Here is a 108999-nt window from a genome sequence, read left to right as displayed (position 1 = left end):
AGTGGCACTATCTCGACTCACTGCAACCTCCACCTCCCTTGTTCATGCAATTCTCCTGCCTCAGCCTCCCGAGTAGCGAGGATTACTGGCATGCGCCACCATGCCCGGCTAATTTTGTATTTTTAGTAGAGATGGGGTTTCTCCATGTTGGTCAGGCTGGTCTCGAACTCCTGACCTCAGGTGATCCACCCACCTCGGCCTCCCAAAGTGCTGGGATTTTGGCCACTGCACCTGGGCAAAAAGATACTTTTTTAAAAAAATAATTTTAGACATGGGCAGTTAGAAAAACAGTGGGGTTTTCATGTACGCTTCACCCAGCCTTCCGTAATATTAGTGTTTTAAATAAATAATAGAACAAAATTCTCAACCAGTAGGGACTTTGTTTCCCAAGGGACATTTGGCAACATCTTGATACATTTTTGGTTATTACAATATCTTCAGACATTTTGGAGCAGGAGATGCTACTGGCTACTGGCATTTAGTATTATATGCCAAGGATGCTGCTAACATCCTGCAAGGCACAGCCCCAACCAAAAGAATTATCCAACCCAAGGGCTGGGCGTGGTGACTCACACCTGTAATCCAGGGCTTTGGAAGGCCAAGGCAGGAGGATTGCTTGAACCGGGAGTCTGGGACAAGCCTGGGCAATATGGCAAGACCCCATCTCTACAAAAATTCACTGGGTGTGGTGGCACGTGCCTGTAATCCCAGCTACTTGGAAGGCTGAGGTGGGAAGATCTTGAGTCTAGGAGTTAAGAGGCTGCAATTAGCCATAAGCTTCCCACTGCACTCCAGCCTGGGTGACAGAATGAGACTGTCTCAAAAAAAAAAAAAAAAAGAAAAAAAAAAAAAGGCCGGGCACAGTGGCTCACGCCTGTAATCCCAGCACTTTGGAAGGCCAAGGTGGGTGGATCATGAGGTCAGGAGTTCAAGTCCAGCCTGGTCAAGATGGTCAAAACCCATCTCTACTAAAAATACAAAAATTAGCTAGGCGTGGTGGCAGGCGCCTGTAATCCCAGCTACTCGGGAGGCTGAGGCGGAGAATTGCTTGAACCCAGGGAGTGGAGTTTTCAGTGAGCCAAGATCGTGCCACTGCACTCCAGCCTGGGCGACACAGCGAGACTCTGTCTCAAAAAAAAAAAAAAAAAAAAAATCCAACCCAAAAAGGTCAACAATGCCAAAGCTCAGAAACCCTGCCATAATATAATTATCAACACTAAGAGACCAATATCAATATAATACTATTAACTAAACCACAAATTCCACCCCCGGTCCTGTTATCCCACTAGTGTTCTCTTTATGTTTCAGGGTGGGTGCTCACTGCTACTGGAGTGTCACTGTTTCTGGTCCCTCGAAGTGGACAGAGCAAGGAAATATATATATATATGTATACACACATCTATAGGTACTAATATATCTATTAAACAAAAACCTTGAATTCAGACTGATGCCTCCAAATCCAATCCTACAAGGTTCATTTTAAGCACTCCCATCTCCTGTTTTATTTGTAACTTCCTTCTCCACAGTGAGACACCCAGCTCTCTTATTTGTTCAACCCTGTTTGTGTGTATTACATGGGCCCATATGCCCAGACCTACAAAAGTAGTTTCAAAATTGCTAAATCATGGCTGGCCTAAGGGCTCACACCTGTAATCCCAGCACCTTGGGAGGCTAAGGCGGGCGGATCACTTGAGCTCAGGCGTTTGAGACTAGCCTGGTCAACATGGTGAAACCCCATCTCTGCTGGAAATACAAAAAATTAGCCAGGTGTGGTGGCTCCTGCCTGTAGTCCTAGGTACTTGGGAGGCTGAGGCAGGAGAATCGCTTGAACCTGGCAGGCAGAGGTTGTAGTGAGCCGAGATTGCATCATTGCACCCTAGCCTGGGCAAAAAGAGCAAAACTCCATCTCACAAAATAATAATAATCAAAAATAATAATTAAAAAAAATAAAGCATAGAAAAGCAAACTGTGGAATGGCATATAAATATTACAGAACATATAATTATCCCCGTATGATGAAAACTCTAGGTCATTTCAGAAAGTTTCTAGAGTCACTTAAATGTATTAATGCTCACCACTGGTGGGAGGAGTGGTATAAAGAAATAAGAAATTCAGGGCCGGGCGCAGTGGCTCACGCCTGTAATCCCAGCACTGTGGGAGGCTGAGGCGAACAGATCACGAGGTCAGGAGATCGAGACCATCATGGCTAACATGGTGAAACCCCAGCTCTACTAAAAAAATTAGCTGGGCGTGGTGGCGTGCACCTATAACTTCCAGCTACTCAGGAGGCTGAGGCAAAAGGATTACATGCTAAGGATCAATCAAAATTCAAATGTAGCTGGGCGCGGTGGCTCAAGCCTGTAATCCCAGCACTTTGGGAGGCCGAGACGGGTGGATCACGAGGTCAGGAGATCGAGACCATCCTGGCTAACATGGTGAAACCCTGTCTCTACTAAAAATACAAAAAACTAGCCGGGCGAGGTGGCGGGCGCCTATAGTCCCAGCTACTCGGGAGGCTGAGGCAGGAGAATGGCGTGAACCCAGGAGGCGGAGCTTGCAGTGAGCTGAGATCCGGCCACTGCACTCCAGCCTGGGCGATAGAGCGAGACTCCGTCTCAAAAAAAAAAAGAAAATTCAAATCTAAGCTGGGCGCAGTGGCTCACGCCTGTAATCCCAGCACTTTGGGAGGCCGAGGCAGGCGGATCACGAGGTCGGGAGATCGAGACCATCCTGGCTAACTCGGTGAAACCCCATCTCTATGAAAAAAATACAAAAAATTAGCCGGGCGTGGTGGTGGGCACCTGTAGTCTCAGCTACCCGGGAGGCTGAGGCAGGAGAATGGCGTGAACCCGGGAGGCGGAGCTTGCAGTGAGCGGAGATCGCACCACTGCACTGCAGCCTGGGCTGACTCCATCTCAAAAAAAAAAAAAAAAAAATTCAAATCTAGTTGGTCTGACTCTTGAGGCTGAGCTCACGTAGACACACTTAGAGTGCCACACTGTCTGCTATCACCTTATTTTTGTCTTGAAAAGAAGTGCCAGGGCCAAGCATGATGGCTCACACCTATAATCTCAGTACTTTGGGAGGCCAAGGCTGGACGATCGTCTGAGGTCAGGAGTTCAAGACCATCCTGGGCAACACAGGAATACCCTGTCTCTACAAAAAATTTTACATGGTATGTAATCCCAGCACTCAAGTGAGGCAGGAGAATTGCTTGAATCCAGGAGGCAGAGCTTGCACTGCACTCCAGCCTGGGTGATAGAGCGAGACTCTGTCTCAAAAAAAAATAAAAATAAAAAAGTTTTAGCAGGCATGGTGGTACACACCGCCCAGCTACTTGGGAGGCTGATGCAGGAGGACTGTCTGAGTCCACTTCAGGGCTGCAGTGGGCTATGATCGCACCACTGCATTCCAGCCTGGGTGAAAGAGCAAGACCCTGTCTTAAAAAAAAAATGGTGCCAGGAACTGTGGATGTTTAAACATGCTTTAAACTCATCTATACCTCCTCAGGTCTGTGTGATTTCAGAATCTTAATTCCTAACAATTCCATCTACTGTCATGACCTGGAGGCTCTTTGGTCTATTAGGGTGACAATAATCCCAGCGTCTCTTGACCTTCAGACACCCACAGCAAACCCCAGAGCTCTCTCTGGGCTCCTACACAGACTCCCAGCCTGCTGGTCTACTCTGCCCTCATGGATCCAGTTGATCTGGAGCTCTTATTTCAGCAGGTACATACTGATGGTGCAGTGATGACCTAACAGCGACCAATCCATCCATCACTAGACAGCTCTCATGCAAAGAGACAGCAACAAAGCAACATCTAAGTCTTTATTAAGGTGAGTTTTTACAAACAAGCATCTATCCCAGTGTGGGGGATGAGGATGGGAAAGGAGAGCAGGGCAGCAGGAAGATGAGGATTCTCATCTATTGGTAATAAAGCTCCAGGTTCATCCCATCGTGGATTTCATCTGAAGGAAAGGTGTTAAGGAATCCTGACTCTGGCTTCCATCCCCACCCCTCTCATCCATTCACAGCTGGGTCAGGGTGGCCTGAGGTCTCAGTTCAGGGCTAAGGAAGCCCATTTTGGACCAGGCCATTTTTATTTGGAGAGAACTGAAACTTTACCAAAAAATTTCTGGCTGGGTGCAGTGGCTCACGCCTGTAATCCCAGCACTTTGGGAAGCTGAAGCAGGTGGATCACTTGATGTCAGGAGTTTGAGACCAGCCTGGCCAACACTGTGATGTTTAAACACAGTGAAAACCCATCTCTACTAAAAATACAAAAAAGTTAGCTGGGTGTGGTGGTGGGCACCTGTAATCCCAGCTACTTGGAGGGCTGAGACAGGAGAATCGCTTACACCCAGGAGGTAGAGGCTGCAGTGAGCCAAGATTGTGCCACTGTACTCCAGCCTGGGCAACAACAGCAAAACTCCATCTCAAAAAAAAAAAAGTTTCTGTTCCTTCTAGGCCAAGTGTAGTGGCTCATGGCTATAATCCTAGCACTTTGGGAGGCCGAGGCGGGAGGATCACTTGAGGCCAGGAGTTCGAGACTAGCCTGGAAAATGTGGCAGAACCCCATCTCTACTAAAAATACAAAAACTAGCAAGGAGTGGTGGCACAGGCCTGTAATCCCAACTACTTGGGAGGCTGAGGCAGAATTGCTTGAACTCGGGAGGTGAAGGTTGCAGTGGACCAAGACCGCGCCACTGCACTCCAGCCTGGGCGACAGAGCGAGACTGTCTCAAAAAAATAAATAAAATAAAAATTCAAAAAGTTTCTGTTCCTTCTGCACAATAGATATACCTAAGTCTCACCCCACCCTGACCTACTGTCCAGCACTCAGGTGGAGGTCAGTAATAAATATTTTGAACTTGAAGTCAAACTTTCACCAACTACCCTCTCCCCAACCAAATAATTACATAGCTCTCATGTTCTTCTTCTTTTTTTTTTTTGAGACAGTCTTCGCTCTGTTGCCTAGGATGGAGTGCAGTGGCACGATGTCGGTTCACTGCAAGCTCCGCCTCCCCGGTTCAAGCCATTCTCCTGCCTCAGCCTCCCGAGCAGCTGGGACTACAGGCGCCCGCCACTATGCCCGGCTAATTTTTTTGTATTTTTTAGTAGAGACGGGGTTTCACCGTGTTAGCCAGGATGGTCTCGATCTCCTCACCTTATGATCCGCCTACCTCGGCCTCCCAAAGTGCCGGGATTACAGGCGTGAGCCACCGCGCCCAGCCTAGCTCCCACTTTCTAAGTGCTCACCATGTGCCACGTACTAAGTTAAACACTTAATAAACATTATCTCATGCAGACTTTAGTTTGGAACGAAGATAACCGAGGCTGGGTATGTAGATGCTTCCTCAAGAAGTCACACAAAGGATACAGTCCCCCAGAGACACGTGGTCCTTAAAAATCGTGTACCTAAGGAAAAGAGACATTTCAGAGATAAGGCTAAGTAGGCTCTTCAGCCTGGAGGCCGAATGAGGTAGCCCAGCCTAAGCAAAGGGCTGCTTGCAGCGCTCCCCCAAACCAAAACCTTCCGGCCTAGTCCAGTCCACCCAGTGGCTCTACTACTGCACTCACCACTTCTTCAGGACAATCTTGTTCCAACGGGTGCCAGTTTGGGCTGCAATCAGCTTCTTAAGGTCCCCGATAGTATCATCCGTGCTGGGCGCAGAGGAGTTAAGGCAAATGGGAGCGGTAGAACGAGGAAGAGGACATTCCAGGGCTGAATACCATCTGCCAGGACCCCATCCGCCCCCTCTCCCGGGTTTAACTAAAACCATCCGACAACAGATTGAGTTGCCTGCCTCACGCCAAGCACCCCTGCGAGTACCACTGCCTCTCGGCTGCCAATGGATACTTGCATTTAACGCGGACCTTCTTCCCCAGACGGTCGTTGCAAACAACCTCGATCATCCTAGCTGGAGCTACACAGAGCAGTGGGGTGGGAAGTAGCAAAATCAGAGCTTCGGGCGTCTCCCAGACCCAGAAGCCCCAGCCTACAAGTCTCCCAGTCCCAGGCCCTAAAATTCTCGGTTACTGAGCCTTCCGTTCTGCTCCCAACCCCCCGCACTCGAATACTCCCAGGCCAAGTCCCCTGTCCCAGGGCCGCGAACCCCAGGCAGCCGCGCATCCGCCCCTTCTCGACGCCTGAATGCCCTGACACAAAACTCCCTGGCCTCACCTCCCACCGACCCCAGACCCTGGGTGGCTGGGTCGCGACAGCTTTCCCCAACTCCGAGCCTCTCCGCTTGACCCCCTCACCTCGAATCGCCTCGAACCTGCCGACGCCACTAGCTCCTCACCCGAGCGCAGAACCCCGGCTGCAGTTGACGCTGGGAACCGGAAGCGGAAGTAAAAATGCGGGGCCGGAAGTCCCGCCCCTAGCCAGGCGGTGTGGTCAACACGGGCTCAGGTTCTTCCGGGTCTGCAGTCTGTTGTGTGTTTGCGGTTCACAAGTACGGTTTCCGTGACCCAAGGCTTGGCAGGGGGACGCCTGCGGTAGGCGCGTGGGGTAGAGAGGGGGGTCTTGGCGGGTGTGGGGCCGGGGAAAGGGCGTGGAGCGAGAGCCAGAGGTCCGGCGCTGGCCCCAGCTCTTTTTAAGTCATTGTTGCAGGGAGACTCGGTCACATGGTGGGACACCAGAGGGTCCCGGGGGTGGGGGCCCGAAGCCTCTTTATGCGGGTACTAGGAGCGAGGGCGGAGGGAGTAGGGGGAGCGAATTCTGCAGTCATCCCTTCTGACCCCCTGGGTTCATTCAGGGCTGGGCGTCGTGAGCATTTTGCTCACCTCTGCCCTCTGGCCATCGCATTCCCCCGGGATGCGGACTCCAGTCAATAGGCGAAGCTGGATCCTGGACTAGACTCTACGCTGCCCAATAGCTGCTGTTACCGCACAGTTGCAGGCTCTTGGTGCCCCGAACAAAAATTTGAACGAGTCACACAGAGATAGCAAAGCAGCAAGTTTATTAAGCACAGTATTCCACTCTCGGAGGGGAGAGCGGAGTGACCTCTGCGAGATAAGATCAGCCCCAGCTTGGTGTAGTTTGGGTCTTTTTTTTTTTTTTCCCGACGTAGTCTCGCTGTGTTGCCCAGGCTGGAGTGCAATGGTGCGGTCTCGGCTCACTGCAGCCTTCGCCTTCCGAGTAGCTGGGATTACAGGCGCCCGCCACCACGCCCGGCTAATTTTTGTAGTTTTTGTAGAGATGATGTTTCACCATGTTAGCCAGGCTTTTCTTCTTTTCCCAAGGCTGCCTAATCTGTAGCCAGTGTCTACCTTTTTGAATGATAGGTGTGTTGCTTAGTTACTTTGGCCCCTGTGCGCTTGAGGGCCGTCTTCATTCCATAATTTTAAGTACCTGCATGATATGCCGTCCATATGCATGAGCGCTAATGAGCTGGTTATCCTTACGTTAAGGATACTTTTTGTGTTTAATGCGCATGCTTATGCCTAAAGAGCTGTTCCTTACTGGTTTGGTCCTGATTTCCCTGGCCATGGGATTTTTACTCAGTTTTTAATCCTCCTTTTGTTTTGTCTCCTCAGCTTCTGCCATTTATCTTGCTTCTTGCTCACCCGCCCCTTCACCTTGCTTCTGCTCTCTGGTTTTACTTATTTTGCCCTTTATCCAACGTTTAATTCCCTTTGCTCTTCTTCTGCTTCATTTTCTTTGTTCTCCTGCCTCACTGTCAGTCACCAACCTTAAATGCCTGCAAGGTAACTGGAAACTTTGGACAATTGCACAGTCTCCTGCATCTATATCTTTGGGGAGCACTCCGTACCAGATTCCAGGTTTGCGAGGGCTGGTGAGACAAGGGCCTTCCTTCCTCAATTCAGTCAATTTGTAAGCCAAAAAGTATCTGAGACAGGTCTCAATCAATTGACAGGTTTATGTAGACAAGGTTAAGGACATGCCTGTAATCCCAGCACTTTGGGAGGCCAAGGTGGGCAGATCACGAGGTCAGGAGTTCGAGACTAGCCTGGCCAACATGGTGAAACCCCGTCTCTACTTTAAAAAAAAAAAAAAATTTAGCCAGGTGTGGTGGCGGGCACCTGTAATCCCAGCTACTTGGGAGACTGAGGCAGGAGAATCACTTGAACACTGGAGGCGGAGGTTGCAGTGAGCTGAGATCGCGCCACTGCACTCCATCCTGGGCAACAGAGCGAGGCTGTGTCTCAATTCTTTTTTTTGAGACAGAGTCTTGCTCTGTTGCCCAGGCTGGAGTGCAGTGGAACAAACTCAGCTCACTGCAACCTCTGCCTCCCTTGTGCAAGCGATTCTCTTGCCTCAGCCTCCTGAGTAGCTGGAATTACAGGCACGCACCACCACACCTAGCTATTTTTTGTATTTTTAGTAAAGACAGGGTTTCACCATGTTGTCCAGGCTGGTCTCGAACTGCTGACCTCAAGTGATCCGCCCACCTCAACCTCCCAAAATGCTGGGATTACAGGCGTGAGCCACCATGCCCGGCCTATCATTTGCTTTTGAATGGCAGGATCCAGAGACTAAAACCACCTTTTACTATTGTTGAACTATACTGCTACAATGGTTTAAGAATTCTCCAATTTGGGAGGCCGAGACGGGCGGATCACGAGGTCAGGAGATCGAGACCATCCTGGCTAACACGGTGAAACCCCGTCTCTACTAAAAAATACAAAAAACTAGCCGGGCGCGGTGGCGGGCGCCTGTAGTCCCAGCTACTCCGGAGGCTGAGGCAGGAGAATGGCGTGAACCCGGGAGGTGGAGCTTGCAGTGAGCTGAGATCCGGCCACTGCACTCCAGCCTGGGCGGCAGAGCGAGACTCCGTCTCAAAAAAAAAAAAAAAAAAGAATTCTCCAATGCCGGAGACCAAGACGGCTGCGAGGCTCAGCGCCTTCCTCAAGAATGCCTGGGACAAGGAGCCAGTGCTGGTCGCGTCCTTTGTCATCGGGGGCCTCGCTATAATTATGCCCTCATTCAGCCCCTACTTCAAGTACTCCATCATGATCAATGAGGCCACGCCCTACAACTACCCAGTGCCCGTCCGTGATGATGAGAACGTGCCGGATGTGCCCAGCCACCCCCAGGACCCTCAGGGCCCCAGCCTGGAGTGGCTGAAGAAACTGTGAGCACCTTCACTGACAGAGGCGGCCCCTCCCACGGCTCCCAATAAAAATGTGAAAACCAAAAAAAAAAAAGAATTCTCCAATGCCAGCGCGGTGGCTCAAGCCTGTTTCTGGCACTTTGGTAGGCTGAGGTGGGCAGATCACCTGAGGCCAGGAGTTCAAGACCTGCCTGACCAACATGGAGAAACCCCATCTCAGCTAAAAATACAAAATTAGCCTGGCGTGGTGGTGCATGCCTGTGATCCCACCTACTCGGGAGGCTGAGGCAGAAGAATTGCATGAACCAGAGAGGTGGAGGTTGCGGTGAGTCGAGATAGTGCCATTGCACTCCAGCCTGGGCAACAAGAGAAACTCTCCAAACGAAACCAAACCAAAAAAAGAAAATCTAAATATAAAACCAAAGTTGTGGAACGCCCCATCCCAGGGAAAGAATCTACAATCCTGTTTTGGTCAAGCTGACACCTGCCAGACCAGCAGGTGGCCCATTACTCAAATGGAAAGCAGACATGCTGCCTTGTGCATCTGAACTCCATTTCCTGACCCCTAGCTGCAGCTGTACCTCGGTAGAACACCCTTTTCTTTCCTGTCTTGATGATTGTTGGAGTACTCTGTAAGTTTCCCTAATAAATGCTTTGGACTGATTGCTCTGGTAATTGGTGTTTTCTTGAAATCCCCACTGGTCCCGTCTTGGGATGATTTAGGGCGTTCCTTTGTGGGAACTCCCCTGCCTCTGCTTTTGTGGAGACTCCAGCCAGGACAAAACAGATTGGAAGGTCAAAAGTGAGCTGAGGGGGCTGAGGTGCCTGAGGAAGTTTAGAAGCAGCACATACTTGCATTCTCTTAGAAATCCTGGGTCACGGCCAGGCACAGTGACTCACACCTATAATCCCAACACTTTGGGAGGTCAAGGCGGGTGGATCACTTCAGGTCAGGAGTTTGAGACCAGCCTGGCCAATTGGCAAAACCCCGTCTCTACTAAAACTACAAAAATGTGGTGGGCGTCTGTAATCCCAGCTAGTCAGGAGGCTGAGGCAGGAGAATCACTTGAACCTGCGAGGCAGAGGTTGCAGTGAGCGGAGATCGTGCCACTGCACTCCAGCCTGGGCAACAAAGTGAAACTCTGTTTGAAAACAAAGAAATACTGGGCCGGGCGCGGTGGCTCATGCCTGTAATCCCAGCACTTTGGGAGGCCGAGGTGGGTGGATGATGAGGTCAGGAGATCAAGACCATCCTGGCTAATACAGTGAAACCCCGTCTGTACTAAAAGTACAAAAAAATCAGCCATGTGTGGTGGCAGGCGCCTGTAGTCCCAGGAGGGGAGGCTGAGGCAGGAGAATGGCATGAACCTGGGAGGTGGAGTTTGCAGGGAGTCAAGATCCAGCCTGGGTAATAGTGCAAGACTCCATCTCAAAAACAAACAAAAAGAAAACAAATACTGGGTCACGCAAGCATTGACTATAGTTACCACTGCATGGTAGCATGGTAGGATTACTGAGAGTCTCATTCTCCCTTCTTTTTTTTTTAATTTTTTTTTTTGAGACAGTGTCTTGCTCTGTCACCCAGGCTGGAGTGCATGGCACAATTATAGCTCACTGCAGCCTCCAATTCCTGGACTCCAGAGGACTCACCTCCTGGGACTTCAGGTGTGCACCACCATGCCTGGCTGATTTTTTTACTTTTTGGAGGGACACTGTCTCACTATGTTGCCCTGGCTGGTCTCAAACTCCTGGCCTCAAGTGACCCTCCCAAAGTGCTGGAATTACAGGCATGAGCGACCACACCCGGCCTAATTTTCCCACTTCGTGGTGTTTTTCCAGATTTCTGACACTGAACATATGTTACTTTTGTAATCACTGGGGGTGGAAAAGGAAATGTTTGCTTTTTCAAAATGTTCTAATTTCTCAGTGCTGGATTCAAAGATCCGCCAAGCACAGGGTCTTGGTGCTGAGCTGTGGGGCGAGGAGTTGGGAAAGGGATGAGGAGTACTGCTGAGGGAAGAGGAAAATGGGGCCAGGTGCCATTACATCACACCTGCAATCCCAGCACTGGGAGACCAAGGTGGTAGATCACCTGAGGTCAGGAGTTCGAGACCAGCTTGGGCAACATTGCAAAACCCCGTCTCTACTAAAAATTAAAAAATTAGCCAGGTGTGGTGGCACACGTCTGTAGTTTCAGCTACCTGGGAGGTTGAGGCACAAGAATCACATGAACTTGGGAGATGGAGGTTGCAGTGAGCGAGATCACACTACACTCCAGCCTGGGGGACAGCCTGGGACTCTCTCTCAAAAAAAGAAAAAAAAGGTCGGGCACAGTGGCTCACACCTGTAATCCCACTACTTTGGGAGGCCGAGGCGGGCAGATCACCTATCACCTGAGGTCAGGAGTTCAAAACCAGCCTGACCAACATGGTGAAACCCCATTTCTTCTCAAAATACAAAATTAGCTGGGCTTGGTGGCACATGCCTTAAATCCCAGCTACTTGGAAGGCTGAGGCAGGAGAATCGATTGAACCCGGGAGGCGGAGGTTGCAGGGAGCCAAGATTGCGCCATTGCACTCCAGCCTGGGCAACGAGAGCAAAACTCTGTGTCAAAATAATAAAGAAAAGAAAATAAATTAAAAAAAAATAAAGTGGATCCTGGTACAAGGTTTGCAAGGTATGTAAGAATGTCTCCATTATTTTAAATGAACTCTTAAGTTCTGAGGAAACCCAGGCGGGGTCTTAAGGACTTTGTTTTACCTTCTAGCTTTTGCTTGAAGGCCCCACTTTCTCCAGGTCTTTAATTTTTTTCTTTTTTTTTTTTTTTTTGAGACGGAGTCTTGCTTTGTCGCCCAGGCTGGAATGCAGTGGTGCGATCTCGGCTCACTGCAAGCTCCGCCTCCTGGGTTCACGCTATTCTCCTGCCTCAGCCTCCCGAGTAGCTACACATTCATCAGAGCTACTGCAAGGTATTGGTGAAGACTCACTGCTGTGGTTGCACATGGAGACCTGGCCTGCTGTAGGAAGATCTGTTCTCAGAGCTGCTTTCCTTGGCAGGGGGCGGGAGGGATACTTTCCAGAAGGTGAAGTTTTGGGTCAAGACCCAAGGAGCAAGCTGGGCAGGCCCCTTCTACACTCTTGTTTCCTGGGTTCCTGGTCCAGAGGAAGGCTTGTATGTGGGTTTCTTTTTCTCTCACCTGACTACTTCCCTCCCTCTAGCCCTGTATGCTGGTGGTGCAGGAACCCCCTGTAACTGAGTGGGGATGGCGGGGAAGGGACATCTGGGTTCTGCCAAACTTAAAGGAACTCCCCTTCCCCTGCCAGAGTTCACAAGAAGGGAAGTAATCTTAGGGGTGGAGGCAGGTGCATAGGAGTTTCCTCCCCCCACTATCTGAGCACCTCAGCAGAGCTGGGGTGCACAAGTCCCATCTGCCACCCCAGAATTCAGTCTGATAATAGGAAGGCAACAAGCCAAGAAGACACACATAATGCAGCCATAAAAAAGAATGCAAGCAGCTGGGCATGGTGGCTCATGCCTGTAATCCTAGCACTTTGGGAGGCTGAAGCAGGAAGAACCTCTTGAGCCCAGGAGTTGAAGACCAGCCTGAGCAACGTGGCAAAACCCCGGCTCTACAAAAAAATACAAAAATTAGCCAGGCGTGGTGGCTCACACATGTAATCCCAGCATTCTGGGAAGCTGAGGCAGGTGGATCACTTGAGGTCAGAAGTTCGAGACCAGCCTGGCCAATATAGTGAAACCTCATCTCTAAAAATACAAAAATTAGCCGGACATAATGGCTGGCGCCTGTAGTCCCAGCTACCCCGGAGGCTGAGGCAGGAGAATCACTTGAACCTGGGAGGCGGAGGTTGCAGTGAGCCGAGATTGTGCCACTGCACTCCAGCCTGGGTGACAGAGCAAGACTTCATCTCAAAAAACGAAACAAAAATTGGCCGGGCGTGTTGGCATGCCCCTACAGTCCCAGCTACTCGGGAGATTGAGGTGGAAGGATCACTTGAGCCCCAGAGGTTAAGGCTGCAGTGAGCTGTAATTTCGCCACTGCACTCCAGACTGGGTGACAGAGCGAGACCTTGTCTCAAAATTAAAAAAAAAAAGAAAGAAAAGATAATGAAATCATGTCCTTTGCAGTCCCGACTACGTCTTCTCGGCTAGGTCCTTGTCGCCATCCCCGCCCCCAGGGTCTCGTCCCGCCCCAGCCTCGCCTTCCAGCGGTTGTCCGGTCCTCTCCCGGCCCCGCAAGCCTCGTCCCGCCCTAGCCACACCTTCCAAGCGTGGTTCTCGTCTGCAGCCCCACCTAGGCCTCGCCCCGGCTTCCGGGCTTGGTCCTCGTCTCTAGCCCCGCCCCCTAACCTCGCCCCAGCCCCGCCTTCCGGACTTGGGTCCGGTCTCTGGCTCCGTCCCTGAGCCTTGCCCAACTCCAGCCACGCCTTCCAGGCTCGGTCCTCGTCTCTAGCACCACCTCCGATACTCGCCCCACCCCAGCCACGCCTTTCGGACTTGGTCCTCGTCTCTAGCTCCGCCCCCGAGCTTCGCCTCACTCCAGCCCCGCCTTGCGGACTTGGTCTTAGTTCCCAGTCGCGGCCAAATCACGCCTCAGCCACGTCCCGCAAGACTCTCACTGCCTCAGTCACGCTTTCCAGTCTGGTTTCTGGTCCCCATCCGCGGCTGGTCCGGCCCTGGGACCCAATCACTGCCCAGCGAAAGGAAAGTCAAAGTCCTCTACCGGCTACGGGAAGGTCGCGGCCGCCGCCCTGTCAGCCGCCTCGGGGCCCCCGCGGGGACCCCCTCGGGTCTCCTTAACCGGAAGCGGAAGTGCGTGTCGGCGGGATCATGGCGACTTTGGTCGAACTGCCGGACTCAGTCCTGCTTGAGATCTTCTCTTACCTCCCGGTACGGGACCGGATCCGCATCTCCAGGTGCGGCCCCGCCTCCGGGGGGGAAGGGCCGGGCGGAGGGCGCACCTGGGACCTGGAGATGCGATGTGGCCTGGGGCTGGGGTCGTTCTAACCGCGCGTCCCCTCCCCCAGGGTCTGTCACCGCTGGAAGAGGCTGGTGGACGACCGGTGGCTGTGGCGACATGTCGACCTGACGCTCTACACGGTAGGCATGGCTGGCCAGGCGGGCCTGGGCCGCGGTCGCGGTGCCCGGACCCGAAAGACCACCTCTCCCACCCTGGGACAGGTTGTCGGTACCCGGGCTGGGGATTTAGAGCCAGGTAGTCCTGGGCCTATCTCGGCATCATCGCTTACCTGCTCCTATTCTACCTCAGGGCCTCAATTTCCCCATCCCTGCAATGGGGATAAAGGACAGTACCTGCCTCACGGGACTATTGTGGGACTTCACTGAGATCATGCAGGGAAAGGGCTTAGAACAGTCTGGCACATATTTATCATTCGATAAATGCTAATTTATGACTATGTTATCAAGTTTTTGTTTTGTTTTTGAGACGGGGGTCTCGCTCTGCTGCTCAGGCTGGAGTGCAGTGGTGCGATTGTAGCCTCGACCTCCCAAACTCAAGCGATCCTCTCATGTCAGCCTCTTGAGTAGCTGGGACCACAGGCGCTCACCACTATACCCGCTAATCTTTTATTTTTTGTGGAGACAGAGTCTCACTATGTTGCCCAGGCTGGTCTCGAACTCCTGGGCTCAAGTGATCCTCCCGACTTAGCCTCCCAAAGTGCTCAGATTACAGGCATGAGCCACCGCAACTGGCCCACCCAAAACATTTAGAGATATATTTGTTACCCTTTTTGAAACTATTTTCATAGATAACTGCTATTATAAAGTGGATTTGCACCCTTCCTTTTACCTTACTTCATATGTGTGTGTCCATAAACAATTATAGTATTAGTAATGTATTTCTAAACTTCAGGTAATGCTGTTCTACTATTTAGATAGTGTTCTACTTTTAGACTATTTTACTGTATATATCCATCTGTAACTCCCTTTAATACAGTATTGCTTTTGAGGTTATTTTTTTAAGGACAGTCTTGCTATGTTGCTCAGGATGGTCTCGAACTCTTGGACTCAAGTTGTCTCCCACCTCAAGTCTCCTGGAGTGTTGGGGTTACAGGTGTGAGCCACAGCGCCTGGCCTGATATTATGAAACTTAGAGTATTCTCAGTCATTGGTTTTGCAAGGAAAAGTTGATTCATCCATTGGTTTTGTGTGCATTTATGCTCTGCAGTTTATCTTTCTGTAATTTATTTTTTTGAGATGGATCTCACTCTGTAACCCAGGCTGGGGTGCAGTGGCGAAATGATAGCACACTGCAGCCTCAACCTCCGGGGCTCAAGCGATCTTCCTGCCTCAGCTTCCTGAGAAGATTCATTAGAACATGTTTCTTTCTCTCTTGGTTCATGATATAGTTTGGCTGTGTCCCCAACCAAATCTCAACTTCTCAATTTCTAAGCAGCAAAGCATTCAAGAGGTGACTTGGGTACTGTTAAAAGTATTCAGTTTTCTAAGGGAAGCAGAGCTGAAAAGTTTGGAAATTTGTAGCCTGACTATGTGATAGAAAAGAAAAACCCATTTTCTAGGGAGAAATTCAAGCCAGCTGTAGAAATTTACATAAGTAGCAAGGAGTCTAATGGGCTATAGGGAAAATGTCTCCAGGCCATGTCAGAGACCTTCATGGCATTCCCCTCTCATCTCAGGCCTGGAAGCCCAGGAGGGAAAAGTGGTTTCCTGGGCCGGGCCCAGGGCCCCCATGCTGCATGCACCCTGGGACTTGGTGCCCTGTGTCCTAGCCGCTCCAGCTGTGGCTGAAAGGGGCCAATGTATAACTCAGGCTGTGGCCTCAGAGGGTGGAAGCCCCAAGTCTTGGCAACTTCCACGTGATCTTGAGCCTGCTGGTGCACAGAAGCCAAGAACTGAGGTACGGGGCCGTGCACGGTGGCTCACGCCTATAATCCCAGCACTTTGGGATGCCAAGGCAGGCAGATCACTTGAGGTCAGGAGTTTGAGACCAGCCTGGCCAACATGGTGAAACTCCATCTCTACTAAACATACCACAAATGCGTGGTGGCACATGCTTGTAATCCTAGCTACTTGCGAGGCTGAGGCAGGAGAATCGCTTGAACCCGGGAGGCAGAGGTTGCAGTGAGTCGAGATCATGCCATTACACTCCAGCCTGGGTGACAAGAGCGAAACTCCATCTCAAAAAAAAAAAAAAAAGAAAAAAAAAAGAATTGAAGTTTGGGAACTTCTGCCTAGATTTCAGAAGATGTATGAAAACGCCTGGATGTCCAGGCAAAAGTTTGCTACAGGGGTGGGGCCCTCATGGAGAGCCTCTGCTAGGGCAGTGTGGAAGGGAAATGTGGGGTCAGAGCCCCCACACAGAGTCCCTACTGGGGCACTGCCTAGTGGAGCTGTGAGAAGAGGGCCACTGTCCTCCAGATTCCAGAATGGTAGATCCACCCACAGCTTGCACCATGCACCTGGAAAAGCTTCAGACACTGAACGCCAGCCTGTGAAAGCAGCCGGGAGGGAGGCTATACCTTGTAAAGCCACGAGGGGCCGAGCTGCCCAAGACCATGGGAACTCACCTCTTGCATCAGTGTGACCTGGATGTGAGACCTGGAATCAAAGGAGATCATTTTGGAGCTTTAAAATTTGACTGCCCCACTGGATTTCAGACTTGCATGGGGGAACCCCTTTGTTTTGTCCAGTTTCTCCCATTTGGAATGGCTGCATTTACCCGATACCTGTACCCCCATTGTATCTAGGAAGTAACTAGCTAGCTTTTGATTTTACAGGCTCATAGGTGGAAGGGACTTGCCTTGTCTCAGATGAGACTTTGGATTGTGGACTTTTGGATTAATGCTGAATGAGTTAAGACTTTGGAAGACTGTTGGGAAAGCATGATTGGTTGTGAAATGTGAGGACATGAGACTTGGAGGGACCAGGGGTGATATGATATGGATTGGCTGTGTCCCCACCCAAATCTCAACTTGAATTTTATTTCCCAGAATTCCCATATGTTGTGAGAGGGACCCAGGGGGAGATAATTGAATCATAGGGGCTGGTCTTTTGCATGCTATTCTTGTGATAGTGAATAAGTCTCACGAGATCTGATGGGTTTATCAGGGGTTTCCACTTTTGCTTCGTTCTCATTTTCTCAATTTTTTTTTTTTTTTTTGAGATGGAGTCTTGCTCTGTTGCCAGACTGGAGTGCAGTGGCACGATCTTGGCTCACTGCAACCTCTGCCTCCTGGGTTCAAGCGATTCCCCTGCCTCAGCTTCCTGAGTACCTGGCACTGCAGGTGCGTGCCACCACACCAAGCTAATTTTTTGTATTTTTTAAATTATTTATTTATTTTTCTTTGAGACAGAGTCTTGCTCTGTCACCAGGCTGGAGTGCAGTGGTGCAATCTCGGCTCACTGGAACCTCTGCCTCCCGTGTTCAAGCAATTATCCTGCCTCAGCCTCTCAAGTAGCTGGGACTACAGGCGTGTGCCACCACACTTGGCTAATTTTTTTTTTGTATTTTAGTAGAGATGGGGTTTCGTCATGTTGGCCAGGATGGTCCCAATCTCCTGACCTCGTGATCTGCCCGCATCGGCCTTCCAAAGTGCTGGGATTACAGGCATGAGCCACCGCACCTGGCCTTCTTTCTCATTTTCTCTTGCCACCGCTACGTAAGAAGTGCCTTTCGCCTCCCGCCGTGATTTTGAGGCCTGCCCAGCCGTGTGGAACTGTAAGTCCCATTAAACCTCTTTTTCTTACCAGTTTCAGGTATGTTTTTATCAGCAGCATGAAAATAGACTAATACAGTTTGTATTACATGGGTTTACATATGCATGTATAAAAGGCAAATGCAATCATGCTTCCTTAAGGATTGATAATAAGCTATTTTCTTTCAGTGAATGGAAGAGCTTGATGTAGAAACACCTTTTTGGCCAGGCGCGGTGGCTCACTCCTGTAATCCCAGCGCTTTGGGAGGCTGAGGCGAGCAGATCACTTGAGATCGGGTGTTTGAGACCAGCCTGACCTGCATAGAGAAATCCCATCTCTACTAAAAATACAAAATTAAGGCCAGGCATGGTGGCTCATGCCCGTAATCCCAGCACTTTGGGAGGCCATGGTGGTCAAATCACGAGGTCAGGAGATCAAGACCATCCTGGCTAACATAGTGAAACCCCATCTCTACTAAAAATACAAAAGAAAGCACAGCCGGGTGTGGTGGCACATGCCTGTAGTACCAGCTACTCGGGAAGCTGAGGCAGGAGAATTGCTTGAATCTGGGAGGCGGAGGTTGCAGTGAGCTGAGATCACACCACTGCACTCCAGCCTGGGCAACAGAGAGAGACTCCGTCTCAAAAAAAAAACCAAAAATACAAAATTAGCCAGGCATGGTGGCACATGCCTGTAATCCCAGCTACTCGGGAGGCTGAGGCCAGAGAATCACTTGAACCCAGGAGGCGGAGGTTGTGGTGACCGAGATCGTGCCACTGCACTCCAGCCTGGGCAACAAGAGCAAAACTCCATCTCAGAGGCCGGGCGCGGTGGCTCAAGCCTGTAATCCCAGCACTTTGGGAGGCCGAGACGGGCGGATCACGAGGTCAGGAGATCGAGACCATCCTGGCTGACACGGTGAAACCCCGTCTCTATTAAAAAAAATACAAAAAACTAGCCGGGCGAGGTGGCGGGCGCCTGTAATCCCAGCTACTCGGGAGGCTGAGGCAGGAGAATGGCGTGAACCCGGGAGGCGGAGCTTGCAGTGAGCTGAGATCCGGCCACTGCACTCCAGCCTGGGCGGCAGAGCGAGACTCCGTCTCAAAAAAAAAAAAAAAAAACTCCATCTCAAAAAAAAAGAAAAGAAAAGAAACACCTTTGTAAGCACACATGAAGAATATGTTATTAGACAATTTTCCTTTTTCCATTAGGCCCTATGATGTCAAGTAGAGAAATCCAGCAATAAAAGGCAGATGTAAGCATGCTATTTTTTTCTTTTTAAGATAACATGTACTTATAATGAAATGCCCAGTGCTATCAATTATGTATGCTTTTTATTTTCTACTAAGTCTAACTTCCCAGGGTTGATTTTTGCAGCTTCCACTGTACCAGGCTGTGATTTTTTTGAGACGGAGTTTCGCTTTTGTTGCCCAGGCTGATACAATGGCACAATCTCGGCTCATCGCAACCTCTGCCTCCCAGGTTCAAGAGATTCTCCTGCCTCAGCCTCCCAAGTAGCTGGGATTACAGGCATGCACTATCACACCTGGCTAATTTTGTATTTTTAGTAGAGACGGGATTTCTCCATGTTGGTGAGGCTGGTCTTGAACTCCTGACCTCGGGTGATCCGCCTGCCTCAGCCTCACAAAGTGCTAGGCTTGAGCCACCACTCCTGGCTGTTATTTTTTTTTTTTTTTTTTTTTTTTTTTTGAGACAGAGTCTCACCCTGTCGCCCAGGCAGGAGTGCAGTGGTGTGATCTCAGTTCACTGCAGCCTCCACCTCCCAGAGCTGGTTCTCATGCCTTCGCCTCCTAAGTAACTGGGACTACAGGTCCCTGCCACTTTGCCCAACTATTATTTTTAGTTTTAGTTTTAGTTTTTTGTTTATGTTTTGAGGCAGAGTTTCACTCTTGTCACCTAGGCTGGAGCGCACTGGTGCAATCTTGGCTCACTACAACCTCTGCCTCCTGGGTTCAATCAATTCTCCTGCCTCAGCCTCCCAAGTAGCTAGGAATACAGGCGCCCACCACCACGCCCAGCTAATTTTTGTATTTTTAGTAGAAACGGGATTTCACCATTTTGGCCAGGCTGGTCTCAAACTCCTGACCTCGAGCGATCCACCCGCCTCAGCCTTCCAAAGTGCTGAGATTACAGGTGTGAGCCACCATGCCTGGCTTTCTAAAATTTTTAGTAGAGACAGGATTTCACCACGTTGCCCAGGCTGGTCTTGAACTCCTGAGCTCAGGCAATCCACCCACCTTGACCTCCCAAAGTGCTGGGATCACAGGTGTGAGCCACCGTGCCCAGCCTTTTCATTTGTTGTTTTGTTTTTTTAACATAGACCTAATTTACTCCGGGTAGTTTTCACCTTTTAAAATTTTATTCTGTGTTGCTTATTTCTACTGGAGGTGATCATTAAACAACAGGTAAAATGTCAATGAGTTGTTTTGCTCTCTTTCTTAGTCCAGAAAAATGGTAAGAATCTATTGCTAAAGGTAGATTCTGTTAGTATCTTTTTCCCCCCAGCAGATTTATCCTTTTTTTTTTTTTCTTTTTTTTGAGACGGAGTCTCATTCTATCACACAGGCTGGATTGCAGTGGCGCGATCTCAGCTCACTGCAACCTCTGTCTCCTGGGTTCAAGCGATTCTCTTGCCTCAGCCTCCTGAGTAGCTGGGATTACAGGCACTCGCCACCACGTCCAGCTAATTTTTGTATTTTTGGTAGAGACATGGTTTCACCATGTTGGCCAGGCTGGTCTTAAACTCCTGACCTCAAATGATCTACCCACCTCGGCCTCCCAAAGTGCTTGGATTACAGGCATGAGCCAGTGCGCCTGGCCCCCACCAGATTTATTCTAAGTGGCCGAGTGCAGTGGCTCATGACTGTAGACCCAGCACTTTGAGGGGCTGAGATGGGAGGATCGCTTGAATCCAGGAGTTGGAGACCGGCCTGGGCAACGTAGCAAGACCTCGTCTCTACTAAAAATCACAAAAATTAGCTGGGCATGTGTCAGAAGTCCCAGCCACTTGGGAAGCTGAAGTGGGAGAATCACTTGAGCCTAGGAAGTCCAGGCTGCAGTGAGCCATTATCTCACCACTGCACTCTAGCCTGGGTGACAGAGCAAGACCCTGTCTCAAAAAAAAAAAAAAAAAAAAAATGATTTGTTCAAAGCCCTAGCAGGCAAGATGGTGCACTCAAACCGTCTTGTTGAACCTGGGGAGGTTGAACCTGGGGAGGAGACTGGCTAGGGAAGGGCAGAAGCAGGGCACCAGAATCCCCCACCCTGGGGATGTGTGTCTCCAGCCCAGCAGGGGCCTTGGAAACTCCATACCTCTCACTGTGTCACCCCAATCCCTGGCTCTTACAGATGCGACCTAAAGTCATGTGGCACCTCCTTCGAAGGTACATGGCATCCCGGCTCCATTCCCTGCGGATGGGTGGCTACTTGTTCTCTGGCTCCCAGGCCCCCCAGTTGTCCCCTGCTCTGTTGAGAGCCCTGGGCCAGAAATGCCCCAACCTGAAGCGCCTCTGCCTACACGTGGCCGACCTGAGCATGGTGCCCATCACCAGCCTGCCCAGCACCCTGAGGACCCTGGAGCTGCACAGCTGCGAGATCTCTATGGCTTGGCTCCACAAGCAGCAGGACCCCACCGTGCTGCCCCTGCTCGAATGCATCGTGCTGGACCGCGTCCCCGCCTTCCGCGACGAGCACCTGCAGGGCCTGACGCGCTTCCGGGCCTTGCGCTCGCTGGTGCTGGGTGGCACCTACCGTGTGACTGAGACAGGGCTGGATGCTGGCCTGCAGGAGCTCAGCTATCTGCAGAGGCTCGAGGTGCTGGGCTGCACCCTGTCTGCTGACAGCACCCTGCTGGCTATCAGCCGCCACCTCCGAGATGTGCGCAAGATCCGGCTGACCGTGAGGGGCCTCTCTGCCCCTGGCCTGGCTGTCCTGGAGGGAATGCCGGCCTTGGAGAGTCTGTGCCTGCAGGGTCCCCTCATCACCCCGGAAATGCCCTCCCCCACTGAAATCCTCTCCTCCTGCCTCACTATGCCCAAGCTCAGAGTCCTTGAGCTGCAGGGGCTGGGCTGGGAGGGTCAGGAGGCGGAGAAGATCCTGTGTAAGGGGCTGCCCCACTGTATGGTCATTGTCAGGGCCTGCCCCAAAGAGTCTATGGACTGGTGGATGTAACTACTCCACCTGTCCCTGGGAGCCATCCTAGCTTTCATCGTTGAGCCCCAGACCCTCTGAGCAGCACTTTGAAGAGGGTAGATAATCAGACTTGAGGAAATTGAAAGCCCCAGGTTGACAGAACAGAGGCCTAGGGACCTCCAGACCATTGGAATCACTGTTTGCCAGCTGTGTGGCCTTGGTCATATCATCAACCTCTGGGAAGCCTAGTTCCCACATCTGGAAATAAGGATGATCATAGCTACCTCATGGTTACATTGCAAAGCCTTACTCAAAAAGCTCCCAGCCTCCAGAGGCTCTCGATGAAGAGTCACCTTCACGGTCGTCCTCAGGAACAGGACGGATGAAGAAGGGGTGAGGTTAAGACTTAGGGGCACCCGAGGGGCTGAGCCCCCTTATGAGTACCCAAGAAGGACTGTCTATGCATGCACACCCACAAGCCTATATCCCATTTGTATACCTACACGCACGCAAGAGACGCGGAGAGATAGGCAACGCAGACTCGCTATTCAATGATTGATATGCTCATAAAAGCTCTCAATTCTATTTTCTGTATTTTGTATGCTGTATTTTCCAAGACATATTATTTTGCTATTAAAGAAAAAAATCATTTTTTTTTCCCAAGAAGTATTCACTTTATTCATTCAACCAATGTGTCTTGAGCTTCTACTATTTTGCAGGCACTATTTTAGGTTCTGGGAAACTGGGCCACAACAATGAACAAAACTGACAAGACCCTGCCCTCATAGATCTCATAGAGGAGAAGACAGGACAACAAACAGGTAAACCAATCCATGTTTTAATTTTTTTGGGCAGGGACAGAGTCTCACTCTGTCACTCAGGCCGGAGTGCAATGGTGCGATCTCGGCTCACTGCACCCTCCACCTCCTGGGTTCAAGTGATTCTCCTGCCTCAGCCTCCCGAGTAGCTGGGATTACAGGTGCCTGCCACTATGCCTAGATAATTTTTTGTATTTTTAGTAGAGATGGGGTTTCACCATGTTGGTCAGGCTGATCTCAAACTCCTGACCTCATGATCTGCCTGCCTTGGCCTCTCAAAGTGCTAGCATTACAGGTGTGAGCCACTGCGCCTGGCCACCATGTTGTAATTTTGGAGACTCTGAGCCAATACACCAGGGTCATGTAATGGAACCATACTTGCATGGTTAAGTGAGCAGGGCAGGCCTCTGTGCTGAGATCTGAGAGGTGAAGAGAAAGCAAAAGTCAGAAGAGCTAGGGGAAAAGAGGGAAGGCCAGCACAGCTGAGAATGAACTTGGCATTTTCCAGAAACGGAAAGCAGGTTGTGTGGCAGAATGAGCAGGGGGAAGAGCTGTCTAAAGTGAGGTCAGGGCCAGGCATGGTGGCTCACATGTGTAATCCCAGCACTTTGGGAGGCTGAGCTGGGTGGATGACTTGAGCCCAGGAGTTCAAGGCCAACCTGGGACATCTGAGGCAGGCGAATCACTTTCAGTTCAGGAATTCGAGACCAGCTTGGTGAAACCCTATTTCTACAGAAAAAATTAGCCAGGTGTGGTGGTGTGTATCTACCCAGCTACTCCCTGGTTTCCCAACTATTCAGGAGGCTGAGGTGGGAGGATTGCTTAAGCCTGGGACTTGGAGGTTGCAGTGAGCTGTGATCACCACTGCACTCCAGCCTGGGTGACAGCGTGAGACCCTGGTCTCAAAAAAATAAAATAAACAAAAGGAGATAATGGGAACAGGAGTGGGCAGGGCCTCGCAGGTGGCTCAGGCTTTAGGGGTTCAGTAAGTAACAACTCCTTTTCCTGCCTTTCGAGTCTGAACCACTTGAAAGATGCAGGTGTCAGATTGTAATCGTGGGCGCCCACCCCTGAGATGAGCGTTGCTGTGTGTGGCTAAGCCCCGGCTCTGTGGGTTCACTGCCGGCCTAGCAGGCCAGGATGCCTCCTCTGGTACTTAGACCCAGGTTGGAGAAGAGGGCTGAGCTGGGTACACTTGGTTTCTTATTCCAAACTCACCCATCAGAGAAGAGCCGGAGGTGTTCCTCCCATGCTCTTCCCACTCAGAGTTGCAGTAGAAATTCCTTCTCTCTCTCTCTTTTTTTTTTTTTTGAAATTGAGTCTCGCTCTGTCATCCAGGCTGGAGTACAGTGGCACAATCTCATCTCACTGCAACCTCCGCTTCCCAAGATCAAGCGATTCTCCTGCCTCAGCCTCCTAAATAGGTGGGATTACAGGCATGCACCACCATGCCCGACTAATTTTTGTATTTTTAGTAGAGCCGGAGTTTCACCATATTGGTCAGGCTGGTCTCAAACTCCTGACCTTGTGATCTGCCTGCCTCAGCATCCCAAAGCGCTGGGATTACAGGTGTGAGCCACCGCACCTGACTTTTTTTGTTTTTTTTTTTTAATAGAGATGGTGCCAGGCACGGTGTGTCCCATGCCTGTAATTCCAGCATTTTGGGACACCAAGGCGGGAGGATCGTCTGAGGTCAGGAGTTGGAGACCAGCCTGGCCAACATGGTGAAACCCTGTCTCTACCAAAACTACAAAGATTAACTGGACCTGGTGGCACATTCCTATAATCCCAGCTACTCAGGAGGCTGAGGCAGGAGAATCGCTTGAACCCTGGAGAGGGAGGTTGCAGAGAGCCGAGATCGTGCTGCTGCACTCCAGCCTGGGCAACAGGGCGAGACTGTTTCTTTTTTTTTTTTTTTTTTGAGACGGAGTCTCGCTCTGTCACCCAGGCTGGAGTGCAGTGGCCGGATCTCAGCTCACTGCAAGCTCCGCCTCCCGGGTTCATGCCATTCTCCTGCCTCAGCCTCCCGAGTAGCTGGGACTACAGGCGCCTGCCACCTCGCCCGGCTAAGTTTTTGTATTTTTAGTAGAGACGGGGTTTCACTGTGTTAGACAGGATGGTCTCGATCTCCTGACCTCGTGATCCGCCCGTCTCGGCCTCCCAAAGTGCTGGGATTACAGGCTTGAGCCACCTCGCCCGGCCGAGACTGTTTCAAAAATAAATAAATATAGATAGATAGATAGATAGATAGATAGATAGATAGATAGATAGATAGATAGATAGCGAGAAAGAGAGAGACAGGGGTCTCCTTATGTTGCCGAGACTGGTCTCGAACTCCTGGGCTGAAGCCATCCTACTTCAGCCTCCCAAGTAGCTGGGACTACAGGAATGTGCCATCACGCCTGGCTAATTTTTATTTTTTGTAGAGATGGGGTCTCACTATGTTGCCCAGGCTGGTCTCTAACTCCTAAGTGCAAATAATCCTCCTGCCTTGGCCTGCCAAAGTACTGGGATTACAGGCATGAGCAGCCTCACCTGAAATTCCTTCTCCATCTGGTCACACGAGGACTAGGGTATGAGTGTGCCCCTGATGTGGCCGTAGTCAGGGTCTGATTGTCCAGTGCTGTGACCAACCCCAGCAGCTCCAGCCCAGGACATCTGGGGGCTGGGTTGAACCAGGTGGAAACAGAGAGATTGGTGAAGTCTCAGAGCCTGTGGGGGCAAGGAGGGAAATGAGGTCTGTTAGACTTGCAGAGAGTGTCTGGAGAGCTGGGGTCAGTTTGGGAGAATATGAGGGTGACTCAACACCAGCCCTGTGCTGGACTCTGCAGGTGGTTCTGGAAGTGTATTGCCGATGCCCCAACCTGGAACAACTCCACGGGAAAAAAGCTTCCTTTCTTTCTCCTCCCTGCCTTTCCAGTAGGAAGGGAGCAGCAGGCATTAATTTTAGTTTTTTGTTTGTGTTTTGGAGAAGCAAGTCTCACTCTGTCACCCAAGCTGGAGTACAATGGTGCCATCTCAGCCCACTGCATCCTCTGCCTCCTAGGTTTAAGTTTCAGCCTGCCTTAGCCTCCCGAGTAGCTGGGATTACAGGCACATGCCACTACACCCAGCTAATTTTTATGTTTTTAGGAGATGGGGATTCACCATGTTGGCCAGGCTGGTCTCAAACTCCCGGCCTCAAGTGATCTGCCTGCCTTAGCCTTCCAAAGTGCTGGGATTACGGGTGTGAGCCGCCACGACTGGCCAGCAGGCATTAATTTTGAAGCAGGTAAATGTTTACACGCAGTGCTAGCAGATGGGGGTTCAGGAAAGTCCTGATCTGTAGCGTTTGCTGATTACTATGTTGTAAACACTGTCTGATCACAGCTGGTTTCAAGCTACCAACAGTTTAACAACTGGCTCACAAAATAATTGAAGATTCAGCATTTGGCTCTCTTGAGCCACAGCATACCACTGGTTACAGGTGTCTCTTCCTGGGCTTACCCTATGGAGAATTCATTCTGCCTTAGTGACCTCTAACATGGGCCTTGACCCGAGGGGTGATGGGGTGATGGGATATCAGACAGAGCTTCTCCCCTTTTGGGACCTCTCTGCCCCTGATCATTGCTTTCTCCCAGATAAGGGGCTGGGGGCTTCAGGGCTGCCCTCCACTGAAGGCAAAGCATAATCACAATAGCTGACATTTATTATTATTTTATTTTTATTTATTTATTTTGAGCCACGGTCTTACTCCATCACCCAAGCTGGAGTTCAATGGTGTGACTGTAGCTCACTGCAGCCTCAAATTCTGGGTTCAAGCAGTCCTCCCACGTCATCCTCCCCAGTAGCTGGGAATACAGGCATGGACCACCACACCTGGCTAATTTTTAAAAATAATAGGCCGGGCACGGTGGCTCATGCCTGTAATCCCAGCACTTTGGGAGGCCGAGGCAGGCAAATCATGAGGTCAGGAGATCGAGACCATCTTGGCTAACATGGTGAAACCCCATCTCTACTAAAAATACAAAAAATTAGCTGGGCATGGTGGTGGGCGCCTGTAGTCCCAGCTACTCTGGAGGCTGCGGCAGGAGAATGGTGTGAACCCGGTAGGTGGAGCTTGCAGTGAGCAGAGATCGCGCCACTGCACTCCAGCCTGGGTGACAGAGCGAGACTCCATCTCAAAAAAATAATAGTAATAATAATTTTTTTTTTTTTTGTAGAGACATGGTCTCACCATGTTGCCCAGATTGGTCTCAAACTCCTTGGCTCAAGCGATCCTCCTGCCTCAGCCTCCCAAAGTGGTGAGATTACAGGCGTGAGCCACCACACCCAGCCTATTGAGTGCTTCTTATGTGGCAGGCCGTGTGCTCAGTCCTTCATGCATGAACTTCTATCAGCAGCCCACTGAGCGAGGTAGAGATGAAGATACTGAGGCACAGAGAAGTTAAGTTGCCCAAAGCAACATAGCTGGTAAAGTAGAACCTGAGTAATCTTACTCCACAATCTTGCCCAGGATATAAAGCTGCCATACTGCCATGCAACAGTATCTGAAAGGGAGGCCCAGTAACTGGGCCTCATCAGGGGCTGTGAAGGCAGTCATGACTCCATCTTGGATGCCGACTGCCATCTTGACTTCCAGTTAACACAACTCCTGAGAACAACTCCAACATTTCTACGTTGTTGTTTTTTTTGTTTTTTTTTTTCGACTCACTGCAACCTCTGCCCCTAAGGTTCAAGAGATTCCTGCCACAGCCTCCTGAGTAGCTGGGATTACAGGTACCCGCCACCACACCCAGCTAATGTTTTGTATTTAATAGAAATGGGGTTTCACCACGTTGGTCAGGCTGGTCTTGAACTCCTGATCTCAGGTGATCCACCCACCTTGGCCTTCCAAAGTGCTGGGATTACAAGCATGAGCCACCACGCCTCGCCTACATTTTTTTTTTTTTTTTTGAGACAGAGTCTTGTTCTGTCCCTCAGGCTGGAGTGCACTGGCCCAATTGCGACTCACTGCAACCTCCCTCATCCGTGCTCGAGCAGTCCTCCCACCTCAGCCTCCCAAGTAACTGAGACTATAGCTGCACACTACCATGCCTGGCCTTTTTTTTTTTTTTTTGTAGACATAGGGTTTTGCCATGTTGCCCAGGCTTGTCTTGAACTCTTGGGCTCAAGCCATCTGCCCATCTTGGCCTCCCAAAGTGCTGGGATTACAGGCATGAGCCACTGCATCCAGCCAGGATTTCTACTTTATTTACTGTTCCTTGTGTAAGAATATGTACTCACCATAGATCCTGCCCTTGGACCAAAGCGACCTTGATGTTATCGTACAAATTATAGGCTATGACACATAACACATTTTTGCCTGTCTGGAGGGTTAACTTGGCCTACACATTCTTTAAAAAAAAAAAAAAATTTTTTTTTTTTTTCGAGACAGGGTCTTGCTTTGTTGCCCAGGCCAGAGTGCATCATGGCTTATTTCAGCCTAGACCTCCAGGGCTCAAGTGTTCCTTACCCCCTCAGCCTCACAAGCACCTGGGACTTTAGGCACATGCCACCATGCTAATTTTTCTTTTTTTGTAGAGATGGGGTCTCACCATGTTGCCCAGGCTGGTCTCAAACTTTTGGGCTCAAGCGATCTGCCTGCCTCAGCCTCCCAAAGTGCTGGGATTACGGGCATGAGCTACCCACCATGCCAACCCCCTACAGCTTCACTGAGGTATAATTAACGTGTAATAAATTGCACATATGGCCGAGCGCAGTGGCTCATGCCTATAATCCCAGCACTTTGGGAGGCAGAGGCGGGAAGATCACCTGAGGTTGGGAGTTCAAGACCAGCCTGACCAACATGGAGAAACCCCATGAATAAATACAAAATTTACTAAAAATACAAAATTAGCCAGGCGTGGTGGCGCATGCCTCTAATCCCAGTTACTCGGGAGGCTGAGGCAGGAGAATTGTTTGAACCCAGGAGGCGGAGGTTGCTGTGAGCCGAGATCGTGCCATTGCACTCCAGCCTGAGCAACAAGAGTAAACTCTGTTTTGAAAAATAAATACATAAATAAAAATTGCAGGCCGGGCGCGGTGGCTCAAGCCTGTAATCCCAGCACTTTGGGAGGCCGAGGCGGGTGGATCACGAGGTCAGGAGATCGAGACTATCCTGGCTAACATGGTGAAACCCCGTCTCTACTAAAAATACAAAAAACTAGCCGGGCGTGGTGGCGGGCGCCTGTAGTCTCAGCTACTTGGGAGGCTGAGGCGGGAGAATGGCGTGAACCCGGGAGGCGGAGCTTGCAGTGAGCCGAGATCACGCCACTGCACTCCAGCCTGGGAGACACAGCGAGACTCCGTCTCAAAAAAAAACAAACAAACAAAAAATAAATAAAAATAAATAAAAAATTGCACATATTTGAAGTACATAATTTGATGAGCTTTGACATGTGTGGACACTCATGAAACCATCACCCCTAAGAGTTTCCTGTGCTCTGTGGCATCTCTCTCTCCCTAAGCAACTGGAGATCTGCTTTCTGTCGCTACAGATTATTTTTGCTTTTCCTTGGATTTTTTTTTTTTTTTTTTGAAACAGAGTCTCGCTCTATCACCCAGGCTGGAGTACAGTGGTGCAATCTCGGCTCAATGCAAGCTCCGCCTCCCGGGTTCATGCCATTCTCCTGCCTCAGCCGCCCGAGTAGCTGGGACTACAGGTGCCCGCCACCATGCCTGGCTAATTTTTTTGTATGTTTTTAGTAGAGGCTGGGTTTCACTGTGTTAGCCAGGATGGTCTCGATATCCTGATCTTGTGAGCCACCCGCCTCGGCCTCCCAAAGTGCTGGGATCACAGGTATGAGCCACCATTCCCGGCCTTCACTGGATTTTATGTAAATGAAATCACATAGTGTATACTTTCTGTGGTGAGGAAGAGGTCTTGTCTTTTTTGTTTGTTTTTGTTTTGTTTTGTTTGTTTGTTTGTTTGTCTTTGTGTTTTTGAGATGGAGTTTCGCTCTTGTTGCCCAGGCTGGAGTGTAGTAACATGATCGCGGCTCACCTCAACCCCTGCCTCCCGGGTTGAAGCAATTCTCCTGCCTCAGCCTCCTGAGTAGCTGGGATTACAGGCATGCGCCACCACACCTGACTAATTTTGTATTTTTAGTAGAGACAAGGTTTTTCCATGTTGGTCAGGCTGGTCTCTAACTCCTGACCTCAGGTGGTCCACCTGCCTCGGCCTCCCGAAGTGGTGGGATTACAGGTGTGAGCCACCACTCCCAGCAACGAGGGCTTGTCTTTTACTCAGCGTCGTGATTTCACGGTTCATCCAGGTTGTTTTAGGAACCAACTGTTGTTCCTTTTATCTCTGAGTAGTAGTATTTTGTTGTATGAATCTAGCACAATTTGTTCATCCACCCATTGATGGATATTTGTGTTTAGACATGAAATTTTCATTAAAAATTAACTTCTGATGTCAAAAAGAATGCATATTGGTCAGCCATAGTGGCTCACATATGTAATAACCTGCCTCCCAGATTCAAGGGATTCTCTTGTCTCAGCCTCCTGAGTAGTTGGGATTACAGCCCGCCATCACACCCGGTTCAGATTTTTGTGTTTTTAGTAGAGATGGGGTTTCGCCATGTTTGCCAGGCTAGTCTCAAACTCCTGACCTCAAGTGATCCGCTGGCCTCGGCTTCTCAAAGTGCTGGGATTACAGATGTGAGCCACTGTGCCCAGCCTCAGACATAAAATTCTAAGGCCCCCCTAAGCCATCTGAATGAACTTCCTCCTCAGCTAGGGCTCTTAAAATTTAACCTGGCCGGGCGCGGTGGCTCAAGCCTGTAATCCCAGCACTTTGGGAGGCCGAGACGGGCGGATCACGAGGTCAGGAGATCGAGACCATCCTGGCTAACACAGTGAAACCCCGTCTCTACTAAAAATACAAAAAAAACTTAGCCGGGCGAGGTGGCGGGCGCCTGTAGTCCCAGCTACTCGGGAGGCTGAGGCAGGAGAATGGCGTAAACCCGGGAGGTGGAGCTTGCAGTGAGCTGAGATCCGGCCACTGCACTCCAGCCTGGGTGACAGAGCGAGACTCCGTCTCAAAAAAAAAAAAAAAAAAAAATTAACCTGAGAGGCCGGGCACGGCCTCTTTTTTGTAAAAAAAAATGCAAAAATACAAAAAATTAGCCGGACATGGTGGCAGGCGCCTGTAGTGCCAGCTACTTGGGAGGCTGAGGCAGGAGAATGGCATGAACCGGGGAAGTGGAGCTTGAAGTTAGCCAAGGTAGCGCCACTGCACTCCAGCCTGGGCGACAGAGCGAGACTCTGTCTCTAATTAAAAATTTAAAAAGACCCAAAGGCCGGGCGCAGTGACTCATGCCTGTAATCCCAGCACTTTGGGAGGCTGAGGCGGGCAGATCACCTGAGGTCGGGAGTTCAAGACCAGCCTGACCAACATAGAGAGACCCCTTCTCTACTAAAAATACAAAATTAGCCGGGCGTGGTGGCACATGCCTGTAATCCCAGCTACTCGGGAGGCTGAGGCAGAAGAATCACTTGAACCTGGGAGGTAGAAGTTGCGGTGAGCCGAGATCTCCAGCCTGGGCAACAAGAACGAAACCCTGTCCAAAAAAAAAAAAAAAAAAAAAAATTAACCTGGGAGACTGTTTCAGGCCATAGTGGGAAGTGGGGGTCGAACATGTCTCATCATACCTCTCCGGGATTAACATCAACACAGACTTTAAGTCTGATAAGAAACATTTTACAACGTATTTCTCGGAAGCGTGCTAGCTAAAAGCTTCATCTGCATAGTAAAATTTTGGTCTCCCCTACCTCTTATCATCACAACTGAGACATTCCTTTCTTTTTTCTTTTTTTTGAAAAGAAATCTCGCTGTGTCGCCCAGGCGGGAGTGCAGTGGTGCCATCTCGGCTCACTGCAAGCTCTGCCTCCTGGGTTCATGCCATTCTCCTGCCTCAGCCTCCCATGTAGCTGGGACTACAGGCGCCCGCCACCACACCCGGCTAATTTTTTGTATTTTTAGTAGAGACAGGGTTTCACTGTGTTAGCCAGGATGGTCTTGATCTCCTGACCTCGTGATGTGCCCACCTCAGCCTCCCAAAGTGCTGGGATTACAGACGTGAGCCACCGTGCCCGCCCAGCCTTTTTTTTTTTTTTGAGATAGGATCTCACTCTGTTGCTCAGGCTAGAGTGCAGTGGCACGATCTTGGCTCACTGGAGCCTCCACCTCCCAGATTCAAACGATTCTCCTGTTTCTGCCTCCTGAGTAGCTGGGACTATAGGCAGCCACCACCGTGTCCAGCTAATTTTTGTATTTTTAGTAGAGGCGAGGTTTCACCATGTTGGCCAGATGGTCTCGATCTCTTGACCTCGTGATCTGCCCACCTCGGCCTTCCAAAGTGTTGGGATTACAGACGTGAGCCACCACTCCTGGCCCTTTTTTTTTTCTTTTTTAGATGCAGTATTGCTCTGTCACCCAGGCTGGAGTGCAGTGTCATGATCTCGGCTCACTGCAACCTCTGCCTCCCAGGTTCAAGCGATTCTTCTGCCTTAGCCTCCCAAGTAGCTGGGACTACAGGCAGGTGCCACCACGTCTGCCTAATTTTTGTATTTTTATTAGAAACAGGGTTTCACCATGTCGGCCAGGCTGGTCTCGAACTCCTGACTTCAGGTTATCCGCCCGCCTCGGCCTCCCAAAATGCTGGGATTACAGGCATGAGCCACCATGCCTGGCCACAGACATTCCTTTCCATTGATCCCAGGTATTTAGACAAACTCAACCAATTGTCAACTAGAAAATGTTTAAATTGGCTGGGCGCGGTGACTCACGCCTGTAATTCCAGCACTTTGGGAGGCTGAAGCAGGCGGATCACCTGAGGTCGGCAGTTTGAGACCGGCCTGACCAACATGGAGAAACCCCATCTCTACTAAAAATACAAAATTAGCCGGGTGTGGTGGCACATGTCTGTAATCCCAGCTACTCCAGAGGCTGAGGCAGGAGAATGGCTTGAACCTGGGAGGGCGGAGGTTGCTGTGAACCGAGATCAGGCCATTGCACTCCAGCCTGCACAACAAGAGCGAAACTCCATCTCAAAAAAAAAAAAAAAAAAAGAAAGAAAGAAAAGTTTAAATTTACCTATAGCGTGGAAGCTTCTCGCTTTGAGTTGTCCTGCTTTTCTGGACCAAGCCAATGTATTTATTAAATGTATTTGGTTGATGTCTCCTGTCTCCCTAAAATGTATAAAACCAAGCTGCACCCTAACCACCCTTGTCACATGTTCTCAGGACATCCTGAGGGCTGTGTCGTGGGCCATGGTCATGGTCACTCATATTTGGCTCAAAATCAATATCTTCAAATGTTTTACAGAGTTCGACTCTTCGTCGACCATTGCCTTTGCAAAAATATCAGGACAATCGAGGTGGCTCACGCCTGTAATTCCAACATTTTGTGAGGCTGAATGAACTCTAGAATAGGCGGGTCACTTGAGTCTGGGGAGGTTGAAGCTGCAGTGAACTGATTGCACCTCTGCAATCTAGCCTGGGTAACAGAGTGAGACCCTGTCTCAAAAATATATATATCAGGAAATTATGACAGTGAAAGAGATCTGAGCCAACCCACCCCCCCATCTTCCTTTTCCCTTAATATTTCCTGGGCTATTGGGCTGAGGTAACTTTAAGAAATATTTAGGCTATAGTTTAAATGATAATAAGCTTTGCCCAAAACTCAACCACTTTGGTAAAACTAATGGGGGACCATCAGGCTGTGGGAAGGAGAGGAGCCTGACTTCTGCTGAGATGCAGACATAAATGTCAGCCGCTATTCCAGAGGTTATGAAATATGCAACTTCCCCAATTACTCCTGCAAATAACATCACTATTGCTGAACCCCAGATTGGCCTTTTGAGATACCCGTTCGGGTTTTATTGCATGCCTGACACCTAACACTCCACACGGACCCGCCAACCCTGCTTCTATGGCCCCACCCAAAATCGATTCAGTCTGTAGGATGGCTTTGACCCCCTATGATTTCATCTCTGCCCCAACCAATCAGCAGCAAGCACCTGTTACCCGGCCATCCCCACCCCTTCCCCCAAACTGTCTTTGGAAAACCCCTAACCTAGGAGTTTTGAGATGATTTGAGTAGGAACTCCGACTCCCACGTGGCATGGCCGGCCTCATGTCCACTAAACTCTTCCTTTACTACCACACCATATTCTTTATGCAGTGGGCAGGAAGAAGGCCTCCAGCAATTTCAGCTTGAGCTCAGGAATTCGATGTCAGCCTAAGCAATGTCGATGAAAAGCAACAAACTCTGTAAAATATTTGAAGAGATTCATTCTGAGCCAAATATGAGTGACCATGGCCCGTGATAGAGCCCTCAGGAGATCCGGAGAACATGTGCCCAAGGTGATTGGGGTGCAGTTGGTTTTATACATTTTAGGGAGACATCAGACTTCAATCAAATACATTTAAGAAATACATTGGCCGGGCGCAGTGGCTCACACCTGTAATCCCAGCACTTTGGGAGGCCAAGCTGGGCGGATCACATGAGGCCAGGAGTTCGAGACCAGCCTGACCAAGATGGTGAAACACCGTCTCTACTAAAAATAAAAAATTAGCTGGGTGTGGTGGCAGAAGCCTGTAATCCCAGCTACTCAGGAGGCTGAGGCAGGAGAATCGCTTGAACCAGGGAGGTGGAGGTTGCAGTGAGTGGAGATGGCACCCAGGCTGGGTGACAGAGTGAGACTCCATCTCAAAGAAAAAAGAAGGAAAATAAATACATTGGTTTGGTCTAGAATGGCAGGATAGCTCAAACCGGGGGCTGGGGTGGAGTAGGTAGGGGTGGGGCTTCCAGTTTTTAGGGAGATTAAAACTTTTTTTTTTCTTTTTTTTTGAGAGGAGGCTTTAAGGTTATGGAGATCCACGTTCTTTTTTTTTTCTTTTTTTCTTTTTTGAGATGAAGTCTCGCTCTTGTTGCCCAGCCTGGAGTGCAATGGCACCGTCTTGGCCACTGCAACCTCCGCCTCCCGGGTTCAAGCGATTCTCCTGCCTCAGCCTACCGAATAGCTGGGATTACAGGCGCCAGCCACTACGCCCAGCTAATTTTTTTTTTTTTCTTTTGAGACGGAGTTTCGTTCTTATTGCCCAGGCTGAAGTGCAATGCTGGGATCTCGGCTCACCACAACCTCCATCTCCTGGTTCAAGCAATTCTCCTGCCTCAACCTCCTGAGTAGCTAGGATTACAGGTGTGCGCCACCACACCAACTAATTTTGTATTTTTAGTAGAGATGAGGTTTCTCCACGTTGGTCAGGCTGGTCTGGAACTCCCGACCTCAGATGATCCACCCGCCTCGGCCTCACAAAGTGCTGGGATTACAGGCGTGAGCCGCCATGCCTGGCTAATTTTTGTATTTTTTTTTCTTTTCCGGAGATGCAGTCTCGCTCTGTCGCCCAGGCTGGAGTGCGGTGGTACAACCTCAGCTCACTGCAACCTCAGCCTCTGGGGTTCAAGCAATTCTCCTACCTCAGCCTCCTGAGTAGCTAGGATTACAGGCGTGTGCCACCACACCCGGCTAATTTTTGTATTTTTAGTAGAGACGGGGTTTCACCATGTTGTTCAGGCGGGAGACCCAAGTTCTTATTTCCAGAGGAAGCCTTCAGGTACTACACTTCAGAGAGAATAGGTTGTAAAATGTTAATCAGACAGACCTAGGGGCGTGGCCTCGCATGAAGACCAGCCCTAGAAGGCGGGGCTGGGAGACTGCGATCACCCGGTGGGTCCTGTTGAGGGGACTTCAGGCAGAGTGGGCGGAGCAAAGGAAAGGGCTCAGGCTTGGGGGCGGGACTTGGGTGGGTCCTTCATTCTGGTTGGCCAAGCCTCTCTATGTCCCAAATAAAAGTCTCTGCCTTCCCGAGAACCTATTATAATAAAACATCAGATTTCCAGAGGTATCTGCCAGTCCACAGAGTGAATCACGCTTCCATTCATCCCGTTTCTTCTATAGGCCCTTGAAGAGAGTTTAAAATTTTCTTCTTAAATCGGCTGTATCTTTCGGTGAGGTTAACTCCTAGAGATTATATATAAATACATTTAGTTTTTTTTGCTTTTTTTCCCAACCGATGGTTATTGAGGAGTTCTGAGAGATGAGGAACGTGCTCTGATTTAAATCACAAATGTAGGCTAGGCGCAGTCACTCACACCTGTAATTCTGGGAGTTATAATTGGGAGGTTGAGGCAGGATTCTTTGAGCCCAGGGGTTCTAGACCAGCCTCAGCAACATAGACCCTGTCTCTATGAAGAATTAAAATTAAAAAAAGAAATAGCTCGGGTGCGGTGGCTCACGCCCATAATCCCAGCATTTTGGGATGTCAAAGCGGGTGGATCACCTGAGGTCAGGAGTTCGAGACCAGCCTGACCAACATGGTGAAACCCGCTTCTACTAAAAATACAAAAAATTGGCCGGGCGCAGTGGCTCATACGGGGCCATGAGAACAACTAAACATTTTGGCTTTTACTATGAGTGCAACACAAAGTCATGGAAGGGTCTGAGCTACTGCAGCAATAATTATCTGATGTATATTTTAAGAATATCTGAGGCCGGGCGCGGTGGCTCACGCCTGTAATCCCAACACTTTGGGAGGCCGAGGCGGGCGGATCACAAGGTCAGGAGATCGAGACCACGGTGAAACCCCGTCTCTACTAAAAATACAAAAAATTAGCCGGGCGCGGTTGTGGGCGCCTGTAGTCCCAGCTACTCGGGAGGCTGAGGCAGGAGAATGGCGTGAACCCAGGAGGCGGAGCTTGCAGTGAGCCGAGATCGCGCCACTGCACTCCAGCCTGGGCTGGGCGACAGAGCGAGACTCCGTCTTAAAAAAAAAAAAAAAAAAAAAAGAATATCTGTCTGTCATTTGTACGACTCTTGGGAATCAAAGGGAGAATCAGGGAGCATAACTGGAAAGTTGAGGCAATAATCCCAAGGAGAAGAAAGTGGTTTGGAAAGTTGGTAGCAGGGGAGAACAGAGGAATTGTGGTGTGGTCTGAGGCTAAAGTGAAGGTAGATCCAAGAGCTATCTGCTGATGGATTTTCTTTCTTTTTTTCTTTTTCTTTTTTTTTTAGAGACAGTCTCACTCTGTCACCTAGACTGGTGTGCAATGGGCACAGTGATAGCTCACTGCAGCCTGGAACTCCCGGACTCAAGTGATTCTTCCACCTCAGCCTCCTGAGTAGCTGGGACTACAGGCGCCCACCACCACATGCAGCTTTTTTTCTTCTTCTTCTTCTTCTTCTTTTTGTAGAGATGGGATGTCACTATGTTGCTCAAGCTTGTCTCTAACTCCGGCCTCAACCAATCCTCCTGCCATGGGCTCCCAAAGTGCTGGGATTATAGGCATGAGTTACCAAGCTTGTAACCACCTAACTGCCTAGAGCTGATTTGTCAATACGGGAAATTGCAACAGAGAAAGTTTCACTGATGCAGAACCAGCTAGCCGTACAGGAGACCAAAGTTTTACTATTATTCAGATCAGTCTCCCTGAAAACTCTGGGATCAGGGGGTTTGTTTGTTTGTTTGTTTTGAGACAGAGTTTCGCTCCTGTCACCCAAGCTGGAGTGCAATGGTGCGATCTTGGCTCACAGCAACCTCTGCCTCCTGGGTTCAAGCGATTATCCTGCCTCAGCCTCCCAATTAGCTGGGATTACAGGTGGCCACCACCACACCCGGCTAATTTTTGTATTTTTTTAGTAGAGATGGGGTTTCACCATGTTGGACAGGCTGGTCTTGAACACCTGACCTCAGGTGATCTACCTTCCTTGGCCTCCCAATGTGCTGGAATTACAGGCGTGATCCACCACACCTGGCCTGGGATGGTGGTTTTTGAGAATAATTTGGTGGGTAGGGAGTCTGAAAGTGGGAAGTGCTGATTGGCAGAGTCTAAGATGAAATCATAGGGAGTGGAAGCTGTCCTGTTGCTCTGAGTCAGTTCCTGGGTGGGAACCACAAGACTAGATGAGCTGGTTTATCCATCTAGGCGGCCTCAACTTGTGCATCGAAACACAGGGTCTGCAAAATATCTCAAGCACTGATTTTGAATTTTGCAATAGTGATTTTATCCCCAGGAGCAATTCGGGGAGGTCCAGAATACTGCACCCTCCAGCTGCATGACTCCTAAACCATAATTTCTTACCTGTGACTAATGTGTTAGTCCTGCAAAGGCAGTCCAGTCTCCAGGGAAAAGGAGGTTTTGTGAAAGCATTGTTATTGTTTTTGTTTCAGAGTTAAACTATAAACTAAGTTCATCCCAAAGTTAGTTTGGTCTACATCCAGGAATGAACAAGGACAGTGTGGAGGTTAGAAGCAAGTTGGAGGCCGGGCGCGGTGGCTCAAACCTGTAATCCCAGCACTTTGGGAGGCCGAGACGGGCGGATCACAAGGTCAGGAGATCGAGACCATCCTGGCTAATACGGTGAAACCCCGTCTCTACTAAAAAATACAAAAAAAACCTAGCCGGGCGAGGTGGCGGGCGCCTGTAGTCCCAGCTACTCGGGAGGCTGAGGCAGGAGAATGGCATAAACCCGGGAGGCGGAGCTTGCAGTGAGCCGAGATCCGGTCACTGTACTCCAGCCTGGGCGACAGAGCTAGACTCCGTCTCAAAAAAAAAAAAAAAAAAAAAAAAAAAAAAAAAAAAAGAAGCAAGTTGGAGTTGGTTTGGTCAGATCTCTTTCCCTGTAATCATTTTCTCAGCTATAATTTTTGCAAAGGTGTTTTCAAGCCTAGCACCCAGGGCTCTTAAGAAAGACATTCGGCCGGGCGCAGTGGCTCACCCCTGTAATCCCAGCACTTTGGAAGGCTGAGGTGGGCAGATCACGAGGTCAGCAGATCGAGACCATCCTGGCTAACACAGTGAAACCCCATCTCTACTAAAAAAAATACAAAAGACGCCAGGCACGGTGGCTCACGCCTCTAATCCCCGCACTTTGGGAGGCCGAGGCGGGTGGATCATGAATTCAGGAGATCAAGACCATCCTGGCTAACACGGTGAAACCCCGTCTCTACTAAAAAATACAAAAAATTAGCCGGGTATGGTGGCAGGTGCCTGTAGTCCCAGCTACTTGGGAGGCTGAGGCACGAGAACGGCGTGAACCCAGGAGGCGGAGCTTGCAGTGAGCTGAGATCGCGCCACTTGCACTTCAGCCTGGGCAGAGCGAGATTCTGTCTCAAAAAAAAAAAAAAAAAAAGAATAGACATGGTGGCCGGCGCATGTAGTCCCAACTACTTGGGAGGCTGATGCAGGAGAATCACTTGAACCTGGGAGGCCGGGGTTGCAGTGAGCGGATATCGCACCACCACACTCCAGCCTGGGTGATAGAGCCAGACTCTATCTCAAAAAAAAAAAAAAGGTATTCAGGCCGTGCCTGGTGGCTCATGCCTGTAATCCCAGCACTTTGGGAGGCCGAGGTGGGCAGATCACATGAGGTCAGGAGTTTGAGACCAGCCTGGCCAACATGGTGAAACTCCATCTCTATTAAAAATAAAAAATTAGCCAGGTGTGGTGGCACGCTTCTGTAATCCCAGCTACTTGGGAGGCTGAAGCAGGAGAATCACTTGAACCCGGAGGTGGAGGTTGCAGTGAGCCGAGATCGCGCCACCGCACTCCAGCCTGGGCAACAGAGCCAGATTCCGTCTCAAAAAAAAAAAAAAAGAAAAGAAAAGAAAAGAAAAAGAAAGAAAAGAAAAGAAAAAAGAAAGACATTCAATTAAGCTTCTTCCTTTTCCCACAGACTCTAGACTTTAACGTCTTCAGTTGGAATCAACGTGGACATTCAGAACAGTCCCTCCTTAAACACAAAGACATTTCCTACCTCATACCTCATAATCAGGTGATAGGTTGAGAATGTCTCCACAGCCAATCCCATACAGGGGTGTTCAAGAATACAGTTATGGGTTATTAGTTTTTGTTTCTGGTTGGGCCAGTAAAGCCCCTTCCTCATCCCTCTTTTCCACTTATCACTAGAGACAGAAACTAAAAACCATGGCTTCGGCTGCTACAAGACTAAAACAAAACAAAACAAGACAACAATAACAAGGCGACTTGGACAAGCTGGCTAGTAAATCCATTAACGAAGGTCCCGCCCTCATGATCTAATCACCTCCCTAAGGCCTCACATCCTAATATCATCACCTCCAGGGTTAAGATTTACGCATTTGGCTTTGCGGGGTGGTGGCCTGCGGGGAGGACACACACAACATACAACATTCTGACCACAGTGAGGTAGGAGACTGGGCAGGACTTGCTTCATTTCCTGGTCCCTACAGGATAAAGTGAAGAAACCACCTGGAACCAGCAGATGGCACCAAACGCCATCTCTAGTTGCTCTCCTTACTCATTAGGGTAAGACACTCCTACCAGAGCCTTGACAGTTTATAAGTACCATGGCAACAACATGAAAGTTACCATTCACTTCCATAACAACGACCTGGAAGTTACAGCCTCCTTTCTAGAAAGTTCTGCATGGGGGCCGGGCGCGGTGGCTCATGCCTGTAATCCCAGCACTTTGGGAGGCCGAGATGGGCGGATCACGAGGTCAGGAGATGGAGACCATCCTGGCTAACACGGTGAAACCCCGTCTCTACTAAAAAAATACAAAAAACTAGCCGGGCGCGGTGGCGGGCGCCTGTAGTCCCAGCTACTCGGGAGGCTGAGGCAGGAGAATGGCGTGAACCCGGGAGGTGGAGTTTGCAGTGAGCTGAGATCCGGCCACTGCACTCCAGCCTGGGCGACAGAGCGAGACTCCGTCTCAAAAAAAAAAAAAAAACAGAGCAAGACTCCGTCTCAAAAAAAAAAAAAAGAAAGTTCTGCATGGCATACCCCTTAATTTGCATGTAATTAAAAATGAGTATAAATATAGCTAGCCAACAGTACAAAATGCTGATTCTAGGCACACTGCCTAGGTTTTGGCTGTACTCTGGAAAAAGCAACTCTGAGTCAATGGAAGATCCTTGTGTAACATCACCAGTTGAATTCTTTCCTGGGTGAATCCCCAATCATGGCACTTACCTGCATCAATAGCACACTTCTATCTCCTTAGGCACCTGCTTCTAAGCTAAAACTGTCTGCTTGCCAAAAAGATAGAAGAATTTTTATTTTTCATTTGGATAAAGGCGATTAGCTAACACAAATGGCCACCCCAATTACCAGAAAAACTTAGGGTGAACTTCAGAAATATTGTTAACACAGTCATTGTGTTATGAATTTTTTTTTTTTTTGAGACAGAGTCTTGCTGTGTCCCCCAGGCTGGAGTGCAATAGCCCGATCTCGGCCCACTGCAAGCTCCGCCTCCCAGGTTCAGGCCATTCTCCTGCCTCGGCCTCCTGAGTAGCTGGGACTACAGGCTCCCGCTACCACGCCTGGCTAATTTTTTGTATTTTTAGTAGAGAGGGGGTTTTCACCGTGTCAGCAAGGATGGTCTCGATCTCCTGACCTCGTGATCCGCCCACCTCGGGCTCCCAAAGTGCTGGAATTACAGGCGTGAGTCACCGCGCCCGGCCCTGTCTATTTCTTAATGTCTGTAGGGTAAGTGCCAACAGTTCTTCAGGAGTGTTTTGGGTTTTACTGGCCTTTTGCACTTCCATATACATACATTTTATTATAAATAGATCAGGTTCTTCATCAAAACATGTTATTTTGACAGAAAACTTAACTTTCTATATTAAGTAAGGATAATTCAAGTCTTTATATTGAAACTTCTAATCCATCAACAAGGAAGATCTATCCATTGATCTAGGTTATCTTTGACCTCTTTCAATAGTATTTTACACATTTCTCCGAAGAGATATTGCATACTTTGTTGTTGTATTTATTTCTAGTTATTTTACTGCTGTTGTCGGCAGGTAACAAGTTATCTACGGCCGTATAACAAACCACCCAGAAACAGCGCATCCTCGTACAAGCCCCATAAATGCAGAGGAAAGCGAGCAGAGGCATTTCGAGGTCCCTCCATCGTGGTCCCGCCCCCGCCCCGTGCCCGCGCCGGGTTGCGCCCCGCGGTCCCCAGTGAAGCCAGAAGGACGGGGTCCAATCGCTGTCGGCTGTGCGGAAACTGGGACCTCTCCCCAGGATCGTGGAGGACGCGAACTCCGCCCCTCCCACTGCCTCAGGCCTCGGAGACCCGGTCCAGAGCCCTCAGCCGCTTCCGAGCCCGGAGAGGGGAATCAGAAGTGCGCGTGGGCAGAGCGGCGCCTCCTTCACAGTAACCGTCGCTGACCCGCTGGTTTTCCCTGCACCTTCGTCTGCGACCAGGTGGGGCTTCAGGGGCCGCGTCACCACCTGGAGGGAGGGAGACCGGGGCGGGGACTCGGTGAGGGGAGAGATGGGGGGCGGGGACTCAGTGAGGGGAGAGAAGAGGGCGGGACTCGGTGAGGGGGTGACGAGGACTGGGACTCGATGACGGACAGGGTCTCGGTGAGGGGAAGCGGGGGCTGGGGACTCGGTGATGGGGAGACTGGGACGGCGACTCGGGGAGGGAGAGACGAGGGCGGGGACTCGGTGAGGGGATGTCAGGGGCGGGGTCTCAGGAAGGGCAGAGAAGTGGGCGGGGTCTCGGTGAGGGCGAGACAGGGGCGGGGACTCGGTGAGGGAGAGGCGGGGGCGGGTCTCGGTGAGAGAGAGACAGGGATGGGGACTTGGGGAAGGGAAGACGGGGGCGAGGTCTCCGTGAGGGGGAAGAGGGGGCAGGGACTCGGTGAGGGAGAGACGGGGGCGGGGACTCGATGAGGGGAGACAGGGGCGGGGTCTTGGTGAGCGGAGAGACGGGGATGGGAACTCGGTGAGGGGAGAGACGGGGGCGGGGACTCGGTGAAGGGAAGACGGGGGCAGGGACTCGGTGAGGGGAGAGACGCGGGCGGGGACTCGGTGAGGGAGAGACGCGGGCGGGGACTCGGTGAGGGAGAGACGCGGGCGGGGACTCGGTGAGGGAGAGACGGGGCGGGGACTCGATGAGGGGAGACGGGGGGCGGGGTATCGGTGAGCGGAGAGATGGGGATGGGGACTCGGTGAGGGGAGAGACGGGGGCGGGGACTCGGTGAGGGAGAGAAGGGGCGGGGACTCGGTGAGGGGAGAGACGGGGGCGGGGACTCGGTGAGGGGAGAGACGGGGGCGGGGACGAGGGGGAGACGGGGGCGGGGTCTCGGTGAGGGGGGAGACAGGGATGGGGACTCGGTGAAGGGAAGACGGGGGCGGGGAATTGGTGAGGGAGAGGCGGGGGCGGAGACTCGGTGAGGACGAGATGGGGGCGGGGTCTCGGTGACAGGGAGCTGGGGTAAGTGGGGCGGGGTCTCTGTGAGCCTAGATGGGGCTGGTGTCTTAATACGGTGGGGGATTTAATGAAGGCGGAGACCAAGGTGGAGTCTCGGTGAGGGTGGAGATGGAGGTAGGGACTCCCTGTAGGAGGATAGGAGGACCGGGACTCGGTGACGCGGGAGACTGTGGACGGAAGATTACCCAGGTGCTGAGGCAAGAGACTGAAGGCACAAACTGTTTCAGCATAATAAAGAAAATAGTTAGAATAAGAATAGTTATAAATTAGATATAGAGATGATCATGGACATTATCAATCATTAGTATAAACATTAATCATTAGCTTTTAATATTACTCTTTGTTGTATTACTAATATAACCAAGAAATAACTGGCGGGTATAGGGTCAGGTGCTGAAGGGACATTGTGAGAAGTGACTGAGAAAGCAAGAGGTGAGCCCTCTGTCATGCCCGCATAAGGGCTGCTTGAGGGCTCCTTGGTCAAGCGGTAATGCCAGTGTCTGGGAAGGCACCCATTACTTAGCAGACCTTGAAAGGGAGTCTCCTTTCTTTGGAGGAGTCAGGGAACACTGCTCCACCAGCTTCTTGTGGAAGGCTGGATAATATCCAGGCCTGCCCGCAGTCATCCAGAGGCCTAAACCCCTCCCTGTGGTTCTGTGCTTCAATGGTCAGGCTTCTTGTCCACTTTCATGTTCCTGTCCTACTCCTGGTTCCTCTTTGAAGTTCTTGGAAGATAGCGGTAGAAGAAATAGTGGAAGTCTTGAAGTCTTTGATCCTTCTGATAAGTACATAAAAGAAAACGCTGACGTAGGCTACCTTCCCTCTCTGCTTTAGCTACCTATAAGGGAAGGGGGGCCCGCTGTGCTATAATCACGTGACTTGCTTGACCTTATCAATTGCTCGGACGACTCACCCTCCTTACCCTGTCCCCTTGTCTTGTATACAATAAATATCAGCGCGCCCAGCCATTCAGGACTACTACTGGTTTCCGCCTCTTGGTAGTCGTGGTCCCCCGGGGTCCAGCTGTTTTCTCTTTATCTCTTTGTCTTGTGTCTTTATTTCTTACTATCTCTCGGCTCTGCACAGGGGGAGAACACCTACAAAGGCGCTCCAACGTGGGTTTCTCTCTCTGTGAAGTTGCGCTTTGAGCGCGGTACTCAGCGGAGGACTTTCGCGACAGATTTCTGAGGATTGCGGTCATTAAGCTTGGTGATAAGCTTGGGCACTCAGAGTGTCTCGGGGACACCATGGGACAAGCCACTACAAAGTACTTGGCCTATTTAAACTTCATAAGAATCCTTCTTAAAGAAGGAGGAATTTCAATTTCCTTTGACAAGCTAATTGAACTCTTTGAGGTCGTTGATCTCATTTGCCCTTGGGTTCCAACTGAAGGAACTCTAGAACTTAAAGATTGGGATGAGGTGGGCCGACAGTTCAAAATCTGTTGGGCGGGACATGTTATCCCACCAGCCATTTGGACAGTTTGGTCCTCAGTTCGCTATATCTTAGAATCCTTGCAGCCACGGGAGGAGGGAATTGAGGGTTGTCAGGCCTCTGAGCCCAAGCTAAGCCATCGTATCCCCTGTGACTTGCATGTATACATCTAGATGGCCTGAAGTAACTGAAGAATCACAAAAAAAGTGAAAATGGCCTGTTCCTGCCTTAACTGATGACATTCCACCACAAAAGAAGTGAAAATGGCTGGTCCCTGCCTTAACTGATGACTTTACCTTGTGAAATTCCTTCTCCTGGCTCATCCTGGCTCAAAAGCTCCCCCACTGAGCGCCTTGTGACCCCCACCCCTGCCTGCCAGAGAACAACCCCCTTTGACTTTAATTTTCCACTACCCACCCAAATCCTATCAAACAGCCCCACCCCTATCTCCCTTCACTGACTCTCTTGTCATACTCAGCCCGCCTGCACCATGATTAAAAAGCTTTACTGCTCACACAAAGCGCGTTTGGTGGTCTCTTCACACGAACGCGCGTGAAAAGGGTACTCTACCTTTCCTCTCCTCCGAACAGGTTGAGGAAGTCCTCAGTACTCTCTCTCCAGAGGACACCGCGAAACTTGAGGCCGTCATTTTAGAAACGGACCTCTGCTCTGATATTCTTTTGGCACCAACAACTACACCACAGCCTACCACGCCTACCGCGCCCACAATATTGCTTTATGAGGACCTTATGAAGGATCTTCTTCCCCCCACCCAAAAAATCAGCTGACAAACAGCTGTCGTGGCAGGAACCTCCTGCACTGTCTCAGCCCTGCTGTAGGACTCTCTGTCAGGCCTCTGAGCCCAAGCCAAGCCATCGCATCCCCTGTGACTTGCACGTATATGCCCAGATGGCCTGAAGTAACTGAAGAATCACAAAAGAAGTGAAAATGCCCTGTCCCTGCCTTAATTGATGACATTCCATCACAAAAGAAGTGAAAATGGCCTGTTCCTGCCTTAATTGATGACATTACCTTGTGAAATTCCTTTTCCTGGCTCATCCTGGCTCAAAAGCTCCCCACTGAGCACCTTGTGACCCCCACCCCTGCCCGCCAGAGAACAGCCCCCTTTCACTGAAATTCTCTTTTACCTACCCAAATCCTATAAAACAGCCCCACCTTCGCTGACTCTGTTTTTGGACTCAGCCCGCCTGCACCCAGGTGATTAAAAAGCTTTATTGTGCACACAAAGCCTGTTTGGTGGCCTCTTCACACGGACGCACATGACACTTTCAACTATCAATCTGTTCGGCCCGGTAATGAGGCCCTCAGCACTATCTGCTCACTCAATTCTGCCGTTCCTCCTATGCATGAGGCTCCACAGAAGCCTGACCTGCAGCCCATGCAACAGCCTGGAGTTCAGGCCCCTGAGAGACCTGCGCAGCAGGCAACTGCGCCTCAGCCTGGCTTGAAGGCTCTCAACTTCTCCTCTATTCAAAACTCCAATTTCTTTTCTATTTCTGGTGCAGTCACAACTGCTGTTGCTACACATAAGCAGCAGGTTACATATATTCCTGAGAATGACACCCCTCTTATAAGGCCATTTCTCAGGCAAAGGAATATGGGGATCCCGACGTATGACAGTTTCCTGTTATTCTACAATCTCCTGTACCTGCCGCCCCCGTTCGGGCCGCCCCCGCTCCGGCTGCGCGGGATCAGCCACAGCCCCGCTGACCAAGCTCAGCAGGCGGCTGATCTCGCTGCTCCTCCAGACCCTCAGCTCGTTGATCAGGCTCCTCAGCTGGCTGCCTCAGCCTCCTGAGTAGCTGGGACTACAGGCGCCCGTCACCACGCCTGGCTAATTTTCTTGTATTTTTAGTAGAGACGGAGTTTCACCGCGTTAGCCAGGATGGTCTCGATCTCCTGACCTCATGATCTGCCCGCCTCGGCCTCCTATAGTGCTGGGATTACAGGCGTGAGCCACCGCGCCCGGCCAATTTTTGCATTTTTAGTAGAGATTCGGTTTTACCATGTAGGCCAGGCTGGTCTCCAACTCCTGACCACAACTGATCCGCCCACTTTGGCCTCCAAATGTGCTGGAATTATAGGCATGAGCCACCATACCCAACCTAAATGGCAGCAGCTTCTAATGTAGCAATGCACTTGCTTTCCTGTCAAGACAGACTTTCCATGGGGGAGAATCCCTATGAGTGCAATAAGAGTGATAAAGTCTTCAGTTGATTAGTTATCCCTTAATTGACAGGCACCAACCCAACGTGGTGAGAAGTATAATCCATGTGGAAAAACCAGGCCTGGAGCGGTGGCTCACGTCTGTAATCCCAACACTTTGAAGATTGATTACAAACTGGGAGGTTGAGGTGGGAGAATCTCTTTAGCCCAGGAGTTCAAGACCAACCTGGGCAATATAGTGCAACTGCTATCTCCACAAAAAATTAGCCTGCTATGGTGTCACGAGCCTGTGGTGTCACGAGCCTGTAGTCCCAGCTACTGGAGGAATTGAGGCCGGAAGGTCGCTTTAGTCCAGGGGTTGGAGGCTGCAGTGGTGAGGGTCTCGGTGAGGGGGAGATGGGTGCGGGCACCCGGTGAAGGACAGACGGGGGCGGGAGCCGTGATTGCGCCACTCAGTCCAGCCTGGGCAACAGAGGGAGATCCTGACCTAAAAAAACCCCTCTTCGCTATTATTTTTGGTATAAAATAAAAAATTATTTAAAAATTTTTTTAAGAAAAATAATAGTGAAGAGGGATGCATCAGTTGAATACTGCTGTATAACAAACCACCCGGAAACAGCGCATACTCGTACATGGCTGCATAAACGCAGAGCAAAGCGAACAGAGGCATTTCGAGGTCCCGCCCAACCGACTCTCTCTATCATGGTCCAGCCCCCGATTCGTCGTTCCGTCGGGTTCCGCCCCCACGGTTCCCAGTGAAACCGGAGGGCAGAGTCCAATCGCGTTTGGCAGCGCGGAAACTAGGACTTCTCTCCAGAGTCGTGGAGGACGCGGCCGCCGCCCCTCTCAACTCCTCAGGCCTCTGAGGCCGGGTCCAGAGCCCTCAGCTCCTTCTGAACTCTGAGAGGGGAATCAGAAGTGCGCGTGGCCAGAGCGGCGCCTCCTGTCCTTTAACTGCCGCCGGCCCAACGGTTTCCCAGCCGTAGCCTCTGCGACCAGGTGGGGCTTCAGGTGCGGCTTAGTCACTGGAGGGCGGGAGACGGGGGCGGGGTCTCGGTGAGGGAGGGGGCCACGGAGGCAGGGTCTAGGTGAGGGGGCGATGGGAGCGGGGACTCGCTGAGGGGGAGATGGGGGCGGGGTCTCGGGGAGGGTGAGACAGGGGCGGAGTCTCGGTGAGGGGAGATGGGGGCGGGGTCTCGGGGAGGGTGAGATGAGGGCGGAGTCTCGGTGAGGGTGAGATGGGGGCGGGGTCTCGGGGAGGGTGAGACGGGGGCGGAGTCTCGGTGAGGGGGAGATGGGGGCGAGGTCTCTGTGAGGGAGAGAGGGGGGCGGGAACTCCGTGACAGTTGAGACAGGGGCGGCAACTCAGTGAGCGAGAGATGGGGGCGGAGAGTCCGTGAAGGGAGAGATGGTGATGGGGTCTCCGTGAAAGAGAGTAGTTAGGCCCGGACTTCTACTCGGTGAGAGGATACACAGGAGCAAGATCTTGCCGGACGCGGTGGCTCACGCCTGTAATCCTAGCACTTTGGGAGGCTGAGGCGGACGGATCACGAGGTAAATCGATTAAGACCATACTGGCCAACGTGGTGAAACCTCGTCTCTACTAAAAATACAAAAATTAGCTGGGCGTGGTGGCGCGCACCTGTAGTCCCAGCTACTCGGGAGGCTGAGGCAGGAGAATCGCTTGAACCCGGGAGGCGGAAGTTGCAGTGAGCCGAGATCGGGCCACTCCAGCCTGGCGACACAGCGAGACTCCGTCTCAAAAAAAAAAAAAAGATCTCGGTGAAGGGGGACACGGGGTGGGGTCTCAGTAGTGAGGGAGCAGATGGGGGCGGGGTATCCTGAGGCTGCATCAAATGATGCATATTTCCCAGTCTCACTGACTTCTTAGGGTTAGGTCAATATACGGGTGGGGGAAAGAGAGAGATCAGACTGTTACTTGCGGGGAAAAGAACGAGACATTAGACTGTTACTGTGTCTATGTAGAAAAAGGAAGACATAGGAAACTCCATTTTGATCTGTAGGAAGAAAAATTCTTCTGCTTTGAGATGCTGTTAATCTGTAACCTTAGCCCCAACCCTGTGCTTGCAGAAACATGTGCTGTATTGACTCAAGATTTAATGGATTTAGGGGCGTGCAGGATGTGCTTTGTTTAAAATGTGTTTGCAGGTAGTATGCTTGGTAAAAGTCATCGCCATTCTCCATCCTTGGTTACCCAGGGACACAATGCACTGTGGAAAGCCGCAGGGACCTCTGCCCAAGAAAGCCTGGGTATTGTCCAAGGTTTCCCCCCACTGAGACAGCCTGAGATATGGCCTTGTGGGAAGGGAACGACCTTACCACGACCTTACCATCCTCCAGCCCGACACCCTTAAAGGGTCTGTGCTGAGGAGAATTAGTGAAAGAGGGAGGCCTCTTTGCAGTTGAGATAAGAGGAAAGCATCTGTCTCCTGCTTGTCCCTGGGAATGGAATGTCTTGGTGTGAAACCGGATAGTACGTTCTGTTTACTGAGATAGGAGAAAACTGCCTTATGGCGGGAGGTGAGACATGCTGGCGGCAATACTGCACTGAGACGTTTGTGTAAAGTCAAACATAAAGCTGGCCTACGTGCACATCCAGGCACAGCGTCTTTCCTTAAGCTTATTTATGACATAGAGTCCTTTGCTCACATGTTTTCCTGCTGACCCTCTCCCTACCATTACCCTGTAGTCTTGCCACATCTCCCTAGCCCAGATAGTAGAGACAGTGATCAATAAATACTGAGGGAACGCAGAGACCAGTGCCAGGGCAGGTCCTCACTTGCTGAGCACCAGTCCCCTGGGCCCACTTTTCTTCCTCTATACTTTGTCTCTGTGTCTTATTTCCTTTTATCAGTGTCTCGTCTCCACCTTGCGAGAAATACCCACAGGTGTGGGGGGCAGGCCCCCTTCAGTACAAAAAAAAATGTACATGGGCCTGGACTTTTTTTCTTTAGAAAAAAAAAATCACCTTATCTGGCCAGGTGTGATGGCTAGTGCCTGCAGTCCCAACTCTTTGGGAGGCCGAAGTGGGCAGATCGCTTGACCTCAGGAGTTCGAGACCAGCCTGGGCAATATGGCAAACCCAGTATCTACAAAAATAAAAATACATAAAAATAAAAATTAGCCAAGCCTAGTGGCACCATGCTTGTAGTTCCAGCTACTTGGGGGTCTGAGGCGGGAGGATCACCTGAGCCTGGGAGGTTGAGGTGGTGGTGAGCAGTGATTGTGCCACTGTACTCCATCCAGGTGACAGAGTGAGACCCTGTCTGAAATTAAAAAACAAAACCAAAAAAACCATGGTGACTCACACCTGTAATCCCAGCACTTGAGCTCAGGAGTTGGAGACCAACCTGGTGAAATGTCTCATTATTATTTATACAAAATAAACCTATTATTTATACAAAATAAACTTTTAAAGAAGAAAATATATATATATGTATTTTAAAGTGATGAGAGTCTCACTATGTTGCCCAGGCTGGAGGGCAGTGGCTATTCATAATGGCAATCATAGCACACTGCAGCCTTGAACTCCTGGCCAACATGGTGAAACCCTGTCTCTACTAAAAATACAAAATTAGCTGGGCATGGTGGTGCAGGTCTGTAATCCCTGCTACTAGCGAGGCTGAGGCAGGAGAATCGCTTGAACTTCGGAGGTGACCCATGCCTGCAATCCCAGTGCTTTGGGAGGCTGAGTGGGGAGGATTGCCTGAGGCCAGGAGTTGGAGACAAGCCTGGGCAACCTAGCAAGACCCCATCTCTGGAACAGAATATTAAAAATTAGCCAGGTGTGGTAGTGCACACCTGAAGTTCCAGCTACTTGGGAGGCTGGAGGATTGCTTGAGCCCAGAAGTTTGAGGCTGCAGTGAGCTGTACAGCACCACTGCACTCTAGCCTGGATGACAGATAGAGACCCTGTGTCATAAAAAAGAGAAAGCACATTGCTCTTTGGCTAACATGACACATTTTTTTCCTTTAATATTTTGTGGTGAAAACTAGTCACAAGTGCTAGTGCCATTCCTGGTGGGGAAGCTATTTTTCAGCAATCACTCTGTATTCTGGAAGGGAAGAAAAATATTGAGGGAAAGTTCTCCTATCTCTGGATTCTGCTAACTTAAAAAATTTATTAGGCCAGGTGCGGTGGCTCACACATGTAATCCCAGCACTTTGGGAGGCTGAGGCAGGTGGATCATCTGGGGTCAGGAGTTTGAGACCAGCCTGGCCAACATGGTGAAACCCCATCTCTACTAAAAATACAAAATTAGTGGGGCGTGGTGACGTGCACCTGTAATCCCAGTTACTCCGGAGGCTGAGACAGGAGAATCACTTGAACCCAGAGGTGGAGGTTGTAGTGAGCCAAGATTGCACCATTGCACTCCATCCTGGGCAATGAGAGCAAAACTCCGTCTCAAAAAAAAAAAAAAAAAAAAATTGTTTGCCTTTGGGAAATTTCTCTTTATTTTCTTTTTCGTTGGTAGAGCAATGAAAAAATAAAGGTTTTTTTGGTTTGTTTGTTTTTGTTTTTATTTTTTCCACTTGCTTGGCTGTAAAGAAAAACGTTTTTTTGTGGGATCTGGGATTTTAAATCAGGACAGTCTTTCAGAAGACTGTTTGTCAAATTTCCACAAGCAGGTGTCTAGACTAAAATTAGTTTCTACTTTCCTGGAGTTCATCAGACAGCATGAAAAATAAACAGGGTAAGTGATAAAGCATTATGACAAGACTTATAATAAAGGAATTTCAAAGGGGCTATAGGGTGCTGGGAGTGGGGAGGGATAAGAGTACACCTAACAGGAGGCGGGACATGGTGGCCTATGCCTGTAAATCCAGCATTTTGGGAGGCCAATGTGGGCAGATCACTTGAGGTCAGGAGTTCAAGACCAGCCTGGTCAACATAGTGAAACCCCATGTCTACTAAAAATACAAAAATTAATGGGGCATGGTGGTGCATGCCTGTAATTCCAGCTACTCAGGAGGCTGGGGCAGGAGAATCGCTTGGACCTGGGAGGCAGAGGTTGCAGTGAGCCAAAATCTGCCACTGGGCTACAAAGGGAGAGTCCATCTCAAAACAAACAAACAAAAAACGAAAAAACCAAAAACACCTAATAGGATATTTTCCCCAAAGGAGGCAAGATTGACTTAAGTTCTGAAATATGTGTAGCACTATATCAAGTGGACAAGAAGAGCATATGAATGCAGAAGCCAAGTCAGTAATTCTCAACCTAATCCTTATGGAATTTCCTGGAAACTTGAGAAATGTACTAAGGGCTGAGTTCTACCTCAGACCAATTAAAACAGCATTTATGGGGATGTGTCATTGGTATCAGTGTTTTTAAAAGTCCTCCAGTGAATCTAATATATAGCCGCTGTTGAAAACCACTGCATAAGGGCCATGGTGAATTCATGAAAGTTAAATGATTTTGGTATGTCTGGAGTCTCTAACTGTGGAACATTAGAACTGGGAGTAAAATATCACTAGGTCAGGCTGAGTGCAGTGGCTCACACCTGTAATTCCAGAATTTTGGGAGGCTGAGGCAGGTGGATCACGTAAGATCAGGAGTTCAAGACCAGCCTAGCCAACATGATGAAACCCTATCTGTACTAAAATACAAAAATGAGCTGGGCATGGTGGTGCACACCTGTAGTCCCAGCTACTCAGGAGACTAAGACAGGAGAATCGCTTGAACCTGGGAGGCAGAGGTTGCAGTGAGCTGAGATCACACCACTGCACTCCATCCTGGGTGATACAGCAAGGCTCTGTCTTAAAAAAAAAAAAATCACTAGGTAATATCATGATGAAAATTTAAGACTGTTTAAAAAGATTTGGGGCCGGGTGTGGTGGCTCACGCATATAATCCCAGCACTTAGGGAGGCCGAGGTGGGCGGATTACGTGAGGTCGGGAGTTTGAGAATCGCTTGAACCTGGGAGGTGGAGGTTGCAGTGAGTCGAGATCGTGCCATTCATTGCACTCCAGCCTGGGCAACAAGAGTGAAACTCTGTCTCAGAAAAAAAAAAAAAAAAGATTTGAGTAGAGTCTTAAAACATTTCAGAGAACTAAGGGAAGGGAAACTTGCTGGGTGTGGTAGCACATGGCTGTAGTCCTAGCTATTGGGGAGGCTGGGGCAGGAAGATCGCTTGAGCCTGGGAGTTCTAAGCTGTAGTGCATATGATCATGCCTGTGAATGACCACTGTACTCCAGCCTGGGCTATATAGCAAGACCCTGTCTTTAAACAGAAAGAAAAAAGAGTGGCCAGGTGCAGTGGCTCATGCCTATAATTCCAGCACTTAGGAGGCTGAGGTGGGGGGATCTCTTGAGCCCAGGAGTTTGAGACCAGCCTGGGCAATATCGTGAGACCCCACCTCTACAAGAAAAACCCCACAAAATTAGCTAGGCATGGTGGCGTACACTTGTAGTCCTAGCTACTTTCGAGGCTGAGGTGGGAGGATCTCTTGAGACCAGGTCAAGGCTGCAGTGAGGGAAGATCACTCCACTATACCCCAGCCTGAATGACAGGAGTGACATCATCTGTGGAGAGGTCTGGGATGCAACAGCTGAAAGGTCTTTGAATCCCTGTAGTGAATTTTTCATTTTAATTATTGTATTTCTTTTTTTTCTTTTTTTTTTTTTTTTTGAGACAGAGTCTTCCTCTATCACCCAGGCTGGAGTGTAGTGTCGCGATCTCAGCTCACTCAAGCTCCCCCTCCCAGGTTCATACCACTCTCCTGCCTCAGCCTCCCAAGTAGCTGGGACTACAGGTGCCTGCCACCACGCCTGGCTAATTTTTTGTAATTTTTTTTTAGTAGAGACAGGGTTTCACCGTGTTAGCCAGGATGGTCTCGATCTCCTGACCTCATGATCTGCCCGCCTTGGTCTCCCAAAGTGCTGGGATTATAAGCATGAGCCACCGTGCCTGGCCTAATTGTTGTATTTTTTAGCTCTAGAATTTCTTCTTGGTTTCTTTTTAGGTTTTCTATCTCTGTATTGTTATTTATATTCTGTTCATACATCATTTTCTTGAGTTTTTCCATGTCTTCCTTTAGTTCTTTGAACATCTCTAAGGCAGTTGTTTTAAAGTCCTTCTCTAGTAGATCTACCATCAGGAAAAATTTCTATTTATTTATTTATTTTTTCTTTGAATGGGCCATATTTTCCTGTTTGTGTGCCTTGAGATTTTTGTTAAAAACTGGACATTTGAATCTGATAATATGGTAACTCTGGAAAGAAGATTGTCTTCTTTGTCCAGTGTTTGCTGGGCTTTTTCAGTTATTGTTTTGGTTGGTTGGTTGATATAGGCTGTCTTTGTGCTGAGGATCACCCTGAAATGTAAAGATATTCTCAGATCTTCTTTAATATTTGTACACCAATGTTCATAGCACCATTACTCACAATAGTTGCCAGTGTTAAACTCAAGTTTTAGTCTGGCTTTAAAAAATTTTTTTTTTTGGGCCGGGCGCGGTGGCTCAAGCCTCTAATCCCAGCACTTTGGGAGGCCGAGACGGGCGGATCACGAGGTCAGGAGATCGAGACCATCCTGGGTAACACAGTGAAACCCTGTCTCTACTAAAAATACAAAAACTTAGCCGGGCGAGGTGGCAGGCGCCTGTAGTCCCAGCTACTCGGGAGGCTGAGGCAGGAGAATGGCGTGAACCCGGGAGGCGGAGCTTGCAGTGAGCTGAGATCCGGCCACTGCACTCCAGCCTGGGTGACAGAGCGAGACTCCGTCTCAAAAAAAAAAAAAAAAAAAAAAAAAAATTTTTTTTTTTGGCCGGGCGCGGTGGCTCAAGCCTGTAATCCCAGCACTTTGGGAGGCCGAGACGGGCGGATCACGAGGTCAGGAGATCGAGACCATCCTGGCTAACACGGTGAAACCCCGTCTCTACTAAAAAAAATACAAAAAACTAGCCGGGCGAGGTGGCGGGCGCCTGTAGTCCCAGCTACTCGGGAGGCTGAGGCAGGAGAATGGCATGAACCCAGGAGGCGGAGCTTGCAGTGAGCTGAGATCCGGCCACTGCACTCCAGCCTGGGCGACAGAGCGAGACTCCGTCTCAAAAAAAAAAACAAAAAAACAAAAACAAAAAAATTTTTTTTTTAAATTTTTTAGTAGAGATGGGGTTTTACCATGTTAGCCAGGCTGGTCTCGAACTCCTGACCTCAGGTGATCCACCCACCTTGGCCTCCCAAAGTGCTGAAATTACAGGTATGAGTCACTGCACCTGGCCCCAAACTCAAGTTTTTCCACATCCAATTGTTTAATTTTTTTTTTAGACAGAGTCTTGTTCTGTTGCCATGCTGGAATGCAGTGGCACAATCTGGGCTCACTGCAGCCTCCGACTGCCTGGTTCAAGGGATTCTCTTGCCTCAGCCTCCCAAGTAGCTGGTATTACAGGCACGTGCCATCATGCCCAGCTAGTTTTTGTATTTTTAGTAGAGACGGGGTTTCACCATGTTGGCCAGGATGGTCTCGATCTCCTGACCGAGATCTGCCCACCTCAGCCTCCCAAAGTGCTGGGATTATAGGCCGGGTCACCGCGCCCAGCCCCAAACTCAAGTTTTTCCACATCTAATTGTTTTAGTTTTTGTTTGTTTGTTCATTTGTTTAGAGATACAGTCTTGATTTGTTGCCCAGGCTGGAGTGCAGTGGCAGGATCACAGCTTATTGCAGCCTCAAACTCCTGGGTTCAAGCAATCCTCCTGCCTTGACTTCCCAAGTAGCTGGGATTACAGGTGCAAGCCTCCATGCTTGGCCATCCAATTGTGTGCGTGTGTGTGTGTTTCCTTCCTTCCTTCCTTCCTTCCTTCCTTCCTTCCTTCCTTCCTTCCTTCCTTCCTTCCTCCCTCCCTCCCTCCCTCCCTCCCTTTCTCCCTCCCTCCCTTCCCTTCCTTCCCTTCCTTCCTTTCTTCTTCTTCTTTTTTTTTTTTTAATGATCCTGAATCAATTGTTTTAAACATAGCTCAAACAAGCAGATTTTTAGTTCTTTAGGGCCTGTCTCCTCTGCATACCCCGGTGACATTGTGCCAACCATTTGATGGCCACGGAGAAGATAAACCCTCCAGCTATAAAAAGGACCCTAATCCCTTGCTGCTCTTCAGAGCTTTCTGATTTAGAAACTTCCCACTAGGCTGCTAAGCAACTTCATCTAGCACATAAGCTCCCTCTCAACTCCCATTCTCTCCCTGGAGTTCTCTTGCTCTCCTCCCGTTCTGAGTAGTGACCTCCAACTCTGTAGCCTCTGGATATTCTCATGCTACGAGGGACCCCACACACAAACCCCTCAAGGCACTGTCCAAGTGTGCCACTGCCACCTTGTGGTCACATCTTTTTCGTTAATCGCCCAAAAATCATTCACATACCCTACATATGCATGTATTTTTGTTTTTCACATTTAGTTCCCTGATCCATTTGGAGTTTATTTTGTGAATGGTGGGAGTTATCCATGTAATTTTGTCTTTTTCCAGATGGCTAACCAGTTAGTCTTAGCACCTTTCATTGCAAACTGCATTTTTGCCCCAATTGATCTGAAATACCACCTTTCTGAACTGAATTCCCATATGTTCCTGGATCTATTTCTAGATATTCCATTTTATCCCATTTGTCTGTTTCCTGTTCCTATCCACAGTTTTAATTATGGAGGCTTTATAGTATGTCTTAATATCTGTAGGGCATTGCCACTTTTGTTTTTCAGAGTTTTCTGGGGTATTATCAGATGTTTGTGCTTCCATATGAACTTTAAAAATAATTTACATAACTCCATTAATAAGTTTGGTAGCTTTTTATTGGGATTGTTATATTTTTGAGTTAACCTGTTAAGAATTGCTATCTATATGATGTTAAGTCATCTTATAGAAGAACAAGGAATTTTCTATTTGTTCAAGTCTATTTTGTGTCTTTCAAGAGTGTTTGTTTTAAAGCTTCTTCATGTAGGTGTTACACATTTTTTGATAAGTTTAAATCTAAGTATCTTTATGTTTCTATTCTACATAAGTTTTATCTTATTACATCACCTTACTGGCTTTTGACTGGTAGATGAATGCCATTGGTTTTTAGATAGCAATTTCACATTCTGTTAACTTATTATTTTTTTCTCTAGGGCTTTCCATATATAATATCACATCATCTGCAAAAACAGATAGTTTCCTTCTTTTGCAATTCTGTGTTTCTTTTCTTTTTCTTCTTCTTCTTTTTTTTTTGAGACAGAGTTTTGCTCTGTCGCCCAGGCTGAAGTGCAGTGGTGCAATCTCAGCTCACTGCAACCTCCACCTACCGGGTTCAAGTTATTCTCCTGCCTTAGCCTCCTGAGTAGTTGGGATTACAGGAGCGTGCCACCATGTCCGACTAATTTTTTTTTTTTTTTTTGAGGCAGAGTCTCTATGGCCCAGGCTGGAGTGCAGTGGCATCATCTTGGCTCACTGCAAACTCCGCCTCCCGGGTTCACACCATTCTCCTGTCTCAGCCTCCGGAGTAGCTGGGACTACAGGCACTCGCCACCGCACCTGGCTAACTTTTTGTATTTTTAGTAGAGATGGGGTTTCACCGTGTTAGCCAGGATGGTCTCGATCTCCTGACCTTGTGATCTGCCCGCCTCGGCCTCCCAAAGTGCTGGGATTACAGGCATGAGCCACCACGCCCAGCCAATTTTTTTTTTTTTTTTTTTTTTTTTTTTTTTTGAGACGGAGTCTCGCTCTGTCACCCAGGCTGGAGTGCAGTGGCCGGATCTCAGCTCACTGCAAGCTCCACCTCCCGGGTTCACGCCATTCTCCTGCCTCAGCCTCCCTAGTAGCTGGGACTACAGGCGCCCGCCACCTCGCCCGGCTAGTGTTTTGTATTTTTAGTAGAGACGGGGTTTCACCGTGTTAGCCAGGATGGTCTCGATCTCCTGACCTCGTGATCCGCCCGTCTTGGTCTCCCAAAGTGCTGGGATTACAGGCTTGAGCCACCACGCCCGGCCCAATTTTTGTATTTTTAATAGGGATGGGTTTTTACCTTGTTGGCCAGGCTGGTCTCAAGTTCCTGACCTCAGGTGATCCTCCCGCCTCAGCTTCCCAAAGTGCTGTGATTACAGGTGTGAACCACCTTGCCTAGCTGCAATTCTAGGTTTCAAATTACTTTTTCTTACTGAACTGCATTAGCTAATGCTTCCAGTACACACACACACACAGACACACACACACATACACACTTGGCTATAGGTATAGGTAATCATCGTAAGAAAGTATTCACTAATTTCTATTTTTCTGGAGTGCTGATGTCAATAATGGACATTGTACTGGGTGTGGTGTTGCATACCTATAGCCCCAGCTACTAAGGAGGCTGAGGGAGGAGGATCCCTTGAGCCCAGGAGTTTGATCCAGCCTGCACAACATAGGAAGACCCTATCTCTGACAACAATAACCATAATAATAAATGAGTGTTGAATTTTTTTCCAAAGGCTTCATCAGCATCCATGGAGAAAGTCACATGACTTGTTCTCATAGATGTATTTATATGGTGTATTATTCAACAGATTTTTTTTTTCTTTTCTTGAGATAAGGTCTGGCTCTATCACCCAGGCTAGAGTGCAGGGGCGTGGTCGGTCTCAGTTCACTGCAGCCTCTGACTCCTGGGTTCAAGCGATCCTCCCACTTCATCCTCCTGAGTAGCTGAGACTACAGGCACACACCATCACACATGACTAATTTGTCTTTTTTGTAGAGATGGGGTTTCACCATGTTGCCCAGGCTGGTCTGGAACTCATGAGCTTGGGCAATGCAACCCCCACCTCAGCCTCCCAAAGTACTGATATTACAGGCATGAGCCACTGCACCTGGACTATTTAATGGATTTTCTAATAACTGCACTAATATTGCTGCTTTAGGCTAAATTTCACTTGGGGATATTTTCTTAATGTGGTCTTGTCTTTTATTTGCTAAAAGCTAATATAGCATGTTTGAATCCATATTCATAATTGATATTGGTTTGCAATTTTTCATTTTTTGTAGTCTACTTTTTTTTTTTTTTGAGATGGAGTCTCGCTCTGTCACCATTGGAGTGCAATGGTATGATCTCAGCTCACTGCCACCTCCGCCTCCTGCATTCAAGCGATTCTCCTGCCTCAGCCTCCTGAGTAGGTGTGATTACAGGTACGTGCCACCACACCCGGCTGATTTTTGTATTTTTAGTAGAGACAGGGTTTTTTTTTTTTTTTTTTTTTTTTTGAGACGGAGTCTCGCTCTGTTGCCCAGGCTGGAGTGCAGAGGCCGGATCTCAGCTCACTGCAAGCTCCGCCTCCCAGGTTTACGCCATTCTCCTGCCTCAGCCTCCCGAGTAGCTGGGACTACAGGCGCCCGCCACCTCGCCCGGCTAGATTTTTGTATTTTTTTTGTAGAGACGGGGTTTCACCGTGTTAGCCAGAATGGTCTCGATCTCCTGACCTTGTGATCCGCCCGTCTCGGCCTCCCAAAGAGACAGGGTTTCATCATGTTGGCCAGGCTGGTATTGAACTCCTGACCTCAGGTGACCCACTAGCCTTGGGCTCCCAAAGTGCTGGGATTACAGGCGTGAGCCACCACACCCAGCCTCTGCCACAGTTTATATCAATGATTTACTTTCTTCATAAAAGGAATTAGGAAGTGTTTCTTCATTTTCATTGTTCTTAAATTATGGAGCACTGGGAATATCTGAACTTGGAAGGTTTGGTATAATTCTCCATTTAAAACCTCTAAGCCCACATTTACAGTTCAATGACGGTTGACAAGGGTGTCAAAATAATTCAATGGGGAAAAAATAGTATTTTAAATGAATGTGACATAGTCTTAAAAATGTCTGAAACAGTCCGGGCGTGGTGGCTCACACCTGTATTCCCAGCACTTTGGGAGGCTGAGGCGGGTGGATCATGAGGTCAAGAGATCGAGACCATCCTGGCCAAACATGGTGAAATCTCGTCTCTACTAAAAATACAAAAACTAGCTGGGCGCGGTGGTGTGCACCTGTAGTCCCAGCTCTTCGGGAGGCTGAGGCAGGAGAATCATTTGAACCCGGAAGGCGGACGTTGCAGTGAGTCAAGATAGAGGACTGCACTCCAGCCTGGCAACAGAGTGAGGCTCCATCTCAAAAAAAAAAAAAAAAAAAAAAGACACTTGCACACACATTTATAGCACACAATTTGTAATTGCAAAAATATGGAACAAGCCTCAATGCCCATCAACTAATAAGGAGATAACGAAAATGTGGTGTATATACACCACATAATACTACTCAGCCATAAAAAGCAAGAAAGTCATAGCATTCTGAGCAACCTGGATGGAGACCATTATTCTAAGTGAAGTAACTCAGGAATGGAAAACCATATATATGTTCTCACAAGTGGGAACTAAGCTATGAGGATGCAAAGGCATAAGAATGATATAATGAACTTTGGGTGGGTGCAGTGGCTCATGCCCATAATCCCAGCACTTTGGGAGGCTGAGATGGGCGGATCGCTTGAGGCCAGTAGTTCAAGACTGGCCTGGCCAACATGATAAAACCCCATCTCTACTAAAAATACAAAAATTAGCCGAGCATGGTGGTGCATGTCTGTAATCTCAGTTACTCAGGAGGCTGAGGCAAGAGAACGGCTTGAACCTGGGAGGTGGAGGTTGCCAAGATCATGCCACTACACTCCAGCCTGGGCAACAGAGTGAGACTCCGTCTCAAAAGAAACAAAAAAACAAAAAACCAAAAAAAAAAAGGAAAGAAAGAAAGAATGGACTTTGGGGACTCGGTGGAAGGGTAGGAGGAGGGTGAGGGATAAAAGTGGATAAAAAAACTACACATTGGGGCCGGGTGCAGTGGCTCAAGCCTGTAATCCCAGCACTTTGGGAGGCCGAGACGGGTGGATCACGAGGTCAGGAGATCGAGACCATCCTGGCTAACACGGTGAAACCCCGTCTCTACTAAAAAATACAAAAAAAAAAAAAAAACTAGCCGGGCGAGGTGGCGGGCGCCTGTAGTCCCAGCTACTCGGGAGGCTGAGGCAGGAGAATGGCGTGAACCCGGGAGGCGGAGCTTGCAGTGAGCTGAGATCTGGCCACCACACTCCAGCCTGGGTGACAGAGCGAGACTCCGTCTCAAAAAAAAAAAAAAAAAAAAAAAAACAAAAAAAAAAACTACACATTGGGTACAGTGTACACTGCTCAGATGATGGGTGCACCAAAATCTCAGAAATCACCACTAAATAACTTATCCATGTAACCCAAAACCACCTGTTTCCCAAAGGCTATTGAAATAAAAAATAAACCTTTTTCCATTTTTATTTACATTGATATTTGTTTTCCAGGTTTTATTTTTTGAGCTGGGAATTTATATTTTATTCTTTTTTTTTTTTTTGAGACAGTCTCGCTCTGTTGCCCAGGCTGAAGTGCCGTGGTGCCATCTCGGCTCACTACAACCTCCACCTCCCAGGTTCAAGTGTTTCTCCTGCCTCAGCCTCCCGAGAAGCTGGGATTACAGGTGCACGCCACCACACCCAGCTGATTTTTGTTATCTTTTAGTAGAGATCAGATTTCACCATGTTGGCCAGGCTGGTCTTAAACCCTTGGCCTCAGGTGATCCACTTGCCTCGGCCTCCCAAAGTGCTGGGATTACAGGTGTGAGCCACTGCACCCAGCTATTCTCATTTTTATTGACAAAAGTGTTTAGGAATATGAAGTTTCCTTTGACCACTGCTTAAAAGATGTCCTGTATTATCCATAAAAGCCAAAAAAAAAAAAAAAAAGAGAGAGAGAAAACCCAATATCCAACAACTGTTGTTACGATACAGCCATACAATGGAATCTTATTTAGTAAAAATAATTAAGTACTGATACATGCTACTTGGATGAACCTTGAAAATATAAACGAAACAAGCCAAAACCCACGTTTTATACTCTAATTCTACAGGCAATATCTACAGGAGCAATCTATACAGACAGAAAGATTAGTTGTTGCTTTGGACTCTGGGGGTGGTAGTGGGACTGGATGAGTGGATCGGGTGATCATGGCTAGGGTTTATTTTTGTGGTCATGAAAATGTTCTAAAATTGATTGTGATAATTGATGCACAAATATATGAATATACAAAAAAAAGAATATACTTTAAACAGGTTAGTTGTATGCTGTGATAATTGTATCGCAACAAAACTAAAGGCCTAAGGAAGGAACTGAATGTATCAGAGGCATAGATCATTTTATGGATTAACAGGTTAATCTTTTTAATTTATTTACTTATGAGACAGAGTCTCGCTCTGTCGCCCAGGCTGGAGTACAGTAGAACTGTATTGGCTTACTGCAACCTCCGTCTCCTAGGTTCAAGCAATTCTCCTGCCTCAGCCTCCCGAGTAGCTGGGATTACAGGGGCCCACCATCACGCCCGGCTATTTTAAAAATATTTTTAGGAGAGATGGGGTTTCAGCATGTTGGCCAGGCTGGTCTCAAACTCCTGACCTAAGGTGTTCCGCCCGCCTCGCCCTCCCGAAGTGTTGGGATTACAGGGGTGAGCCACCGCCACCAGCCCCATCAGGTTAATCTTTTAAACAGGGTGTCGCCAGTCTCGAACTCCTGGGCTCAAGCGATTCTTCCGCAGTACCTAGGACTACAGGGGGCTTATCTTTGTAAATACGTTTATATCCCCGCCGAAGGTTGAAGAAACACGGAGAAAATCCTGCAGAAAAGAATTCCCTAGGGTGGTGGCTCAGGCCTATAATCCCAGCACTTTGGGAGGCCAAGGTGGAAGGATCATTCGAGCCCAGGAGTTCCAGACCAGCCTGAGTAACACAGAGAGACCCTGTCTCTACAAAAAAATTAAAATAAAAATAAATTAGCCTGGCGTGGTGGCACACACCTGTGGTCCAAGCTACTCGGGAGGCCGAGTGGGGGAGGATCCTTTAGGCTCAGGAGTTCGAGATCAGCCTGGGGAACATGGTGAGACCCGAGTGTCTAGAAAAAGATAAATTAGCTGGGCGTCATGGGCGCGGATGTGGTCCAAGCTACTCCGAAGGCCGAGGCGGAAGGATCGCTTCAGCGCAGAAGTTCCGGCCTGCAATGATCTATGACCGCGCCACTGTACTCCAGACTAGGCGGCAGACCGGTGCCTTATCTCAAAAAACTAAAAAGAAAAAGAAAAAAGAAAAGTACTCGATGAGCACCCCGCTTCAAAAAACTAAAAAAGAAAAAAAAGAAAAGAAAAGCACTCGATGAGCATCCCGCTGCCTGCAGTCCAAGCCTTGGGTGACGCCTCCAGGCAAGCCCCGCTCCCTGCGCCGGTCCCCGCCTCCGACCCGCCTTTGGCTCTGGGTTTCCTGGCCAGCGTCGTTCCCAATATCGACAGATTGATCTGGATCCTGGTCCACCCCGGATGCGAGAAAACGGGACTTTTCTGTCCGCGTGTCGAAGAGGCTGCCCCAGCTCTTCTCTGCACTTCACATCATCCTCATTCCAAAGCCGTTGGGGTTCGGCCCCCTTACGCTTAACGCGGTGCGCAACCGGAAGCGGAAGTGCGAGACGGTGCGCCGCCATACGTATTCCGCGCTCTCCAGCTGCTTCCTCGCTGGATTTTCACTTCAGCCGGCTCTCAGGCTCAACCTAGGCAGTGCCGGGCAGGAGGGCCTAGCGGGAGGCGGAGTAAAGGTCGGAGGGCGCCGTCCCGGGCGTCGGCTAGGTCTGAGACGCGCCGTTCTAACGCGGCTGCTCCGGGGAAGCGGCGCCTCCTCCCAACCAGGACCAGGAGACTGGGGTTCTCCCCGCCTGCTCCTCGGAGCGCGTCTTCCCGCTGCGCCCGCACCAGTCTGTGCCTGGCCCAGGGTCCACGGTGGAGGCGTGTTTTTTTCTCCAACCACCGCGCCCCCTGTGTTTAAAATCAGCCAGTCAACCTTTTTGTCCTTTCTCCAGAGGGAAAAGCATCTCCGCTGTCCTGGAAAAGGGCCCCAGCGTCCTCTTGTCACCGACCAGGCGATTGCCGTGCGTTCCGGTGAGCCCTGGACCGAGGAGATGCTCTGGCTGTTGGCTGGGGGGGCGGGCGGGCATCGCTTATTGAAATTTGAGAAATTGCTCAGCAGTTAAATGCTTTTTCAAGTGTGCAGGAGTTGTAGGTTTATAGAAATAAAAGCAAATATTGCCACAGTTATAAAGCAAAATAGCAATACTCCGCTGGTTTTGAGATGAAAAGCAGCTGCACTTCCTAGGTCCGTACCTCCCAAAGAGCTTCAAAACGGAGGGGCTTCCAGGAAGTAGCATGCAGCCTTCATTATGCCAGTATCAGAAGTTACAGTTGTATTAACTGTGAGAGAGACATGTTTTGTTTCGGTGTTTTTCCCCTCGTGTGTGTGCGTGTGTGTGTGTGTGTGTGTGTGTGTGTGTGTATATATATATATATATTTTTTTTTTTTTTTTTCGAGACGGAGTTTCGCTCTTGTTGCCCAGGCAACAGTGGCTCACCCCTGTAATCCCAGCACTTTGGGTAGCAGAAGCAGGAGGAGCCCCTGAAGCTATGAGTTTGAGACCAGCTGGGGGCAACATAGTGAGACCCCATCTCTACAAAAAATATAAAATAAAGCATAACTAAAGTCAGTGACAATATCAAGTCTTCTTTAAGATGTGCATGCATTGCTGATGAGAACACCTTTTTTTTTTTTGAGACGGAGTCTTGCTCTGTTGCCAGGCTGGAGTGCAGTGGCATGATCTTGGCTCACTGCAACCTCCATACCCAGGGTTCAAGCGATTTTCCTGCCTTGGCCTCCCAACTAGCTGGGACTACAGGCGTGCGCCACTACGCCCAGCTAATTTTTGTAGTTTTAGTAGAGACGGGGTTTCACTGTGTTGGCCAGGATGGTCTCAGTCTCTTGACTTTGTGATCCGCCTGCCTTGGCCTCCCAAAGTGCTGGGATTACAGGCCTGAGCCACCGTGCCCAGCCATATTTTTAAACAGTATCAACTAAATATGGACTTGGTGATGCAACATGCATACGTGTGCCAGGGTAAATGTAAAAGTTATTCATATTATTTGAAATAGCCTAAATTAGAAACAACTCAAATGTGGATCCACAGAATGGATGAATTGTGGCATATTTCTTTCTGTGGATTTTTTTTTTTTTTTTTTTTTTTTTTTTTGACAGAGTCTTGCTCTGTCACCCAGGCTGGAGTGCAGTGGCACGATCTTGGCTCACTGTAATTTCCGCCTTCCTGGTTCAAGTGATTCTCTTGCCTTAGCCTCCCGAGTAGCTGGGATTACAGGCGCGAGCCACCAGGCCCAGCTAATTTTTCTTTGTATTGTTAGTAGAGATGGGGTTTCACCATGTTGACCAGGCTGATCTTGAACTCCTGACCTCAAGTGAGCTACCCACCTCGGCCTCCCAAAAAAGTGCTGGGATTACAGGCATGAGCCACCGTGCCCGGCCTCTGTGGCATATTCTTTAGCAAAGATATGAACCAAATCACAGGTGGATGAAAACAACAACTTGGGTGCACCTCACAAGCATAATGCTGACTGAAAAAAGCCAGATACAAAAGAATCCTTACTGTCTGATAGTTGCTAGGCAAAGTCAACTAGAGTATTTTTTCTTGTATTGTTTTCGTATATACGTGTGTGTGTGTGTGTATATATATATATATATATATATATATATATTTTTTTTTTTTTTTTAAATGAGGAGACTTGGTCTCACTATATTGCCCAGGCTGGTCTGTAACTCCTGGCCTCAAGCCATCCTCCTACTTCGACCTCCCAAAGTGTTGGGATTACAGGCACGAGCCACCGCCTGGCCCAACTAGAGTATTAAGTGTCAGAATGGTATTGCAGTTGGGAGGCATGTCAGGGAAAATACTATGTCTGAGATGCAGGGTATGGAAATGCTCTATTTTTTTTTTTTTTTTTTTTTAAGATGGAGTCACACTCTGTCACCCAGGCTGGAGTGCAGTGGCATGGTGTCGGCTCACTGCAGTCTCCACCTCCCAGGTTCAAGTGATCCCCCGACCTCAGCCTCCCAAGTAGCTAGGATTACAGGCATGCGCCACCACACCCTGCTAATTTTTTTGTATTTTTAGTGGAGACGGGGTTTCACCGTGTTGGCCAGGCTGATCTCAAACTTCTGACCTCGAGGAATTCGCCTGCTTTGGCCTCCCAAAGTGCTGGGATTACAGGCGTGAGCCACCGTGCCCAGCCTAAAATATTTTTTGTTTGATATATCCAACTGACATGCTATTATTCTTTTCCCAAAGGTCATTTTTTTCCAGGACACTTTCTGTCTTCATCAGAGGAACATCGAGGAGGCAAGGCTGGTGGCTAGATTACTGATGGATTCTTCTCAGGCAAGTTAGGAAAGACCTAACTTCAAAATGTTATGCTTGTAGCTATCATCAGGTAGCCTTACCTCCTTATCATGTATTCAAGCATCTTAAAGAAATGATGGTCCTGCTCAGGAAATAACTCCCCAAGTGAATTTCTCTAGAAACCATGCCATCTCAGGTTATACAGAGATTGCAATGGAAATTATTGTTTTATCTCAATATTTACTAATTGTTTCTGATCCTCAATCATGCTTGTTGGCTCATTGTTTTGCTGAGTGTTATGACAGATTGTAAGAAGGGGATGGAGCTGTCTAATCTGAAGGAATTTCTGCATCACTGTGGAGATACTTCAATTTTTATTAGATTTTACATAGTGCTGCAACATATTCAGTGCAGACTGCAGCTATAAATAGAGGAGGACTGAGGCCAGAAGAACCCATTGTAAAGCTGTAGTAAGATCAGTTTAGTCATGTTTCAGTGATGCTGATGAGTCCATGTGACTGGATGCAGTTGCAAGACAATATCTATATAGAGGAGAAGAGGCCTGAGGCCTGGGAGTACTGCAGGCTTCTAGTCTTCCTTAGTCCTTCATGCATTTTTCTCAGAACATCAAAGAAGATGGTACTTAGCTGAAGGCAGCATGTATTTAATGGTTTAGCACTTAGTGACCTTTGAGGATGTGGCTGTGGACTTTACCCAGGAGGAATGGACTTTGTTGGATCAAACCCAGAGAGATCTCTACAGAGATGTGATGTTGGAGAACTACAAGAATCTCATTATACTAGGTAAAACTGGCATCATTTCTTCACTGACCCTTTTAGGAAATCAATGTTTCTTGAATGTTTGCTGTCAAACGGGTACTGTAATAAGCAAGTAAGCAAGACAGGCATAGACGTTAGCCAGTGGGCATTCCTGGTTTGTTTTTTTTGTTTGTTTGTTTGTTTTGTTTTGTTTTGTTTTTTGAGACACAGTCTGGCTCTAGCGCTCAGGCTGGAGTGCAGTGGCACAGTCTCTGCTCACTGCAACCTCCCCCTCCTGGGTTCAAGTGATTCTCCTGCCTCAGCCTCCCAGGTAGCTGGGATTACAGGCATCCACCACCATAGCCAGCTAATTTTTGTAGTTTTAGTGAAGACGGGGTTGCACCATGTTGGCCAGGCTGGTCTCAAACTCTGACCTCAGGTGATCCACCTGCCTCACCTCCCAAAGTGCTAGGATTACAGGCGTGAGCCACGTGCATGGCCTGGGCATTAGTTTATAGAACAAACTTGTAAACTTTCTTAAAGCATTATGATATTTATGCACAGACCTGTTTTTTCATTTGTTGTAGCTCATCAGCTATTGTTAGTGTTAGTGTATTTTATATGTGGCCAAGACCATTCTTCTTTCAGTGTGGCCCAGGCAAGCCAAAAGATTTGACACCCCTGGCATAGAGGATTCCCCATGAAAATAAAGATTTAAGTAAATGAGTTTATTTCATGTATGGATTAAAAACTTTAAGACTTTAAATGTGTATGTGAAGTTGGACTTGGTTTTCCAGGCTCGAGCAATTCACTTGCCTCAACTTCCCGAGTGGCTGGGACCACACACCCATGCCACCATGCCCTGCTAATTTTTGCATTTTTAGTAGAGATGAGGTTTCACCATGTTGGCCAGGCTGGTCTTGAACTCCTAGCCTCAAGTGATCTGCCTGCCTTGGCTTCCCAAAGTGTTGGGGTAACAGGCATGAGCCATTATGCCCGGCCAACATTTTTGCTATTTTAAAAATCGTTTTAGTGCACGTATTGGAAATGTTGTATGATTAGTTTGCTGTTTGTAAAGTTACACTTGACCATCTTCAGAATCCCTGAAGGCAAAAGTATTTGTTCCCCATTCGAGGACATGGTGTTATGTCTTGCATGGGGCTCTTCTTTTATGCATTTTTCCCTCCAGCAGGGTCTGAATTCTGCAAACCCAGTCTCATGTCTGGATTGGAACAAATGGAAGAGCTGAGGACAGGAGTGACAGGAGTCCTGCAGGGTGAGTTCATTAGCAGATATGGTATTATGAAGAGCAGTGCCGGCCTGCGAGAAATGCAGTACATTGGAAATGTTACTTTGCAAACTTCTCAGGGTATGCTTTTCTTCCTGAGAAGGCTGAGGCCATTTGGTTTCCTTAGATAACTTCAACTCCCCTCATCTTTACATTTCTATTGATCTTCTCAACCTTTTTTCTGTTCTCAGAAAGGTTAGTGTGCCTTATTTGAAAATTCCATCTTATGCATGTAGGTCCTTTGCCAACACCTTCTCATATTGCTTTCTTGTCTCTCCCATCTTTTTGCTTACTGTCAGCCTCAGTTTTCTGCATATTATTACTTGGATAATAAGTAATACAGTTTTTTTGTTTTTGACATGGAGTCTTGCACCGTTGCGCCGGCTGGTGTGCAGTGACCCGATCTTGGCTCGCTGCAACCTCCACCTCCTGGGTTCAAGCAGTTCTCCTGCCTCAGCCTCCCAAGTAGCTAGGATTACAGGCGCCTGCCACCACGCCCAACTAATTTTTTGTATTTTTGGTAGAGATGGGATTTCACTATGTTGGCCAGGCTGTTCTCGAACTCCTGACCTTGTGATCCACCCGCCTCAGCCTCGCAAAGTGCTGGGATTACAGGTGTAGTAATACAGTTTTGACACCATATCTTTATCATTGCAAAACTTCTGACATAGCCAAACTCTTTATAGTCCATCTTTCCATTTGCTTCACTCTTTTTTTTAATCATGTTTTATGCGTGTTTGGAAAGATTTACAAATGCGCCATATACTTTTTTTAGGTAAAATATACACAATTTTACCATTTTAGTGTTGTGCAGCTATCAGCTCTTTTTACTTTCAAAGCATTTCTTTCTTTCTTTTCTTTTCTTTTTTTTTTTTTTTTGTTTTGAGACAGAATCTCTCTCTGTTGCCCAGGATAGAGTCTAGTGGCACCATCTCAGCTCACTGCAGCCTCCATCAGCTTCCTGGGTTTGAGTGGTTCTCTCGCCTCAGCCTTCTGAGTAGTTGGGACTACAGGCATGTGCCACCACACCTGGCTAATTTTTGTGTTTTTTGGTAGAGATGGAGTTTTACCATGTTGGCCAGGCTGGTCTCAAACTCCTGACCTCAAGTGATCCGCCTGTCTCTGCCTCCCAAAGTGTTGGGATTACAGGCATGAGCCAGTGTGCTTGGCCTAGTTTTAAAACATTACCATCACACCAAAGGGAAATCATGTACCCATCAAGCAGTCACTCCCCAGTCACCCTGCAAAGACTGATTTGCTTTGTCTCTCTATGGATTTACCCTTTTTGTATATCTTATATAAATGGAATCATACAATGTAACCTTTTCTGTCTAGCTTCTTTCACTTAGCTATATATATGTGTGTGTGTGTGTGTATGTATGTGTATATATGTATATGTGTATGTGTGTGTATATATATGGATGTGTGTGTGTGTATATATGTGTGTGTGTGTATATACATATATATATATATATATATATATATATATATTTTTTTTTTTTTTTTTTGACACAGAGTCTCACTCTGTCACCCCGGCTGGAGTTCAGTGACGTGATCTTGGCTCACTGCAACCTCTGCCTCCTGGGTTCAAGTGATTCTCGTGATTCAGTCACCTGAGTAGCTGGGATTACAGGTGCACATCACCACACCTGTCCAATTTTTGTTTTTTGTTTTTTGGTTTTTTTTTGAGATGGAGTCTCGCTCTGTCGCCCAAACTGGAGTGCAGTAGCCGGATCTCAGCTCACTGCAAGCTCCGCCTTTCAGGTTCACGCCATTCTCCTGCCTCAGCCTCCCGAGTAGCTGGGACTACAGGCACCCGCCACCTCGCCCGGCTAGTTTTTTGTATTTTTTAGTAGAGACGGGGTTTCACCGGGTTGCCAGGATGGTCTCAATCTCCTGACCTTGTGATCCACCCGTCTCAGCCTCCCAAAGTGCTGGGATTACAGGCTTGAGCCACCGCGCCCAGCCCCAATTTTTGTATTTTTAGTAGAGACAGCTCTTCACCATGTTGGCCAGGCTGGTCTTGAATTCCTGGCCTCAAGTGATCCGCCTGTCTTGACCTCCCAAAGTGCTGGGATTATAGGCATGAGCCACTGCACCCAGCCCAGCACAGTTGATTCTGATAGCTTTTCTGAACTCATTAGTTATATTGTGGTAGGAAAGAGCTCTGGAGTTCTTCACTCTGCCACATTGGATTATGCTATTTCTGTTCTTTAGGCTTTTTTTTTTTTCTTTTTTTTTTTTTTTGAGACAAAGTCTTGCTCTATAGCTTGGGCTAAAGTGCAGTGGCGGATCTCAGCTCACTGCAACCTCTTCCTCCTGGGTTCAAGTGATTCTCCTGCCTCAGCCTCCCAAGTAGTTGGGATTACAGGCACACGCCACTGCACCTGGCTAATTTTTTGTATTTTTAGTAGAGACAGTGTTTCACCATGTTGGCCAGGCTGGTCTTGAACTCCTAACCTCAGGTAATCTGCCTGTCTAGGCCTCCCAAGGTGCTAGGATTACAGGCATGAGCCACCACGCCCAGCCCCATAGGCTTTTAAACGACTTTATTCCACAATTTTTCTCCCAAGCTGCATCTTTCACTTTATTTCAGAATTGGATTTGCAACTCAAAACCAAAGGCTCCCCACTGCTGCAAGATATTTCTGCAGAAAGATCATCAAATGGAATACAATTGGTAAGATTTCCAAGGGATGAAATCTTCCACACTAGGACAAGAAGCACAATATTCATTAAAATTATATGAGGAAAATGGCATTTACCCAAAGAAAACAGAGTCTGAAGAGATTCTCTGAATATCATGAATATGGGAAGTACTCTAAACTTATTATAAACATGTTTCTTCTCAGAGATCTCACAAATGAACATCCACAAACATACAACTCAGCTATTCAGTTTTTGGTGCATAATTTATTTTACTTTATTATTATTATTATTATTTTTTTTTTTGAGACGGAGTCTTGCTCTGTCGCCCAGGCTGGAGTGCAGTGGCGCGATCTCGGCTCACTGCAAGCTCCGCCTCCCAGGTTCACGCCATTCTCCTGCCTCAGCCTCCTGAGTAGGTGGGACTACAGGCGCCCGCCACCGCGCCCGGCTAATTTTTTGTATTTTTAGTAGAGACGGGGTTTCACTGTGGTCTCGATCTCCTGACCTTGTGATCCGCCCGCCTCGGCCTCCCAAAGTGCTGGGATTACAGGCGTGAGCCACCGTGCCCGGCTCTATTATTATTTTTGAGACAAGGTCTTACTCTGTTGCTCAGGCTGGTGTGCAGTGGTGCAGTCTTGGCTCACTGCAACCTCTGTTTTCTGGGCTCAAATGATCCTCCAGCCTCAGCCTCCTGAATAGCTGAGACTACAGACGTGAGCCACCATGCCTGGCTGATGGCTGATTTTATTTATTTATTTGTTTATTTATTTATTTATTTATTTATTTATTTATTTTGTAGAGATGGGGTTTCACCATTTTGTCCAGGCTGGTCTCAAATTCCTGAGCTCAAAGCAATCCACTTGCTTTGGCCTCCAAAGTGCTGGGATTATAGGCATGAGCCACTGTGCCCAGCCCATAATTTAGTCTAAATATTTCTCAGATGTATTGTGGCTCATGCCTGTAATCCCAGCACTTTGGGAGGCCAAAGCAGGCAGATCACTTGAGGCCAGGATTTGGAGACCAGCCTGGCCAACATGGCAAAAATCTGTTTTTACTAAAAATACAAACATTAGCTGGGCATAGTGGCACATGCCTGTAATCCCAGCTACTTGGGAGTTTGAGACATGAGAATCCCTTGAACCGGGAGGCAGAGGTTGCTGTGAGTTGCGATCATGCCACTGAACTTCAGTCTGGGCAACAGAGTGAGAATCTTTTTCAAAAAAAAGAAAAACTAATAAAAAATAAAAAATATATATATCAGGCCGGGCGCGGTGGCTCAAGCCTGTAATCCCAGCACTTTGGGAGGCTGAGACGGGTGGATCACAAGGTCAGGAGATTGAGACCATCCTGGCAACCCGGTGAAACCCCGTCTCTACTAAAAAATACAAAAAACTAGCCGGGCGAGGTGGCGGGTGCCTGTAGTCCCAGCTACTCGGGAGGCTGAGGCAGGAGAATGGCGTGAACCCGGGAGGCGGAGCTTGCAGTGAGCTGAGATCCGGCCACTGCACTCTAGCCTGGGTGGCAGAGCGAGACTCCGTCTCAAAAAAAAAAAAAAAAATATATATATATATATATATATATATATATATATATATCAGACAGATTGTCTAAGAAGCTCTGTGAACACAGAGAATATAGGCAGGCTGGTGGCCTCATTGTCCTATTATTCAACTTAACTCAAAAATGGGGCTGGAACTCTGTACATATAACGGATATGTTAAAATGTTTAAATATATTTCCAATGCATAAATGTTGTGACTGAGGAGAAATTCTGTTACCATACTGAATGTGAGAAATTCTTTGTTCATCTTTTATATCTGAACAGGAGAGAAGCAATACTGCGGAGAAACTCTATGACTCTAACCATTGTGGAAAAGTCTTCAGTGAACACCCATTTCTTATGACTCACATGAGAACTCACATTGGCGAGAAAACTTCTGAGGATAATCAGAGTGGAAAAACCTTAAGAAACAACTTTCCTTATAGTTTTTACAAGAAAAGTCATGCTAAGGGGAAAACGCCTAAGTATTTTAAACATGAAAAAGCCTTCAACAAGTTTTCAAATCTTACTAGGCAGAATAAAACTCACACACAAGAGAAGTTGTGTGAATGCACAGATTGTTGGAGAACTTTTCTTTATCAGTCATCCCTTAAGGTACATGGAAGATCTCACAATGGAGACAAACATTATATATGTAAGGAATGTGGGAAAGCCTTCAGTAATTCCTCACACCTTATAGGACATGGAATAATTCACAGTGGAGAGAAGCCCTATGTCTGTAAAGAATGTGGTAAAGCTTTCATTCAATCCACAGGACTTAAATTACACATCAGAACTCACACTGGAGAAAAACCATATAAATGTAAAGAGTGTGGGAAAGCCTTCACCCATTCTTCATACCTTACTGATCATACAAGAATTCACAGTGGAAAGAAGCCCTATGTATGTATGGAATGTGGAAAAGCCTTCACTAGATCCACAGGACTTATTTTACACATACGAATTCACACTGGAGAAAAGCCATATGAATGTAAAGAGTGTGGAAAAGTTTTTATTCATTCCTCATACCTTACAAAACATGTAAGGATTCACAGTGGAGAGAAGCCATATTTATGTAAGGAATGTGGGAAAGCTTTTACTCGTTCCTCAGGACTTGTTTTACATATGAGAACACACACTGGAGAAAAGCCCTATGAATGTAAAGAATGTGGGAAAGCCTTTAATAATTCCTCAATGCTTAGTCAACATGTAAGGATTCACACTGGAGAGAAGCCATATGAATGCAAACAGTGTGGGAAAGCTTTCGTTCAATCTTCAGGCCTTAGTACCCATTTTAGAACTCACACTGGAGAAAAGGGCTATGAATGTAAGGAATGCGGTAAAGCATTTGCTCGTTCCACAAATCTTAATATGCACATGCGAACGCACACAGGAGAAAAGCCTTATGCATGTAAAGAATGTGGGAAAGCCTTTAGGTATTCCACATGCCTTAACGTTCATATGCGAACTCACACTGGAGCAAAACCATATGATTGTAAGAAATGTGGGAAAAACTTCACTCAATCTTCAGCACTTGCTAAACATCTAAGAACTAAGGCATGTGAAAAAACCTGAAGTGTTCCTCAGATCTTAGTATTTACATCTAAATTCATCTGGAAACAAAACATATGAAGGTAAAGAATATGAAGAACCTTCACTGAATTTCCATTTCTTATGTAATAGGAATGAATTTAACATGGACACAAGTCCCAGTGATATAAGGAATAGGCGAGAGTAGTAGTTCTTCACACCTTATAAAGTGTAAGAACTCGGCCGGGCGCGGTGGCTCAAGCCTGTAATCCCAGCACCTTGGGAGGCCGAGACAGGCGGATCACTAGGTCAGGAGATCGAGACCATCCTGGTGAACACGGTGAAACCCTGTCTCTACTAAAAAATACAAAAAACTAGCCGGGCGAGGCGGCGGGCGCCTGTAGTCCCAGCTACTCGGGAGGCTGAGGCAGGAGAATGGCATAAACCCGGGGGGCGGAGCTTGCAGTGAGCTGAGGTCCGGCCACTGCACTCCAGCCCGGGCGACAGAGCCAGACTCCATCTCAAAAAATAAATAAATAAATAAAATAAAGTGTAAGAACTCACCTTTGGGAGAAAAATCTGGTTCTGAGACGTGGTAAAGCCTGTTTCTTCTACTATTGTTTCTTTTTCTTTTTTTTTTTTCTTTTTTCTTTTTTTTTGAGACAGAGTCTCTCTCTGTCACCCAGGCTAGAGTGCAGTGGTGCGACCTTGGCCCACTGCAACCTCTGCCTGCTGGGTTCAAGGAATTCTGCCTCAGCCTCCCGAGTAGCTGGGACTACAGGCGTGTGCCACCATGCCCGGTTAATTTTTTGTATTTTTAGTAGAGACGGGATTTCACCATGTTAGCCAGAATGGTCTCGATCTCCTGACCTCATGATCTGCCTGCCTTGGCCTCCCAAAGTGCTGCGATTATAGGCATGAGCCATCACACCCAGCATATTGTTTATTTTTAATACCAAAAAGTTACCATAAAAGCCAATTGAAGGTAAGAATGAGAGATAGCCTTAAAATACTTCACAAGCCTTCATAGCACTTCATAATCGACACTGGAGAAAAACCCTCTGTATGTAAGGAATGTGATAAAACATTTACTTAGGACTTAGTATCCACATGAGAATTCACAGTGGTATAAAACCCTACAGATGTAAAGGCTGTAAGATTTTCACTTATACCTCTTAATAACTCAACATTAAAGAACTCACAATGGGCAGATAGCCTATATATATAAGAAATCTGGGACAGCCTTCAGAAATTTCTGACAGTTTCATGGGTAAGAAACCTCATCAATTTAAGGCATGTTAAGAATTCTTCCAGTGTTACTAAGTCAGTCAACTTGCATTAGAGAGAAACCCTATGAAGGTAAGATGTGGGAAATCTTTACTTCTGCCTCATGTGTCAATATATGGTAATCTCAAAGAGGCCAGAAACATTATGAATGCTAGAAATATGGGAATGCCTTCATATATATGTATATATATATATACACACACACACGCACAGACATACATACACACATGTATTATTTCATCCTTTAATATAAATGATAATTCATACTGGAGAGAAATCTTGATAATACAGAATAAGTGAAATGTTGCATCCATTTTACAAGTCTTACTATACATGTGAAAACCCACTCTGCAAAGAAGCTATATAAATGTGAAAATATGGGAATATGCTGGGTGTGGGTGGCTCGTGTCTGTAATCCCAGCACTTTAGGAGGTCGAGGTGGGCAGATCACTTGAGGTCAGGAGTTTGAGACCAGCCTGCCAACATGGTTAAACCTCGTCTCTACTAAAAATACAAAAATTAGCCAAGCATGGTGGCAGGTGCCTGTAATCCCAGCTGCTTGGGAGGCTGAGGCAGGAGAATTGAGTGAACCCAGGAGACGGAAGCTGCAGTTAGCCGAGATACCTCCACTGCACTGCAGCCTGGGTGACAGAGCAAAACTCCATCTCAAAAAAAAAAAAAAAAGTAATATTTTTAGCAGTACATATCCCTTAAGTGCCTCTGAAAATACTCACTGGAAGAATAAACTATGATCTGAGGAGTTATGGGAAGCTTTCCGGTACTACTGTTACTGTACACAAGATCATACTAGAGGAGAAATTGAAATAAATGACATGAAAATGAGATTGTCTTTCTATATGTCTTACTGTCCATGGTGACTTGTCATGAACAGTAAATTTTCTGTGGTTGAAAAGTTTGTTTTTAAAATTCCCCCTAAGTAGAATTTTTTCTATATCGTAGTAAGAAGAGCATGTGGGAGGAGTGAGGACTGGAACAATGGACTGTGCAGTGGATGTTAGGATGTTATATTTAATCCCCATGGTGACCAGGCCATGCCTCTAATTCCAGCACTTTGGGAGGCTAAGGTGGGCGGATCACAAGGTCAAGAGATCGAGACCAGCCTGGCCAACATGGTGAAACCCCATTTCCACCAAAAATACAAAAATCATCTGGGTGTGGTGATGCGTGCCTGTAGTCCCAGCTACTCGAGATGCTGAGGCAGGAGGATTGCTTGAACTCGGGAGGTGGAGGTTGCAGTGAGCCAAGATCACACCATTGTACTCCAGGCTGGGCAACAGAGTGATACTCCATCTCAAAAAAAGAAAAAAAAAAAAGAAATCGCCATGGTAACTACAGAGAAAATACCAATGGAATATATACAAAATGAGAAGAAAAAAAGTTGTCACTACAAAAAACAAAGTAACAAGAAAGGCAGTAATGTAGGAAATCAGGGACCAAAAAGCTGTAAGACAGAAAAAGAGTAACAAAGTGGCAAAATAAGTCTTTTTTATTGTGTGTGTGTTTTTTGTTTTTTTTTTTTTTTTTTTTGAGACGGAGTCTCGCTCCGTCGCCCGGGCTGGAGTGCAGTGGCCGGATCTCAGCTCACTGCAAGCTCCGCCTCCCGGGTTTACGCCATTCTCCTGCCTCAGCCTCCCGAGTAGCTGGGACTACAGACGCCCGTCACCTTGCCCGGCTAGTTTTTTTTTTTTTTTTGAGACTGAGTCTGGCTCTGTCGCCCAGGCTGGAGTGCAGTGGCCGGATCTCAGCTCACTGCAAGCTCCGCCTCCCGGGTTTACGCCATTCTCCTGCCTCAGCCTCCGGAGTTGCTGGGACCACAGGCGCCCGCCACCTCGCCCGGCTAGTTTTTTTGTATTTTTTAGTAGAGACGGGGTTTCACCGTGTTAGCCAGGATGGTCTCGATCTCCTGACCTAGTGATCCGCCCGTCTCAGCCTCCCAAAGTGCTGGGATTACAGGCTTGAGCCACCGCGCCCGGCTTGCCCGGCTAGTTTTTTGTATTTTTTTAGTAGAGACGGGGTTTCACTGTGTTAGCCAGGGTGGTCTCGATCTCCTGACCTCGTGATCCGCCCGCCTCGACCTCCCAAAGTGCTGAGATTACAGCTTGAGCCACCGCGCCCGGCCTTTTATTGTTAATTATATGAAAGATAAATGGGATAACGTCTCCAATCTAATGGCATACTTTGGCAAAATGGATTAAAATACACAATCCAAGGCCGGGCGCGGTGGCTCAAGCCTGTAATCCCAGCACTTTGGGAGGCCGAGACGGGCGGATCACGAAGTGAGGAGATCGAGACCATCCTGGCTAACCCGGTGAAACCCCGTCTCTACTAAAAATATACAAAAAAAAAAACTAGCCAGGCGAGGTGGCGGGCGCCTGTAGTCCCAGCTACTCGGGAGGCTGAGGCAGGAGAATGGTGTAAACCCGGGAGGCGGAGCTTGCAGTGAGCTGAGATCCGGCCACTGCTCTCCAGCCTGGGCGACACAGCGAGACTCCGTCTCAAAAAAAAAAAAAAAAAAAAAAAAAAATACACAATCCAACTGTATGTTAGATGAAGTCTCGCTCTGTCGCCCAGGCTGGAGTGCAGTGGCACGATCTCGGCTCACTGCAAGCTCCGCCTCCCGGGTTCACGCCATTCTCCTGGCTCAGGCTCCCGAGTAGCTGGGACCACAGGCGCCCACCACCAGGCCCGGCTTTTTTGTGTGATTTTTAGTAGAGACGGGGTTTCACCATGTTAGCCAGGATGGTCTTGATCTCCTGACCTCCTGATTCGCCCGCCTCGGCCTCCCAAAGTGCTGGGATTACAGGCATGAGCCACCACGCCCAGCCTTTTTTTTTTTTTTTTTTTTTTTTTTTTTAAGATGAAGTCTCGCTCTGTCGCCCAGGCTGGAGTGCAATGGCAAGATCCTGGCTCACTGCAACCTCCACCTCCTGGGTTCCAGCAATTCTCCCTGCCTCAGCCTCCTGAGTAGTTGAGATTACAGGCACCCACCACCATGCCCAGCGAATTTTTGTAGTATTAGTAGAGACAGGGTTTTACCATGTTGACCAGGCTGGTCTCAAACTCCTGACCTCAGGTGATCCGCCCACCTCGGCCCCCCCAAAGTGCTGGGATTACAGACGTGAGCCGCCACACCCGGCCGTCCTTCACTTTAGATCTAAAGACAAAAAAGTTTGAAAGTTAAATAATGGAAAAAGATAATTCCATGTAAATAGTAACCTAAAGAGAATTTTGCTGGGTATACTAATATCAAACAAGGTAAACTTGAAGTCAAAAACTGATAGAAGAGACAGTGAATGACAGTATATATTGATAGAAGGTAAAATTCATCAAGAAGATAAAAAATTGTATGTATCAAATATCAGAGTCTAAAATACATGAAGTAAATATTGGCAAAATTAAGGGAAAAATAGACAATTCTGCATAACAATTGGAGACCTCAATATACCACTTTCAATTTAATAGGTAGGACAGCCACCCATAATATCAAGAAGGAAACAGGACAAGTACTATATACCAGTTGGCTCTAACAGGCACAACCCACCCAACAACAGAAGAGAACACATTTTTCTCAAGCGTATGTGGAATAGTTTTCAGGAGAAACCATATGTTAGGCCACAAAACAAATCTTAATGCAATGTAAAAGACTGAAATACAAAGTACCATTTCAAGTCACATAGAATGAAACAAGAAATGAAAAACAAGGAAAACTGGAAAATTCACAAATACTTTTTACTGTAAGCAACACACTCCTTATCTACCAATGGGTGAAGGAAGAATTCACAAGGGAAATTAGAAAACATCTTGAGAAAAATGAAAACAAAGACATGGCATACCAAAATTTATGAGATGTTGCTGTGGTCTAAATTTTGTCTCCTTGGCCAGGCACGGTGGCTAACACCTGTAATCCCAGCACTTTGGGAGGCTGAGGTGGGTGGATCACAAGGTCAGGAGATCGAGACCATCCTGGTTAACATGGTGAAACCCTGTCTCTACTAAAAAAAAAAAAATACAAAAAATTAGCTGGGCATGGTGGCAGACACCTGTAGTCCCAGCTACTCTGGAGGCTGAGGCAGGAAAATGGTGTGAACATGGGAGGCAGAGCTTGCAGTGAGCCAAGATTGTGCCACTGAACTCCAGCCTAGGGGACAAAGTGGGACTCTGTCTCAAAATAAGTAAATAAATTTTGTCTCCTCAACTTGCATATGTTGACATCTTAACTCCCAAAGTGATTGTATTAGGAGCTGGGAACTTTGGGACATGATGAAGTCATGAGGGTCTGCAGAACGGGATTACCCCCCTCATGGGAGACACTCCAAAGATATTTCATGCCACTTTTGTATTTGGTTTCTTCAAGAAGATGGCTGTCTGTGAACCAGGAAAAGCGTCCTCACCTGACACTGAATCTGACTGTACCTTGATCTTTGACCTAATCTCCAGAACTGGGAGAAATAAATTTATGTTGTTTATTAACAACCAGTCTCTGGTATTTTGTTATAGCAGCCTGAATGGACAGATACAGTGAAAGCAGTGAAAAGAGGGAAATTCATAGCAGTAGCTACTCAAATTCAAAAAGAAGAAAGATCTCAAAGATTAAGTCAAGGAATGTTTCACAGAATTCAGTTTAAAAATAAAAGTGCTGGAAAGGATGTAAATTAAATAATGTATGAGATAAGCAAAAAGTTTCAATATCCAGCTACAAGGCATTCTAGAATGAGAGAATAGAAAAAACAAATGGGAAATTACTGAAAGAAGCAATAATAATTTTTTTTGGGGTGGGGGACGGAGTCTCAATTTGTTGCCTGGAACTCAGTGGCACAATCTCCACTCATTGCAACCTCCACCTCCCAGGTTCAAGTGATTCTCCTGCCTCAGCCTCCCAAGTAGCTGGGATCACAGGCATGCACCATCACACCCGGCTAAGTTTTTGTATTTTTTCTGTAGAGACGAGGTTTCGTCATGTTGGCCAGGCTCAACTCCTGACTTCAGGTGATCCACCCACCTTGGCCTCCCAAATTGCTGGGATTACAGACGTGAGCTACCACACCCGCCCTTGAAATACTGTTTCTAAAAGGTATATGGAAGAACAATAGACAAAGATAATCAAGACCCAGCTGATAAAAAAGGTGGAAGAACTTGCCCTAATGAATATCAAGATTAAAACTATAGTAATTAAGATACCGTTGCATTGTACACAGACAACTAGACTGTTGGTACAAAATAGCCTGGAAATAGTCATGTGTTTTAGTCTGTTCTTGAATTGCTGTAAAGAAATACCTGGCTGGTCATGGTGACTCATGCATGTAATCCCAGCACTTTGGGAGGTGATCCACCTGCCTCGGCCTCCTCCAAAGTGCTGGGATTACAGGCACGAGCCACTGCACCCCACGAGATCACATTTTACAGTAACATTACGTGCATCCATATAAGAGACCACCTGAGCAGGCTTAGTGTGAGCAAGGCTGTTTATTCACTTGCGTGCAAGTGGGCTGAGTCCAAGAAAGGGGTCCGTGAAGGGTGATGGGATTATCATTGGTTCTTATAGGTTTGGGGTAGGCGGTGGAGTTAGGGGCAATTTTTTTTTGTGGGCAGGGGTGGAGGTTATGAAGTACATTCTCAAGGGTAGGGAGGATGTTACAAAGTACATTCACAAGGGCAGGGAGGGTGTATTGTCACAAAGGCTGGGAGGAATGTTACAAAGTACATTCACAAGAGCAGGGAGGGTGTTGCAAAGTACATTCACAAGGGTGGGGAGGAATGTTACAAAGCATATTCACAAGGACAGGGAATATCACAAAGTACATTATCTCAAGGTTGGGGAATGTCACCATGGTTTGACCATGGTGCAGCCAGCTCAGAGGACCTTACCTTCCTGTTTTAGGGAAAGTCCTTACCTTCCCTAAAGGACTTTACTTTCTTTAAGGAAGAACTAATGGTCTTTTAAAAACATTATTATTATTTTCTTAATAAGAAAACGAGAAAGAATAGTGAAAACTTGGGGTGAAAATTTTGGGGGCAGTATGGAGGGCTGATGGGTGATGCTCCTCAGGGCTACTTCGAGCGGGATTAGGGGTGGTGTGGGAACCTACAGTGGGAGAGATTATACTGAAGTAAGATTTTTGTGGTTGTTAAAAGCAGCATTTGTTGTATAGAGTGATTTGTGATAGCCTGGATGCAGTTTAGTAGGAATTGAGAGATTAATCGGAAGACCCAAGGCCTGAATAAGAGAAGGAGGAAGACAGGTATTAAAGGACTAACAATTGGAATAAGCCAGGATACCCAGTTAGAGAGTGGCCAGGAGGGTCCAGAGTAATTAGTTGCCTGACTAGCAAGTTTTTGAGCTCTGTGTTTGTTTTGATGTTATCATATACTAGGCCAGATTGATTGAAGTAAAAACAACACTCTTCATTAAGAAATATACAGGCCGGGCGCGGCGGCTCCAGCCTGTAATCCCAGCACTTTGGGAGGCCGAGGCGGGCGGATCACGAGGTCAGGAGATCGAGACCATCCTGGCGAACATGGTGAAACTCCATCTCTACTAAAAAAAATACAAAAAACTAGCCGGGCGTGGTGGCGGCGCCTGTAGTGTCAGCTACTCGGGAGGCTGAGTCAGGAGAATGGCGGGAACCCGGGGGGCGGAGCTTGCAGTGAGCTGAGATCCGGCCACTGCACTCCAGCCCGGGCGACAGAGCCAGACTCCGTCTCAAAAAAAAAAAAAAAAAAAAAAAAAGAAAGCACGTAGTATCTATGAATAGCCTTTCACTACTATTCATGGGGCTGGGTATAAGCAAGCAAGAGGAGGGGCCAGGAGGAGAGTCAGATGAGCAGCGGGAGGGTAGCCAAGGATAGAGTGAGATGCAGGGTAGGTGTCTTCCTAAACAATAGTGACTGCCAATGTTTTTTAGTTTGTCAATAATGATAGAGGGCTTATCAGTAATGTGACGTTGGAATGCTCCCATCTGTTTGGTGATGTGTGTGGCTTGGTTCTGGAGACAAAGAGTAAAGGAATATTTGGACGATGGAAGGTTTCCTAAAGGGATTCCAGTAGGCTGTTGTCGGGAGAAGCATAAAGGAGCCGCAATAGGGATAGTTGTTTGTGTGGTTAGGGGTCCAAATATGGGGGACGGGGAGGAATTGACATAAGGAGAAAGGTGCCGTAAGTTGATGCAGAGAAGTGTGGCAGCTTTTTGGTGCGAAATCTCTGGGGAGTTCTCACCAAATCTGTCTAGAAAGTAAAGAAGTTCTTCAGGCAGGTAAAGATGAGGGCTATTAAAGGAGGTTCGGAGGTGCAGGGAGAGAGGAGAGGTAGCTCAGTCAGCCTGCAGAGTGGGGACAGCTGTGTAAGAGCAGGAAGAAAAGGAAACGCATAGGTAACAATTCTTTGCTAGGGAAGGATTGGAGGCAGTGAGGAGAGAGTGGGTGAGGTACCATGCTGGAGGTAACTAGGGAGAGGTAGAGAGTGACTGGAGAATGGGGGCAAGGATAAGAGTGAGTAAAAAAGGAAAAAAAAAAAAAAAAAAAAAAAAAAAGGACTTCATCAGGATAGAAGAATTGGAGTGTATCTTGCCACTGAAGATCTTCTATTCACTCCAAGATAGAGTTAAGGGTGGCGATTTGAGATAAAACCAGGAGATACCAGTTATGATGATTTGGAGGAAAAGTGTAAACTGGCAGCAAACAAGGGCAGGGCATTTACGAGTAGTTGAGAATGGTGAATACATGTATGATTAGACAGAAGACAGTAGGGATGACAAGTTTTTGGGGCGCAGTCCAAGTAGTGGGGGTGACTTTGTAAAGCCCTGTTGCAAAAGGTAGGGTAAGGAGGAATAGACCTAATAGAATGAAGGGATGTATTAGGCTCATAAGGGTTATTACTGTTCTACTGCTAGTGAGTTTAAGGGAAGTAGGGGAGATTACTTGCGACTTGTAGGAGAAAGAGGAGAGATCAGGCGGCTGTCTGGCAGACACAGATTTATTCTGGAATGGTGAACCCAATGGGGAGGGTCCTGCAGGCAGACAGGAGTTGGGGTACTATAGATGACTAAGCAGGGTCCAGTCCATCAGGGTTATAGAGTTTGAGGGGTCAGATTCTTAACAAGAACTGATCATCCAGCTAGGGTGTCGTCGTATGGCTGGGAATCTGGAGTAGGCAAGAGAAGATTAGCAGCCTGGTGAATTTCCTGTCTAGCCTGCTGGAAGATTGGAAGATAGTCACCTAGAGGCGGGTGTCTGGCATGAGGGGACGCCCAACAAGAAGGTATGTCCATATAGTCAAATGGACTATATACCCTGTAGCTTCAAGGACAGGCTCTAATTCTAAGGAGGGCAAAAGGTAAAAGTACTGTCCAGTCTGTTTCAAGTTGAAGGCTGGCCGGGTGCGGTGGCTCAAGCCTGTAATCCCAGCACTCTGGGAGGCCGAGACGGGTGGATCACGAGGTCAGGAGATCGAGACCATCCTGGCGAACACGGTGAAACCCCGTCTCTACTAAAAAAAAATACAAAAAACTAGCCGGGCGCGGTGGCAGGCGCTTGTAGTCCCAGCTACTCGGGAGGCTGAGGCAGGAGAATGGCGTAAACCCGGGAGGCGGAGCTTGCAGTGAGCTGAGATCTGGCCACTGCACTCCAGCCTGGGCCACAGAGCGAGACTCCGTCTCAAAAAAAAAAAAAAAAAAAAAAGTTGAAGGCTGAGCTTGGTGAGGTATGTTTTTAAAAGACCATTAGTTCTTTCTACCTTTCCCGAAGATTGAGGATAGTAGGGGCATGAAGGTTCCACTGGATGCCAAGGGCCTGGGAGACTGCTTGAGTAACCTGACTAATGAAGGCCAGTCCATTATCGGACTGTATAGAGGTGGGAAGGCCAAAGGGAGGAATTACGTCTGACAGAAGGGAAGAAATGACAGTGGTGGCCTTCTCAGATCTTGTGGGAAAGGCCTCTATGCATCCAGTGAATGTATCTACCCAGATCAAAAGGTATCTTAGTGTTTTGACTCTGGGCATATGGGTAAAGTCAATCTGACAGTCTTGGGTGGGGCAAATCCTTGAACTTGATGTGTAGGAAAGGGAGGGGGCCTGAGGTATCCCGGAGGGGTGGTAGAGTTAGTGGACTGGTAGTGGAACAGGTGATGAGAGTTCAAGTTTATCTGAGGCTGCCGAGGGGCCTTCCTAGAGAGGCTTGACCTGCTCTGCTCGTGTCAGGTAGGTCTGCGAGACCACTCGGGCTGTCGGTCCTCGTGAAGGTCGGGGTCGATAATTGCAGCGCTCACCCACGGTGCTCCCTTCAAAAGCCTCCAGAAAGACCATTGTGCGTTTTTTCTGTGAGGAAGATAATTTCCTCCGCTTGAGCCACGTTAACTCGTCTGCCAGCATCGTCCCGCCTTACAGACCCTACGATTCCCACGCATTCCGGTGAGCATTGGGTGAGGGATGGTTCAAAGGGGCATCTTGTTATGCGAACAAATGTTTCACCTGACAATGTTTCTTTGTTTATGTGTCATAAACATACTTTTTACGCCTTACATTCTGTTATAAAGACACTTTAATAGGTGTCTAGGGAGTGCATATTTCTCTACGGAAATATAAAATTACATAGACCACAAACAGGTCTTTCTACTGAAGGAAAATAAGAATGCTAAGCTATTTTGATCTGCAACTTCGTAAGCCTGGACCTCCCCACAGACTTTAAAAACAGGGGCCGGACAGGCGCGGTGGCTCAGGCCTGTAATCCCAGCACTTAGGGAGACCGAAGCGGGCAAATCACCTGAGGTCAGGAGTTTGAGACAAGCCTGGCCAACATGGCAAAACCTCGTCGCTACTAAAAATACAGAAAAATTAGCTGGACGTGGTGGCGCACGTCTGTAATCCCAGTTACTCAGGAGGCTGAGGCAGGAGAATCGCTTGAACCGAGGAGGAGAAAGTTACAGTGAGCCAAGATCGTGCCACTGCACTCCAGCCTGGGCGACAGAGCGAGACTCTGTCTCAAAAAAACAAAACAAACAAAAACACAACACACACAAAACCCCAAGCAAACAAACAAACCAGCGGCCCACCTGGGGATACGAGACCAACCCAGGCATCAATAGCGAGACCCCGTCCTTACAAAAATAAAAATAAAAATAAAATCCAGCCAGACGTGGTGGTGTATGCCAGCTGCTCGGAAGGCTGAGGCAGGAGGATCACTTGAGACGGAGAGTTCGAGACTAAAGTGAGCTATGATCGCACCATTGTACTCCAGCCTGGGCTACAGAGCAAGACCTCGCCTCTTAAACAAAAAGACAAAAACGGGCACCCAGGGGGAAAGGATGGAGGCTTTGTTGCACTAGTATTAAGAATCAAATTTACCATTCACCCTCTCCCTAGAAAACTGAAATACCTTTTATGGCGAACTATTTGAGAGTTAAGTTGAAAATTGCAGGAAATTGATACTTGACTTTCAAGTAGTTGGTAATGCATTTTCTAAAGATAAAGGATACTGGTCTACTAAAACCACAATATTTGTATTTCAACCAAGAAAAAAAAAAAAAAGTCATTTAGGCCGGGCACAGTGGCTCTCACCTGTAATCCCAGCACTTTGGAAGGCCGAGGCAGGCGGCTCACTTGAAGCCAGGAGTTCGAGACCAGCCTGGCCAACATGGCAAAACACCATCTCTACTATAAAATAAATAAATAAATAAAACTGGCGACCTGTAATCCCACCAGCTGAGACGGGAGAATCACATGAACTTGGGAGGTGGAACTTGCAGTGAGCTGAGATCGCGCCTCTGTATTCCAGCCTGGGCGACAGAAGGAGACTGTCTCAAAAAAAAAAAAAAAAAAAAGGCCAGGTGCGGTGGCTCAAGCCTGTAATCCCAGCACTTTGGGAGGCCAAGACGGGTGGATCACGAGGTCAGGAGATCGAGACCATCCTGGCTAACACGGTGAAACCCCGTCTCTACTAAAAATACAAAAAACTAGCCGGGTGCAGTGGCGGGCACCTGTAGTACCAGCTACACGGGAGGCTGAGGCAGGAGAATGGTGTGAACCCGGGAGGCACAGCTTGCAGTGAGCCGAGATTGCGCCACTGCACTCCAGCCTGGGCGACAGAGCGAGATTGTGTCTCAAAAAAAAAAAAAAAAAAAGTCATCAGTATCTACTTTGTAAAAAACAAAATTCTCCACATGGTTCCAAAATAGACCCTTGGGAGCTAAGATCCATTTAAAGTTTATGGCTTTTAGTATCTTTGAACCTATACCAGTTACTATTGTTTCTCTGTCACATCAACTTTTTGAAGAGTCACATATTATTTCAGAAAGACATACATTTTAATATTTCTGATTGTAGTCTTATGGTGTATTTAAATGTTTCTTTTATTTTTTGTATTTCTTACAAAGTGATAAATGCTAATGGTTCATTAAAGCATAATGAAAAAAAAAATCCAACCAAGGGCTGCTCTTAGGGAACTTGTAAACTAGTGGAGGGGCAGACGTCTAACCAAGCAAATGTTTCATTACAATTTTATTTATTTATTTATTTTATTGAGACAGGGTCTCTCTCTGTCACCCAGGCTGGAGTGCCGTGGTGCCATCTCTGCTCACTGCAACCTCCGTCTCCCAGATTCAAGCGAGTCTCATGTCTCAGCCTCCCAAGTAGCTGGGATGACAAGGCGTGTGCCACCACGCCTGGCTAATTTTTGTATTTTTCGTAGAGATGGGAATTTCACCATGTTGGTCAGGTTTGTCTTGAACTCCTGACCTCAGGTGATCCGCCTGCCTCAGCCTCCCAAACTGCTGGGATTAGAGGCGTGAGCCACTGTGCCTGACTTATTATTACCAATTGATGAGAGTTTTGGAAGTAGAGGACAGTATTGTTTTCTATGTGTATATATGGGAGTAGATGAATGTAAGAAAAGTGAGTTCTATTTAAGGTGAGACCAAAAAGATGGTGTCTAAATTAGCTATATTGAAAGGACAGGGAGTAGGAGGTAAGGAAAGCATCGTATAAATTGGCTGATTACATATCTACAGTGAGAGGTGAGTACATCAATGGTTTTTCTTAGGTCTGATAGAATTTTCTTTGGGGGCTAAAATGAGGGATGAATCTAATCTTCAACATTATAACTACAGAAAAAATAAGTGATGTCTAATTGAATGATGTAAACCAAGAGAAGACAGAAGAAAGCATGAATATGCTTTATTTTCATGAGTAGGAAATTAATTGAAAGAATCAGAATCAGTGGCTGACTGAGCACTTGAAAATAAGTTCTACGTGAAAATTCACTTAATTATCAATCTTAGCAAATATGTGTTCATATATGGAGGGGCAAGGCTCTTCGTGGTATTCAGTCCAACTCTGGGTTCTTCCTACCCAAAGTAGGACTCCATTTCTGAGAAGAAATGCACAGAGTAACCAGTCCTATGTGAGACTCCTATGTGACCGACATATCTACTCACTCCATGGGTAAATGAAACCAGAAGACTCCCCTGCCGACATGGGCTGCCGGAAAGCTCTGAAGGAACCATGAGGCTTAGAAATACCCACATCGGGCTGGGCGCGGTGGCTCACACCTGTAATCCCAGCACTTTAGGAGGCTGAGGTGGGTGGATCACGAGGTCAGGAGATCGAGACCACGGTGAAACCCCGTCTCTATTAAAAATACAAAAAAATTAGCTGGGCGTGGTGGTGGGCACCTGTAGTCCCAGCTACTCAGGAGGCTGAGGCAGGAGAATGGTGTGAACCTGGGTGGCGGAGCTTGCAGTGAGCCGAGATCGCGCCACTGCACTCCAGCCTGGGCGACAGAGCGAGACTCTGTCTCAAAAAAAATACCCACATTGGGCTGAGCACGGTGGCTCACGCCTGTAATCCCTGCACTTTGGGAGGCCGAGGAGAGTGAATCATGAGGTTAGGAGTTCAAGACCAGCCTGTCCACGATGGTGAAACCCTGTCTCTACTAAAAATACAAAGATTAGCTGTGCGTAGTCATGGGCACCTGTAATCCCAGCTGCTGGAGAGGCTGAGGTAGAGAACTGCTTGAACCCAGGAGGCAGAGGTTGCAGTGAGCCAAGATCACACCACTGCACTCCAGCCTGGGTGACAGAGCAAGACTCCATCTCAAAAAACAAAAACAAACAAAAAAAAAAAAAAAGAAAGAAATACCCACATTACCGTCTGTATTTGTCACTTAGGGGTCCCAGTGAGCTAGAGACATAGATTTAAAAATGTTATGTTCTGGCCGGGCGCGGTGGCTCAAGCCTGTAATCCCAGCACTTTGGGAGGCCGAGACAGGTGGATCACGAGGTCAGGAGATCGAGACCATCCTGGCTAACACGGTGAAACCCCGTCTCTACTAAAAAATACAAAAAACTAGCCGGGCGAGGTGGCGGGCGCCTGTAGTCCCAGCTACTCGGGAGGCTGAGGCAGGAGAATGGCATGAACCCGGGAGGCAGAGCTTACAGTGAGCTGAGATCCGGCCACTGCACTCCAGCCTGGGTGACAGAGCGAGACTCTGTCTCAAAAAAAAAAAAAAAAAAAAAAAGGTATGCTATGTTCTGAAGATAAGGCTGATGAGGATGTGCATATTTTGCTGGTTGCAGAGAGTATTACAGAAAATTTCAAAAACTGTTGGCAACATCTACTAAATTTGTACAAGTACATGCTCTCTAACATAAGAGTAATGGCTTCAGTGTGCATCAAGATAGCAGTAAAGACATTTCACCAGCATTATTTGAAGTAATCCTCAATTGGAAATTACTCAGATGAGATCAACAGAATGGGTAAATTGTGGCATAATTATGCTACTGGAATGCTGTCCAGCAAATGAAGTAGTAAAGGTAGATACAATGATATGGATCAATGTCACAAAGATAATCTTAAGATCACTTGTTTTTCTACAGTTAGTTTTTTTCTACCTTGTACCAGAGCCAAGGTGTTTCTCAAAAGGAGGGTAGTTTCCTGCAGAAGATGGCATAGATTTGCTCCACACTACTGTGCTGTGAGTCTCCTATTGGTGCTTGCCAGAGAATGCTACGGAGTCATTGAGTGTGATTGGATCTGCTAGATCATTTGGACTAAGTGCTTGAGAATCCTATAGAGCAGCCTGAACTTGATGCAAGGCACTTTCCTTTTTTTTTTGTTTTTTGTTTTTTGAGACAGAGTTTTGCTCTGTCACCCAGACTGGAGTGCAATGGTGCAATCTCAGCTCACTGCAACCTCTGCCACCAGGGTTCAATCAATTCTCCTGCCTTGGCCTCTCAAGTAGCTGGGATTACAGGCATGCGCCATCATGCCCAGCTCATATTTGTATTTTTAGTAGAGATGGGGTTTCACCATGTTGGCCAGGCTGGTTTTGAACTCCCAACCTCAGGTGATCCACCCACCTCGGCCTCCCAAAGTGCTGGGATTAAAGGCATGAGGCACCTCGCCCGGCCTGCAAGGCACTTTCTTGCTGTGATCCCACTTGAAACGGAAGGTCTTATAGGTGACTTTGTAGACTGAACAAAGCACATTCAAAAGTGGTGTATGTTTTAGAAGGAAACATTGTCATTTGCAACAACATGGATGGACCTGCAGGAAAATATGTTAACTGAAATAAGCCAGGTATAGAAAACAAATACCAGATGATCTCCCTTGTATGTGTAATCTAAAAAAGTTGGATTTATAGAAGGAGAGAGAGAATGGTAGTTACCAGGGGCTTAGGGGTATAGGTTGGGGAGATGTTGGTCAAAATTTCAGATAGAAGGAATAAGGGCAAGAGCTATATTATACGACATAATGGCTACAATTAAAAACAATATATTGTATCATTGAAAATTGCTAAGAGTAATGTTCTCACCCCATAAAGTTAAATATGTGAGATAATGTATATTAGTTAATTAGTTGGATTTAGGCCTTTGACAATGTACACACATTTCAAATATGATTTTCATTTGTCCATTAAAAATAAAATATTAGCTGAGCATGGTGGCTCATGCCTATAATCCCACTACTTTGGAAGGCTGAGGTGGGAGGATTGCTTGAGGTAAGGAATTTGAGACCAGCCTGCGTGATATAGTGAAACCCATCTCTACAAAAAACTTAAAAAATAGTTGGGTGTGCTAGTGGCATATACCTGTAGTCCTAGCTACCTGGGAGGCCTAGGCAGGAGGATCAGTTGAACCCAGGAGTTTTGAGCCTGGGTAACAACAAGACGTTGTCTCTACTAAAAGTTAAAAAAACAAAACCAAGCAGTCGGGCATGGTAGCAGCACCTGTGGTCCCAGCTACTAAGAAGGCAGAGGCAAGAGGATCACTTGAGCCCAGGAGTTGGAGGCAGCGATGACCTATGATGGTGCCACTGTGTTCCAACCTGGGCAACACAGCAAGACCTTGTCTCTTTAAAAAAAAAAAAAAAAAAAAAAAAAAGTCCACAGGCCGGTAGAGTGGCTCACACCTGAAATCTCAGCACTTTTGGAGGCCGAGGCAAGTGGATCACCTGGGGTTAGGAGTTTGAGACCAGCCTGGCCAACACGGTGAAACCCCATCTCTACTAAAAATACAAAAGAAAATTGGCTGGGCACGGTGGCTGATGCCTGTAATCCCAGCACTTTCAGAGGCCAAGGTGGGCAGATCATAAGGTCGAGTGATCGAGACTATCCTAGCCAACATGGTGAAACCCCGTCTCTACTAAAAATACAAAAAGTTAGCTGGGCGTGGTGCTGTGCACCTGTAGTCCCAGCTACTTGGGAAGCTGAGGCAGGAGGATGACTTGAACCCAGGAGGTGGAGGTTGCAGTGAGCTGATATCACACTACTGCACTCCAGCCTGGTGACACAGTGAGACTCTGTCTCAAAAAACAAAAACAAACAAAAACAAAAACAAAACGAAACAAAATGAAAATTAGCCAGGAATGGTGGGGGGCAACTGTAATCCCAACTACTTGGGAAGATGAGGCAGGAAAATCGCTTGAACCCGGCAGGTGGAGGTTGCAGTAAGCACAGTTCGTGCCACTGCATTTCACCCTGGGTGACAGGAGTGAGACTCCATCTTAAAAAAAAAAAAAAAAAAAAAAAAAAAAGGCCGAGCGCGGTGGCTCAAGCCTGTAATCCCAGCACTTTGGGAGGCCGAGACGGGCGGATCATGAGGTCAGGAGATCGAGACCATCCTGGCTAACACGGTGAAACCCCGTCTCTACTAAAAAATACAAAAAACTAGCCGGGCGAGGTGGCGGGCGCCTGTAGTCCCAGCTACTCAGGAGGCTGAGGCAGGAGAATGGCGTAAACCCGGGAGGCGGAGCTTGCAGTGAGCCGAGATCGCGCCACTGCACTCCAGCCTGGGTGACAGAGCCAGACTCCGTCTCAAAAAAAAAAAAAAAAAAAGGCCACATAGTCAACCAGTGTGATGCTTTTTACAATGTCAGGACCACTGAGGACTATATTTTGGCAGTGAACATGAAGGCGAATTTATGCAGTCTGGAGGCAATGGTGTGGAGTGATTCTGGCTGTTTTTTCAAATTGGCATAGAAATAAAAACATTATCTTCATTAGTTGTACACCAAGTGCCAACTGTTGTACTCCTTCGTTTCAGTAAACATACTACATTTAGAAAAACAGCTGGCTTGGCCGGGCGCGGTGGCTCAAGCCTGTAATCCCAGCACTTTGGGAGGCCGAGACGGGCGGATCACGAGGTCAGGAGATCGAGACCATCCTGGCTAACACGGTGAAACCCCGTCTCTACTAAAAAATACAAAAAACTAGCCGGGCGAGGTGGCGGGCGCCTGTAGTCCCAGCTACTCAGGAGGCTGAGGCAGGAGAATGGTGTAAACCCGGGAGGCGGAGCTTGCAGTGAGCCGAGATCGCGCCACTGCACTCCAGCCTGGGTGACAGAGCCAGACTCCGTCTCAAAAAAAAAAAAAAAAAAAAGGCCACATAGTCAACCAGTGTGATGCTTTTTACAATGTCAGGACCACTGAGGACTATATTTTGGCAGTGAACATGAAGGCGAATTTATGCAGTCTGGAGGCAATGGTGTGGAGTGATTCTGGCTGTTTTTTCAAATTGGCATAGAAATAAAACCATTATCTTCATTAGTTGTACACCAAGTGCCAACTGTTGTACTCCTTCGTTTCAGTAAACATACTACATTTAGAAAAACAGCTGGCTTGGCCGGGCGCGGTGGCTCAAGCCTGTAATCCCAGCACTTTGGGAGGCCGAGACGGGCGGATCACGAGGTCAGGAGATCGAGACCATCCTGGCTAACACGGCGAAACCCTGTCTCTACTAAAAAATACAAAAATCTAGCCAGGCGAGGTGGTGGGCGCCTGTAGTCCCAGCTGCTCGGGAGGCTGAGGCAGGAGAATGGCGTAAACCTGGGAGGCGGAGCTTGCAGTGAGCTGAGATCTGGCCACTGCAGTCCAGCCTGGGCAACAGAGCAAGACTCCGTCTCAAAAAAAAAAAAAAAAAAAGAAAAAAGAAAAACAGCTGGCCAGGCACAGTGGCTTACGCCTGTAATCCCAGCACTTTGGGGGGCTGAGATGGACAGATCACTTGAGGTCAGGAGTTCGAGACCAGCCTGGCCAACATGGTGAAATCCTGTCTCTACTAAAAATACAAAACTTAGCTGGGCATGGTGGCACATGCCTGTAATCCCAGCTACTCATGAGGCTGAGGCACAAGAATTGCTTGAACACAGGAGGTGGAAATTGTAGTGAGCCAAGATTGTGCCACTGCACTCCAGATGGAGTGAGACTCCATCTCATACATAGATAGATAGATAGATAGATAGGCCAGGCATGATGGTGCATATTGATGGTCCTAGCTACACAGGAAGCTAAGGCAGGATGATCACTTGAAGCCAGCCAGGAGGTTGAGGTTACAGTGAGCCATCATCACACCAGTGCACTATAACCCAGGCAATGGAGTGAAATCCCAACTCTGAAAAAAGTAAAACATGCTGGGCAGCATGGGTCACGCCTGTAGTCTTACCACTTTGAGAGGCTAAGGCAGGCAGATCACCTGAACGCAGGAGTTTGAGACCAGCCTGGGCAACTTGGCAAAACCCTGCCTCTACAAAAAAATAGAAAAATTATCTAGGTGCAGTAGCACGCACCTGTATTCCCAGCTACTTGGGAGACTGCGGCATGAGGATTGCTTGAGCCTGGGAGGTGGAGGTTGCAGTTAGCCCAGATTGTGTCACTGCACTACAGCCTGGGAGATAGAACAAGACTCTGTCTCAAAAAAAAAAAAAAAAATTGAAAAGTAAAATAAGTGTCATCAAAATAATGTTTCTGTGTTCAGGTGGGTGAAATCTCTTAATATCTCTGAAAATGTTTTAAATCCTTTATCCCCTCCTCAGCAGACAAGAAACTACAGTGGATGGAAACTGTGTGAGAATTGTGGAGAGGTCTTCAGTGAACAGTTTTGCCTTAAGACACACATGAGAGCTCAGAATGGAGGGAACACTTCTGAGGGTAATTGTTATGGAAAAGACGTCCTCAGTGTGCACAAGGAAGCCTCTATTGGACAGGAACTTTCCAAATTTAATCCATGTGGAAAAGTCTTCACCCTAACTCCAGGCCTTATTGTACATCTTGAAGTTCTCAATGCAAGACAACCGTACAGGCCAGACGCAGTGGCTCACGTCTGTAATCCCAGCACTTTGGGAGGCCGAGGCGGGTAGATCACAAGGTCAGGAGATCAAGACCACCCTGGCTAACACGGTGAAACCCCGTCTCTACTGAAAATACAAAAAATTAGCCGGGCGTGGTGGCGGGCACCTGTAGTCCCAGCTACACGGGAGGCTGAGGCAGGAGAATGGCCTGAACCCGGGAGGCGGAGCTTGCAGTGAGCCGAGATTACGCCACTGCACTCCAGCCTGGGCCACAGGGGGAGACTCCGTCTCAAAACCAAAAACAAACAACAACAACAAAAAAAGTTCTAACTTGGTAGCCAATGGGGACAAATACAGAATGTGATGTTCCGTTATAGCCAATGGAAACCAGACACTGCAGCAAGGTGGACGCGTCAGGTTATAAATGACCCTGTTTCCTTTGTTTAGTGTACTCTAGTGGCAAAACTGCTGGCGAGTGTACCTGTTCTGCCAAAAGTAAAATAGGCTTGCTGAGGAAATTAAGTTTATGTCCAAGTGCTATTTCTTTAAGGCACTGGGGAACAAGCATTTCTAACAACCTGGTCCTACCTGGCTGAAACTGGATCCCGGAAGCTCCGCCCCTCCCGAGGCTCCTAGCGGAAGTGATGTCAGCGCGCCGCCACCATCTTTTCCCGCGCTGGCTACCTTTGGTCAGTGCTGTTTCGCGTTTATCCTGGTGGAGTCCACCCCTGCTGTGGTGAGTTCCGCCTGCTTGGGGGTCCAGGAGATAAGAGGGGGTGTGGGTGGGGGGTGCGGTAAAGGAAGGATTGGGCGCGGTCGCCCAGGAGCCTCTCGGATCCTGCTTGTTTCACTAGCTTCTCTAGGGGTTGTTGGTCCTCTCAGCCGGTCCACGTCAGGAGCCGCGTCGGGAAGTGTTTGTCCCGAGTCCGCGCGGTGTTTTCTGGAGTGCTTTCGTCCGCTGTGCTCCCCTCTTCAAAAGCTTGGAAAGCAACCTTTGTGAATATTTTTCTTTCCGAAAGGAAAAGGATGTCTGCCATTTTAGTGAGGTTGGCTCTGGCCCCGCATCCTCCCGCGTCGGGCGTGTTCCTGGTGAGCATCGGCATTAAACTGGTTTCAAGAGGACTCTGACTTCCGTTTATTTGCTAAAAAATGTCTTATCTGAGAATCTGGCATTGTCTTGGTGTCCTTTACTTATTTTTGACACATTACATTTGGATGGAAAAAACATAGTTGTTGAAGGTATGCCTATTTCTGTATGTAAATATGAACACGTGTAGATTGTAAGCCTTTAGTTTTTAATTTTTATTTTCTTGGACGTTATTTGTTTTCTAGTTGTTACCAGCTACAAGCCTTTCTACTTAAGAAAGGCAGGCCAGAAGCGCTGGCTGACGCCTGTAATCCCAACACTTTGGGAAGCCGAGGCAGGTGGATCACCTGAGGTCAGGGGTTCGAGACCAGCCTCGCCAACATGGTGAAACAGGGTTTTGCCATAGAGACAGTGTTTTGTCATGTTTGTCAGGATGGTCTCGAACTCCTTACCGCAGGTGATCTGCCCGCCTGCAGCTTCAGTCATCTTAGGTACATAATGAAGTTACTGAATTGTTCTGTGCAGGTCTGAACTGCCTTCTGGTCATATTGGGGAGTAACAGCATCCACAGGAGATCAGGCTCCAAGGACAAATATCAGACTAATTATTAGGGTTATTTGAATGTAGGATTTTTTCATTATTAAATAGAAGTAATGAGCCAGGCATGGTGGCTCAAGCTTCTTATCCCAGCACTTTGGGAGGCCAAGGCAGGAGGATTGTTTGAGCCCAGGAGTTTGAGACCAGCGTGGGCAACCTGGTGAAACCTTGTCTCTACTAAAAATACAAAAAATTAGACCCAGTGGTGAAGGGGGCCAGCCCCTCCACACCTGTGGATATTTCTCATCCGGTGGGATGAGAGACTGAGAAAAGAAATAAGACACAGAGACAAAGTATAGAGAAAGAACAGTGGGCCCAGGGGACTGGCACTCAGCATACAGAGGACCCGCAATGGCGCTGGCCTGTGAGTTCCCTCAGTATTTATTATTATTTTTACTATCTTAGCAAGAGGAGTGTAGCAGGGCAACAGGTGGGGAGAAGATCAGCAGGGAAACATGCGAGCAAAGGAATCTGTATCATGAATAAGTTCAAGGAAAGGTACTGTGCCTGGATGTGCACATAGGCTAGATTTATGTTTCTCTTTACCCAAACATCTCAGTGTAGCAAAGAGTAACAGAGCAGTATTGCTGCCAGCATATCTCACCTCCAGCCACAGGGCAGTTTCTCCTATCTCAGAATAGAATGAATGGGAATGCTAAGCTTTACATCGAGACATTCCATTCCCAGAGAGGAGCAGGAGACAGAAGCCTTCCTCTTAACTGCAAAGAGGCCTCCCTCTTTCACTACTACTCCTCAGCACAGACCCTTTATGGGTGTTGGGCTGGGGGATGGTAAAGTCTTTCTTTTCCCATGAGGCCGTATCTCAGGCTGTTTCAGTAGGGGGAAACCTTGGACAATACCCAGGCTTTTGTGGGCAGAGGTCCCTGTGGCTTTCCTCAGTACATTGTGCCCCTGTTTAATAGAGAATGGAGAATGGCGATTACTTTTACCAAGCATACTTACTGCAAACATATTGTTAACAAGGCACATCCTGCACAGCCCTAAATCCATTAAACTTTGATTCATTACAGCACATGTTTCTGTGAGCACAGGGTTGGGGCTAAAGTTACAAGTTAACAGCATCTCAAAGAAGAAACAATTTTTCTTGGTACAGATCAAAATGGAGTTTCTTATGTCTTCCTTTTCTACATAGACACAGTAACAATCTGATCTCTCTTTCTTTTCCCAACACAGTGGTGTGCACCTGTATTCCCAGTCACTTTGGGGGCTGAAGTGGGAGAATCACTTGAGGCCAGGAGTTTGAGACCAACCTGGCTGATATGGCGAAACCCTGTCTCTACTAAAAATACAAAAATTAGTCAGGCATGATGCATACCTCTAATCCCAGCTACTCAGGAGGCTGAGCCCTGATAATCGCTTGAACCTGGGAGGCAGAGGTTACAATGAGTTGAGATTGTGCCATTGCACTCCAGCCTGGGTGACAGAGTGAGACTGTGTCTCAATAATAATAATATAATGATAATAAGGCATGGTGATGCACACCTGTGGTCCCACCTATTCAGGAGACTGAGGTGGGAGGATCACTTGAGCCTGGGAGGTCTAGGCTACAGAGAGCTGTGTTAGTGCCATTGCACTTCAACTTGGGCAACAGAGTGAGACCCTGTCTCGGTAGATAGATAGATAGAGGTAATGATAGCTATTGGGAAGGATGGTTATGATAATTGAGCATGTATATATAAAGCTACTAGAGCCACTTGTGACACACTAGTCCTCAGTAAATGTCAGTTGCTGTTATTAATACTATCATTACTGAGTGATGATACTGAGTACAGTTTTTGGTGGCCTTCACATCTGTCACCTGCAGAGAGAAAGCTCATGCATAATATTCAGTGACTGATGTTTGATGCTTGTTGTTTGATGATTGATATGAACAGGACCTCAAATAACCCATACAAAGAGGAATGGAGATTGCCTCTATTGACCTAGATTCGTAAGTTACCCTGAAGTGACTTACTTTTCCACTAGGGTTTTTTTCCAGGAACCAATCTGCCCTTTTGAAGAAAAGACAAAGGTAGTAGTCCTGTGTCAGCTACACCCAGAAAAGCAGATGTGGGCCGAGCTGCCTGTTGTGTAAAGGGTAATAGTTTCATTTTACAAGAAAACTTACACCCTGAAAAATATGACTCTCTATCTGCCCGTAGTAGTAACACTCATGAAGCTTATGTAGCGTTTCCGAAGGCACACAAACCAGGACTGAATTCTAAAACAGCATTCTGGTTGGGCACAGTGACTCATGCCTGGCATCAAGGAAGACAGCATTGAGGCCATCAGCTTCAGAGCATGGCAGTCATTGATTTGTCCCATGGTAAGTCCTTGTTGATGCTCTTTTTCAGAGATTCTGATTTAGGTCACACTTCACAACGTAAGAGTCCAGTGAGCTGGGCCTGAGCAGGCATGCCACTGGTTTTTCTTTGGTTGTTTTTTCGAGACGGAGTTTCTTGTTGCCCAGGCTGGAGTGCAACGGCGCAATCTCGGCTCAACGCAACCTCTGCCTCCTGGGTTCAAGCGATTCTCCTGCCTCAGCCTTCCTAGTTGCTGAGATTACAGGCTAATTTTGTATTTTTATTAGAGACGCGTTTCTTAATGTTGGTCAGGCTAATCTTGAACTCCCGACCTCAGGTGATTTGCCCGCCTTGGCCTGCCAAAGTGTTGGGATTATAGGTGTGAGCCACCACACCTGGCCACTGGTGGTTCTTTTAGGAGGAATCAAAGTGAGATGTAGAATACTATTTTGTTTTGTTTTGTTTTATTTATTTATTTATTTATTTATTGGAGACAGAATATTGCTCTGTCACCCAGGTTGGAGTGCATTGATGCAATCTCAGCTCACTGCAACCTCTGCCTTTTGGGTTGAAGCAATTCTCTTGCCTCAGTCTCCCATGTAGATGGGACCACAAGCACGCGTCACCAGGTCTGGCTAATATTGTTTGTTTGTTTGTTTGTTAGTTAAATGGAGTCTCACTCTGTTACCCAGGCTGTAGTACAGTGACACGACTTCAACTCTCTGCAACCTCTGCTTCCCTGGTTCAAGCAAGTCTCTACCTCAGCCTCCTGTAATTTTATTTTATTTTTTTTTTTATTTTTATTTTTTTAGTACAGATGGGGTTTTGTCATGTTGGCCAGGCTGGTCTTGAATGCCTGACCTCAAGTGATTTGCCCACGTTGGCTTCCCAAAGTATTGGGATTACAGGCATGAGCCACTGTGCCCAGCCAGGATGCAGTTTTAGAATTCAGCCCTGGTTCGTGTGCCTTCGGAAATGCTACATAAGCTTTGTGAGTGTTACTACTATGGGCAGATAGAGAGTCACATTTTTCAGGGTGTAAGTTTTCTTGTAAAATGAAACTATTACCCTTTACCCAACAGGCAGCTCGGCCCACATCTGCTTTTCTGGGTCTAGCTGACACAGGACTATTATGGCATTTCATGGCAGTGTTGTGTGTGTACAGTTTTCTCGAGTGTGCAGGAATATATGGGAATTTCAAGCTAGGATGGAATGACTTCTAGGCATGAGAATGTGGTTAGGATGGGCAGCTCTGGCTTCTCAATGCCTTCTTAATTTTCCACTAAGGTGTTTTTCCAGGGAACCAATCTGCCCTTTTGAAGAAAAGACAAAGGTAGGAACGATGGTGGAGGACTACCTGGCAAATTCTTATCAGGTAAACAGACAATGTACCATTATACAAAATGACATACTTACATCCAGTAGACACATTTCCTTCTAGACAGACTCATCTCCGGAGTTTTCTTAGAGCAAATGAAGCCTTACTCAAGGACTGAGTCCCCAGATGAATTTCCCCAGAGAATGAAGTCTCCTGTACATAAAGTGTTAACTTGAAAATCATCCCAGTAGCTCAGTAATTACTACTTAAGCTTGACCTTGATGGTACCAACTGCATCTTTTTTACATTACTGGGTGTGGTGACAGATGATAAAGCAGATGAAAGTGTCCTTTTATCAAGTTATTCACTTATCAGCATTTATCAGATATATGCAGTGTGCTCAGGAGGGTGCTGCATAGAGACCAATGGGACAGGAAGAGCTCCTAACCTGGTTGTGCTGAGATAAAGTGTAAGCAGTGTGCAATGGCTCATGCCTGCAATTCCAACTACTCAGGAGGCAGAGGTGGGAGGAGCACTTCAGCCCAGGAGATCGAAGCTGCAGTAAGCAGCAATTGTGCCTGTGTGACACAGTGGGACCCTGTCGTTATATATAAATAAATAAACAGATTGGATAGATAGATAGATAAAAATTCATGCTTAGGAAGTACTGTTCTCATCAAAATAAAAATTTAAAATTTAAGAATAAAAATATTTAAAAATTAAAAATAGATCAAACAAAAAAAGATTTAAAAAAAAATTTAAAATGTGCTGTTCAAGGCATATGCCCATAGGAGGTCCACCTTGATTGTTTAGACACAAGAGTTCCTGAGACATTAAACCCTGGAGTATATATTGGGAGATCTCAGAACCACATATAAGTGAGTATAAGTTTCCCCTTCATCATTCTCCAGTGAGCATTGGTGGAAGTGTTCATTGGCTCAAACCAGCATGTGTGTGATGACTTAGGATTCAGTGACGTTTGATGATGTGGCTGTGGACTTCACCCCAGAGGAGTGGGCTTTACTGGACACAGCTGAGAAATATAACAGAGATGTGATGCTGGAGAACTACATGAATCTGGCCTCTGTGGGTAAGAGTAACATCACTTTGCTTGGCATGGTGGCCTGCACCTCTAGTCCCAGATACTTGGGAGACTGAGGTCAGAGAAGTGCTTGAGCATGGGAGTTTGATACTAGGATGGACAATATTGTGAGACCTCGTCTCTTAAAAAAAAAAAAAAATGTAAAAATAAAGACTAGGCCAGGCATGGTGGTTCACGCTTGTAATCCCAGCACTTTGGGAAGGCAAGGTGGGCAGATCATGAGGTCAAGAAATCAAGACCAGCCTGGCTAACACAGTGAATCCCCTTCTCTACTAAAAATGCAGAAAATTAGCTGGGTATGGTGGCACATCCGTGTAGTCCCAGCCGCTTGGGAGGCTGAGGCAGTAGAATCAGTTGAACCTGAGAGGCAGAGGTTGCAGTGAACCGAGGTTGCATCACAGCACTCTAGCCTGTGCGAGAGAGTGAGACTCCATCTCAAAAAAAAAAAAAAAATACAATAAAAATAAAAATAAAAAAAGATTTTTAAAGATCCATTTTACCTCAGAAGATTTAAGCTATTTTTCTGAGAATTTCGGATATCTCTGACTTTTATTTTCCATGTAGTCAAACATTTCTATGACCTAACAAAACTACCTGTTCTGTCTTTTTTTTTAAGTTTATCATTTTGATACCTATTATTTATCCCGATCTTTCCTACTTTCCTTTCCTGATAATCTTCTCTTACTGTTCCCCATCGTTTTATTTTTCACAGAAGCAGTTTGTAGTAAACTATCTAAATACATCAGTTGTGTAATAAACCCCACGTCCTTATAGCCAAATTTTTGACATGTCAAAATCCTCAAAGTTCTCTGGCTTATCTTTTATTACTGTGTTCAATTTGAAAACAAATACAAATACTCATCGTTTTAAACATTTCTTCTATAAACCCTTATATTTCTTTTTCTGCTTAACTTCAGAATGGGAAATACAACCTAGAATCAAAGGGTCATCACTTCAGCAGGGTTTTTTGAAGAATCCAATATTCAATGGGATACAAATGGTAAGATTCATGAGTGATATTTCTTAGTTTCCTCTCAGAAAAGATTGAGAATTCCATTCTGGGAAATAGCATCATCAGAGCTATGACTTACTTCTGTAATCCCAACTACTTGGGAGGCTAAGCTGAGAGGATCATTTGAGCCCAGTAGTTCGAGACCAGCCTAGGCAGTATAACAAGATCCCATCTCTGATTTTAAAAAGAGGCTGGGCCGGGCGCGGTGGCTCAAGCCTGTAATCCCAGCACTTTGGGAGGCCGAGGCGGGCGGATCACAAGGTCAGGAGATCGAGACCACAGTGAAACCCCGTCTCTACTAAAAATACAAAAAATTGGCCGGGCGCGGTGGCGGGCGCCTGTAGTCCCAGCTACTCAGGAGGCTGAGGCAGGAGAATGGCGGGAACCCGGGAGGCGGAGCTTGCAGTGAGCCGAGATCGCGCCACTGCACTCCAGCCTGGGCAACAGCGTGAGACTCCGTCTCAAAAAAAAAAAAAAAAAAAAAAAAAAAAAAAAAAAAAAAGAGGCTGGATGTGGTGGCTCATGCCTGTAGTCCCAATACTATGGGAGGTTGAGGTGGGTGGATCACTTGAGGTCAGGAGTTTAAGTCCAGCCTGGTCAACATGGTGAAACTCTGTCTCTACTAAAAATGTAAAATCTACACTATTTGGTTGGGTACAGTGGCTGACGCCTGTAATCCCAGCACTTTGGGAAGCTGAGGCAGGAGAATTGCTTGAGTCTAGGAGATCGAGACCAGCCTGGGCAACAGGAAGACCCTGTCTCTACAAAAAATAAAAAATTAGCAGGGTGCATTAGCATGCAACTGTAGTCCAAGCTCCTTGGAGCACTGAGGCAGGATGATGGCTTGAGCCTGGGAGATTAAGACCACAGTGCACTGTGATTGTGCCATGGTACCCAGCCTGGATGACAGAGTGAGAACCTGTCTGAAATCACCCCCGACAATTAAAAGAAGACAGTTTTTCTTGTTTTGTTTTGTTTTTGTTTTTTAAATAATTTAGAGCCAGTGGCATAAAATTCTAGCAAAAGATCCATCATTCAATCTGGAAGAAACCAAGAAGGTAGGAAATGAAAAAAAAATTAAATATTAAAAAGTAAAATGATAATTGTCACCAAAATAATGTTTCCGTGTTCAGATGGGTGAAATCTTTTAATATGTCTGAAAACATTTTAAATCCTTTATCCCCTCCTCAGCAGACAAGAAACTACAGTGGATGGAAACTCTGTGAGAATTGTGGAGAGGTCTTCAGTGAACAGTTTTGCCTTAAGACACAGATGAGAGCTCAAAATGGAGGGAACACTTCTGAGGATAATTGTTATGGAAATGACGTCCTCAGTGTGCACAAGGAAGCCTCTATTGGACAGGAACTTTCCAAATTTAATCCATGTGGAAAATTCTTCACCTTAACTCCAGGCCTTGCTGTACATCTTGGAATTCTCAATGCAAGACAACCATACAAATGTAAGGAATGTATAAAAGGCTTTAAGTATTTTGTGAGCCTTGATAATCACACGGGAATCCACATTGGACAGAAACTCTGTGAATTTCAGGAATGTGGGAGAGCCATCACACCTTCCTCACACCTAAAGCAGTGTGTAACAGTTCATACTGGAAAGAAATCTAAAAAGACTAAGAATTGTGGGAAATCCTCTACTAATTTTTCTCAACTTTCTGCACATGTGAAAACTCATAAAGGAGAGAAGTCCTTTGAATGTAAAGAATGTGGAAGATCCTTTAGAAATTCCTCATCCTTTAATGTTCATGTTCAGATTCACACTGGAATAAAACCACACAAATGTACAGAATGTGGGAAAGCCTTCACTAGATCAACTCACCTTACTCAACATGTAAGAACTCACACTGGAATAAAACCCTATGAATGTAAGGAATGTGGCCAAGCCTTCACTCAATACACAGGCCTTGCTATACACATACGAAATCACACTGGAGAGAAACCCTATCAGTGTAAGGAATGTGGAAAAGCCTTCAATAGATCTTCAACGCTTACTCAACATAGAAGAATTCACACAGGAGAGAAGCCTTATGAATGTGTTGAATGTGGGAAGACCTTCATTACTTCTGATCATAGTAAACATTTGAAAACTCACAGTGGAGAAAGGCCCTTTGTATGCAAGATACGTGGTAAAGCATTTATGTATTCCTCACCCCTTAATGTTCACCTGCGAACTCATACCGGAGAGAAACCCTTCATATGTAAAGAATGTGGGAAAGCATTTGCTGTTTCGTCACACCTAAGTAGACTTGAAATGAAAGAATTTACACTGGGGAGACACCCTATGAAAGTAAGGGTATGAGTGTTACCATTTAGCTCATAGGTTGCCATCTTTAATTATTGGCACTGACACTAAGGATCATCAGATTTGTCCTAAATGCCTTGCAGAGGTTGTAATGTCTCATGGATTGGCTTTGGATGCCATCCTGCGGGTCTGAAATTAAACCTACAGGTTCTGATTACAACTTCATGGTTGCCTGAGTCTGGGCATCTGTGAAGAAGGGTCATGGATGGTGAGGTCAGTACTGCAGGCTGCCTCACATTAGTGATTAGATTCCTAAGATCATAGCATTAACAAGTTCTGTATGAGATAAGTCATCTAGATTGGTCCCAGCCCCTGTTAGTAAGATGCTCCTCCAAGGGTATCTTCTGTTCCCATGGATCCTGCAGAGCATGGCAGGTATGAAACCATCCTTAACTGCCAGTGCACTTTCACAGTGATTATTTCTGTGTCTCCTTCTTATAAAATCTATGAAGTGTGACAGCCTTACCTGTTCTGTCTTCTCTGTCCATTTTAGGTGGCACAGTGTAAGTGGCAGTGTCTCTTCTAGTATAATCCAGTCTCTCTCCTCACTTCTGTTAAGATGGCTGATATAGTCCATAAATCCCACTGATGATCTCTTTATCAAATGATTGTTCAGCCACACATTCAGGATTCTCTTCAGTACAAGTTTTGTAATTTTTGCAGTATGAATAGGCTGAGAATTTTCCAAATCTCCAAGTTCTGGTTCTGTTTTCTTTTATATTTCTTCTGCAGTTCAGGTCTTCTCTTTTGCATTTTCCTGTAAGCAGTCAGGAAGAATGAAGCTTCCTGTGTCCTTTAACACTTTAATTACAGATGTTAGTGATAAATACCCAATTTTATCTCTCTCAAGCTCTACTTTCCACAAAATGCTAGAATACAGTTCTGCCAAGTTCTTCACCACTTCATATCAAGGGTTGTCTTTTCTTCATTTTCCAATAGCATGTTCCTCATTCCCCAGTGACACCTCACCAGAATCACCCTTACTAATATTATTTCCAGCTTGCACATCAGAATTTTTATAGCCTCTACTCATTCGTCAATTTCAAAGCTGCTTCACATTTTTAGTTTTTTGTTTGTTTGTTTGTAATGGCAGTACCTCACTTTTCAGTGCCACAATCTGCCTTAGTTAGCTCAGGCAACCATAACAGAATAACACAGACCAAATGGCTTACAAATTATTTTAATTTTAAATAACTGAAGTTAAAAACACAGAATTTTTTTTTTTTTTTTGAGACGGAGTTTGTATTTTTACTTAACCATGTATCTTGGAAATCACTTCATGTGAGTTCATAGAGATCTGCATTCATTTCTAGGGCTGCATGATATTCCATTGGTGGATGTACCATATATTCAGATACTCATACTTGAGAGCATTTAGGCATTCATATTGCGATCACAAACAGTGCTGCAATTAATACTCTTGAACTTCTTTGAATTGTTAAAGGTTTACCTTCAAGGCAGATTCTTAGAAGTTTAGACTGAATCCTGGACCTGGTTTAAAAAAAAAATTCTTAAAAGTAGGATTGTGGCCGGGCGCGGTGGCTCAAGCCTGTAATCCCAGCACTTTGGGAGGCCGAGACGGGCGGATCATGAGGTCAGGAGATCGAGACCATCCTGGATAACACGGTGAAACCCCGTCTCTACTAAAAATACAAGAAAAATTAGCCGGGCGAGGTGGCGGGCGTCTGTAGTCCCAGCTACTCGGGAGGCTGAGGCAGGAGAATGACGTGAACCCGGGAGGCGGAGCTTGCAGTGAGCCGAGATCGCGCCACTGCACTCCAGCCTGGGGCACAGAGCAAGACTCCGTCTCAAAAAAAAAAAAAAAAAAAAAAAAAAAAAAGTAGGATTGTGGCTGGGCACAGTGACTCATGCCTGTAATCCCAGTACTTGGGAGGCCGAGGCAGGTGGATTACTTGAGGTCAGGAGTTTGAGACCAGCATGGCCAACATGGTGAAACCCCGTCTCTACTAAAAATACAAAAAATTAGCAGGGCGTGGTGACACATGCCTGTATTCCCAGCTACTTGGGAGGCTGAGGCAAGAGAATCCCTTGAACCTGGGAAGCGGAGGTTGGGGTGAGCCAAGATCGTGCCATTGCACTCCAGCCTGGGCAATAAGAGCGAAACTCCATCTCAAAAAAGAAGAAAGAAAAAAAAAAAAAGGCAGAATTGCAAGGCCAGGCATAGTGGCCCTTGCCTGTAACCCCCCAGCACTTTGAGCTCCTTAGTTTGAGAGCAGCCTGGGTAACAAGGTGAACTCATCTCTAAAAAATATGCAAAAATTAGCCGGGTGTTGTGGCTCATGCCTGTAGTCCCCAGCTACTCTGGAGGTTGAGGTGGGAGCATTGCTTGAACCTGACAGGTGGATGCTGCAGGTAGCCCAGATTGTGCCACTGCATATTCCAGCCTAGGGGACACAGCAAAACTTTCTCAAAAAAGAAAAAGGTCGGGCATGGTGGCTCACGCTTGTAATCTCAACACTTTGGGGTGGGAGGATTGCCTGAGCTCAGGAGTTTGAGACCAGGCTGGGCAACATGGCCAAACCCTGTCTTTACTAAAAATTAAAAAAAATTAGGCCGGGCGTGGTGGCTTACGCCTGTAATCCCAGCACTTTGGGAGGCCGAGGCAGGTGGATCACGAGGTCAGGAGATCGAGACCATCCTGGCTAACACGGTGAAGCCCCATCTCTACTAAAAACATGAAAAATTAGCCGGGCGAGGTGGTGGGCGCCTGTAGTCCCAGCTACTCCGGAGGGTGAGGCAGGAGAATGGCGTGAACCCGGGAGTCGGAGCTTGCAGTGAGCCAAGATCGTGCCACTGCACTCCAGCCTGGGGGACAAAGCGAGACTCTGTCTCAAAAAAAAAAAAAAAAAAAAAAAAAACCGAGTGTGGTGGTGTGCTCCTGTAGTCCCAGTTACTAGGGAGACAGGCACAAGAGTCGCTTAAACCCAGGAAGTGGAGGTTGCAGTGAGTTGAGATCACGCCATTGCACACCAGCCTGGGCAACAGAGGGAGACTGTCTCAAAATTTAAAAAAAAGGTTTCCAGATTGCACAGGTAGTGTTTTCAGGTATTGCCAATTTCTTCTCTGTAGTATACAGCCTCCAAATTGTCCCCCAATAATTCCTGTTTCTCAATAGTCATACCTTTGTGTAGTCCTCTCACGTTGTACCAGGTTTCATCTCTGTGCCTAGCAGAATGTGGCAAAAGTTATATTAAGTCACTGCGGAAGTTTAGGTTACAAAAGACCACACACATATGGAATCTCACTGGAGTCCATACAGTGAAAGCAATCTTGAAAAATAAGTTTGTTGGGTAGGCAAGGTGGCTCACGCCTGTAATGGCAGCACTCTGTGAAGCCAAGGCAGGTGGATCATTTGAGGTCAGGAGTTTGAGACCAGCTTGGCCAATATGGCAAAACCCCATCTCTACTAAAAATACAAAAATTAGCCGGACACAGTGGCAAACTTCTGTAATCCCAGCTACTCAGGAGGCTGAGGCAGGAGAATCGTTTGAACCTGGGAGGTGGAGGTGGTGGTGGTGAGCCGAGATCATGCCATTGCCCTCTGGTCTGGGCAACAGCGAGACTTAGTCTCAAAAAAAAAAAAAAAAAAAAAAGATTGTTGGAGAATTCACACTTTGTGATATCAAAAGTTACTAGCCTGTAATCCCAACAATTCAGGAGGCTGACTCAGGAAAACTGCTTGAGTCCAGGAGTTTGAGACCAGCTTGGGCAACTTAAGGAGACTTCATCTCATCTCTACAAAAAATAAAAATAAAAAATAGCTCGGCATGGTGGTGCATACCTGTAGTCCCAGCTACTCAGGAGCTGAGGTAGGAGGGATCCCTTGAGCCCAGAAAGTTGACCCTGCAGTGAGCTGTGATCGCACCATTGCACTCCAGCCTGGGCAACAGAGTGAGACCCTGTCTCAAGAAAAAAGCAGAAAAAATAGTATTACAAAGCTATAGTAATCAAAACAATGTGGTATAGGCATAACTAGACATGGAGACCATTGTTATAGAGAGCCCAGAAATAAACCCTCACAGATATAATCAAATGGCTTTTCACAGTGATGCCAACAACCTTCAGTGGAGAAAGGGCAGTTTTAATTTTCTTGCTGGGCTACATTCCCAGGAGGTTAGGCATTCTTAGTCACAGGAAGAGATAGGAGGTTGGCACAAGATACAGGTCATAAAGACCTTGCTGGTAAAACAGGATGCGGTAAAGAACCCGGTCAAGTTCCATCAAATCCAAGATGTTGACAAATGTGACCTCTGGTCATCCTCACTGCTAATTACAGGTTAATTATAATGCACTAACATGCTAAAAGACAGTCCCATCAGCTCCATGACTTTGTACAAATGTCACAGCAATGTTTGGAAGTTTACCTAGATAGTCTAAAAGGGAAGGATGCTAGGTTCCAGAAAATCTCTGCCCCTTTCCTGAAAAACTTCTGGACACCCCACCCCTTATTTAGCATATAATCAATAAATAACCATAGGTATACTCAATGGAGCAGCGCATAGGAAAGGAGACCAGACTCCTTTCCGTTAACAATACCATCATGGGCCGGGTGCGGTGGCTCAAGCCTGTAATCCCAGCACTTTGGGAGGCCGAGACGGGCGGATCACGAGGTCAGGAGATCGAGACCATCCTGGCTAACACGGTGAAACCCCGTCTTTACTAAAAATACAAAAAACTAGCTGGGCGTGGTGGCAGGTGCCTGTAATCCCAGCTACTCGGGAGGCTGAGGCAGGAGAATGGCGTAAACCCGGGAGGCAGAGCTTGCAGTGAGCTGAGATCCGGCCACTGCACTCCAGCCTGGGCGGCAGAGCGAGACTCCGTCTCAAAAAAAACAAACAAACAAACAAACAATACCATCATGATCCAGTAATCCCACTACTGAGTATATTTCCAAAGGAAATGACGTCAGTATCTTGAAGAGATCTGCAATCCCACGTTCATTGCAAACTTCTTAGAACATAATAGACAAGATATGGAAATAACCTAAATATTCCTGGACATTTAGGAATGAAGAAAATGTGATATATACACGTGAATATTATTTAGCCTAAAAAAGAGAAGGAAATCTTGTATAATCTCACATATATCTGGGCTCTGACATAACCACATAGCCCTTGACTCATAGAAGCAAAGAAGAGAATGTTGGCCAGGGGCGGTGGCTCATGCCTGCAATCCCAGCACTTTGGGAGGGTGAGGTGGGTGGATCACGAGGTCAGGAGTTCGAGAACAGCCTGGCCAACATGGTAAAACTACGTCTCTTTTAACAATACAAAAATTAGCCAGGCATGGTGGTGGGCGCCTATAATCCCAGCTACTCAGGAGACTGAAGCACAAAAATCCCTTGTACCCAAGAGGCGGAGGCTGCAGGGAGCCAAGATCCTGCCACTGCACTCCAGCCTGGGTGCAGAACGAGACTCCATCTGAAAAAAAAAGAAAAAAAAATATTTGGTTGCCAGGGAGTGGGAGAATGAGGAGAGACTGGGGAGACGTTAGTCAAAGGGTATAAACTCTCAATTACAAGATGAAAAAATTCAGGGATTTAAATGTACAGCATGGAGATTTTAGTTAACAATACTGTATTGTCCGGCCGGGCGGTGGCTCATGCCTATAATCCCAGCACTTTGGGAGGCTGAGGTGGGGGGAATCAAGAGATCAAGACCATCGTGGCCAACATGGTGAA

The 108999-nt window shown here is 47.4% G+C and overlaps 4 protein-coding genes and 1 pseudogene across 51 annotated transcripts; 4 read left to right on the top strand and 1 right to left on the bottom strand.

Annotated features, from left to right (window-relative positions):
* Positions 1–3815: 3815 nt before the first annotated feature.
* Positions 3816–6329, bottom strand: UBL5 (ubiquitin like 5). Of its 2 annotated transcripts, none has more exons than XM_005587913.4 (5): positions 6187–6329; positions 5863–5929; positions 5583–5666; positions 5383–5420; positions 3816–3970 (listed from the first exon to the last, which is right to left on the bottom strand). In XM_005587913.4, the coding sequence occupies exons 2-5, from the start codon at positions 5916–5918 to the stop codon at positions 3927–3929; spliced, it is 222 nt and encodes a 73-aa protein (XP_005587970.1). In that variant the 5' UTR covers positions 5919–5929; positions 6187–6329; the 3' UTR covers positions 3816–3926. The 2 variants fall into 2 exon arrangements, with proteins under 2 accessions (XP_005587970.1, XP_005587969.1); XM_005587912.4 differs by having other exon boundaries at positions 6267–6329.
* A 2385-nt stretch (positions 6330–8714) lies between these two features.
* Positions 8715–9176, top strand: LOC102130049 (NADH dehydrogenase [ubiquinone] 1 alpha subcomplex subunit 3 pseudogene; annotated as a pseudogene).
* Positions 9177–13925: 4749 nt separating this feature from the next.
* Positions 13926–22592, top strand: FBXL12 (F-box and leucine rich repeat protein 12). 4 transcript variants are annotated; one of them, XM_065536264.2, is made up of 4 exons: positions 13926–13991; positions 14129–14201; positions 18989–19032; positions 21147–22592. In XM_065536264.2, the coding sequence occupies exon 4, from the start codon at positions 21147–21149 to the stop codon at positions 21966–21968; it is 822 nt and encodes a 273-aa protein (XP_065392336.1). In that variant the 5' UTR covers positions 13926–13991; positions 14129–14201; positions 18989–19032; the 3' UTR covers positions 21969–22592. The 4 variants fall into 4 exon arrangements, with proteins under 4 accessions (XP_065392336.1, XP_065392335.1, XP_005587966.1 ...); XM_065536263.2 differs by having other exon boundaries at positions 13926–14017; XM_005587909.5 differs by lacking the exon at positions 18989–19032.
* A 19139-nt stretch (positions 22593–41731) lies between these two features.
* ZNF846 (zinc finger protein 846) lies at positions 41732–74254 on the top strand. Of its 25 annotated transcripts, none has more exons than XM_065536246.2 (7): positions 41732–42029; positions 58685–58803; positions 65890–65979; positions 66617–66743; positions 67888–67974; positions 70583–70665; positions 72460–73833. In XM_065536246.2, the coding sequence occupies exons 3-7, from the start codon at positions 65965–65967 to the stop codon at positions 73747–73749; spliced, it is 1602 nt and encodes a 533-aa protein (XP_065392318.1). In that variant the 5' UTR covers positions 41732–42029; positions 58685–58803; positions 65890–65964; the 3' UTR covers positions 73750–73833. The 25 variants fall into 25 exon arrangements, with proteins under 25 accessions (XP_065392318.1, XP_065392320.1, XP_045237151.2 ...); XM_065536249.2 differs by lacking the exon at positions 41732–42029 and adding an exon at positions 47443–47664 and having other exon boundaries at positions 66659–66743; XM_065536245.2 differs by lacking the exon at positions 41732–42029 and adding an exon at positions 47443–47664.
* Positions 74255–94197: 19943 nt separating this feature from the next.
* Positions 94198–104203, top strand: LOC102127469 (uncharacterized). Of its 20 annotated transcripts, none has more exons than XM_074025778.1 (6): positions 94198–94299; positions 98838–98925; positions 99835–99958; positions 100888–100970; positions 101981–102040; positions 102174–104203. In XM_074025778.1, exons 1-6 carry the CDS (start codon positions 94208–94210, stop codon positions 103293–103295), a joined length of 1569 nt encoding a protein of 522 aa, XP_073881879.1. In that variant the 5' UTR covers positions 94198–94207; the 3' UTR covers positions 103296–104203. The 20 variants fall into 20 exon arrangements, 19 of the variants coding, with proteins under 19 accessions (XP_073881879.1, XP_073881880.1, XP_073881881.1 ...); XM_074025780.1 differs by having other exon boundaries at positions 94229–94299; positions 99780–99958; positions 102177–104203; XM_074025779.1 differs by lacking the exon at positions 101981–102040 and having other exon boundaries at positions 102177–104203.
* Positions 104204–108999: the final 4796 nt, after the last annotated feature.

The sequence above is a fragment of the Macaca fascicularis genome, chromosome 19 (genome assembly GCF_037993035.2).
Source record: "Macaca fascicularis isolate 582-1 chromosome 19, T2T-MFA8v1.1".
Classification (NCBI taxonomy): domain Eukaryota; kingdom Metazoa; phylum Chordata; class Mammalia; order Primates; family Cercopithecidae; genus Macaca; species Macaca fascicularis.
The sequence above is the reverse complement of the archived record's forward strand: the minus strand, read 5'-3'. Positions and strand labels throughout refer to the sequence as shown.

Excerpts from the sequence above, each read along its gene's own strand:
- UBL5 (XM_005587913.4), bottom strand. The coding sequence starts at position 5,918 with ATGATCGAGGTTGTTTGCAACGACCGTCTGGGGAAGAAGGTCCGCGTT. Across the intron at positions 5,421-5,582 it reads AAGATTGTCCTGAAGAAGTG|GTACACGATTTTTAAGGACC; the intron begins GTGAGTGCAGTA and ends TCTTTTCCTTAG. Across the intron at positions 3,971-5,382 it reads CCACGTGTCTCTGGGGGACT|ATGAAATCCACGATGGGATG; the intron begins GTATCCTTTGTG and ends CCTTTCCTTCAG.
- FBXL12 (XM_005587907.5), top strand. The coding sequence starts at position 13,932 with ATGGCGACTTTGGTCGAACTGCCGGACTCAGTCCTGCTTGAGATCTTC. Across the intron at positions 14,018-14,128 it reads GACCGGATCCGCATCTCCAG|GGTCTGTCACCGCTGGAAGA; the intron begins GTGCGGCCCCGC and ends CCCCTCCCCCAG. Across the intron at positions 14,202-21,146 it reads TCGACCTGACGCTCTACACG|ATGCGACCTAAAGTCATGTG; the intron begins GTAGGCATGGCT and ends TGGCTCTTACAG.
- ZNF846 (XM_045381212.3), top strand. The coding sequence starts at position 65,459 with ATGGTATTGCAGTTGGGAGGCATGTCAGGGAAAATACTATGTCTGAGA. Across the intron at positions 65,513-65,889 it reads TACTATGTCTGAGATGCAGG|GTCATTTTTTTCCAGGACAC; the intron begins GTATGGAAATGC and ends CTTTTCCCAAAG. Across the intron at positions 66,744-67,887 it reads CAAGAATCTCATTATACTAG|CAGGGTCTGAATTCTGCAAA; the intron begins GTAAAACTGGCA and ends TTTTCCCTCCAG.
- LOC102127469 (XM_074025778.1), top strand. The coding sequence starts at position 94,208 with ATGTCAGCGCGCCGCCACCATCTTTTCCCGCGCTGGCTACCTTTGGTC. Across the intron at positions 100,971-101,980 it reads TATTCAATGGGATACAAATG|AGCCAGTGGCATAAAATTCT; the intron begins GTAAGATTCATG and ends TAAATAATTTAG. Across the intron at positions 102,041-102,173 it reads ATCTGGAAGAAACCAAGAAG|CAGACAAGAAACTACAGTGG; the intron begins GTAGGAAATGAA and ends TCCCCTCCTCAG.